This window comes from Aphis gossypii, chromosome X (assembly GCF_020184175.1).
Source record: "Aphis gossypii isolate Hap1 chromosome X, ASM2018417v2, whole genome shotgun sequence".
In the NCBI taxonomy this organism is placed as follows: domain Eukaryota; kingdom Metazoa; phylum Arthropoda; class Insecta; order Hemiptera; family Aphididae; genus Aphis; species Aphis gossypii.
The window spans coordinates 13,828,194-13,972,372 of NC_065533.1; the positions used below are offsets into that span (position 1 = coordinate 13,828,194).

General features: G+C 31.0%; 1 protein-coding gene and 1 long non-coding RNA gene across 5 annotated transcripts in view; both read left to right on the forward strand.

The window, feature by feature from the left end:
- Positions 1-54,183: 54,183 nt before the first annotated feature.
- Positions 54,184-119,270, forward strand: LOC114120551 (uncharacterized). Of its 2 annotated transcripts, XR_007605924.1 has the most exons (5): positions 54,184-54,472; positions 78,450-78,573; positions 88,548-89,087; positions 91,329-91,491; positions 119,168-119,270. It is a non-coding gene; the product is annotated as an uncharacterized LOC114120551 (long non-coding RNA). The 2 variants fall into 2 exon arrangements; XR_007605925.1 differs by lacking the exon at positions 88,548-89,087.
- Positions 119,271-142,600: 23,330 nt separating this feature from the next.
- LOC114120545 (homeotic protein spalt-major-like) overlaps positions 142,601-144,179 on the forward strand; it is an 80,634-nt gene continuing 79,055 nt past the window's right edge. For all 3 annotated transcript variants that reach the window (XM_027982482.2, XM_027982484.2, XM_027982483.2), the window contains exon 1: positions 142,601-143,574. In XM_027982482.2, coding sequence (XP_027838283.2) covers positions 143,424-143,574 — 151 coding nt within the window. In that variant the 5' untranslated portion in view covers positions 142,601-143,423. The remainder of the gene's footprint in view (positions 143,575-144,179) is intronic.

The window sequence follows — 144,179 nt, forward strand, 5'->3', positions numbered from 1 at the left end:
TTAAAATACAAACCGGTATGTTTCTTACGTGAGAAACAATAATATCCGTCTGCGGTACATATATTAGAAATCGTATTATATTTTATACATTTATATGATATTATAATTATATTATATACAACGCTTGCTCCATTTCTCCAGCACGCACGCGAGCATTTCACTTTGGTGTGTGAAAATTTTGCCCTCTATAATTTTAAAAGTATACCACATAATAACGTTCGTTAAATAATTTGACATATAATTCGCATATGATAATATTTATGGAATTCGAGATCACCATAAATTAATTGAATATAATAATGGAGTATGCAAAAGAAACTAATCGAGTATATATATTGTATTTTAAATAATGACACAATTGGTTGAGTAATATGTATTTACAAAACCTGAAAAACTCATCATATACCAAGAATCCACCGTTTTCGGTCGGTTTGATCAACGAAGAGTGTTTAACATTTACTGAAAAATATGTCAAATATACGATAAAATTATACATACTCATCTTACCCCATTCTCTATGTAGAATAATATAATATGATCACATCACTGCAAAGAGGGACCTCTCGTAATAGGTATTATAATAGGTAAACGTTCTAAGTGGTCGTCGATATCAATAAACATATATAATGTAATTACAGCATCGTGCTTTAGATTACTTAAATTTAAAGTGTGAGTTGTAGTCCGAGTCCCAGCGGATACCACCGATTGGCAATATAACATTATATCCGACCATAGTTATTGTGACCGTATGGCACAGATGAAAGTCGAATCACGATTCGCAGCAAATGCCAAATCTATCATTATTATGATTATTAACACTCTGGGCACAACCCGTTTTCACCAAATGATACGATGTACCACCAGCTGTTATCGTCATGAGAACAATGCATTTTTTATACATATCAGTGGCATGTTACCACTAAATTGATAGCAGCAAATATAATAGTAGTAGTAATGTTGTAATATTTTTATTATGCGCACAATAAATATCTAAACGATTAATGTTTAATACAACCATAGAATTACTCGATTTTCACCACACATAAAATAATTAATAAACGAATTATTTTAAAAATATCCACAAATATTATTTACGCACAAAATAAAATGAACATAATATTTTATACACTGAAACAAAAGAATGATTTAATTTAACTATTGAAATTTATTTTTACTTTATATTTATTTGTGTTATTAATTTTTCTCCATTTCATATCATCTAGTTTTTCCTTTTAATAAAAATAAAATCGTACGTTAATAATATAATATAATGTTACAGAGATTGTTATCGGTAATAAGAAGCGTTAAATGTTCACATGAAAAATACACAATGTTTGCATTAAATTTTTAATATATACATAGATGCATATTATAACTTTTAAATTATATTTTAAATTAGCATTATTTTTTCACAGAATACTTACAAAAAATAAAATCTGAAAATCCCTACCTAAAATAGTATAATATGCTCTGATAAGCAAAATCCTTAAATTATATATAAAAAATAAGTTAAATACAATTTTGAATTTAGGTTATTCTTTATAGTTATACTGAAAATTCTTATAATTTGAAAATTTAAAACTTTTTATATGTAGGTACTTAATACGTTGTTTTTAAGTGTAATTGCCTCCTGTCCAAAAAAGCAGCTTTTGACCACGTTCAGTGAATGCGTACATGTTAAAATTATATAATTACTATTTTCGTCTCTCGGACAAAAGGCCAAACCCATTTAGGTAATATATAGGTATTATTATCAAACTCGGTAAATTCACAAATTTGCTTCTCTACTTCTGCGTCTGAAATGTGTTTCGTTAGTATTAATCAAGTTTTTAATATATATGTTTAAATATTATATTAGCTACTCCATGTGGACACAAAATCACTCTCTCCTTCACCGCGCGTATACGCTTCGGGCTTTTTCCTCTCGAGATTCGAATGTATAAATAAATAACCGACTTGTCTCGTATCTTTCTACCTATAAATGTTATTTCGTTTGTGTTAACTTTTATCTTATTGTATATACATTATACGCATTGTGTCATTGTGAAATGTCTCGTACGGTGTACAATGTCAAATAAATAAAAATTGAAATAAAATGAATACAACTTATAATATTATTGTCACAAAACATTTAACAATATTATTGAAAACAGAAATCAAAATAACATAAGGACTATTAAAAGATATTTCTATATATTTAAAACGTAAAAGTTATTATACCTAAATAATTGGACACGGTCTAAATCTCTACTCATTATTATACAGTAATTTTTTTTTTTTATATCTGAATGATCTTATCTACATAATATTATGAGAAATGTTTACAAGACAAATGTCTAAAATAAAAATTACCATATAATATTGTATTATGCAATGTGCCATGTGGTAAATGTCAACTATACACTATACGAATTAACAATAAATTAAACAACAATTATTATACATTCTGTGTTACATAATATTTTGTTTTCAATAACTTTTTTCCAGATTGGAATCGTGGGCAGGGAGGGATGTTTTCAATAACTAGAAAATATTTTAAATAATTTAACCCATTATCTATAATAGTTATAATAACAGTTATTCTCCTTCACATTTTCTGAATTATTTGTTTCGTGTATTCGGTACCCCTTCCGACTATGATATATATTTATCAATATTCAATATTATATTAACCTATTTGTCTAAATAACAATAATAATATATAATGCTTGGAACTGAAAATGTCAAATCTCGTTGCTATTATAAACGGTCTTACTATAGTTAAAATTAGTGATGAATCAATAATAGATGGACGAAACTCCACGGGGATGAACTCTCGATCATTGTCTGTAAAAAAAAATCAAAAAAAATCTTACACGCACGACACACCCGAAATACAATCCACCGTATATAATTAATATATATATATTATATATTATATATATATATATATATATATATATAATAAGCTACATACGATACGATTATACTGTTATATTATTATTATGCGTCAGCTGATGTAAACAAGAGTACAATTCTGGGAACTGTACCGGTAAAATACGTACGCACATTTTTTTACGACAGAACTTATACGCGAAGCGTTTTGTTTAGAAGTAAACGCATACGGCTCATATTATGTACGCTATTATAAACTTACTATAATATAATGATCTCTCATTATAGTTTACATATAACATTTGGTAATAATATTGTAAAGTATAAACAATTTCCAACATTTATCCATAACATATACACGAGATTATAATATACGCAGCAATCGTGTGTGATTTGCTTCTCGCACTGGTCTTGACGTCTTAAAATCGTTACCGAAATATACTCGTCGGCTGGACGAGAATTAAGAAAATTCGGTATAATATTAGTTTTATTTAATAGAGTGCTCATATACGAGATATATTCTCGGTGGGAAAAAAATCAAACACCGGATAGTAAAAAATTGGCGTTAAAGTAAAACCAGTACTACAATATCTATATATTAATGTTATATAATATAAATAAATATTATGATGTTACATTTTAAATGTCAAATAATATACGAAAACTTCAAATACATACACACCTTTACTCACCATAATACTATAAGATATAATGTATTTTATGTCGCATGCGGAGGGTAAAAGTATACGGACTTGATTTATGATGATAACAAGTGCGTACAAAATATAGGTACCCGACAAAAATTATTTGTTTTATTATTATTATTAATTTATATGTATAATAAAAATTGCATCGTTAGGCTTTATAGAAGAAAAAGAAACATTCACGTGACTTGTAAACGTATACATTTTTTTTTATGATCGTAAAAAACAAAAATGTTCCAAAATCTCAGATGAGTTATTTTATTTTATTCGAATGTGTTTAATGGCTCTTTTAACGATTGTATAGTCAAAACGCGTAGTCGAGCAGTTGCGTATGTATACGTATATAATGCAGATGAAATAAAAACAAATTTCCTTCAGATGAAAAATATAGGTATGTGCCTACCTCTGTATAATAATATTATGATACAAGAGTTAAAGGTACATTTTTGGGAAATCAACTGTAGTTACCGTAATAAATGGATTGGGATAATTAATGGAAGGAGGTTATACTGCACCTCCCACTCACTTCCTATTTTTTTTAACATGATCGTCTTTAAGATGTACAAAACACACTCCATTGATTTTTATTCGGATTTCAACTGACATTTTTAAATGTATATTGGACATAATTTTTTTAGATAACCCATCAAAAGAGAATACTCTGCGTTAAATAGGATATTGAACATTTAACGCATACCTACCGATACCGTAGACTAAGATCGCCAAAGAAAATAAAAATATAATTTTTACAAGATACTTAGACACATATGACTATATAGGTGAGTAAACTCCGTTAAGGAAATTTAAATAAATAATTTTTGATGTGTTTTTTATTTTTCATGAAATAAGTGATATTATGTTTGTACTTACTACTTATCCCTCTCTATATCATATAGGTACACACCTTAATATTTTCTCACTCAGTCTGCATTTCGCTGCACACAACTTTCACTATTCTTCATCTTTTTGATTCGCAATTCGAAGCCGATCAAGTCGGTTTTCGATTTTGGTTCGTTTTTTTCTTTTCCAAAAGGTCTAGCGGTGTAAACACACGTATAATATCGAAGAACCCATATCGTATCTGTAAACGTATCTACAATACGACCCGTTCGGTCAAGACAAGTTTATGTACCTTACCTATCCAAAATCCACTGTCACACGATATAACAATATCGGTGTATACCTACCTTTAATATAACATTAGGAACTACTATGACGTAAGACGTATGTATATACAAATATTATTTCGAAGTCATTCCGAAAGACCCGTCTATATAACAGAATAATATTATAATATCAATAGCGTCGTCATACACACACACGCTTGCGGTCGATTTAGAAACACACAAAAAAAAAATAGAGGAAACCGTCAAAAATCGTTATGATCGCGGTCGTGTGTGTGTGTATGAACGAGAGAGAAGAGCATATATATGAGAATGGAGAATGGAGTATATACAATAATCATTTATAACATCATCGTCTCAACGCGCGCACACGATATAAACACGAACACACGGACAGACCACGACGAATAACGCGGCGGCGGTAGGGCCCCGTACGATTATTTATGACGGTTGACGCGCGGCGTTTCTAGTCGGCATAAAAAGAAAAAAAAACACGGGAATTCAATTACTATATATCGTATATATATATACAGTGGAACACCCATGCATTTGTCATCCGGCAACAACACTGCACTCTTTCCTGTGCGCACGTCGGCCCCGTCGCTGTTGTCGTCGTCGATACATCTGATGTATGATATGTATATATTATATGCAGTACCTTACACCGCTGCAATATCGTATGTATAATAATAATAATAATAATAATAATATACCTACACAGGGTGTGTGTGTGGTGTGTCTGACTCTTCTTCGATCAACGTTTCGGATATAGGTACTATAATATATTATTATATCGGGTAAAATAATAATGCGTGGTCTACTAAACTGGTCTAGTATAAGACGTGATCCCTCGAAAAAAAAAACAAATCACTTTGATCGGATGGATTTTATGAATTTTGTGATTTTTTTATAACTTACTAACTACATAAAATACATTTGTAAAATAACAAATGGCACAAAAAAAGCTTCCATAAAATGGAAAATTGGGCAGGATTTTAAAGTGCTCTTCGGCCAACACATGTAGTAATGTTTTAAATCCTAGTTGAAATAATTACACCAATGTGTTAAATTTCAAAATCTTAAATGGTGACCATAAAAATAGGTTTTTTCTAGTTTAGGACGTATTAAATTAAATTATAATATTATAATAAGACAGTAAAAAATTCACAAAAATATTTTGATGTATTTATTTCCAATCGACCATATTATATTCCAAGGAAAATGTTGATTTCAAATTATTCATGACGAGTACATCATTCTAATTATTTTTATCATGTGTAATAAAACTATAAAAGACACTTGATCATTTTCAATTTTTATTTAAATTACATTCTTTTTAAATAATTTAATTCAATTTGATATAATATTAAGAGACTATTAATTATTAAATGTGTAAAATTAAAAGTAACTATTTTTTACCTTAAATAAATTGTTACTTGTTAATTTTATTTTTCGAAACTGACAAAAAGTATAATTTTAATATGATAATTATTTTGAAAATTGAATAATTATAAATTTTAAAATGTTATCCTATTTATAATATGTAATCATATTGTGTTTGAGGGAGTCCATTGATACTCGACAATTATATATACTCAATCGTATTCCCTAAGAGGTAAATTGTATACCATCGATTTAAAACCGTGACCGTGGTTTTTATTTTAAAAGTATAGCCACATGAACTCGTGAAATGAAAATAAATTGAATCTATATTTAGGTAGAGCTACATATAATATTATCGATGAGCTATACCAATTTTTGTACATGAAATAAATAAAAATAACTTAAAAAAATGTTATGATAAAATAAAATGTATTTTCTAATCTTTTTTTGTAATATTATTGATTGATTTTTATTTTTTTCAAAAGGTCTTACAGAAATATAGGTACTTATCTTTGTAGAAAGTCGGGCATTAAAAACGAATTTTATGTTAAAAGTTAAGATTATTTTAACTTATTTACATACTAAATTGATATTTAATTAACTTAACTTTAATTTTACTCATTAACCATTATACTTGAGCTTAAAATGAACTTATATTTTTTTAATACATCTATTATTAAGAAAAATATTTTTATTTATTACTGTTTTTAATATTATAAGTTCGTAAAGTATAGAAAATATGATAAGAAAAAAATAAAAATAAAATTTAGGAATTTACGAAGAATTTCATGTTTGTAATTAAAAATTAAAACTAATAATTATATGAATTATTTAATGATTAATTATAATATAGGGAAACATTGTTAGTCCGTATATAAACTATGAATACGATATTATATATATATATTTTATTATATATTATTATATGTAATATGTATATTGTGTGCATTTTTTCGACAAAAAAAGTATTTAATTTCGATCACTAGTAGTGGTTTAAAATTAAGCGTAAAAAAGGAAGGAGATTTAAGAACAATTAATCATAAACTACGAAACGGTACCTGGATGGTCAAGTGTTCGAAACTCGTGTGTCTATCAATCCACCCCTCATCGTAAATTTATTATATTACTCGTCTCCACAAACATTTTTTCGATGTATAGGTATACGGAATATATAATGTATATCATTATCATGTCTGACTTATTGGAGGTACTATTTAGGTTATTATTGTGAGGTCAGTTGCTGCACCTTTCCGTTTCCGCGTCCATTTCCTCTCGGACCATATTGTATATTTATAAATACAATATTAATCTCCCGACATCCGACTCGCGGTTATCGATCTCTCACCAGTCACCATACTCTATTGTTGGCCCTTATACCCATTAATCGTCCATATATTTTATTTTATAATCGATAACAGTGATTTGCAGTCGCACGTCATAGTAATATCAAAAAACTATCGAAATGTATAATATATATATAAATATCTTTATAGGTATTATTTATGTATATCTATGGTTAAGACAGGATTGAAAAAGAGGCAAGGAATGTTGGCAAATCGTAAACTGCCCAAAAATAATATTAATTAAATCAAAAAATAATGTACTTATATATGTTTTCACTATTATGGTATAATATGGTTTGCATGATATTATTTGTGTATAATATTAAATTCTTACTGGCATCGTGTGCATAATATTATTATCACCAATTTTCTTATGACTCAACAAATGTATGTTTTTATTACATGATTAATGTTTTTTTTTCAATTGCGTGTTTGCAGGGATTTGCACGTACTCGGTCTAAAAAAGGACGTCCATAAATTGTTTTTCAAGAACCATTTAGCTCGGGTAAGAACCAATCGGACTATAATCTTATAGTTTAAAAACCTCATTTGCGCCATAAAAAAAAGAATAACTGAGTATGTGCAATTATTTTAATATAACTAAATAGTAAATACTAAATAAGAGATTATTTGTTGATACATTTTTTCTAATTTATATAGTCATATTGCACAGCCAGAGTTTCCAAGTTTTTATAGTAAAAATGTGATTACTTGAAATGTTGTAACCTATGACTGTATAGTCTTTTCAGTTCATTCCTGAATGAAACAATTACGCGAAAACCAACAGCGCGATACTTACTACAATATTATTTTAGTTATTTATTTAAATATTATAATTTTTCGCATAAAAATTCGTTAAAATTACCTTTATCAGACATATTTAAATATCTTAAAAAAACTTAATGCCTCTATATGATTTAGTCAACGAGAAAGCATTATCGTAATATTTTCCACTTGATAAATTGACTAAGTCCAATAATATTCGTTCGAACCGCGCCTTTTAATAAATCACCACTTGCGCAATTAGTGAATACAATATTAAAATTTCTGCGAGTAGACGGTGGGGTGGTGCGATGGTTATTATTAAATTAATTAAGTGTGACAAAATGTCGAAGTGAAGTGCACAAGTAGTGGCCTGCAGTAAGTGTGAGTGTGTGAGCCCCCCTTCCCGTCTGTATTGGCGGTGAGGTGAGTTTGGGCTATACCATAGTGAAATATGATAAATATAGACATATAGTACAACTGTAATGTATTTCTACTACTTTACCAATATAATATAAACTACTCCATTCACAGTCGCGCCGCCGCCACGTCTCGAGTGTCTCTCGTTAGAGCTTCAGTGTACCGGAAAACCGCTAAATGCGCGCGTGCGGTAGATTTCGAGTGCGGCGGCGGCAAACGCACGCGGATGCGCTCGTCCGCGTCCGCGTCATCGCATTATAATAGACTATATTGTGTTAAATTATATTCGTGAAAATTAAATTGTCCCATAAAATCTTTGCAGACCGGTTGGTCGTCGCCGTTTTTTTACATCGTAAAATAAATAATAATAGATTATTTCGATTGCATAAACTCGCAAGACTTTATATTATCTTTGTTAGCTGCAAAATTGAATTAAATTTGCTTACATTATTTTTTTCACGTGTTTTTTGAAAATTTTGGGGATCACTAGCCGCGAGGGCTCCCGCAAAGTCAGGGTATCCGTAAGCAGCTGCATTGTTTGCTTAGACGTCACTGGACGGAGAACTAGTAGAATTTTGTGAGGCGTTTTTAATTTTTTTTTCTAAATAACGTTCACATTTAAATAGACATACAACTGATGTTATATGTGACGATATTTACTTATTTATATACAAGTACGCTTTTGGTTGGTCTTCACTATGACTTTTCAAATACGGCACTGGACTTATATAAAGAACGGAGAAGCTGCCAATTCGAGTTATAGTCTGAATAATATATTATAATATAATATTAGCTGCAGCGGGGCGTACCGAAATTGTTAGTCTATAGTCCACGCACGTGACGAACACAAACAAAAAGTAGTAACGGGCGGTGGAGTTGGAACGTGAGTTAAACAGAATACGGAGAAACTAATTCCGGGGAGTTCCTTTTCGATTTCCGCGATGGTACTTATGCGGGGTGCGCCCACGTGTCTAGAATGTCAAATAGGAAATATCACCGTTTTTCATCTTTGTATAATATAAAATAATATACCTACCTACTCATCGGATCACCGTTTTGCGTTTGCTGCGCACTATCGCACCATGGGTGCCCGCAGAGGGGCCTAACCCCCCACTTTTGTTGCCAATTTTTGTATACCTATTACAGTATTTTACTTAACCTAATCTAGCGTTATATATATGTATAACTGTATAACATACACCTTGCCCCCACCGGTAAAAATTTCTGCGGGCACCCTTGCTACGCACTGAAAATATGCGCACCAAAACATTCGCGGACAGAATCATGACAGAGTCAACGCCATCAAATCAACACCATTTCCCCTATTGATATTATACATAGGTATCTACCAAATGGGCACGATCTAAGAATGAGCGACTAGCGACCAAGGACCAGGCATGTGCTGCATTTTAAAATGTTAATTAAAATTATTCTTTTAAGTTTTAATTACTCTCTCTTTGCAGGCAAGCTAGAACTGATTATCTATTACAAAGAACTTTTCTTGTGCTGACACTGTAACAGTAATACTTAGCTGAAGCACTCGCGGAATAGTTGAATTTTCTAATAGACTGGGTTAAGGCGATTAAAAGTACTATCATCGCAGCATAGCTGTTTATAGCTCTCAATAAATAAAAAAGGTATTTTTTAAATTATTTAAGGATTTATAAATGGGAGGTATTGTGTTATCAAATATGTACCTAATTTCTAGAGCATTCTATTAAAATAATTAAGGAGAAGCTAAATAAAATTATTAGAAGCACTCGACCTTCCAACTCTCAATTCAAGTACCTATACTGAATATAAACTACCTACCAACAATTCACGAAAAAAAAAACGATTGACTGGACGAGTGTGTTATAGCTGAAGTTAAACAGTATCTTAACAAATCTATGTTATATACAGCAAATTAATGATTGTAGCCAGTGATGTGTAAAACAATACAAAAAAAAAAATCAACTATAAAACCACAATACAATACGATGTATTTTAAAATAGATTAAAAAATTACGCGGATGACTCGAACGAGGGTGATGGAGATAACATCGTGCACAATAATAATATGCCCGATTTCATATCATTACACCAGTGATGTAACACGATTTTATTATAACGATATCACGGGTCCGTGACACTTTCCGGCACGCGTTTAACCCGCAATTATAACAGGGTCTGTTGCGTTCACAGTCGTGCGACAAGCTCGTCAGTCGTCCCGAGGGATCGAAGATCGTCCCCAACCAGCACGCGAGGTCCCCTTGGTCTACAACGAGATATATTATTTTAATACGTTGTTTATATTTTTTTGAATATAGTTTTTTAATAAAATAGCTAAGTTAGGATAATATGGACACATCCACGTCACTGTACTTATATGATGGTTTACCATTAAAACCGTCAAAGTATATTAAAATAAACAATATTATTCACATTAACTAAAAATTAAGTTGATTTTTTACAGTTTACTTAATAACTTAAATAATTCAAGTGTTCGCTGTGATAACTTATATTTATCCAATCCGAAAAATAAAACGCCATGTTAAAATCATATAACACATAACTCTGCAGTTAAATTAATTAGTTAATAATTTTTTGTTTGACCACAATATAGATACAATGGTTTCTAATAGTAATAATAACATTTAGCATAGACTTAATACAACGTAAAACAATGTTTTTTCAGTATTGAAAGATGTAGGTAAATTTATTAATTTAAGATTTTATCTAATCGAGATATTTTTTAAACCATGTTTAAATCTTACCTACTTTGAATTTGGTCGAATAAACCCCTTTCAAATATCATATCTCAAGTCTGCATACGTCATATCCCGCACACACATACACACACACACACACACACACACACACATATACATATACTGCAGATAATATATACTGTCACGGTTTCGCCAATGCATTTCACGAGTGCAGCAGACGGTCGTCATTATATATATTATGTATACCTATATATTTAACACATGAGCATGTGCTATACCTATAAACGTGCTGCAGTTGTGGACACATTGCGTGTTTATCGGATGTAACAGCTGTAACTCCTATACATTTACTCGCTACACATTGTATCGTGTACGGAATATTCACTAATATCGGAAATTAACGGTTCACATAAATTTTTCCGATCTTCCTATAATCCTATTATATTATCCACATACGATGAACATCTCGTGTTTAATTAATAACTTAGCGCTTAAGAATTAATTTGTGTTGTATATATGCCTAATCGTTTAGAACTTTTGTTGTGCTATTTTTCGCTTCATTATTGCGACTTGCAAGTACAATTCGAATGCATAACCATATAACCAGAGTACTTCTCGACCTTACCCTACCCCCTGACGTTATATATCTCCGTAGAATTCAATTACTTTTATTGAAGTGGCGTTACAGCGAGACCGCTCCACTATAAACCGAACACCGGTTAGCAAGTTTTACCAAGGGATGGGTGCGCATTAGTTCCCTCCCCCCAAACTTTTAAAATTTTTTAAAATTTGAAAGAAAACTCGCTACAATCAAATTCCACGGTGTTTGAAAATTAACGGCGGTATAGTGATAATAATATGGTCCTGGCCGGAGTATCGCGTACTATATAATATTCTAATACTGAGGCCGCATGAACAGTGTTACACCTATATAATATATATATAGGTGGTAACTATACGACAATACTCATATATAATACGAGTGACACGTCTCGTATAGTAGTATGCGTGGTGTGTATGTGTGTGTGTATACATTATAGGCATCTGTTGCAGCGCGTACACGACGGAAAAACGGTCTCTTATATTCAAGACGACGACGACGACGCGTACTTACAGTCGTCGTGTGCACGGCGGCGGAGACAATTAAGAGGAATGAGACTACGAGAGCACACACACACACACATATATAATATATGCTAGCTCGATGGCGAATATGTAAAATGCGTGTGTGTGAATAACGCGCTCGAGTTCGCCACGGTCCACCGTATAAGTCTATATGTGTATAATACGAGGCGGACCGCAGTCGCCGATATGATCTGTGGTCAAACACATTTGCGAACAAATGGCTTTGGATATGCACGTACAGTGTACACCTATCTGTGTATATAATAATATACATGACGGTATATGATCACACACACACACACACACACACACACACATATAATATATGCTAGCTCGATGGCGAATATGTAAAATGCGTGTGTGTGAATAACGCGCTCGAGTTCGCCGCGGTCCACCGTATAAGTCTATATGTATATATGTGTATAATACGAGGCGGACCGCAGTCGCCGATATGATCTGTGGTCAAACACATTTGCGAACAAATGGCTTCGAATATGCACGTACAGTGTACACCTATCTGTGTATATAATAATATACATGACGGTATATGATCACACACACACACACCTTACGGTGATTGGCGGCGGGACGGAGGAGAGACGGTGGACCGACTCGCGTATATTATTATAAACGTTTACCTATAATACATATTATAATAATGTATGTACCTATACGTTATACACGGAGAGTGTCGACGGCTGGTTGCGCGCGCGGAATCGTGAACGTAAGTCAGCACGCGCGTTTTATATTCGTCGTATACGTAGGTATCGATAACCTAACCCGCGTGGAGAGCGCGCTCGAATGTGGGGGGAGGTGCGTGTATACCTCCTCTCCGGTGCGGCGGCGGCGGCGGCAACGGCAGCATCACTAATAATATTATACAAGTGTCGGACGACGGCGCGCGGAGAGTGTTGTCGTCTCCGCTGCGACGACCGTGACGGCGGACTGACGTGAGAGGAGAGCGCCCGCAAATACTCATCAGCTCACGCCGCGGAGATCGACGATATTATAATGTATACTATGTGTTACTTGGCGTGTATATATTTATAATAATATATAATATACGCACTGCACACGTTGTAATATATGTATAGGTACCACGTATATAACCTATACTATATAATATATATCATGTACATTGTACACACGGCGGAGGAGAATGAGAATGAAAAAATAAATAAAAAGGTTGACCGACGTACATTTAAATGCGCGCACACGACACGACGCGATATTTTCTATTCCGCCGCCGCACCCTCCCCTTGGCGGCCGCTTGTGTCCCCCCACCCTCGATCGTGTAATAAATATACAGGCGTTATTATATAGGTACCGCTCGCTTACACCTACCGCCGCTGTACCTGATGCACATAATATACCTATATTATTGCCCGAGAGGAGTGGTGTGTGCGAACGGCACATAAATTAGCAGTTCGCTGATCGCGTTTACCGGGCAGAAGAAAAGTACGTATATTATAACGCACGGCGTGTGTGTTTCTCGAGAGATCCAGAAGAGCGGTGCCGCTCGATGACGGTGACGACGACGTGGAGGGCGAGGAGGAGTTTGATCCGTTTATCGTCATCGTCGTCGTCGTCGACGAACGGGTAGTCGTGTTTATTCGCCCGGTTTTTTTCTCCCGTCACGAATCAAAACACCGTGTGCGCTGCAGTGTATACACATAACTACCTGCACATTATTAATATTATAACGTGTGCGACTATAGGCACGTATAACGTAAGATACGACGAGTGACTGCATTTCCGCATAAATAGATCAGGATTTTATTTTAAGTTATTATTATATAATAAGGGGTCCTAATAATAATAGTATAAAACGACTGCAGCGTTCGCCCAACAGACACGAGTCTGTTACATAAATATAATAATATAATCTGTTGTATTAAACGTGTATGTTTACATTCAAAGACACGGAAAGTACGTACAAATAATTATACGCAAAAGACTTCTTAAACTGGGTAGGTACGCGTGTAGAAAAAATGAATCGTATAAACAATTGTTTTTACCCCACATTAATTCTTTGATAATGCAGTTTAGTTCGGTACCTACAGTGTAGTAACTAGCATGTTTATTAATTTTTAAGAAACGAATAGCACATAACATAGTTAAATGATAAATCGATAATTCAATCTTTATTTTAAATTCAATAATTAAAAATGTTTATTGAACCAAAACAATGGAATTAACTGTTTTGTTATTAATACAAACGTATATAATTTTTGTTTCATTATTTTTTTCTGGTCATAAATAATATGCCATATAAATTTAATTTTTAGACCAAATTTTTCCAAGACCGTATCAAGTTGATAATATTGGTATACTATGCTATCATAGTCATTGTTGACTATTTTATTACGAATTAATATTAGCCTTACCGTACACTCGTTTGTATTTTATAGTTTATTATAAGGAATATGAGATTTTAATACATCTAAACTATATAGATGTTTGATGAGCACTTAATAATTACTCACATGATAAGATTTTTAGTCTTTATTACCTATAGTTATAATATTTTTTATAAAAATCGAAAATAAAAATATACATATGTAGAATGTAAAGATAACAATTTTCTGTGTCTTATTGAAATTATTTTCAAGTATAATTTTAATTGTATTTTAGTTTTAAATATTTAAATATTTTCATTATTTCTGTTAACAAACTCACAAACTATTGTTAAATTATTTTCTTGGTGCATGAACCTTTATAGTTGATACAACAATTTCTATTATAATAACACATATTTGTGTTTCTTATGAAATTATTTAACTTCAATATGAAGTACTTCAGTATTAAAATACTATAAAAGTGTAGACTTTACACTCTACAAAAGGGCGTTGAGTAAAAAAAGGTTGGGAAACACTGGTGTAGAGTAAATATTTTACAAAATATAGCTGATTACAGTAAGTTGCAATATTTAATTAGCCTGTCTGATAATTAATAACTAACTTTATTATAGTTGCCTCGGATAGTTTCCCCGGAACAGTCATCAAATTTTCATAGTGCAGGTCGCGGGACGCCGGTCATAAACAATAACTGACAATACATGAAAGTACGAATTAACCAGAACAACATTAAACAATTTAAACGAGATATAACTGATAAACAAATGACAATATAATCGAGGACGTGTCTGTCATCCGTGTCAAAATATGTGAAATGACTAATGAAGATGAACATATCGAATACGATTTATTGAAAATGACATCAAGGATTTATGGTAGGTGCCTAAATGGCTATATATTGAGCATCAATATGTTCTTATAGATTATTTAATTAAGATAGAAGTTTTCTGAACGATAATTACTACATTTATTTCTCTCAAAATGTATAATTAAATTTTAAAACTGTTATACCGAGTTCTACGGAAACACATTTTTAAAAAAAATTATATCATGCTAATGAACACATAAATACACAAGAAAAATCACACGAATTTTATTGGAGTTACGGGAAAGAAATATTTTGTTAATTTTGAGACATTCCGCATAATATAGTTAATATTATTATAGGAGTCGGAACAATAATAAATAAGTAATAACAATATGCGAATCGTGATGGCTTATTCATAAACGTTATTAATTTTTATATTGTTTGGGTGCCGAGTCGTGGATTTATACATCATATTCATACTTCACATCGTAACTACACGCATTTTTATCACAAGTTAACTCCACTTTATGAAAATAAAATAATTTACGCGTGACATTTATTCTAAACAAAATGCTGTTCGATATCGTCATAATATTATAAATTATTTAAAATTGTTATCGTCGCGTCGTCCGGCGGCATGACGGCGACAATAATTCGAGCAATAATTGAATATCACGTGTATTTCGCTCATACTGTACGGCGTATTAAATAATTGTTAGGGACTTGCGCCTTATAAAGAAAAACATTTGGCTGAAATTAACATAAAATGTATGTCAACATTTTAAAACGTATCAAATTGATTGTGTGATGTGTACGTAAAAGGTAAAACTATTTATTAAAATTAATTAGTACAATACTGTAGGTATATATTTCTATGCATACTTACAACAAATTATAATAGTATTATAATAGTAGTGACGTATAATTATCTAATATTAACTTAATAATGTTACTATGATCAAATGTCCATTAAAATAAAACAAATTTCTGAAAAATAATAAGACATAAAATACGTTAAGTTAATTATGTTTATACAAATAAATATATGTAAGTAATAACTACAGTAGTTGAGTTCACCTGTGCCACTCACTCGCCATGTGCACAACAAATAGTAATTTTATTATTCTCTGTTTTAGTGTTTTATAACATAAGTGTTATTAATTTATCAGTTTTTTTTTAGTTTTTTAAGTTAAAAAAAGTTAAGTTATTAGTTAATTTGTGTTGTCAATGCATTAGCATAGCTGTACATTAAGTTTTGAAGTATTTATTATTTATCAACAATTTTGTTATTTATTGATGGAACGATTTATTAATATTACAAAAACTTATAATCTTAGAGAACAATTTAAATAATTTCCGACTTGATTTTTTCTGACTCCTTCAAAAACATAGCATACAAGTGATCAATTAAAAATCATTGTAAAATAATTAACAAGGCTTTGGAGTACATACTTCATGAACTTGGTAAAACATTTTCAACTTATAATATTTTTAAAGCACATAATGCACAACGTGTACAAGTCTGAATAGTATAAATATTAAATGAAAAATAATGAACAACTACTGTTTTTACTTACTTTGACTTAAAAATCACATTTTATTATTAAATAATAAAATTACAAATTGTTTTTTCTTCGTCGCCAACCATAATAAAGTATAGTTAAATATTGCAGTTTCCTACCCCGTTCGTATCATCTCAAACTTACTTGGGTATACAATAGTTATGTAATATAACTATATATCTAAGTATAACCTAAGTTTTTTGAAAACTATTTAAAATATAATTATTCCAAATTGTTTTCTCATATTATTTTTTTTTTTTACCTACTTATATCAGAGTGGGGTTGTAGACATTTGTAAATTAGTAATTGCAAGATTATGAAATAACTTTTGTAAACCAAATAATGAAATTTCGGGATCGCTCATGCAAATCTATATAGTCTATACTAATTGAATGCTAAACATTGACGCACCAGTAATTTGAAAATATTTGTTTCTGAAATACTGTGGCTTAGTATGGGGTGGTGGAAGATATAAGATGTATGTCAGTACCCCACTTAACTTATTTATAAAATCATGTTTGTATAACTGTGTGTAATTTTTTCGGATCAAATTGATATACATTTGTATGAAAAAAATGTTATTTATACTATACACCTATAAAGTGAACCTATAAGTTTAATTTTGTTTATGATAGTTTGTGGTCTCGGTGGGTGCCAGCCGCCAGGTGGGTTGATACAGACGTTCTGCTTAAGAAGAAGAAAAAGATCGATTGGGTGTGCTTAGGGACACCCATGTCTCTTATTGGAGTCAAACGTACAAATAAAGATCGTTTTATTATCGAACTATCGAAGTATATAAAAATCTGCTATCTATTTATCTTTTGAGTTTGATTTGTGCAGAGAACAAGGCACAATAATATTATATTATTGTTGTTGATGCATTATAAATTATAATTGAATAAAAGCGCTAATACTACAAAATATTTTCTTTAATCCGTTGTGGTGTTTGGTTTTTTTTTTATTATTATTTATTTACCGCTTTACTGCACGATTGCGTCAAAATAATGACGATAACACTTCAAATCTGCAACTATAGGTACCAGTCATAAATTTGTTCCGGCTGCATTGCAGAATACGTGATATTATTACGTTGTTGATTTCGATACATTTTTTCAGAGTTCAATACCCCGCAATAATATCACTGGTACGTTTATAATGGGGCGAACTGAAACGTTCTTGATCGTTTTTACCGTCCCGGAAATCGTATTCCGACGTACAAGCCCAAGCAATACCGGTAACATCGTCAATATTATGTAAGTTACCCACACCTAATTTAATTATTAATTACTCATAAAACTTGTATTTGTATATATAGTTTAATATATACGTATATATTCTACAATCTATATTGATAATAATATTTGATTATTTTGCGGATAAAAATATAAATTTATTCGTTATACAAAATACGGCCGTAGGTACTAGGTAGGTACCCCGGAAATAATCGATAGAATTTTGTGGTCGATAAGCACTCTAACGCGGTAAATGATTTTATTATTGATAAATTAGGTATAATTTATAGACGTGTGCATACTATGCATGTTACATCGTCGTTTCTTATATGGTGACGGCTGTTGAATTTATTTTCACTTGGTGTAGGCGAATTCGATCCGTTAGCTGTTGGATGTACCATGTATGCTTAAAGCGTGTTTTATTCTTGTTAACTGTTATAAGTATTTAAAATATATCTGACGTATATATATTTATATTGTGGTTTTATGTTCAAAAATACAAACACATAGTTTGACTTTGTTTTCCATCAATTCAAAAAATATGTAGGTATTTAATCATCATTAACAAAAGAAAACTTGCCTAGATAAATGTGAGCACAAAATATTTTCTATATGTATATTTTATTTAGTTAAATTATTAACCTACTTATAGATATTATGCAAATGCTGCAATATCACAATATTTAAACACTTTTTAATTCAATAATCTGAATTTCAAAAGCATGTTTAATGAGTACCTATGAAATTATCGTGTTGTACTTGGTAATAGACGAGAATAGCCCATATTTTGAGGGAGGGGAAAGAAGTCCTCCACACCATTGGTTGAAAAAAACAAGGGAGGTTTAATCTCCAACTTCCAACTATACTTATTAGTATACAAATAAAAATTATTGCATCTCAGTATGAATATTATTTTTTATTTCGATAAAACACGTTAATCGTTATTTATGGCAAATGAATGTACAATATCATTAACTCTATTTATATTGTTCAATACATCTCTCTCTCTGTGCAGTATTCACAATAGATATATCTATAATGAACAAAAAAGTAATTTAGTCTATAATAGTCATCGCGTTCAATCAAGTGTTGACCTATATATCGTGGTACTGAGACGTATTATATTTTAGTGATTCGAGCGAGGAATGAGGATATTATTAAAGTGTTCATAATCAACACCCTCGTCATCGTCTCCGTCGTCAATCGTCATAATATTATTATCATGGTCACCCATGTCCTACATAACACTACACTGCCGTGTACAATTATCATAATCATTTTTATTTATGGCGGAATAGCCCCGAGATCTATACAAGCTACCGCGCGGGGCCCGGGCCGTAACGGCAGCTGTTTCGTTATCATAAATTATACGCGTCAAGACGACGTCAAAACGTCAAAACGCGGACGTAGACGTCGAACGCGCGCGAAATCGACGACGGCGGCGGTGACCGCTAATGGACGTATAGGTTTCGCGATATCATATATAACAACCACAGTATAACAATAATAATAAACGTGTCCGGTGTACCCGTCGCCTTTGGCCGCTGTCGTGTCCGTGTGTGTGTGTGCAGTATATAATACGCGTTATAGTGCGCGTTTGGACGGAAACAAGATTCCGCACTCGGTCGCCGCCGCGGCAACTATCGGTTCGTCTATTATTCCGCCGCGCCGTAATCCGTCCGAAGTTTGTTCACTCTCTCGCACTCACTTCCATACAACACACACACACACACACCATACTATACCTACCGTGTAATGTATTTAATTAATAGATATCGATCTTTCGCTTTGTGCGTGCATTCGTAGCCGGTATGTACCCGGGTATAATAATAAATGGCATCCGACAACGCCGCCGGTATGATATGGTTACGACCGCGGAAATGTCGTCGTAGCACGGCTATAATAATATTATTATTATTATTACATCCGAACGGTCGTCAACGATTCAATGCAGTGTTGGTTGTTGGTCTTACGTCATTATCGATATTTGCAGTCAATTACACGGGCGTAGCAGGAGTCACCACCAGCTATTATATACCAAACGATTACCGACCGAAATATTAGAATGTATGGCGTCGCAGGATTCGCGAATGGTCGACTGCTCGTCACTGTTATAAGCGAAAAATTCGGAACTGTTCTATACTGCTTTTAAGCTATATAATGATGGCAAGTTTATTAAAATATTGTACAAGCACGCATTAGATCAAGCCCCGCTCCCAAATCCCGCGCACGACGAGATGAGAGAACGGTGTTGCTTCGTTTGGACACTTTTTTTATGAGCGATAACATTTCTAGTGGTTGTTATTTATTTTTTTTTTTTAATGGTTTGACATTTTTCCGAATATGTTTTGTACAACAGGATTTCAATGTAAAAAACATAAGTACATATTTTTTTTTTATCATATAAGCCATAAGTAGTGGTCGATGTATTGGCGTTAATGCGTTATTATAATATGAGGGCTATATGAGTTTTAGCCTCATACGTGTATTTCTATAAGTAAACGTAATATTCTTTATAAGAAAACTTTCTCGTAAGAATTAAAAAAAAAAAAAATTATAAAACTGATATTAATCTTTTTGAGCGATATTAGCAAAAACATTTCCGTGCATATATTATAAGGATACAAATTTAATAATATGAGGTCCATTTCGATACAAATAGATTTAACGAATTGTCTATTTTAAATTTAAATGATATCGACAAAGATTTTATTGAACCACGTAAAAATCTACAATACCTAAAAATGTTCATAAAAGACAAACACATAACTTTTATAGTTATACTTAATTTTAAATACAAAGTACTATATTAAAAACTAACGTTGTATAATTTTTATTCAAATAATTACAATAAGTATGTGTAGATTTGTAGTAAAAAATTTAGGATATTAATAACCATACGGGATTGCAAAGGGAAGCCCCTTGGAGTTTTGAATATTTTAAATACATATTTTGTTATGTTGTAAGGCTTTATATAGCACTTGTATTTTTGGCCAATGTGGTACATACATATTAATATATTATTATTTCTTATGTACATAATGTCAATTTTTTAATTTAAGTTAACATATTCGTAACGGTGTATATGTTGTTCAATTATAATAAATTATAAATAAGCAAGAATACAACGCAAAAATGAAGGGTGACAAATCTAAAAAAAAAAATTATTTTTCTCATTGCAAGTTTTGCTATAGTATCGTCTTCGTAAATTGTTGACATTGTCACGCAAGCGGTTCATTTCAAACTAAAACTATTAAAAAAAGTGACAGAATAATATAACGACGAGTTAAAGTAAAAAAAAACAAAACAAAACAAAACAAAAAAACAATGCACAGTTGTTGTACCGACAACTGATTTGCAGTGCCTCCACAACACTTCAAATCCATTGCTGTAATTGCAATGACAATGCATCATACACATACACCTTATAAATATAAGGTCTATGGTTATATATACAAAATTATATAAACTGTGCTGGGGAAACATTTTTTCGTTTGAAGCATTAAAACGGGTCAAGAATGAGCGGGACAACAGATGGTGTTTTTATAGTTATTACTAGTAATATATATAAAAAAAAATGTACTTAAGATCAATTAAAATATGGTCATTTTTTTTATTTCAAAAGAACAAATTTTAATTCCAGACGGTTTAGAGTTGATGCTGTATAGTTTCTGTAAATCAGTGTATTCCATGAATAAGTATGCCGAGTATCAAATATAACGAAGTCGAAGGTAATATAGGTAAGGTATATAAAATACTTTTTAGTGTTATGACCGATTTATTTATAAGGTACTCGATTATATATATTTTAATTAAATTATCAAATTGCTTACAAAAAATAACTGAAGCACAATAAATTAATATTACTATTTAAAAACGAAAATATGTTAAAATAATCTACTATATGGTTATGAGTGATTTCTGTATTATATTATAGATAGGTAGATATACCTAGGTATGTGACGTATCGACGTTTTTTTTTGCCTGTAGACAGAAACAATATAATAGTACGCGTATTTAATAATAATAATAATAATAATATGATGAAGGTATGTTACACGCCACTGCAATATTAGCCGATGTATCGATTCTCAAGAATCTCGCTATAGCATTTGTACACAGTATATAGGTACACTACATAGCGTGATCGAATAACCTCCCTATTGTATTATTAAATGCTTATAATACCTTACAAACGATATGACATAATAATAATAATAATAATAATAATAATAAAAACAATAATAATAAAATAATAGACAGACATTGCGGCGGCGACCGCTACTGCTGAGACGACGACTTCGGTTATGGTTGCCGCCGTCGTCGGACTTTGGCATTGTGTTTTTTTTTTTGCTTCGTTCGCGCCACAACGTCTGCCACAGCCGCCGCCGAGTATGTAGGTACTGAGTATACAGAATGATACACTGAGCAAAATATACTCATCCCCTTAAGCTTCTTAAAAATTACAATTATTAAAAATATGACTTTTAGAATTGTTATATCTATTTTATGGACCATGTTTTAAAATGATTAAGATTTTTTTACTACTTAACGACTGCTCCGTAGAGATATTAACGTCAGTTTTTCAGACGAGTAGCCCATTTCTAATGAAAATTATTTAGCGGATAAATTTTCTGAAAATGTTGGTATATCAAAATTAAAATTCGAATGAACGGTTTTTGAGTTGTTTAACTTTTCGTTGGCACTACGAATAATAATATATTAAGTTCGTGATAATGAACTTGGTGATATGAGGACTATAGTGATTTTTTAATAATTTATATTAATCTACATTTATATTTCGTAAAACTTTTTCAAGTAGGTATAATAATCACTAAATTAAAATTACAAATATTTTATATTTTTGTAAAATCATTATTAAGAACTTTTATGCTTGGTATATACTATATACACATTTAATTATGTACATTATACATATATATTTTTAAATATATATCCACTACATAATTTACATTAAAGCGGGGGAGGGTAGGTTCTCAATAATTTGAAAATATGGTCTTTAAGTGAGAATAATAATTAAAAATTCCATAAAGGAGAATTTTAATGAATTAACTATTAAATGAAAAACGGGGTGAGCGTGTTTAGTGAATCATCCTGTATATAAGTAGTAACCTACCTGCCGCCGCTGTCGTATCGCGCGTGTGTATATAGGCTATATCATCTGGTCGTATATATGCTTAGTCGTTAATCCAGATGGTCTTACAATGCAAGTATACAAGTTGATTTTTTAAAAGGTCATCACTCATTTTCTCAAAAGATATTGAAAAGAGAAGGTAGTTCTTAACTAATAAGTTACCTACATAAGTATTATCAGTGGAGGGTAGCTAAAAAGTAACAGCTTAAAATATCGAAATACCTACGATAAAAAAAAAAAAAATTTCCAACTTCACTTTATAAAACATTGTTATTCTATAATAATATAATATAATAATATTACAAATTTTCTTGTATTTTTTTGTAAATATTTAATAAAAATCATAAACATTTAAAAATTATTAGTTCTAAAAAATTCATAAAAAATTGAATTATAAATATTTGATGGGGATTTAAAATTTGATTTCTACATAATTTTGAATTTGTTAACAAATTATTTTTAATGCAAATATAGTATAACATTCGTTTTTGTAGTAAAAACCAGTATATTATTATACTTCATAGTCAGATCGTGTCGAACATGTACAAAAAATAATATGTAATATTCATCGACCTGCATCAATGTTATACCAACAAATATTTAATAATGTCTTTAGTATTTTAAAGTATCTTTTGAAAAAAATTACAATTTTACAACACGTTATTAATAACACCATATTTTAGGTTTTACAATTTCGTATTTTAGTCCTAAAAACATCAAAGAGTTTTTGATTTTTTTTTTTTAATTAAGTTAATCTTAAATTGCCATTAAATAATTAATAAAGGTCTTTTCATATACACTCTGTATAGATCCGATCTATCAAGACACGGAAATATGAACTTATTGTTTTTTAATATAATATATTCACACACATCCAATTCGAGTCCATACTGAGCTTTCCGAGCTTTCTCAGCTCAAAAAAAAATACTTACCATATTTATTTGATTTATATTTAGCCATGGATATGAGTGCTATTAGTACTACGCAGGTTTTAATAATATAATTGTTAATTATTCGCTAAACATTAAATTTAATAAGTGTAAATAATCTAAATTAATTATTTTTCTTTTTTTAACACAATAGATATGATTTACTTCAATAATTATGTAGGGCAATGCATTTTTTTTTAACGGTTAATATAATAAAATAAACACACATCAATTTTATTATAGTGTAGTGTTTGGTTGGTTGTACGTGGGTTATATTTGACATTTTGACGAATAAGTGATCTTATATTGTGTATACTAGCGCGCGGTTCTCAATCATAGGGTCGCGTGTCGCGACCCAATTTTGGATCACCAATAATATTAAATGGGTCGGCAAAAATTAATTAATTAAGAGTGCTCAATAATTATTTTTTATTCCTCCATTAAACATTATTTATAAAAAGATCCTATGAAAAATTGGTAAATATCTTGGGTGGCCACTATACAAACCTTGAGAACCGCTGGTGTATAGTATATTATGATACTTTATAAATATATTGATGTAGTAATACATATATAGTTATTATTTTCATTACTTACTATAGCAAGTACTCCATATACTACATATAGTGTGTAGGTATTTGATTTTTTTTAAAAACAAACACCTAGTCGTAAGAAATTTGTTTTGATTTTTTTTTTTGTATGTGTACCTCCTATGAATTAATGTATTCATATTAGTTTCTTTGTAGCCTATAAGTGAATTCTGTTGAGATTCGAGACATACTTTTTAATAACTAAATAATAAGTGATGAATTACTGATTTTTAACATTTCATCACTGTCTATGTGAAGAAAATGAATTTATGTTTCCGTTTGCTGTGTAGAATGTAGATACATAATATTACATAATAATAAATGTTATTTTTCAATTCATCATAATCACAACTTGTTTTATGTTGTTATGTAAATCTGATGACTTTCGACATTCGTACGCGCATTTATAATTAAATTCGATAAACACATTTTTATAATGGCATTCCCAAAAAATCCTCAAATTCAAAATAATATATTCGAAGTTTTAGTATATAATTATAATAGAGTATATAATAATATATTAGTAAAACATAAATATTATTTTAAATTCAATATTTCGATATTTAAAAATGTACAATAAATTTAATCCTGTCTATAATTTATATATATTATGCACGCAAATGATAACGGTATAGGTTAGTAAACATGTTTCTTATATAAATATTTGCAACTATCTAACCGCCCGGTGAAGTGGACATACTAATGCTATTATAACTGTAGTACGCATCTCAAAAATAGATAATAATTATAAATTTATGATATTATAAAGTATATAGGCGCCTATCGCGGGCACGACATAGGTTTGGTCCAATACGGATTCAAGAAAACACACTAAAATAACTGATTTTTTGCTTCGGTATTTTCGTATCTATGTATTACTTATAATAATAATGTTAATAGTATTATATTTATATTATTATTAGGTATTTTGTATAGTGTTTACAATTTGATTCATCGGAAAATGTTATGTTTAACTTGCAGGGTCGCATTCCTGTGTATAACCATGTACTGTGTATTCACTAATCCGAAACAAATTAAGCGGAATGTTAAAAAACAAAATCTTTAAAATTTAAATGATTCTAAGCTTCTGAAACACGCTGGGCATAAAATTAAATTGAACAACACGAAAAATGTATTGTCTTTAATGTTGTTTAAATATTTTTAGACAATTGTTGAATTTGTTTATGAAATACTAAAATGTATGGCTATGAAGATGAAAATGGTATATAATTTTAATATCAAGTCCTGGCCTTAATATTATATAATATACCTTAGTATGCATGTCGTATGCGTCAACCCTAATCTAAAATCTAAATCTATTGCACGACCATCAGCTGGAAACGTAAAAATGTGACCGCAAATCAGGTCAATTAATGTATAGGTAAATAACACTTTTCACGATCCCCGTGGTAAATAATTTGTTGTCAACGATATTTCGAAAACAATTTGTATTATCGAACTCACTTATAGTTTCTATAGTATAGCCTTTTCAAATATCGTGATGGAAATGCACGAGCGACTTGTGACGCGGAAAAAAAACGTTAATAAAAGCAAATCACATGTTATATATTATGCAGATATACTTACGGTTTGTTTGTTGTTGTAAGGACTGAATTTTAATCCTACGACAGGTTCACGACCGAAGATCGTATATAACGAGTAGAATCTACTCGTATAATGAGAAGTAGGTAGAGCAGATCGATGCGATTTACCGAATATATTATGAAATGTATATTTTATTTTAATGGTAGTATAACTATATAATAATACGTGTACTTAGGAAAAGCGAGTACCTATAGGGAATATATCACCAGTTCCCCGATCAACCACGGCTTACTTCCTAATTGCAATGTAAATTTAATAGTAGCTAAGCAGTAAGCAGTCACGGTTGCAAGATAGACTCGGAATCCGTAACGAGTGAGTAAATATTTTTTTACGAAATTACTGTCTATATAATGTGTAATATCATATATATTATAATTATAAATTTATAAATAAACTAACATCGTTTTCTGCTTTTATTAAAAATAACTGATTACGCTGACATCGAAGGTAACATACATTCATACATAATACGAGTATATACAAATAAAATAAAAATATAAAAATAATAACGTCAGTAAAATTTGTGTCAGTTTTACACACAATACGGAACACGGAATATCAATCTTATCGACACATGATAGATTGTGTTCCATATATTATACACGTACCAGGTACCTACCTTACAAGTAAAAATATCAAGGACTAATTTCACTTCGCACTGTTATGCTTTAAGATATTATACCTGCGTTTTATTATTATCTCTTTAAAATCCCTTCAAAATGTATAAGTTTATGTTTAAAAGTAATCTTTCTCCTGTATACCCGGTAGTTTCAGATTACTTGGCAATATGATGGGCGTAAGGCGTTTTATTAAAAACATAATAGGTATACACTGTGACTAAGCTTCTGAAAACCCCAAGGACATTTCCATGAAAACAACCCCATAATTATAAAAATATAAGGAGTAAAAAGTTTATATTATTAAGATCATGTGACAACAATGTAATACCTATATAGTATATATTATTATTTTCATACAGACGTCACAAACAACAATAACAGAGAGTAATTCCATTAAATATAGTTGAATATAAACTCATAATACTCTTTTTTAAATATTGATACTTTTTAGTAACAAATACTAATAAAAAATCATAATTTTTTTTAGAAATCGACTATCATTAATTATATAAAAAATTTTTATTAATTACTAATAATGTAATCTAAATATTAGTTATAATATCGGTGATATAAAAACTAAATTAATAAAAAAAAATATTAAAGTATACAAAATAAATTTGACTGTGAAGTTAGGTTTGCATTGCATATTTGCATAGTTCATAAGATGAAATGAATATTATTTGACAATCTACAATCTAAAATAAAAAAAAAACTTAACAATGTAGTTACACATTCGAAAACAAACTTTAAAAAATGATCATGATATCATTATCATTTATAAATGTTACGATAGCTAGTAAATTCTGAAAAACCAAAGAATTGTTTAATAATTAAAATTACTATTGAGTTTGTTTTGAGACAAAACAATAGCTAAGCAGCTATAAGCAGCTATAATAATGTAGAATAATTTATTAATTAGTTGGAATAAAGAATTACAAGTCGAGTCCAGGAGGCAGGAAGTGTCTTTACCTTCATCCCCTAAAACGTTGAAGAATTCATTATAATATTGATATTTATGGGGTGAAATACCCTTGGAGGCTGGATATGCAACAATCCTAAATACAACCATGATTAATAATTATACCAATTATTATCCGATAACACAAAACAATTACAGGAGTATTCAACGATTACATTGTTTATATGATTAAAACATTTTAAAATGTGTTTTTTTACGTATTGCTATTGTTATGAACCTGATGTTTAATCGCTATATACAATAAGCTAGATTATATGTACAGTCTACGGGTCAAAGGTTCACAAAAGTACTTATCCGACCTGCAATATTATCACGCAGATAATGATCGTCGGACATCGATGTAAGTGTAAAAACAACGTTTTGTGTACAATTATACATAATTATACGTACAGGCGTGCGTAGACTTCATTAGTAGAGTATGCAAAACACAAAAATGTGGTTCTTAGATTCAAAAATAAAAAAGCGCAATTACCATTAATCACACATAATAATACGATTGTCATCAAATATAAAATTTACCAGTAATAAATTTTTGACGATAGCGATAATAAACCAATAATTATTGTAATATTTTATATAATATCATACACATTGCAGTCTATTTACTACGATTTCGATTTTGGAAAGACTTGTCCGGGAAAAAAATAAAAAAAAACAAATGTTTAACATTATATTTTTCTCAAACGTTATAAGGTATATTACATTATATTATATATAATAATACATATGACGCCATTAAAGTCGATTACAACGTCATCATATTATTATGTACTATGCATATATATTGCCGATAATACATATAATACCTATATATATATAAATCGTATATATAGATATCGAGAATCTATAGAGCTAAGATGATGATACGGGTTATTTCGTCTGGTTATTATTGGTTGAAAAAAAAAGAAAAAAATACACCGCACGAAAAAAGCAACTGCGCGTACCTATATATAATATACACACTACTAAATATAATGATAATAATATACGTCTTCTACATATATACATACACACGTATCTTATTTATTGTCGATATATATATATATATAAATATTTTTTTTTGTTCTATACTTGTAGATATATCCTCTAAACAATGTAGTTATTTTCTCAAGATGGCACGATTCTCATCATAACTCGTCGTCGTATAACGTAGCCATAACGTACTTTGTCATATAGGCACTGCCGCTATGATCCCGCTCGTACAGGTTTCCAGTTTCGGGATTATGGTATCATCGACCCTATATACGATCGTATTTAATTATTTAGTTGTTTTATAACGACTATAACGCACACGCACACACACACACATTCAAGAATCAGAAGTGTTGTCATCGATATTATATTATATCCATCCATATATAAATGCCTATGCAGTTATAAATATAATATCGCTTATAATAATATGTATGTGTAATACTGTAATGTTATTAGTATATATACTTTTATAATATGTAAACATTTAGTCCAGTAGCATTTTTATAGGATTTTTTTTTAAACGGATGCGGATAGAACGTTTACCATGTGGTTATATTATATACAGCTCTATTAAATCTTCATAAATATTATTTTTACCATAGGTATATCTCATATTTAAAAATAATTCGATTTAGTCTTTATTTAAGTTTATGTGTTTCTATTAGACGGTTCTTTAATATTTTTAAGTGTATAAAAATGTTCTCTCGTCAGTTCACATAATATAATATTATTTTATATAGTTTTTCAAATATTTAATGACTAAAAAACCGTTAACCGCATTTTTACAGACTGTTTTAGAAAATGTAACATGATTTAATTTCAGTTTTGCGTGCAACATTCTTAAAATTCGACGATATACCTAGTAGTATGTCAGCTGAGTGGAAATTTAACAAGTTTTTCAAATGGTTGATACTCGGTTAAAAAAATAAAATAACATGAACAAAGTATAACGAATGAAAAATCAATTATAATAAGTATGTTATATTGTTATACTTGTCACTTAGTATAAGTGCATAGAAAACACTATAATATCAAAATGTGGTTGTTTTTGAAGATTTTATAAAAAAAAAAAACGATATCTCTGTGACAACACCGACCATAAAAACTATAATAATAATAATAATAACAATAATTATATTGACACATTAACCGTTTGATCCTAAAAAAAAACAGACGAGATACCAAAATATATTTATTATATTATATTGTAAGAACGGGTATATCTGTCTATATGCGTAAATAGGTACCAGCATTCCCTGATTTTTATTGTAATTTTATTTTACTAGCACACGTTGATTTCGAAAACGATTATCAGTTGATGACTTAAACGTTGAGCACTTAAAAACATTAATATAAAATACACGATTATAATATATTATAATCGTCCCTAACTTATTCGTAAAAATATGTTTTAAATTAATTTATTGACATTTGATGGTAATTTTATTTAATTTCACAAGAATAAAACATTTTTACTTAAATTCTATTAGTTTAATAAAATACCAAATGTATTTTATTAGACTACGATTCCTTTGACGGGATTATTTTATCAAAAACTAACTGGATGATACAGTTTCGATTTTAATAATGTATTAAACAAGATAAATATACGTTCAATAGTATACAAGAAAACTAATATTAAAATGTAATTGTTTTTCTAAAGATAAAATAATTTTAAAATATATATATTATATAATATAATATCTGATTAAATATTTTATTCTTTGTTGTTCTTTTTAACTATAGAAATTAAAATCATCAACATACCCATTTACTTATTATATTATTTGTATACAGTTTATAAATTGTATTTTCTATCATTTTAGTTAAAGAAAAAAAAAACTGAACATTAAAATTAAATAAATATCTTAGACTTATTATTGATATACATTAAATATATATAATTTAATATATAGGAATTGTTGAATATTAGGTACTTAATGAGGTATAATCTCAATAAAATATGCAAAAATATGCTAAATAATATGATTTCATATTTGAATTCTTAATATATGTTATACAAAGTGATTGCGATGTTTTACGCATTTCAAATAGGATGTATGTAAATCCACAAAAATAAATATATAAATACCTATGTACAGAGTGATTCACCAAAAATGCTCAACCCCATTTTTTTCATTAATTAATAAAAATATTCGAATTATATTTTTTGAAATTTTGAAATATAGTTATAACGACCATATTATTTTAAAACTGTTGATATTTTATTTTTTATGTTATTTAAGGAGTATTATATGGAGGTACAAACTTCTGTTTTTCAAATGGAAACACCCTTTTTTACTGTAAATAATTTAGTCTTTAATTTTTAAAAATGTTGATTTAAGTACTTTTTTTAAAATTCGAACAAGTAGTATATCAATTATTAAAATGTATAACTAAGGATAATAGTCTAAAGGGAATAATTGTCATTTGAAAAAAAAAGTTGTATATCTACACAGAACACTCCTTAAGAAGTATAACGATTATCAAGTTTTGAAATGTTGTCTTTAAGAATATTTAAAAATTCTAGAAATTAGATTTAAAAAAAAATGTATTGAAGAAAATTATTTAAGAAAAAAAGGAGGTTTTAATACTTGATGAATCGCCCTGAATATTATTTTAATCTTATGATGAATGTATAGTCACCGTTTTTGGAAAGTTTCTATATTAAAAAGGAATTTGTTTATCTTATCAACTTATTCAACTCTATTCCGATGTCCCTGATTATATATATATTTAAGGCACCGTTTAACTTTTTCTTGATCAATGTGCCTAACTGAAACAAGATTCTTATCAATTACTGATTATACCTCATCGTTAGTAGTTCGTACATTATTAATTATTATATATTTGATAATCTAAAATGAAAACTAACCCAACACCTAACTCACCAATTGCATTATGTGATTTCGATATACTAAACCTAACAGTTATTAATAATAATTATTATTATTGTTGAATAATAATTCAAAATTTTCATAAAATATATTATACCTAAAAATATTAGTAGCAATGACATAAATGGTGAAAATTATAATCAATACTCGCAATATTTCAAAATATTGGTGGTCTATAATAATTTCAATAAGAAAATAAATTAATATTTCACAATTTTATATTATAGGTTTATCAAGGAGGCACTTAGTATACAAGACATAGATACCTAATTTGTTTAAGAAAAAACGCTTATTTCACAAATTCATGAATTCAAAACGCAATAGTAATGTATAAAATATATAATTTTTGTTTATCAAATCGTTTTGAAAATATTAATTGAAAACTTGTTTCTACAGTTATTGACAATTTGCCAGTCAAATTTCAAAACTATTAATAATATATATAAATTATTTAGAGACAATATCGCCACCAAAAAATCACTACCTAACTGGTTTTATGCATTAACAATTAATACGTTAAAATATTTATTCTAACGAATTAATATTACACAAGTTGTGATAGAACATTAACCAAATACTAAACTATATTATAACAACGCATCATGGTTAATTTTTTGTTTTAACTACCTATATAATTTATATAATTTATTTTCCAACTTTTAAATTAACAGTGGTCATGACTAGGTTTTCGTGGTACCTGTACTGGTACAGACTACATACGTCATTTATACGTCACATCACATTATCTGCAACCAGAGAATGTATTGATATTCATAAAAATATGTAGGTTGAAGGAAAAATTACCTTGAGTTAGTTAAGTCGAGCGAGCATTAAGAACGAAGTTACAAGTTAATACCACTTCATATACATATAGTATACGATATACTTAACTCTAAAACTGTAAAGTTAACGTGGAAAACAATTAAACTTTCCTCGATTAAAAAAAAAATGTAATTATTATTTTTTTTTTATTTACCATCACATAGTTGTGTGAAATTTCTAAACTATTTAAACAATAACTAAATATTTTGGTAAAAAACATGCTACTATTCTTTTCATATTATTGTGTACGTACCTATATACCAGCTTTTTAATAGAAAATCGTCATGGTCCATGGATATTTCACGTTATTTATGTTGACTAAATTGTTGAATAAAGGAAAACTTATTTATTCAAAATGATATTATAGGTATTTTCGTTTACTGTACACAGCGATGTTAAATAAAAAATAATTAATTTATTATTCGTGACTATATTGTGTGTAGTTATGATTATATTTTGTATGGTTTAATACACTTATTATTTGTAAAAGCATGATTTCAACTATTAATAAATATTATGATTCAATACGGTTAGAAAATTTGACACAGCGAGAATTAATTACTTATTAAAGTTAAATAGTTTAAAATTATGTTTTAACTATAATTATTGATGCCACTATAATATCTAACGTTCATGCATAATATAAGTTGCCATTGTGTACAATGAAAATTTGAGTATTTAATTTTATAGACAGCGGAATCGTGATTTTTGACTGATGATGAAGTATGAAATACATAATATTATATTTTATACGACTTGAGTAGGTATACATTATATTGTCTTTTGTTTGTTTTTCTACGGTGTGATTCTTCAACATGAATGTTTATCAGTATATTTGTTTAATTATGTATTTATTCAAAATCTGATTTTTGGAATTTCTAAACAATTTTTAAGACTATATTTTCAAATTCTTAAAATTTTATTGAACTGCTTAAGGAGATATACGCTTTTTTTTCAAATGAGAAGCCCTTTTTCACTTTAAATTATTTAGTTTATAATTTTTCTGAAAATCTAAGGGTAGGTTTCTCATTTAAAAAACAAAATTTTCTATCTCCTTCACGGGTATTCCTTAATAGTTACACCTATAATATCTCAATAATTTAATAACTGTAATTAAATATTAAAAAAAAAAAAAACCAAATTTGAATAAATGAAAAAAAGCGTTGAACATTGGTGAACCGACCAATGTACATTTTATAAATTTATTTTAATAAAACGATAGTTAAATTATGTCAAACTGTGAGATCTGTAAATCCGTTTGAAAAAATATTATACGCGTATGACACGAGTATATTCCATATAAATATTTACGCTATAGACATATAGCCAATGGGTGGGGTTAGGTATGCATGCCTGGGTACGGCTGCAATATATTGTAACACGGTGAAAAATTTACACGTTTACACGTTTATAATATAATATTATATTATATATTGTTGTCGGGGAATCTCGAGCGGCGCGGAGCGGCGGCATCGTTGAATAATAATATCGCGGTTGTCCGGGAGCGGATCGTGCGCGTTCGGACGAAATAATAATAATAATAATATAATGCCTTGGTATAATGTTTGTACCTTATATTATGTTAGAAAGTTAAATTATTCGAAAAACTAGCTTTCAATAATAAAATCCGAGACAATAGATTTAAAATGAGTCTCGTCTATCGACCAATAGAAATTAAAACTAATACACGCATTTTGAAGTCATATTTTCAAATAATTATTCCTCCTGTCCAATTATAAATACCATCGAACACCCACCGACCTACGTTATTTGTAAGTAAATGGGTAAATTAAAATCTAAAGTTTTTGGTCAAACTTTTATTTTTCCGTTAGCCTATAACCTATGAGTAATAAGGTAAGGTAAAGTAATAGGTAACCATTTGTTTTTAAGAATTGTGTGCAATTTATAAAGGTAATTTTTATGCAGGTAGTAACAATTAAAATTTTATGAATTTTTTTTTGTGATTTTGACAAATGTTCGAATAACTTATAATTTAAAAGTTTACTACACGCCTCGTGTAATTTTTTAATAACCAATTGCCAAGAAAAGCTTATGAGAAACTCTTCATCCATTTTACCCATTACATTTCTAAATGTTTTGACCAATAAACAAATATTTTAATAACATAAATCGAATTAAAAATTAAATCATTTAAAATATTAAAATTACATTTATTGCTGCAAATGTCAAACCTTTACGAAAATATTTATTTCTGAATAATTACATCTGTACTAGTGTTGTATAAGTATTCCTGCTTCAACATTTTTTTTCATTGATTTCTCTAAATTGTTTTTAACACTGGTCTCTCTCATATTTGACTAGAGATTAACTGTTGTAAAAAGTATGCAAATATTGACTTATTGATGATTTTCATTAAAAAAAAATAAGTGCTCGAATACTCGATTATTAAAATAGTTAAAAAAAAAAAAAAACACTCAATTTATCGATAAGAATAAAAATTCTCAAGTTACGAATAGTATAGTAACTGATTTAAAGGATGTGTCATCTATACTTTAACCTTAATTTATTAATTGACCTTCAAGAACTTTTTTCACAATTTTTTCAGAATCCGTACAGTTTTAAAATTTAATAAAAATTAAGCAATTACCAATATATACCTCAATGTGTTCTACAATGTAGTGATTAGGTATTTATATGTCAGGGAAAAATGTTTTTGTCGTGATATTTTTCGGGTAATCTCAGAACAAAATATAAAAAGATACGATTAAATGGAAACATAACCCGCAGTTAATATGCCTATATATGGGATTAAGTGGTGTCGTGTATAGTTTATTTTACAATAATACTATACCTACTACACGAGTCACACAACAGTATAAACACTGAAAAGTTCCATTCGGTTAAATGGGCCATAATTACTTTTACGATTAAATGTAATTATAACTTTGGTTACGATGTAAAAACGCTCATAATTTGCTCCGAATAATCAAAAGTTTTGCAGACCTGTGCCTTTTGATACCAAACTATACAAAATTATTTTCCATAGTAAAATGGTTTTGATTCTACACCGAGGCTAACAAAATGCCGAATGAGTATAGGATCTGTTTAGCGTTTAGTATATTTTTTTATAAACATAAAGTTTTGTTTCGTATTGCCTCTATTAAAATATTTTTACAAATTACATGTTTGATCTAAGTAAACTAAAAGGAATACATACAATATATGAGAGACACCGTACGTTATTATACATTATAGATATGTTATATTATTATGTATCATCCATAAATGTCCACACAATATTATAATATTATACTCTTCATCGTAACGTTACTAATTGTATGAGAATATTGTTTACTTATTTTATTCGGAATCAAAGCAGTAGAGAAGACACACACACAATTTATCAAAGCTGGGTAAGCTAACCAATTTTTAAAATTATAAACGACCAATCTTAATAGATAAATGTATTATAAATTTACAATATTATTTCTAATTTTACTTAATATTGATTAATGACGGTTTCTAATACTCTTTATAATAAATTACAAAAAAAAAAAAAAATGATATTATTTATAATTTTTTCATTACACGTTTGGTTGGAAAAGATTTAATTTTATCATCCACAAAACGGAAAAAATAACATTTAACCATATTTTTGATGGCGAGATTATCAAGAATGATGGTTGACCTGATTGACAAAAGTTTCAATGGAAACTAATTGAAATTATTGTGTTTGAAATTTTGTCGAAATTGCCTACATCAACCCCTTAATTTTTCACTCTACTGCTGTTAAATAATAAAAAAAATATATTACGTCTGTAACAGTGGTTTCAGCCTTACAGGCTATTCTACGTTTTTTTCTGTGTCTTAACCTAACTCGAATTAGCCAAGACCGTAACTTTTTTTTTTAAAATCTTACATCCGAAGCTACATAACCCGAATGATTTTCTTTTAAAAACATCTGAATCAAATAATATTCAAAACTTGAATAATTTTTATTTTACATGTGGTATGTAAGTTTTTACATATCTCTGTTGTAAATTCGATTTTTTAATTTATGATTGTTTAGCTATAAAATATAAATACTGACAGGAATAATATTTCAACTATGGTATTATGCGTTGTAACTGTAATAACCTATATTATCGAAATAATAATGAATAAGAGCACCTAAACATATATTTAAAGTTTTTATTCTGGTGGTTGAAGAACACTAGGGTGACCATACGTCCTGTTTTAAACAGAATTGTCCCATTTTTCGTAGTATTTATAATACATATATTATATAAATATTGTATATTGTTTCATGTTTTAACAATCAATATACCTATATTTTACTCATTGCAAAAAAGTGTCCTGTTTTTTTTTTTTTTTTTGGAAATATGGTCACCTTAAAGAACACACAAATTCATCCAATACTAGAAATCCGAAAATCGAATAAGTACATTCGGGTACAAAGCGATTTTGTCCTAATTATTATAATATTATATTAAAGCGAATAAATAATATAGAGAGACCCATTATTGTTGCCACGAAAACAATACGCATTAGGTAAAACACATCGCTGTCCACCACTCTGAATAAATATATTTATAAGTATAGTCTGTTATAGTTTAACGAACAAGGTATACTGCATATTTTATGGGGAGTCACGAATTTGGGAAAGAGGATGATCACATTAAATTAATTTAAAATATAAATTAAAATATAAAGCAAATTCATACGTAATATTTAAAAAACGATTTTATAAAATATATAATATACCTATAGCGAGTGCGATATATTTTATTATATTATTCAATCTATTTGATAGTATTTTGGTATCGCTATTGACAATAAAAAAATAATAAAATATAAAAATATAAAAATAAATGTTCACTATAGTACTTATAGAGTGTGAGTGAGACTGTGAGTCAAAAAAAAGGCTATCGAAGCTCACTGCTACAAACGAAGTACCTAATATAATATTTATTTTGTTATAACTTATAATATACTACGCCGTGTTATTACCTATTTTGTTCTTTATTGATAAATAATATTGTTGATATTTGTGTGTGTGTGTGTGCGTGTGAGTTAATTAAGTATAGGTGATTGGGGAGGGGGTGTTATTCAACCCTAACTTTTCTTTTTCAAACGAGAAAATGTCATTAACAAATACATATTGTGTACTCGTATATAATTAATATGTTTTCTCGAATAAAAATATTATATTTTAAATTCCCCTTCCACCATTTTTATGAACGTAGGTAATATTTATAAATTTTATTTTATTTAACGTTTATTGTTAATAATTTATCTTTAATTTTAATTTTTACTATTTCATTATGTGTATTTCTAATTTAGTTAGTACTTATACGTTATATTAATTACTGAACAATGTAACTTATATTATACCACAATATCATATTATTATGTAATAGGACACTAGTCCTTATATTATTGTAAAAATAAAATGTACAAACTAATAAATTTGATCCTTTCTAGCATTAGAAATGTCTATGTACGCCACTAGATAGTATCGATAATCACATAGCTGTGGTGGCGTAACATGGATTTACAATGCTAGTGTAAATTAAACCCGTGTATAAAGTATAAAAATCTCGTACTAAAAATGTATAAAATATAATTAGATATTTAGATGTAATTAGTTATACCAACGAAATTAAATATTGATCAAATAAATCCGCTTACATCCGAAGATTTAAACAAATCAGTCCGCAGAAAAACAAATTTTTAAAACAAAAAAATAACCTGCATATTTAAATAAAGCTATAGCTTCTTAATGGCAATATTATGAAAATAGTTTATAATATTTTTAAATCATAACAACATAAATATTTAACGAGCAATGATGATTGCGTGACTTAATGCTGCAATACTACCCTATTATCGTTACGCCATTTAGCGTACCTTCGGTTGCAAGAGACGGTGGACAATTTACTTTCGAAAAGTCATTATACCATCGAAAATCGGGTTTTCATTGAGGCTAACGATTTTAGAGAATCGACATATTTTATAAATAAATAGAGTTTGAAAATGTATTGCTTTTACTGTTTTATAAAATTGTTTAACTGGAACTAAATTGCGTGAAAAATCTTAGGAAACCCATACCTATATAAAACACATGTTTGAAATTGAGTTTTACTGCAAATAATATTAAAAATGTAGAACATCAAACGGACCACAAAGTACACTCGATTTTAAGGGGTTTTAAATAGGCAAATTTGATCAAATTTACTGACATTTTAATACCAAAGTTATTTGACGTAGATTATATTAAATATTTATAATAGCGTGACCATTAACCATATCTATGTTAAAAATAGATTAAGTATTAATACATAACACCGTTGTCTGTATTTTTTTAATTATATATAATAAACAATTCAAAAAAGCTGTTACTCGTTCATTATGCCTGTGATTTGGTACCTACGATATTTAATTGATAATCAGACACTAATTAATAATTATATCGTGACAGATGTCTTCAAGTCCAATTCTAAAATGACTCACTCAACTTTCATTAGAACTTTAAAATACACATCCGGTTCCGATATAGGATACAGCTATCATAAGAAAATAATGACTCTGACAGATCATGGTACCAGATGTTCTTATCAATGAAACGGTAGTGAAAATAAAAAAATATAGATAATATAGTTATAGAATATATAATAAACTGTATTGCATATTATCGACGATATAAAGACAATAACTGACATAAGTTCTATTTTCTGATATCATAACTTTACAAAACGTGTAATATAAGATCAAATATTTTATAAATGATTTTACGGAACAAAGGGATTATTTAAACTTTTATTGGTGAAAAAAAATATTATAAAATCGATTTTTTCATGTCATATATTACCACATAGGTATAAGTGTCATAACTATTAACAATACTTGTTTTACTCGAAAATTCTACTCTGAACACGAGGCGTAATATGGTACGTAAATAATATAAACAATAGTGTGTTCGTAATTTAATTGTCTGAAATGATTTCTGGCCACCCAAACACTTGAGCACAATGATGATATGTTACGGTTCCGGGTGTAGTCAACGATGATAATATTTTGATATGGTAAACGACGATAGTGCCGCTCGACGTTAAAAAATTGATCCGCACTACGACTCCGGACCGCAATTTTGTTTCATAATCGTTAGGTAATAATGTGAGTTTACGATAATATTATTACTTATATGTATTACAAACAGTCGTTTGGACCCGCGGCAGAGACAATCCTCCGTGCTGCGGCGGAAAAAGTCGCGTAGGATATACTCTATCAATACTCTCATCCTCGGCCGCCGCTGTCAGACCGGAAACGGTTTCGAGTCCGTCACTCGCCCCGCCAGAGGTATATACGCGTACCGCGCTCAGTACGTAGGTACGTTTATTATATATAATATAAATAAAAAAAAATAATACGCGTTTAAGTATATATTATTTTATGCGGCGGCGTGTACTCGTTTCGAGTGTCTGTATATGTGTGTGAGCGCGCGCGTACGTGTGTGTGCGTGTATTTTGTTTTTGTTTTGTAATTTTTTTTTTTTTTATTTTTTTTTTTTACGTATTTCTGTCCAAAGAGACGGCGGCGGCGGCGGCGGCGACGGGTATTCATAAATCGACGAGCTATGCAAATGCGAAATTGTTGTACGACGTACGACGACTGCGACGACGACGACGACGACGACGACGATGACTCGGATACTCGGTCGGGAGAGTTTCTTTGTTGTGTACGATTATTATAATATTATTGCACACGCTTTCGACGACGACGACGACGACAACGACGACTACAAAAAAAATCGTATTCTCCTCCCGCCCGCGTATATATATATAATATAATATGTAATATGTAATGTGTAATACGCCCGGCTATACGTATATAATATATATATATATACATATATATTATTCGCCTCGTTATTCGAAAATACCGAACGCCGCCGCCGATCAAATCGTGAAACGATATTATTCTATCGGCCGGCGGTGCTCGTTTCTTCACTCGGTCCCGCACCCCACCGCCGCCGAAGCCGGGGACGACGTGAAATTCTTCGTTCGCCCGTCGCCGGCGGTTCTGCATTATAATAATAATAATAATAATAATAATATTCACAATACACATCACACACGAACGCGCATGTGTACGTTGTTATTACGACAGATCCGGCGGGGCTCTTTAACGGGCCATTTAAAATTTCTAAATTTTTCCCTATAATATTGGTTTTCACCACATATGCATACCGCACTTACCGATGATATAGGCGGAGGACGTCAATGACGCGCAGAAGGGGGTTGACTTCCAGTCCTGACTCCCTCACGTCGACGCCGTTCAGCGTATTGTTATACAAAATATAGTAAATAGTGAGAGAATTTGAATTACGTTTTTTTCCAACATAGGTCGTATAATATGTATCGTCAACACGTGTGCAGATATTGTGATGTTTATAATGGACCGTCGATGTGACGATGTCCACAGACTATAAGCACTTCGCTTGGAATCTATAACTTGATGGTAGGTAGTGCATAAAAAGAGGTCATTTTAAGATCTACGATAGCCAGTATAGTTGCTATTTTGCAGGTATCCAATATTCAGTATATTATTAAATTGACGCTCATTTCCGTTTATTCGAATCATGACTTGAAAATTTCGCACTCTCAGCGATTCCTATGTGTTACATAGAGACGTGATTTACCATGCGAACCCATAATATACACCTGAACAATTTAATTAAAAAAAAATTTGTTGCGTATGCCAAAGACATTGTAAACGAAATATTTAATTTTTTCCCTCTTCTGTTGGAAACCTTGAAAAGTAAAAATAATATATGAAATGGAAATTTTAATCATTCACCTCCTACCGTAAGTACTCTTCACCGTAGGGGTAAAATTCTGAGAGGAGGGTACTTCGCCACAACCGTCAACTTAAAATATCTCGAGGTGTTCTACCAAACACAACCAATTTGTTTTGAATATATAGCCACATTATCGTGATCCAATTATCTAATTAATCTAATCATAAAAAAAGTTTATCCAACATTCTAATGCACTCTATATTGCAGCTACCACAAAGAATAACAATTTTTTTTTAAATCTATAACACTTTTTTTGGTGGAGGGGATACTTCTTGGTCATGGGGGTTAAGCCGCTTCCACTATAGTTGCGCCACTGTTTTACAATACACTATACCTATACTATAATAATGCATTGGGTACCTACATATTATTTATGTTGCTCATAAGTCATAACATATTATATTATATACACTCTTTGCGCGCGTAACACACAATAACATTGTAAGTCATAAGTTTATAACGATATAATATATTATATTATAATTTATAGTAACATTATGCGTACAGGGTATTATATACATTATTATGTACGCCACTCTCATGGTCGACGTGTTCGTAAGTCGCCTCCGCCACCATCGCCGCCACCGTCATCGTATAGTCGGCACCGAGACGACTCCGCGATATCGTTTACACTTTACACGATAAACTATATACACGCACAATAAAAGGTATATAGGCACGTACACATTTAAACACACACACACACTTATATATTATATATATAACTAGGTATACCGGTTGGAATCGCAAAAATCGACATCGATACTGCCACAGTGTACGAATACGTGTGGTACTATAGACCACCGTGTTTTCAGTGTTTTTAACTGTAGACTGATAACAATATTACAGTCTGCATACACACGGGGTATATTGATTTATTACAGTGTAATATACATTATAATATAATATTATAATGATGTGGATAAAAGGAAAAGCACTGAGGACTATAGCCCATAATGGCTAAGGCGAGTAAGGGATATATTTTTTAAGAACACGAAAAAAAAGTATGATGATTGAAATCCGTTCGCAGTGTCAGTTATTATATATATATATATATTTTTTAAAGCATTAATTCATTAATTATAATATTATATAAAAAGATAATATATTATAGTAAAACTCCATAAAATATTTAATACAAATAAATATTATAAATTATAGGTACATCATCGTAGTCTATAATTCCGATTTTCTAATTTTTGACCATTCGATAACAATATAATACGTTAGCTAATATGCTGGAAATTATTGATAATTTAGAAAATTCGTACACGATTTTGACTTTACACGGTACGTGAGAAAAATAACAATTTTCTTTTTCGTTCAGAGTATAATATAAATATACGTCTGGTGCGGTGGCTCTTTATATTCGCGTGTATACACAATAATCTGATGAAACAAAAAGAAAACCTTTGAATTGAATTAGAATAAACTAACATTTGTTTAAAGAATTCTTTTCGGATTAAAACCGATAGACTTTACATGCACGTAATGTAATTTGATTATATTATAATATGCAAATAGTCGGTACAATATTATTTGTATTCGTACCAACAAATTTAATCTTTTTTACATTCATATAATAAAATTACTATTATTTCATAATTTATTTATAAACGTCAAACATATACGTTTATAATAAGAATATAAATTGGGTATAATAATATTTTACAGTGTTCATCGGTTTTAACTAGAACTGAATTTAGACCATGTTTGGAGTGTATATAAACAGCTTATAGTATCGCGACGCGACGTAATATGTATTATAAAATCACTTTCTGGGAAATTTGAACGTATTTTAGGCGCTTTTTAAATCGGTACAGTATAAGCATCATTTTCATTTTCGTATTGCGCACAAAAATAAGAGCTATTTATACATGTGCTATTGGCCAACGAGACGCCCAAAATTTCCGAGTAAAATCCTAACAGGGAATTCATCGTGATTGAATTTTCCGAGAATTCTTTTTAGTTTTTCCTGAAGTCTAACACGAAGTTATTTTTGTAGTACTTTGTCGTTTTGCGAGCCGGAATAAAACGTTATATTATTTATAATATTATATGTTCTCATGGTACGAAAGCTGAACAGTTTACCAAAGTATCTACTCAAGACGTCATACAACTCTATAACTTATACTAAAATATCTCAAACGCAGCCGTTTGATTTAATTTTACGAGCTTTTTGAGTTTGTAAGTTTAAAAAGTTTGTAGTGCGTTTTACGATATCTATATATCGTATAGGTAGTTTCTTTTTATCATAATATGTCAACATTTTTAAGGGCAGTCAGAGTGCTTGGTAAATATAATAATAATATATAATAGCTATATATAAAATTATAAAAATACGCCTATAAATATTATTTTCTGTTTTTATATAATACAAATACGTATAGTAACCGGTGGTCGCAATAGATTCTCGTTTTATTTTATTAGAAAAATCGAAATAGAAAAATCCGGTGCGAGAGTCACGCAAGTCGCGATAACGTGTAGTAGGCGGATAGAGGCGTACGAATATAGGTATACAATTTTTACCTTAGTGGTTTTTATTTTATGTTTAATTTATTCATAACTCATAAATATTTTAGAATGTATTGTTAATATTATTTACCTTCATATAACTACTATTGTCTTTTACTTGGGTGTCAATAAAAAATAAAATACCGATAGTTTATAATAAAATCTACCATCTAAGCTGTGTTTTATTAGATTATCCGTTAAAGTATTCTTCCGGGATAATTTATATTGCACGATCAATTAACAACATGAGTATAATTAATATAATATATTTAATATTTTTACTAGAGTATTCAAAAGCATAGAAACAATTGAACTAAGAATCAAATCTAGGTTATGTTTGTACAGTTTGGAAATTTGGTTTTCTGGAGTTTATATTCCAAGAGTACAAAATGCTCTCCAACTTATATACATAGGTACATATTGCACTTTTTTTTTTCTAAAATTAACAAAAATTATATATTTTTATTTTCTATTGTTCAATTAGTATATTACGCAGTAACTAAAATAGTAATTATATAATATAATTAAATCCTTGACTGGTCTACTATAAATTTAAAGTATATAATACATAGAAAAATATGCAATTCCTACAACTCGGTCCTAGTTATAAGTATGAAAACTAGTGCTCGAGAGTCGAGATTTGCAGTGCTAAAAATATGAACTAAGCGTTATATTATCCTAAAAAATATAAAAATACGTTATGCTTGTTAAAAAAAAAAATGTAAATATAAAAGTATAGTTTGCCAACTTTAAAAATGCTGTTCATGAAAAACTTGAATAAGTTACTCAAAATTATAAAACTTTTTGCTCGTTATTGTACGTATTTAAATTGAGTGTATTTTTCAGTCAGTAAAATACAATTAGTCCAAATTAGTAATTCAATAAAAAGTAACTGTTATAAATATATAATTTGTACTCCTTAGCATTTTCACTATATATTAGGTATATATTATTTGTTTATCACTGAAGAATTTGGTTAAGATTTAAATGTCACAAAATGTCAAAATAACAATGCACTTAAAACATTTTTTTAAATAATTATTTTATTTTGAAAAAACGTATTGCCCAGTGTTGCATTAATAAAATTGACATAATATGTATATGATCGTATGATGATCTAATGACTAAATGTGTCGATGCTTATGTATTTTTAGTTAAACAAAAAATCGAGAGCCACTGAGAAATCTAACCATCCATCATTTATCAGATGTCCTGCAGATGAAACTATGAAAGTAAAAGATAAATGATAAATGTATGGTAATATTAATAAGGTAAGTTTATGGGTATTTTTTAAAGCTTTAAATCAGATTAAAATGAAGTATGAAAGTATTCTATTGGAAAAAAAACCCAACTCGGCCCGTATTGAACCTGTTATAACCTAACCTGAGTTTATAAAATATACGCTGACCTATCCTTGCGAATGCTTACAATAATAAAGGTATATATAATGTACCTACTAAAAATGCATGTGGAAAAAAGGAGCTTTTAATGGCCGGTCGGTTTGACGATAGTGTCACGCCGTGTGCGTATACACAGTAATACTGCAGTGTACACGGATATAGGGAAAAAATTAGTTAAATTGTATATAGGAATGGTGAAAAACATCGCATTTGCTATTTATAAACTCTACGATATATACATTATAAAAGGTTGTGTCGAGTCCGCTGGACCTTTTGGTTTCTAACCCACCGCCTTTGCGCGGCCGTACACGCGTATATATGTATAATATAAAGCATAATTCCCGTGGGAATAATCCCGTCCGATCGGCGATGTGTATATAGGTGTGTGTGTGTGAGTGTGTGTGTGTGTGTGTGTGTGTGTGTGTGTGTGTGTGTGTGTGTGTGTGTGTGTGTGTATGAGATAGCGCTCGACTGCACAGGAATCACTGTCCCCTTTTTGTTCTTGTTTTTTTCTCCCTATTTTTTTTTTTTTTTGTTCCCGGTATACGTTTTTTACATTACGGCCACATACATTATTAAGACGTTACACGTACGCGTGTATTACTACCGGCCCGCAGAGTCGTCAGAGGACCCAAACGCCCCCGACACGCTGACCAAACGCGTTTCCGTATTATTTTTATATATACATTTTCCATCACGCCTGACATTGGGACACAATCTCCTGCCAGGACGGGGTGGATTCTCGGAAAAAAAAAGCGTCTGGCGGGTTCACAACGATGTTTCTGCGCAGGTTATAGGTTCGGTGCTGTATAATACAATAATATATTACATCTGCAGGGAGATGTCTTTTTTTTTCACAGAACTATTCCTCTTATTCACAGACGCTATATACTCGCGATTTCGAATTGTTTAAGGGTAAAATTGATTAAATCGCAAAACTTACAACAAACTTTCTCCCTCCCATCACCTAGGCAAACAGGTCCTTTTTATTTTTGTTTTCTTCTATTTTCTATGACATATTATATATAATAGTATTCTTAAAAATCAATAATCACGTATATAGTATGTACATAAATATTATACTGCAAAATTAATATACACTATTGTTGTACTATGATTCAATAAATTGACTAGAATATTCATTATTCATTAGGGTACTCATATTGAAAAAGTACACCAGACCAGAAACTCAAAGCAATCATATGATATATATTATATAATTCATACATCTAATATCAATATATAATATCTAATCATTTTAATCATTGAGTAGATCACCGTCATTTAAGTCATGTTGTTAAATTTAAATTTTATAATAAATCTCATTGTATAAGAAAACGAGAAAACGATTCTAAGCTAAAGTGTCAGGTGGATCAGCATTTATTACCAAATACCAACATATAGTTATGTCTTAAGTATTATTAAATTAATAGAGTTATGTTTTTAACTCGTAAATTTAAACAAATATCGTATTAATTACAGAAGTGCATATGTAGTATTATTCAAACTAAATTCAATACGATGCTTCATCGTCGTATTTTGTTAAATATAATTAACTGAGTGTATGAAAGTTGTATGATCTATTAGATTTAAGAACTAACCCTTCTTCTCAATTAAAATTTTATTCACGTTCCCGTATACACTATGAACCAATGATCAACTTAATATTTTATTGGAAAATTATTGAAAAATAATCTTTAATAATAACAATAGGTGGTACGCTTTATAAAGTACGCAATGTAAGAGAAATTTGATCGTCGAAAACAGTATAGATACCTATATAGTTATATAATCCATAACTATATAATATAATGATGAAACAATATTTCGTTATCTGTTTGCTATTTTCTTCTCTTTTAAAAAATATAATTAATATACAGTATACAGCATACACATAACAAATGTTATAGATTATACCGGCTTTGGCGAGGAATACTTTTAAATGTTGACAAACTAATTCTTTATTCTACAATTTCATTATTTTTAGTATTATTTGATGTTATTTTAATTAATATGGTGACAAATTGCAGTCGTTATAATAATAAAATAGATATTTATGTTTTTATAATTCAAAAGTATTTCTTTTCCTGTTCGAATTAATTATGAAAGTTTGATCAAAAATGAAAGTTTAATTTTAAAATTTTAAGTATTGGTATAATAATGTGATGTATATACATCAGATTATATTATTATTTTATTATATAAATGCGAATTATATTCCTATGACGTGAAGAATTTTTAAATGTGTTATGTGAGCATAAAGTTAGTCTGCTGTAACGGATAGTACTTTAAGATTTTGTTGTTATTGTATTTTATACTTACCTACATTAGGTAGGTTTTAGTCCAAATGCATATTTTGTACGCGAGTGTCTGTGTATATCTTAAATAAGTAAGTATATAGGCAACTAACTAATTGACTATTTCATTGAAAAAGACATCAAGTCGTTGTCAAAACTCGCGAAAATCTCGAGTTTCAAATAAACACCGCTAAAGTTACTCGATTCTATACAAGATGTATTCGTTTAAGTACTAAGTATCATTTTGAATGTCTAAAATAAACCAAATCATGTTTAGTCGTGGTATATCATTATTATCACAATTCATAATTATTATTATAAATTTTTTTATTCCAACCCCAGAACGCGCGTACAATATAATATAACATAAGTTCAACGATATAATATATGTTTCAAGATTTGCAACGCCGGAATCGTATTATCGCATATCTACTTTGTACGTATAACATAGGTGCGTCTAAAACACACCGAAATAGCAATCCGTGACCGTATACATGTGTCTAACGATACGACGACAATGGTATTTAATGTACGTCTATAAATTACTGTAGATGACCGATAAGGCGATTAATAATAAAATAATATGACAACAGCCACGTCCGGTACACCACAGTTAGTGCGAATCGTTTTCACTCTAGGCTATTGTTGATTTCTACGTCATGTATGAATAAGCTTTTCAATTTTTTTGTCCTCGGGGCTTAAAATCACATATGTTATGTCGTTATACATCCGTCTTTTGTCCGACGAAACTTAAAATTCTTATAATGCCATAATAGTATCACATCAGCAGACAATTTGCAACGTAGCATTAACACTTCTTGTTTTCCAAGAAAAATCATAAGATGGCCGCACAGGAAACCGCATCTTTTCATATATACGCGTAAGCCACCCAAAAATAATATAATGTAGTCGATTTCTGCGAACACACAATAGTCTGCAAATATACCGTACAATAATAATATGAGTACATTACGAAGGAACACCCGTGGTCAATCGCCGTTCTTATTGTATATATTTCGCCAATGGTGCGTCGACTGGCTGTTGTAGGTTCTATTCGCTGCTCGATAATATCTTTATTCGTTTATAGTGTATGCTGCACTATAGATTATATAGCATTATTAGGCATATGGGGTACACTGCTTCAAATCGAAAAATCACAATAATTAGCCAGGACGTGTTGTTTGCTAAGAATAATCTATAAAACTAATGTAAAGAATTTGAACGGTATATAGAAATAAAAATAATATAGGTATAGTGTTAATCAAATAATCCGTTAAACGCTGTTCTCAAACGAATCGTCGTTATATAAAAGAAACTGTCTTTTGCTTAATATTGATCATACAAATCTATAAAATTATTAAATAAAAAAAATAATAATTTTGTTATTATAACTGACTTAAGAGGACACTACACATGTATAAATTCGTCCGTAAAAACCGTTTCACGCGGGATTGAACCACTCAGGCTGTAGTGATAGTTAACACTCCAAATTTATATACAATAGTTAAGAATATTATCTGTGAAATATCGTTTTTATTTTTTTTATATCGCAATAATTTTAGCCAATATGCAATTGAATTTTTTTTGGCACCCAATCGTTTTCAAATTGGCTGCGTCCAAACGGTCGAGTTAATGTCAAATACATATGACATAATTATATGGAAAACTGCACAAAATATCTTGGTTTTACGTAGTTATGACACTGTAGCAGATTCATTTCACCGGGCTTTTTATTTTAAGTTTTGAAAGATTAATATTAGACACTCGGATTGTTATTCACTTGGATATTGTGGACTTTCTGGACTTGCAATTGCATTAATAGATATTTTTAGTCAAATTAAGTCTCTGCAGTTATGTATTAATTTATAGTAATAATATTAATATATATATATTGATTGCATACAGAGTGTAACTCGTCTATTTGAAAAACGTACCTAATAATAGTGCAAATTCAATAATTTCAAATCGACGAGTTACACCCTGTATATAAAATATGTCACTTCCAAATTTTCATATTTCTTCTTACTATACATTTCCATTTTCTGCACGTATGACATATCCTCAGGATTTATTAAATAAATACAGACAAAGTCCGGAGAGCCTTGATCGATATTGTGATTATTATTATTATTATTATCGAACTCGTCGTAATACCGTCAACGTTACAACTCACAATAATACGTACGTGCGTATATTTATTACATATTATACAAGTACAGACCGCAAATGCTATACGTATTACATTATTATGACGACGACGCGCATTCGATTGTTTTTTATTAGGTTTTTTAGTTTTTTACAATCAAACGCGCGCGCTTCTCGTATAAATTACCCGTCCTCGAGGACGCGCGCCGCGGCCCGACACACAATACGACTGCGCGCGGTATATAATATAATAATGTAATATAGATACATATTATAACCTTGCAAATTAACCAACAAGAAACGTATGATACAAAAATACATCATATTATATATTATAATAAAATCAAAGAAACCGTTCTGTTTTTCGTTTATATTGTACCGTATCGCGTGTAGTCGTATATTATAAAAAAATGTAATAATAATAGATAAATCACCCACGGCGATAACTATAGGTATACTGCTCATAGATTCTATGGTAAATATCATATATTATTATTACTATATATCATCATGGGTACCTATATAAAAATAATATATTATATTATGATTATACTGTTGTCTCGTAGTTATACTTTGCGCGCGTCCTTGGCGGTGACCGGCGGTAATGGTAAAAACTACTGCGCGTACCGACTACCAACAAAAGACGAAAGAAAATATACAGCGTATAATAAAATTATAATATATAATAAATAATGTCATAACATTATGATGTGCTTCGAATACATGAATACCCAAACAACGATCTACGAGGTGTACTGCTAGTTAGGTAAGGTGCACTGACTGTACAGTGTACAGTTCTAAATTGTAAGCAACCACCCAACTGTTATCTGTAGAGCTGACGATAGTTCATTACACATTATTAAAAGTACATTTGAAACCCAAAAAATACAGTTTAAAATTCATTTATAGGTAATATTTATTGCAAAAAATATGCAATACAATTTTTTTTGTTTTTTTTTTTTTGTAATACTTAGTTAACGATAAAAATGATTCAATTTATATTCAAGTGATTACTAACTTTAAGATACACAAAGTAGTAATGATTGCGACAGAAAATATTAAACAATTAAAGAACAACTTATCAAAAAAAGTTCCAAAATTAAATTTATTATTGTTACTTAATTCAAACTTTTCTACATAGGAAAACTAAAAAAGTGATTTTCGCTAAAAATGTACAACTTTAATTATGATTCTCAGAGCTGAAAAAGCAATATTAAATCGTGAGTATTAAAATTTTAAATTTAAAAAAAAAAAACAGAAATCCCCCTAAAGACGCGACGTCTTTGCTATAGAATCTGAAGTACCTATACTTGTGATGATCGTTAGTGTGACCGATTTCAGTGAATAGGGTGTTTGGTGTCATTGAGCTGTAACTATAATATTATATATATAATATAAAATACATTTAAATACTGCAATATTGGTGTCATTTGGCATTTTGGCACACATATAACATAACAACTAAAAGTCAAAATATGATTCCACGAACTATACAGACTAATACATATTACATATATATATATATATATATATATATAGGCTAATATTAGCCCTCCGATCAGCATTCTGCAGCTCAATGATTTATTTTCGGTGAATTGCCGTCCGTCTATATTTTCTTCCAAGAGACATACATCCAAAAATCAAACTCTGCATAGGATATCATATATATACAATGAAACTTCCATTTAACGATTATGATTTTTCAGAACAGTGACCTTCATTATTAATTACACGTTAATTCTATTTTACGAATTTCTCTAAAATATGATTTTTTTTTTTTTATTCCCCGTGAGACTTTGTTGTATGGAAGTTTTACTGTAGTTTATAGTATATATTATAACTACTGCAGTAACTATACGGAAAACGGAAAACTATAGCTGCGGGTTCGAGCCAGCGACCTCTGGGCTCTCCGACCGTAACACATATTAATTATCGACTATCGTATAGCGCGTATATAAAAACCTAATATTGCACACACACACACACACACACACAGACGTATAATAATAATTAATATGGACGCGATGAATATTCATATAATATATTATCGTTCGTTATGAATGACATATATATATAGGTATATACACGATATGAATAAGGCGTGGTATATAATTTTCTCTTGGTATAATATAATTGCGGTGCTCCTCCTCTTTCCATATACATATTATAATATACGTACATATAATGCGTTGTGAATATGCACTGCACCACCGCGGCAGCGGTCGCGACTTGATTTATCGCAATTAACTATATTATATTGTACATATAATATGCATAAACGCGTTCGCCATAATATAATACTCTCGCAAAATCGAGTGTGTGTGTGTGTGTGTGTGTTTAAACGACGACGACGACTATATAATATACAAGTGCGTGGGCGTTTATTGGCGATGGGGTGCTTGGAAGGGGCGATGTGTATAAATTTTAAACTCGGATTCGCCGCGTTCCGCGGTCGCAAAAAGCGTACGTATGTGTGCATGTATATATATATTATCATATTATACGCGAAAACGCATCCATAAATACGCTCGGCAGTGCAGTGTATATGTTGGGAGAGGCTGGTGAGGTCGCGGGTCAAGCCAATTATAATGATACGATAGTGTGTGTGTTTGTGTTTGTGTGTATACTTATATTAAAATGCGTGTTCCCCTCCTCGTGAAGAGACTATACAAGACGTGGACGGTGAGATGTTATTATATAATATTGGTATTTCCATCGGGCGGAGGTTCCGGAAAAAAAAATTCAAATCGATCACGCATAATAATATGCGCTTATTTGAAGATATTCCGATCCGTTAAATTATTGATATTATTATGGTTAAGAGACTAGTGGACATTTTTTAATATCGTTTTCGTGAAAAATAATGTCTTTCTTCGATAGTATGTATATCGTATTATTCGTATTACTACTATTACAGAACATTCCTTAGAATTTCGAATAATCCGAATTTGGCCGGTTTCACTTTGTTCACAATGTACCTAACGCCAAACGTGAACACTTGCTCAAAATTAAACACGATTAATTTTTAACTAAAGGTTGAATTTTAATTTATAACTATATAATAATTTATAGGTATACATCCTATGTACTATGTACATTGTACATACCTATACATTATAATATAATAAAAATATATAATTAATATTAATTGTTGTTAATACATTTATATTTATTTTAATTGATATACCTATTTCAATTTTAAACTGTAGCAATCTATTTAAGAATACTGAATAACTAATGATAAAATAGAAAAAATATAATAATATAAAGTATAACACTAATTTTATAAATAATTGGCCATAAAATACACAAAAAGCTCTCATTTCGTACGGGGTCGAGCGATAACCATAATCAGTTACCAATGCATAAAGTACCTACTTTGAATAATATTTCATCATTTGCTGAAAAAATCCAACCGAAATTATTAATGTAATATTTTGTTAATCGATTTGAAGTAAACAATTTTTCTTTTGATATTTTAAACTAAACCCTACTCGTGATATAAAAATAGTAATAATGATGTGTTTCGAACAACATTTTTATTTACGTTTGATACAAATATGAAAGGTGAAAAAAATTGAAGCACGCCCTAAAAAGTTGAATTTATATCAACAAATGCAAAACAATTCAAAATAAAAATATCATTATTAATTTAAATAGGTACCTACCTTCTCAGCATCGTCGAGAGTCTGACACTCTATAATAATCTACTTTTTTACAACACGCTCCTGAAACCAATTTGGATGTATAGCATTCAAGTATATGGCTCCGCAAAAAAAATTATAAATAATCCAAAACAAAATAATATTCAAAGCACTAAGAAATTTTATTTGACCCTTGACAAAAAGGTTGGTCATCGTGGTATGCGATATCTCATTGTCACGGCCGGTTTTATTTTCTATTCCATACCGATGCGATTCGTTGAAATCCGTTTATGGGGAAAATCCCGTCAATTAACAGAAAATCTATACAGAAAAATACCGAGTCGTTATCACTGAACACGTAACCAGTAACCACCGAAAAGTGAAGACCGCCAAGGCGCATATTAACCCGATTCGGCGAATGCAGACATTCAGTCGACTAATACAATAATAAGTTGGTGTCGCGTTTGCGTAGTTTTTAGTTTATAATAATATGTGCTTATAAATCGCTTCAAAATTTAATTGTTTGGGACCAGATCAACGTCGAGGAAGCAGTTGCAACTATTACAAAATACAAAATATTACAATACGGTGACGACAATATTACGACGACTTAAGTTCTATCGACTATCAGTAAACTTTTGCAGGCGATGAATATAAAATCACTACGAATCAAGGTAGGTTTTTTCTTTTCTACAGTTATATTTGGCGTGTATAACTTCGATTTCTAATTTTGGCACTTAAACATATAAATTTGGCGCCACATATAATATCTATACTCGTGTATAATAATATTGAATACCTATTCAAATTTTTTTATAAGGAAAATAAGTACAGTCCTATGTTTCCTTCCAATATTATGATGAGTATTTTTTTTATTCAGTGCATTAACTGTTTAATTTATCAGGTCAATTAAATTATGATTACACTAATAATAATTACGATTTACGACATGAATAATTGAAGGTATACACAATTCAATATTTACATAATAAATAGATAGGTATATTCCATTTTCAATGTTTTATTAAAATTAAGCTAGTTTTCTGACGCTATAGGCTATGAGAACTGTTAGCATTGGTCAACATATTATAAGTAATAAAAATAAACCGATGGGATTTAAAATTATTTCAGTGGTTTTCTATAAGTGTGTATTGTATAAACAACCTAAATATTTACCCAATACAATAATTTGAATAATAATTATGAATATCTAAAAAATCGTATTATTTAAAAAGTACCTATGTAAATAAAAATAGGTATTATAGTGTAGTATATCATGTATATTAATAAAATACGTACAATAAAATATACTGTCCATGAAATAAGCTTACACTTTATTATTCAAGTTCTCTATATATTTTTTAATACTGTTCGTGGGATTTTAAACTAAACCATTTGATTATAAATTTTACCTACTTGCAATGCTTTTAACTCTTTTATTTTGTACAAATTAATTTTTTAACTCTATTTTATGTACTATCACTTTTGGATTAATTAACATTTTTTAAGTAATTTATCAACTTGGCCCAAAATTGAATAAATGGGAATAATATTTTAAAAGAAAATTATTAAATTTAAATTAATTGGACGCATTTTTTTTTAAATAGATACCATATAATAATAAGATACTATTAAAATTATTTATTCCAAAGTTAATCACTATATAATTATAAAATATAAATCAGTATTTTATTTTATTATCCACATTATGAAATTACTTATTTAAAAATATATATTTTTTGCTATTAGCAAACAAAATTTTAAATTCTGATTTTTTTTTTTAACAATACGTTTAATTTTAATTTTTCGATTCAAAAAAATAATGAAATTAAAAATCAAAGCATTTATATCTACCATATAAATCGTATGCCATAAAAAAATATATTGTTAAACTAATGGTTTAGAAAAATCCACGAAGAAAAACCTCCAAACGTCATTTGAAAAAAAACTCAAAAATAAAAACGCACCACATCGGTAAAATAGCTCACCAAAAAATAAAAGCACAGAATAACAAGTTTATAGGGGTAGTGCCATCATGTATTTTTGTTACACGACCTATTAATAAAAATTTTGACTGCGTAGAGCAAAGTATAGTGTACTTACTTAATTTATGATGCTATAGGTACCAGTAAACATGTCCTCTCGTATCTAAAAGTAGACCATTACATCAATTTAAACTTTCACAACAAAAACATAAACAATGTGAGGACTGAGAACACAGAGGAAACTTAAAATCTTATACAATTTAAATTTTGAATAGCATAATCTGAAAGATGAAATGCACAGTTATTAATTATTATTATACTATATTAGATTATGATTTTAAAATTATTTTTATTTCATAGGTATTTTTTCCATGGTTCAAAAATTATTACGAGTACATTCATTTGTCTGCTCAGGTTCTAAATTATGAATATAATTTTAGTATACGAATATTAATTATGGATTATTTCTATTTTTTTTTAAATTTAAGATTTCGGAATTTAGTAGATAGGGTTTTGTGATTTGGTAACCCCATTACATTAAGTTAAGTTGTTGATTTTTATATATTATAAACATATAGCTCAGATATTATTATAGAGACATAAAATAAAGTTTGCCAATTGCCCCCCTCCTCATAGTGTATCTACAAGTTATGGAAATTTTCAATATTATAGTAGTAGGCAATATATATTCAGTGTGGGTAATCAAAAAAACTAAGAAAAAAATTGTTTTTTCGTCATCTTCAATTAATGTTTAATAATAATATTATTATTTCTGTTGAAGAACTTTTCGATCACAGCAAAATGTTTGTGTTAGCAAAACAGAACCGTTTTGAAAAATCGTATTTTTGCCAGACAGTATTATTGAAGACAACTGTATATTATAATGTATACGTTTTATATTATAATATATTGTTATATTCCGGGACTCCAAATTCTATTATACCGTTAACAAAACGCAGCAGTAGGTATAGTAAGTAAATACCTAAATGACCGAACCTGACTATTTGCAGTCCTAATTCAAAACGATATTTGTTTAGGGCTATAACTATTTATTTCTTTTTTTCTTCGTGAATCACACGTTCACACTTTCCACCGTCTGGGACATGATATATTTAATATTATAAACATTTTATGCACCTATAATACTGCTCTCAGGATATACGGGATTATAATCGTTATCGTCCGTCCTGCTTATTGTTGTACCACCTAGGTAGTATCGTTAACGATGGTGATTTGCACAGAAAATCTTTTTCTGCAGAGCAAAAAAAAGAAAACCGTTTCAATAAGGTATTTCAATGGTATAATATAATATAATAATAATATACACGTTAAAACGGCATTGACAATAGTGATAACAATAATAAACTGCGGTTTCTTGTACAATGCTCCTGCAGTTTAACAATCGTAAATTTGGAGAGTCGACGCGCCTTATACCTTCCTTAATACGCTGCATTTAGTTCTCTGTTATTATTATTGCAGTGTATAAGACGAGTCGCAGATATATGCACGCGCGTATCTATTGTAACGGGGGTTCTAGTGTTTCCGTTTCAAATTTTTCTTCTTGATATATATATTTTTTTTCAATTGTCGTCTGAACCTTTTGACGACACAGGTAAAAACCGGGTGGGTGACATAAACACGCTTCGAATATGTAGTGCGAGAATATTATACGCAGTACATCATCTTGTACGGACGAGCTATTTATTATAATACAGGATATAAAATGCGTTTTTACTTAACGATTTTACTGCATGCCCGAATAAGACAATGCTAAACTATGTGTATCGATAACAAGATTATAAAAAAAAAAATTAGTCAATTTTAGGCACTTATCCAATAAATAAACTAACGTGTTATTAATAATGTTATGGATTACCATTACTAAATTAGATACTCGCCGTATATATTATTAACAAACAGATCGATTCCCTGTATTTCGCAGTTCGTTTTCGCATTCCTCACGATATTATGATTCTCAAGTCTCAATTCGTTTTATCGACCGTGTTTGTTGTTTTTTTTTTCCACTAGAGTTTGTTATTGTTATTGCCGGACGATTTCAGTTTCATCAGCACATAATCTCTTTGCACATTTATCGACTCGGATACGATTCCACTCTTCCTTTCATGTACACTGCAACAGCAGCAGTGTACACGCTATTATTTGTTCGCATTCTTGACTACTGCATAGTATATTATTATTATTGTTATTCGCATGTATACTCATCACTCGTATACAATGGACGGTAAAAATTAATCGCAACGGACCCGCTCTCGTTTCATTTTTCGTATACGCACACCCTCCTCTGCAGACTTGCACGGTGGAATCGAATGGCGAAAGTCACAGCAACAGGTCGATCGCGTTATGTATAATATTATAGTGTTGTACTCGAGCGTATACCTAACGCGTGCGGCTCTCGTCATCGTCCGTCATCCGCATTGTGCCGACGAGAGGGTTGAGGGTGAGATTTCAAAGGATCTCCTGTCGTTGTCCTCCTCCTCGTCGTCGTCGTCGTCATCGTCGCGCACACAGAATCCTCGTATGCAACACACTCGTGGGGGCCTACGAGGGATACGGAATCGGGATGGGTAATAGGACGTTTCGGGTTGTGCGGTGCGGTAGTGGTGCGAGCGGGCTCGACCGTTTCGGCGGCGGCGTGATGCCGTAAAGGCGCCGCCGACGTATCGTAATTATTATTGTTGTCGAGTCGGCCGGCCGAGAGGTCTATAGTCGTATAGTATAGTAGTAATAGTAGTAATTCGAGAACGCGGGGCGCATTGTGCGCCGTAATATTATCGCTCACATATATATAATATGCGCGTACAATAATGATAATAATAATAATAATAATATATCATGAGCTTCGTATATGCACAACTACTACGGCAGTGCTTGTATTACAAAAACGGACAATTATTTTCGTTATATTATTATTATTATTATTATTATTATTATTATCATCGACGTGGTCGCGGTAAAGCAAAAGTATACGCACGCGCAGCATCAGCAGCACACACACATACCAATCAATCTCGTTTTATCTCACTCTCCCGCGAGTTCCCCGCTCGCCCTTCCGTACGTACACATCGTATATATACCTATATAAATATAAGAAGTATACGCGCGCATTGTTCTTGGTCCACCGCCGCCGCCTGTCCGTGCGGGCAATTACGCGCGAAACAAACAGTGATTGACGTATGAATCGCCTCGGCCGGACGAAACGCGTTTTTCATTCGTATATTATATTTTATATCAATACCTACCTCCTACCTATGCGTATAATATATTTTATATACCTCTCTTGCCGCCGCCCGGCTGTTCTATATATTATTATCGTTATTATTATTATTATTATTATTATTATTATTATATCGCCGATGTTATGTCTGCGTGTGTTTGCGCATAGCCGCCCGCGGTGTCGGCGAGGGATGGTGGAAAGGTCGACCGAGCGAGTATAGCTGTACTACGACGACGGCGGCGGCCCGGACTATGATCGCGTCGTGTAACGTTATTAAAATAATAATATAATATTATGCGGTACGTTTAGGCGGCGGCGTATTACGTTTAGATCGCTGGTGTCTTAATCGATTTATCGCCCTCGCTTAACACTACACAGTTAGGTCCTGACCTCGCTCTCGACTCGTTTACCATCATTATTCGTATGCCGCGAAACTTTCGGTGGGTCGACTGCAGGGCCTAATCCTAACTTCCTATTAATATATTGTGATTTTCGACTAAATTCTAAAATCTACGATGCCCAAAAACGACTCGTAATCCATTGGTTGAAGAATATACTAAAATATAATTGAACGAAAGCATCGTAAACGACCGACCGAAATTATTAAAATTACCATTCTCGTTTTAATAATTCGGAATGTGTCGCATCCAATATATTCATATATATATATATATATAGATACTACCTCATCGATCTTTATCGTATAGAACAATAAATTATATATTTTTACGATCGCTGTTTTCATAAAACATTTCAACTCGAAGTAACGATCGCTTAAAATCGTTGAGTATCAATCCTCTCCTCCTCTTTCTGATCAGGAACACAACGCTAATAGAGGATCATAATATAAAGTGTGGGTGATTGTGTGTGTGTAATATCTATGCATCTTTATAAAACTTTTAGTGCAAAAGCCAGAGACGACCAATATACAGTTATAGAATTACTATGTCATGAATCGTCCTGTAGTCGGAGTATCATAATATTCATAATATTGTCAAATTTTTAATTTTACACATTTTACGATTTTCAAAGCATGATTAAAAAGTGTACTTTGACATCGTTTAGTTCAATCAATAATAATTTGTTCAGTTAGTTTTCGATTAGTGTTCAAAAATTAGCTACCGATTATACTCGTAGGTAATAGGTTTTTATTATATCTACATATTTTTCGTTTTTGTCATTAGTACAGGAAATCGAAATGATTAAACGTCTATTGTTACATTTCTATACAGTCTATACACCAGTGGTCATTATGATTCGTTAATAATTATTTGACAAAAATGTAATCGATTTATAATAATTAGGTATATATATTTTAATTGTGCACAAATTCAAAATCTTATAATATACAAATACCTAATTAATATTAATATTAATATAATATAATGCTTCAAATTAGGTACAATAATACTATATGTATAGCCGTGTGAACATTTCAAAATATTTATTTAATGCCAAAGTGCCATTTGTTGTCTGTCATTATAGTATGCGAAATTAATTGTAGTATAATAATAAATCGATTTAACCATTTTATATTGAAAATACAAATTGTCAAATGAAAAAAGTATAATAATGATCTGATAAAATAATTAGGTTTATTTGCCGGTACACATTCCACCACTTTTTTCCAATATAATTATTTTTATCTGTTAATTTAATTTTTGTCGGTAATAAAATAACGATTTCCTGATTATCTACGTTTCTCTACAGTATAACAAATTAATAATATAATTGTGCAAAATACTACATAGTACATACATACCTTTTTATAATATTATTAACGTGAAAAAACGGAATAAATTATCATAAACATTATCAAACAGTTTACAGCAAACACCTATTTATTTGACATACTTTGAACTTGGCGCAGCATTATATTAATAATGTCTGTCTGTATTTAAATAAATTAATTAATATTGCTTTATACATATCATTTTAATTATCTGTTAACAAAGAATTCTCTAACAATTACGATCATACCAATTTAACAAATTATTTATTAATATAACTTATTAAAAAATAGCATTACAGTTTCAATGAAGCTTTGTGATTTGCACTTATAAATTATAATAATTAATAATTTACAGTGCTTAAACTTTTATGTTCTAAAATTTTACTAAACACGAATGGCTTTACAAAGTATGAATGTACAGAAAATCACTATAACACAATGAAAATAATCTTGAACATCATACTTTTAACTTTTAAGCTATCGTTGTCAAAGTCATATTATGGGGCTCAACAAATTGACAAGAATTTAAAATCAATAATAAGGCATTTTCATTTGCCGTCATATCGATATGTCAGCAAATCAAGCTTTAATGAGAGTAGGTAGCAGATGAGCCATTATTATTTATTATTATCCCTTGTATAGGTAACCCGTGGTTGTAGGGACGAAAATAATTTAATTTACCACGTCAGACTTTCTGCACATCTTTCTCCTAATCATTATAGTCGACAATGATGATTTCTATGTCCTATTCAATATCCTGTAACATATTTTCCAACTATTTTATATATAATACGAGTATATAAGATTTAAAGGTACTTTTTTTTCTTATAAAAAATATCGAAATATTTCCAATTTAATCATATAATAATTAGCAGAGATACGAATTTCGTGCATTGAAAATAGAAAAAATATGCTTAAAATATACACTAAAAAATTCCAATATATTTACCTATAAAATTTTTTTTTAAGAAATTAAGCTCTATATTTTTTTATTATTATTCACCATAATGATAATTTATGGAAGATCTCGTGTAAAGTAGCAATATATTAAATACAAAAACGTTCATTTTTAATTGAAAAAAAATATTTTCTAAACTTTTATTGGAATACCGAAATAGATTTAAAATAGTTAACTTTCCAGTGTAAAACGATACGCACAGTCACATTATAGTCATGTATGTCATCACTCGTCACTCACCAAATTATAAACAAAATAAAAAATTGTTCTTAATATTTACTGTTTTAATTTTCTAAAATTAAAAAATTTCATTACTTTTTACTTAACAGTAATAAATTAAGTTAGAACCTTCTTAGAAGTGTATGCAATAATTGTTTTTATCCAAATAAATTTTACCTAGTAAAACATTATTACTAATTTTACTAAATTATAATAACTATAGTGCGCGTTAAATAAAACTATTGTCATAGATATTATTTGTTTGAGGACCTATAACTTATACATATATACTCATTCTGTTGTAACAAATTTAATTATATATAAGTACTATACCTATATACTTCAAAGTTTTAATAATTTGAAAAATTAATTTATTAGGTATCACAAAAATATTCAAGTAATAAATATTGCTTAATATTTTATTAATTCGGTTTTTAATACGTTTTTAATGATTTTTATAATAATTTATTTATTTGGTGAAGTAATCTAGTACGTTCGTATAACTTTAACTCTCCAATCTATGGAACGATTAAAAGTTGAAACGACTTTTTTGTGTCAGTTTGCATAAATTAAGAATGAGAATATTATACGTATGTATGTTTAATCTATGCTGTTTGTAATGCAAGCTTATAAACTTCTATAATAAAAGTTCTTTTAAATTAAAAAAAACCTTAGATAAGGTTAGACCGGACGTATAAACACAGTAAAGTAGTTACGATATTATTACTGCAGCTATCATTATTTTAATCGTAAAAATGAAAAATACAACTGTTCCGGATATTGTGATATAAGTATATATTTTTTATACTTTAAAAGTTTTGTTATTTGTGTATCAACTACTAGGTTATTACTTATTATTTATTAGCTTTAATTAGAATTTACATTTTATTAGGTGATTAGTTGAGTCAATTTAAAAAAAATATATATATTATTTTGTTGATGTTAAAAAAATTGTTTGATTGATTATAATGATTGCCTCGAATGGCCTTGTTTTTTTCTAACCTTTGTGAAATTTGGTCGGGAAAAATCTATTGTCGTTAATTAGTATAAATCTTCCAATTTTAACAGTTATATGCGTTTACGTGGATGCGTTGAAAAAATGAAATAGATCGTTTGATGATTTCGTAGGTACCAGCTATAGTATGATAATGTTATACAGTCGTAGTGGAATTTTGAGAGTGCGATTTTACATCGTTCCGCCGATATACGCACTGTCGTCCGATATACGAATAATATATTTTAATATTTTGCTCGGTGCGATACCTAATAACGCAAGAGTCAGCTCACAATAAAATAATAATAATAAAACATCTACTCAGTCATAACATTATTATATCGTGATTCGTGGTATGTGGCGAACCGACAACAATGACAGTGTGTTCGGCGGAAAAATTAAAAACTAAAACTAATTTAACGACCGCCGGATGCGCAACAAAAGCGCCCGAACAAGGGGCGATATTAATCCGTCCGAATGTTCGTTATCTTTCGTGGATTTTCCTGCGGTGAGAAAAATCTCTGCGAAATTGGAATTGTTTCCGTTCGTTCATCCGCCAAACGTTCGCTGTTGTCCATCCCGATAAAAACGGGGAAACAATCAAAACCGGCGGCTTGAAGATTAGACCGCGCGTCGTAATCCGCGCTTATGCTTCTCTTGTGCGGCTATACTGCTCACAAACCAAAGATACCGTGTGTGTGTGTGCGTGTGCGTGTGATTGTCTAGTCCGGTCAGACGGTTTATATAGTGCAGGCTATGTCTAAAAGGTCCGATTGGTACGCAGAAATACGTCCTTTAGTATTGTACAGTATCGTTTATTATGTTTTTTGAAAACTTCCTATATGAAATTCAACAATACACTCTGATTCCTTCCCGATAATCGCTGTGGTTACCTTAAAATTAGAGAAATAAGAAATAACAGTAATCGTTATATTCGTTTTACTTCTGTGGTGTTATGTCAATTTTAGATTTCAAAAATCAGTGATAAAATAAAAAAAACCTAGGTGTATAATATGAATAATTTTAGTTTTATATATTAATAACTGATTGGTTCTATAATTATAATCCGTTATAAGAATTAGTTAATTTTAAAAGAAAAACATCCGCTGTTGTGCAGATCAATAAAAGATTTTCCTTAAATTAGATTCTGAGCAGAAGCGACGAATGAGTTGGTTTTAAAACAATGTGATTTTTTGTCTTTCATTGTTTTAGCTTTAATCTTCAACTTCGATGAAATCTGTTATAGTACGAAATTGGATCTATAATAGTTAATATTTTTTTGGGAGGTGGGTGGCTGCAAATGGCAATAGAATAACATAGAATGTAATAAGCATTTCAATAAAGTAGGGCCCGTGTATCCAATACACACTTGTTTATTATGAAATAAAATACTCGTATTTTATTGAGGCATTGTTCTAAATTCAGTATTATTGCAAAATATATTTTAAAATGTTTTATAAAATTATACGATATTTTAATACTTTTAACATTTTAACGTTTTCTTGAAATAGAAAAAAAAATACGTGAACAGTAATATAATGAGTATATTAATGGCAAAACCTAAGTAAAAATATTAAACAATAATTTACAATGTAAAATGTAAATTAATAAACGTGCCTACTGTACAATTTGTTAAATTAATATATGTATAATTTAATAAAACTTCATAATAACACCATAGCCAATACAAAATTCACTAATATATTATATATTCCATTTAAAAATCGATCAGAACGAATGTTATGTGCGCCCGGCACAATATCGCGAACTATACTAAGATACCTCTTAAAAGCAATATGTTGTTAATAGCTTAGATAATATGAGTTTGGTTTATCAATCTTTACCCATCAAATTGGGTAATAAATCCATCACGTGAATGATGATGGTCGGTATCGATGCTCATCAATGTGATGATCGTATATATTCGGGTAAAACCAAAGAAACTATTTTCCTACCTATCATTATGTGTAAGAAAATATATATTGATTCAGGGGGAAATATATCAGTCCAAAGGGGAGACGTGCAGTATCGCTAAAAATAGAAGGAGGGTCTTCAGCACTATGCAGATGAAAAGTTCAAATACCATTGAAACAACTACGCTTAAAATTTGGATTTCGAGATAGTGTCATCATATCATAAATAAAATGAAAACAATAATATTGATAACATCTCTTATAGAATGTTTCCCATACGATATCTGTAGTAGGTTTGCATCGAGGTCCGTGCACGGGTAAATTTTCAAAAGCGTATCCGCGGTATTCAAATGTTTGATTATTGTTATAATTAGTATTCCAAAACTAATTAAGTGCGAGTGTAGTGTTATACTTTACGGAAAAAAAGGTTAATTATTCACGTTGTACTGCCGCCGTCCGCGTTTCCATCTGTGGCGATCTACTACCGATCGTGTACGGCGAGTGAACTTCAGGTATTCGGTTGACAGCGAGTGATGCATATCACGGACCTATATATATATGTTTACACAGACACATTTTGTACGTCATCGAATCGCCTGGCCGCGGTTGTTCGGACATACCCGAAAAGTTTCAGACCGTACTATACCATATACGTGTGCGCTGCGGTGTGTTTGCAGCATGTGAATCTCGAGACCGAGCCGAATACTTTACGAAGTCCTTTCGAACGGATTTTCGTTCGAGTTTTCCCAATTTTATTTTATTTTTTTGTTTCCGCTGTCGTCGTTCGCAACTTTATCGCGGTGTCTATATGGATATTACCGCCCCGTGCGAGTAACCATAGGTATGCGTAGTATGTATTATATGTGCTGTATGTAATATACGGAGTGATACATTTTTTCGCAAGACCTCGATTACATTGTGATATCGATGTATACCTATACTCGAAGCTCAGCGATGTAACCTGACCGTTCAAAATTATTGAAAAAATAATAGTGATGTAGTTATTGAGTAACACTAACAAAGTCATAATATTAGTAAATAGGTAAATAATTATGCGTATACTATTATAAGGCTACGAAAAGCAGTGCGTAGTTTTTTCTTACCACATTTACCCGATAATTATATAAAACACACATGTCTTGCGCTCTCCCCCATCGTGACTTTTACTATAGGTAATCGGTTTCGCAAATATTATTTGCATACCACTCGAAAAACGTTCGAGTGTCAAGGTTAGGACACTCGAAACAGGTTAGCGGGTGGTTGAAGAGGAAGTTTATTAACTGGTTGGTACGAGTTGGATGATTGGACAAGGGACAGTGGTTCAAGTTGCAGAAATATCGCGTGTGACGCGATACTAGAATCGTCCTGTATAGTATTATACATATTATTATTATAATACAACGCGATGGAATCATCCACCGCGAGAAGGAGGTACACCTAACGTGTGCATTATAACGACTATAACGCACGCCTGCGCCCCCGCTTTCTATGTAGGTGTTTATTATATTTATATGGCGTATGTATAATTAACGTAAAGGTATTTCACGTCTCTTAGCCCGATCGTCTCATTCGCCGCGGAGTCTTCTCTCTCCTCCTTGGTGTGTACAGCATATATAATACATATATACATTATACACGTATATATAATATAGCTGGTATCCACACGGTCTTGACAAAGTCCGCTGGAAGCGTGGAGAGGTATAGTGGTGTATAATGTGTGTGTACGAGCGCGCGCGCGCAAGCATATCCGAGTATAATCGAGTTTTTCACCGTAACGCGACGTTCATCCTCCTCCTATTCCACGTCGTACCACCCCGCTAACCAATTCGCGATCTCGAAGAGAAATCGTCTTCGTCGTCGTCGCGGGCTGCGGGCGCGCGGACTTTTGGGAATTTGCAAAACTATTTTGATTAAGGATTATGCACGGTCGTCGCCGGCGGCGGTGGTAATCTTGCAGCTAGTCGCCGCGATGCCGCCGCTGCTGCGGACCCAGTGGTGCGTGCGTCCGGGTCGCGTGTGTAAAAATCGTTAAGTTTCGCGTCGAATACTAGCGTTTTCCTCACGACACTTATACGGACCTCCCTCCCCGTCTTGCCACTTTTTGTTGGATCACTGCGAGCGGGTGCAACTACGATGTCCGCGCGGTGGCAAGCGTTTGACCAAAGATATATTGGATATACCGTCGTTATAAGAAATTGTCTTTTATTTTGTTCTAAAAACACCAAAACAGACGAATCCGTTGTTGAGCATTTAAAAACGAGCAGGTTTAAATATTACCTGAAACATCGTTATAATCTTGAAATCGGTTCGTCCGCGATAACTTGAGCTTAGCTTAGTCATGTTGAGTTGATCAAAAAATTAATTTTTCAATATTTATCATATAGTTATATCGGGCTCGAGCTAATATATTCAATTTCCATATTTTCGTGTTAGCCATACATAATTACATTTTATCGGTAAAATTATCGTATTATATACAACATACATATATAAATTCCTTATTTTGAGCACGTATTGATTTGAATTTATATCAAATATCGAGTATTTTGTAATAGGTAGCATAATATTATAAAAAATATAGTTTTTTAATAGTTTTTTCACTATACGCGTTTATACTATGTAATTAGTTTAGTTACTTATAATACCATAACCACATAATTTTAATTTTATTATACACATGAATAGTTGTAAAAGAGATGTTGCAGTCTACAGACAAAATGCATACTGGATAATATTATGCACAATCGTGCTTAAATCATTTTTGAAAACGTTGGAATTTATTCAATTTATTCGAGTATACCTCATCATCGAGTAAATGAATATAATGGAATAATGGATGTATTAAAATGGAATGATCAATATAAATCTACAAAAAAAAAAAACTATACTAACTATACCTGTAAAAATCTGTCGGTATCAGCCTAAAATTTAAATATTTTCAATACCGATCTGATTAATGGCGCGGCGTACCTACGCGTAATCGAATTTATATTTTATTTATTTTCATTCTGATTTTATATTTTAGTCACTAACATATTAATTAAGGTTTTGAAATATCATTGACGAAATTAAAACTTAGTATTTTTATTGAAAACATTTAAAAACTAATAAATAAAATCGTATTATTAAGAGGAACTATAATAACGTAATTATTAATTAATAACATATTATATTATTAGACTGAAAAAATTATACTGTATAGTCTTACTAAATAGGTTTGTAATAGGTTTATCGTAGTTACTACCAGAAAATTGCAATACATACAATATTATACTGTTTTTAAAACAACATTTTATTAATTATTGTAACTAAAATTATTGTTGTCCCTGTGGAAACCACTTTTCATGGTCACATTTACCATATTTTGTTCCCCGTAACAAAATTTTGTTTTCAGTGTATTATTAGATGTATTGCTTATAAAATTATTGTTTATAATATTACAATAATTTAGTTAAAACTTTTATTAGTTACTGACTATAGTATCAACATTTCTAGATTAAACTGTAAGTCAGTCTCATACAACACTGCAGTTAATGTGTTCTTGCTGTTCAATCATTTAAATTAAACTTTAAAATAAATTATTTTCGAATATTACCCTCTATACAAACACGTAGCTATAGCTTGCAGAATACCTACTATATAATATATCTAGTTATCCATGTATAAAGTAGGTGCACAACAATAGGCACATATTATATCATATTATATCGAACATATAATTCGTACCTATACCTACCTACTTCTAAGAGGTCAATATATTGTTTGCAATATCCGTCCACTTCATAATAGTTAACGAAAAATCCATTTCTTTTTAAAATCTCGTCCATTATTTGACATATATTGCAGAGATCGCAAAATTGCTAGGTATCAGCCGCAATCAGTTTATCGCGTCGTCCTCGCAATTATTTTGAATGTTTATAGACATTGCCCGCCCCTTCGGCAGCAGTGGCTCGCCCAACTCGTGTATTGCATCACTTACATATACACAGCTATAACTCGCAGGACCGGTCGAGGAGAACAGCAGAAATTGTCGAAAACCGTCGCGAACGCCATACATATTGTATACACGTATAGTATCCGTATTCCATATATTATACATTTAACCGAGTTTGCGGGATTTATTTTTCTTCGACTTACATATCGAATTATTGCGGTGTTTCGCTGTTCCGTGTATAACTTTTTGCTTTCAGCGTGTATACTGTATATGTATATATTATATACGGCAATAAAACCGTACTCGACAAAGTCAACAAGAGAAGTTTATATAATAAAATTAATTGAATTGCACGCGACGCGACTATATACATATATATAAAATACATCGATTTAATATATATTATGTACAGCGTATAATAATATATTCTTCGTACAAAATAGTTTATTATATATTATATTATTATAACTGTGGGACGAAACAAAATATCCTTTTTCACTCGCTGCTGCGCCTGTAGATACACAAACAATTACGGACTGAGTCCGTGTTCTCTGTAGCAGTATATACCTACGTATCGGTGGCAAATGGTGATATTTTATAAACGGTGGCATGCGGTAAGGCATGGCCTGAGACTGTGGTTTGAAAAACCAAGCATTTAAAAAAATCTTATATTTTCTGCAGTTAATCTATTCTTTTAGCAGCTATTACAATTTACAACATTCGTAGATTCCAAAAATTATTGAATTTTTTTGTGAAGTTTTTTATAATACATTATCTTATACTGGCCGGGTTAAAAACCATTGTACATTTTTTAAAAATATATAAAAGCAATTTAATATCATTGATTGTTCAGAGTAAATATTTACACTATACTTAGTGATTTGTATATTTTTTTAATACACCTACACATTAGTATTGTATGCGAAGTGTTATATTTCGAGCGGTGCAAGTCTTGTAGTAGTTACTTATAATACGTTTCTTTTCACCTAAACAACAGCTAGTACGTATGTATAGAAACACACTCCTAGTTATATGGGGTGGCAAAATAATTTCGACCCTCCTTTCCTAGGGCACACGTTAATCCTTAATTTGCTCCTTAGATCACGGTGTGGGTGCATGTATAGCAAATACAATCTGGAAACTAACGCCCCCATCTCTTATAAACCCACCTCTAGCGGTGACTATATAGGCAAACTAGGTAAAGTCACATCACGTGAAGCTCAAGTACCCTAAGTATAACAGTTATATTATATCTGCTGCAGTCCAAAAACCTATATCAACCGACGTAACGCTTAAAAATCAAAACAAAATTAGGTTTAGGTACCTATACGGCGTGTTTAAAACCGTGTCGCAGGGGATAATAATTATTGCAGCCGAGACTATAATATAAATATGTAACGGCTAGCCACAGCTATCACGTGCCACACCAACGATAATACAATAAATTACGCATATATATAGTATATTATTATATATATTTTCAACTCGTACGTTTGCAAAGCCGTCGCGGCGGCGCTCGAATTATAATAAACAATAAACATAATACGTGTACGAGTGTGTGCGTGCACGAGTATATAAATCAGTCTTTTTTATAGTTATACACACATATTATATATATATTTATATATATAATACACCTCTATCCGGACGGCGTTTTGGTCAGCGTGACAAATTCGTATAAAAAAAAAAAAAAACTATTACCCGACGGCCGGCGACGTGTAATCCGCATATCGCGTCTCTACAAGAAATACACACACACACACACACACACACACACACACACACACACACACACACCACACACACACACACACACTATGTATACAGTATATTATATTATATAGGTACTTATGCACTAAACGTATACTTACATATTATTATTATTATTATTATTATATGAGTATAAAAAATATACGTATTCAAAAATAGTGGTATAGGTACTGCTGCTATAATACCTACGAAATTTAAAGTCACGCAGCGACGCTCGTGTGTGCGTGTGTACTCTATACACCGGTTGCGGGGGCGGTGGCGGGAGGGCACTTGGGGATTCGTTCCGGTAAACAAGAATACGTATACCGCTGCTGCCGGGACAAGGGCTGGTAGTGGTGCCTACCGCGTTTAGAAGCGTAAACGTGTGTAATCCAACACAGGTACCTACATAATATACTCTGCAGCAGAGCACATGAACACAAACAAGTACGGACACGGACACACAAATACGCGTGCCTGTATATATATAATGTGTAGACGGGGTACGTTGTTTGTATAGGTCGTATGTATAGTGTATACGGCGACGGTTCCGTGTATAATCGCGATTCGGTCGCGATTTACCTCCGCCGACCAATGCAGTCGTCGTCGTCCGATTAATACGCACTTTGCGTGTGTTGACGACGCATTGCAGAGGTTATTATTGAATTATAAACGTTAAAAAAAATGTGAATGTGTGTGCGTGTGAATTGAAAAGGAAAAAAACCGGACTTGACAAAATCGTCGGTATATTATATGTATTACACGATTATAATATAATATATGTAGGTATAATAGACGGCGTCGCTTTTCACCGTATAATGTCCGTGGCGAAACGGCGCACGAGTCGTCCGTTTCATCCGCACGTTTATACACGGTGTGTGTGTGTGTGGACACAGATCGACGACCGAAAAACGGAGGTCGGTAAATCGGATTTTTTTTCATTTTGTCTTTTCGAGACCAGCATACGTCAGCGACGAACAGCCCTCCAGTAGATTTTCATTGTTTTCCGTAGTCTTATATTATATATATATATAATATAATATTGCGTGAATGAACACATCATTTTTATACGTTTGACTGAAGTCTAAGTAAAATATTTACAGCCGATATTATTGACGCACTTATTATAATCCTAACATAATATATGTGTATGGCTTTTAAAGTAGCTCATCATATTATATGAATCATCTCGTTTTCTTTTCTCTGGAAAACTTAAATTTGACCAAGGATTTGAAAGGATCAAAAGAAATATGTTATACTTCTATTTTATAGCGAACTGTTAATGTATTTTTTTTTTTTAATAGTAGTCGTGAACCTATATACATATAATATAAACGATTATAAAAAAAAATATCTACAAACGCATTTTTTCCAAATCAATTAAAATGTATAATATAATCACTATACCTAATCACATTTCAATGATGCTTCTATAGTTATTGTATCAATTTCTATAGATTATTTTTAAGTAGGTACTTTATCCACTGTTTGGAATTTGTTTTTCTCACGAAAATCATTCATGTGTACAATATTGTTGTTGACGTGCACCGATTACATTTTATGACTTTTATTATTATTATATTTTTAATTTCTTCGTTTCAGTTTGGTTTTTATTTTAAAAGAAATAAAAAATATTTATAGGTAATATTTAAAATTGATGTGCACTAAAACTGTGATCTAAAATAGTAAAATACGATTAACAGTACGTAATGTATGCAACTAATAATTAACAAATTACAAATACACGGCAAAATTCGATAAAAATATAACATTCAGCTAGGCAAATAAAAATGTAAATAATATATTAAAATATATTTTAACTTTAAACACAGCTTTCAACGTTTTTTTCTTCGTCATTCTAGTATCCCCGCTTCTTAAAGAGTATTCTTTGTTGTATTTTTTTACATAATACTCGACAAGACAAGAAAGAAATTGGTTACCGATGTATCTATACAAACTATACATGTGACCACTTTTTAAAGATGATGACCAACGGAAAAAAAATGCTACTACATTTCTGTAAAATGCTTTGAAAATTAATGTATTTAATAAATAACATTTGAGAGACAAACACATATATTATAGTAAATATTTTAGTCGTAAAATTTTTGTACGTTGTTATTTATAAATGAGTATAACAATAAATAATAATTAAACTTTAAAGTAATAATGCTGTAAAATGATTTATTTAACCGTAATTAGTAATTTTTTTTAAAAGCATTAACGTTTTTAAAAATATTATTTTACACTATTTTAGTAATTAAATTTTTTAAACTATTTTTTATTTTTTAACTTTTTAATTTAGTGTTTGTGTACCTTTAAAATAATCACCTGAACTGTGTTTATAATGAAATATAGGTACCTATATAGATTTAAATTTAAAACAAAGTTTTAATTTCAAAATGTATTGATGCTGCGTATAAAAATCACCAACGTCCAAACGATAGGGTTGCAGCTTAATCATACCAATTATCTATATTTGATTTAGTTAGAATTTATACAACGGATTTAAACCAACGAATGAATTTTAGGACTAGTTCGGTTGGGTAGACTTACCTTTTAAGAGGCACTCTAGTAAATTGGGTAGGAAAAGTTGATGAAAATAGATCAGAAAATATGGATTCGTGTCAAAAGCTTTTAAGGGTCGAATATATTACAATTTCTTCTTTAGTATGAAAACGCAGTCGATCACTGCTTTTGACGGGTTGCTCACACTGGGTGCAGTTATAGAATGGAGGTCAATGTGTCACTGGAGTGCATGGGAGATATCATGATCGCGGGGGTGTTTCTTGCTTATAAATATATATATATATATATATATATGTGTGTGTGTGTGTGTGATGTATGTATAATTTAGGTGTGTGTTGTGTGGTATGAACCGACGCGTTTCGGTTATACGCGTGATTCATACACATTATACGTATATATATTTAGTAGAAACGAACGTCATACGTCATAATAGTATAATACCTATGTAGCAATAAATTATTAAGTCTACCAGCGATCGAGAATAAAATCAATAAGCTAGGTTCAGGCATTCAGTGTATTACACACTATATGCAACCTCTCATCCTATGTTAACCAAAACAGCTTAAAATTAAATTATTAAATTTTCAATTTTTTTTTATTTCTACCCGAATTTTCAAAATTTGTAACGTACTCTAACAATCTAAAATATCATTCTCAAATTATGGATAAAGTCTTCCTTTTTGCTTAAAAATAAAATTATAAAAGTTATTCAAAAACATTATTTGTAAATTTACTGTAATTTATTAAAAATATCAAAAAATTGTATGACTTAATATTATGCGAATGAAATTTTTTCAAAATCATTTGTGTTTCCTGAAATAAATATTAATTAAATGGATTGCTTCGTATACAATAATATATGTCTACACTCTATATATATAACATAGTTATTGTTAATAATCATTCAATTTTTTTTTAAGTTTAGACCGTCGTTGAAATGAGTAAAAATTTGTTTCATATGAACTACTAGTAAGTCGTCACGACCACCTAAACACCCGTTCGCTTCTCTCTTATATATTATATATAATACATATACATATACTCGTAAGAGGCACTATATAGTACTGTATAGCGAGTTGGTCGTGCATGTGTGTATGTAGTATACTAATATATATATACAGTAGATTTCCTTTCATAATATATATATTGCAACGATCGCGGTTGTCTGCTTCAGTGTGGGGTAACACGGTCCAACGACTTTTTAACCATTCCGTTTGTGTCCGTCGGTCGGTCCGTTCCGTCATGGGCGATCGTCGGAGTAGGGAGTGAGGAAAGTGGTTGTTCTGAGTACAAGTGATACGGCGTTTGTACACGGTGGTACATTTATACAGCGGTCGAATTGAATAATATCGGCGTGGTCGGCGGGAGAAGGGGAGGCGCTCGAAAAAACGAAAGAAAGAAAGGAAGAAAACTAAAGAGAAAAACCCTCTACCGCAGGTACTTGTAAATATTTCACAAAAAGCTTTCCGTCGCCATACACGCGTGACCGTTTCTGTATACACGCACTCACACAAGTGTATATTATATACACACGATACATACCTACCCGAAACACCGCTAGTGCGTATATAGACATTATAAAGTGTATGTCGACCGACTGGCGTGTATATTATTATTATATATACGTAGAGAGTGATTTTGTTTGATGGAAAACGTAATTTCGCGACGGTCTTTCCGTCCCAAGTGGAATTGTGGCTAGTCGATTTCGTTCCGTTTTATATAATATACATGATTTATGAACGACACCCGACACACGCGGGTATCTCTATGAATAATTTTTGAAAAAAAAAAATATATGGCAACAATCCAAAATCATAAAAAAAACTAATTTCAGAGTAGCTAGGAAGTCCATTATGCCGTATATTACGTACATATTATACATATATTTGATAATCTGACTACAAAGAAAAGATGAGTTGCATTCCAATTATTAATGGTGTCGGATGCGATGCGTATTTAGTATTATACAGACTTGCCTCATTGCAGGAAAAACTCTGTGTCTCGTGAAATAGTCGGCTTTCTATTTTTCTTTTTTTTTTTTACTTTGTATTTGTATATAGGTACACGTGTCTCGTTAACTTTGGCGTGGAACGACTACAAAACATTAAGTACAGCGTTTTGTACTGTATTTCTATATGATTATCATTCGTATCGATTGTATAAGACTAACGAACAAACGCGTGTAATATATGTATAACGTATATGTGTAGAATAATTAATAGTGTTGTCGTGGATTTCGATTTGATCAAATTTGAAAAGAAAACGAAAAAGCTTCATACACACTTTTTCCCGGTTCGCGTGGACTATTATATAGAAAACATTGATTGGTTCGAACAAATAAATGCACATCGACGGCGGTGCAGGAGCAGTGAAATACACGACGACCAGCGGTGGACACGTAATCGTTTCGATTTTCTCGCGTAATGTGCTATTATACGTATTATTATTATTAGTGTGTATTATTGCTGTGCGACGGCGACGGTCGCGATGCAATGGTGAGCGCGGGGACCCGAAAGTGCCGGCCGAGACACTTTCACTGCGTATATACGTAGTATATATGCGTATACTGCCCCAACTGCCAAATCTTCTGTCTCGCTCACAACACATACATACGCGTACAAATATAATGGGAATGATTCTTGTAAAACTGCATTGCGCCGACGAGGGAAATATAGTCGGTGTGGTAATCGACAAATGCTGTACAAACTATATACGATATACGTATGTATGTATATACGCGTTAACGGCGTGTGTGCGTGTATAGGTTAGGAACGTTATATACCGTATACACGCCTTCGACGACCGCGATTACCGACGCGGCTCGGCGGTCTTTATTTTTGACGACGGACGAGAGAATCGCCGCGGCCGGTGCCCTCGGTTAATGTGTAACTCGGGACTAATAACCAGAGTGCGTATTATTATTATTATTATCATCATCATCATCATCGTCGTCCTCGTCGTACGAACGGGGCGCGTTATTTCGTGTATTCTACGAAGTATAGATATATATAGTCGCAAGCTCGTGTATTATATATAAACCTATTATATACAGGGTGTAGGACGCAGTTCCGTTTTGTTACTCGGTTGCAGCTGACCTCGTGAAGCTGCGAAAACCATCCCTATATATACGTACCGGTCGGCTATTTACACACACACACACAGGTGGTGGGTGGTGGACAGCTACATCATGATGATTGCCCGTCGACGTCTCTCCCCCGTTCGACACAGCTAGTCTATCGGTGGCAATAATCGACACGTACACATAACATCGCGGGGCTGCATCTGCAGACGCACACTGCACATATTATATTGTATATATAGGTAATGGTATAGGGAAAATCGTGGCAGACGGAAAGACCTAATCGCGAGAGTACATACACGAAAACTATATATTTATATCGAGATACGTAACGACATCGTCGTTAAAATAAAACTTGACCGTTTTCAACACGATCGATTTTCGATTATTTCGAAACGTCATAATATAATATGATAATTCAAATACGATGTTATGCATATTATTTTAGTTATAAAATTTTTTTTTTTTTTAAATTGCGACAAAGTTCTTACTGTAAATACACACGTTTATACATTTTTAATATTTGTTAATGTTATTTTTTTTCGTTTAGTTTTATTGGTATGATGATACTTTTTTTTTATATAGCCGAGCGATTAATGACTTTATATTATGTTACCGAACTATCTTGTTCATAATTCAAAAACGCTATCAACGGTAGGGGTTAGAGTTTGAATAATTCGATTTTTTTTAAACTTTATGCCGAACGCTATTTTTCGAGCCTCCTCTAATGTAATTAGTAGCTTTAGCCGTCAGGTATTAATACACTTGACGCTTATCTAATATATAATAAGATTATCCGCATCTTCAATAAAATATGTTGAACATCTATAACCACATTATACTATTACAGAAGTAACAATATAAAAATTTTAAATTGGTTTTTAAAATATTTTGTAGAGTTACGAGTATTTTATATCGTAATATTTTAAAAATTTAAACATCATAAAAAATTATCGTACATACCTCATAGATCTGTTAACGTTGTCATTATACCATTTATTTTGGTAACAGGACAATACCTCTATATACCTTATGTAATTATGGTTTCTGCTTTATAGAACCCTAAGCCTAATATAACAGTTAATGTTACATTCGTTACCAACAGGCAACCATCTATTAATACAACGTTAATGCGAGATTATTAATCTTGTGTGTCTATCTCTAGTCACTAGCCTCCACGATCTCTAACGATTTTTGTGCTTTGTTAATAGATAATCAATAATTTATAAATCCGCATAATTTTTTTCTATTTGTTTAGATGATGGTTGTCCAAACATACAACATATGGGATACACTCAGTGTTTTTGTAATCATTTACACTCGTGTATAGTTTGAATACTACCATAATCTGAAGTACCATTTTATAATTTTAAGAAAAAAAATCGAATTTCTTTTTGTCTGTAGAGGAATAAAGTAATAAAAAATGTAGTGTGCGTTTAATAGACTTGATGAAATGCAAATAAAAGTTTTATATATTTAATTTAATGTCCAGTATTTGTATTCAAAAATGTACATCAGTATTCTATTATATTAGTAGGTAGGGAGGTAACTAATTTAATCTTTTAAACCCGATCAAGTGTCTATAGCTATGCACTTATTTATTTTCAACCCCCTTCCACTATGAAATTTCCTCCGCACATCACATACACACTGCATGTAATATTATAATGCACGCACGACACTATATTATTGTGCTCCAAAGCGATCGAGAAACGAGACAACCGGTCTGATGCGTATCCCGTCCGGTTTCTCATATATAATAAATATAAATACATGTACGTTTAAATTTTGTTTTTTTTTTAAACCGATTAAAGGTATACCGCGACGATTTATTCAATGAAAAGCTATATGATGTAAGACAGTCCCTATATCGAACGGTCGAGAGGAAATCGATGTTTGGCTGGGTCACTAATAGAAAAGGCGGCCGTACCGAGGCTAATTTTTTCTGTTTTCTTTTCCCCCGATACATCCGGCATAACGTCGCGCGTGATTCACGCTGTTCGACGTCGTGCCGCACAGGCGAGACGAGTCGCAATAGAGGGGATCGCGTTTCTATAATATTATATAGGGCGCCTAATTAGTTTGAACGTTGCTAATCGATAATCGTATGGGACTTCTCGTCGCGGTCTGCAGGCACACATACAGTACACTATTGATACGATATAACACTGTGGAAATATCATATAAAACTTTTAAAAGACGATGTACAAGATAATACTATTTCGAATAAAAAGCGTCTGCCGAGTGGTGCCTATGTAGCATTTTAGTGTGAAATATATATATTTTTTATAAAATTATTTATTTGTATATATTTTCATTTACAGAAACCGCTGGTGGATACGTACGTTGGATAAGGAAGCACTGTGTCTCCAGAAAATGACGTTATTTTAAAACGATTTATGGAGTTCTTATACTTCTAGAACAGCACCTATAGAACGATCGAGTAAGGTACGTACAAATGAAACTTAATACGATTTTCGATTAACTGTTTAACTCGTCTACAACCAATTTCTGAAAAATTTCTTTTTTTCATCTCGTCTCAATAATTTCTTTTTTTAAAACGAACTTATATAATTTTATTCACTGTCAAACGACACGATGGAAATCATTATAACGCAAACACTATGTGTAGGATATGCACTATATATGATGTGCGAGGTATTTAATAAAATATAGGCGAGTATACATAATATGCATTATATGTGGTATATTATGTTCATCGGCTCGATCGTCTCCCGCGAGGGGTACTCTAGCTACATATAATAACATACCTAAGACTGTGCGGTAACACGATAGGCGAGGTGCAGAAAAACGCGTTGAATTTTATAACTCGGGTCCGAGTATCCTATAAGGCCGTATAAATGTGTTATAAATGTGCGGAGCGGAGAGGAAAGTGCGTATATGTATATATATATATATATATATATTATTAAACGCGAACCACCGCCGATAATACGAAAAACCGTTTATAAATAACTCGATCCAGTGAATAAATTACGGTCGTTACCCGCACACGTATTTACGTATATTATACTACCCACTGCATAATAATGTATTATTTCTATACACGTATATATATAAATTATGATACGCGAAAACACCTCATCTCTCTCCTCGGGAACAGCAGAAGCAGCACAGCAACAACAGCGGCAGCAGCCATACCGTATTGATGCTGGTTATTTTAATTACCCGAATGAATTACTGGGTAATTATTCGTGCCGCGCAACACCCTCTCGCCCACACATCTGCGCTCTTCGACCGGAGCGCAGCAGCATCCGCCGCCGCCGCCGCCGCCGCACCGCTGCGAATATATACAACAAACGTCATTACATAAGAACGCACACGCCGAGCACGAATAATATTAAACGGTGGCGGGGGAAGAGGGGCGGGTGGTAGGAGAAGACGACGGAAGAGGAGAGGGTTATAATATAATGGCCGGTATATAGTGGCGGCGGCGGCGGCGGCGGTCGTTTAGAGTAAAGTTTCGGCGTTTTAAGACCCCTTTTCCGCCTCTCCACGACAACCGCCCCGGTCGGGAGGATATATATATATTATTATGTATATACATATATATGCGCGCAGTCGAGTTAAATTAATCGCCCGGCGTTCGGCGGTGCCGGCGCTATTTTACGGGGCGACTTTTGAACGGAATAACTTTAGTTTCGAGTAATATTATTAATTATAACGTATTATACATAGATATATGTATATACGCGTGTACAGCGTATAGCCGCAGTGGAGGCTGTAGCGTGAAAGGGGTGCAGACGATGTGGGCGGGCGACCGATTCGCGAGACGTTCGCGGGCACGCCAAACTGCCAGCGCAGTTTCTCATCTCTTGTTTTATTATAATATATTCCGATCGACCAATGAAAATACATATCATCGTCATTAATATTATTATCATGTTACGAGCGTATTGATGGCATCTATACGACTCTCGTTTCGGTGCTCCTCGAATTTATATTTTTTTTTTTTGTTATTCGCGTTTATTAAACACGTCTCTCTCGAACGTGGTCAACGCAGTTTTATCGGCTAAGCATAATGACTATTATTTTTTCTAACAATATTGTCGCTGGTAGAGTTGGTGATTAACCTATAACATCTGAGACGTTAACCACGCGTAATGTCGTCCTGTTAATCAAAGAGGGTGTTTGCAAGAATTTTTCAAGGGGTGGGTCGTGGTCATTTTTAAATTTTAATATTACAGCTTTTTAAAAAATAATTTACAGGTACCACGAAATTCACTCGGGCTCATTACTGTCACGCATAGAAGTGACTATTTTATATTTATTAGATAAATTAATATAGGAATATAATTATATAAATAACTTTGTAACACAACGAACAGACTGACAGGACGACAGAGAAGCGACCAATTATTAGTAATTACTAATTATACGTTATCGAGTTGATCACATCTACTGCTCGAAAGCACCGGTATACTGAGAATCAGTTATGGCTTTATGTTTTTTCTTGCATCCTGCAGTATTATAATTACATACATATAGAACAAATTATGGATACAAACACTAGGGTTTTTTCAGTGATTTTCACTGCATTACCTCAATATAGGTAGAAAAATGCAAATACGATTTTAAAAAATCAGTAAAAATAGAAAAAACCAATATAAAAAAAACTGAAAATCTCACGTAGTATAATTTATGTACAGCTAGATTTTATTCAATCAAAAATAAACCAAATGTTATAAGTCATGAACTGTTGTTATGATTATTGACCTGAAACTTAAAACAATAAAAACTATAATATTATAAAAAAAAATCTAAGAGAAGTCTTTCTCCTTGACTTTCTTGTACTACAGACGTCCATACTCTTGTGTTTTTGCAAATAATATGATGATAAGTCTTTGAAATGTACCAAGAAAACTAATTTTCGTTTCTCATCTGCAACTAATGATATGAAATACGTACCGATGTATCCCAGTCAAGTTGTAGTTATTTCTGAGAAGTAAGTAGTGGTAAAAAATATTGTAATTATTGGTATTTAAATAATTTTTATAGGTTTTGAGTTGGTTTTGCATGCGCATATTAATATTATTATTTTCATGCTAACAATTTGCATTTCGAAAACATTGTTTGATGCAATGTTTTGAACAAATGTTATCATTGAAACAATTTCATAAAATATGTTCGGAACATTATCACGGAATAAATTTTGTTCGTATAGCCAATCACAATAAAACTTGTTCAAAATTTGTTTTGGATATAGTGTGTAGAAACATTGTTCTGAACATAGTTAAAATTGTTTACTATTAGTTTACCAGCTTATACGACAAAACCCATATCATAATTATACATCGATTAGGGGATAGCGAAATGGGATAGATAGCCGGTGTCGTTTCGTTGTGAACGATATCGCCAGTATATGGACATTTTTCCGACGTTGAAAAATTGTGTATGTCCAATTCAAATAACTTTCAATTCACCTTGGAGACTTAATTTTGAAATTTCAATCTGGCCATGGTTATTTTTATTATCAGTAAACTGAGGGAAAAAATTAACACAAAAAATTAAAAAAAAATTTCGATCTAAATAGACGCATCTCAAATATAATACAACAATATGACAGCAAAGACTATATTTTGTATTTGAAAAGCATACAATAATATAATTATATTTCGCTACTGGTGATTATTGATTACCTTTTGAAAATTATAATGAATATGATGAAATATACGAACAAATATTTATTTATTTTTTTTTTAACTTTTATTAATATTATAAGCAAATATTTAATGTCCGTGGAGAATTGTCTTAGATCTAGATAATATGAATAATATACTCATTAATTAACCGTATAATATAAATATAATATTATAAACGAATGTACGTGGACTTGGCGACAATAATCGTTCGCTAACCCATCATATTATAATATTTTCACTTCATCCACACTCGCTTCACCCGTGGTAGTAATACCTATACTACTCCTGACTACCCACCGAATAATCCGCCCTCCCTAGACAAATTCTTTGAGTATAAATGTATTTATATATATTTATATATATATATATACATATATATATACAATAACATTATTATTATTATTATTTAATAGAAAATAACGGTCTTGAAATAAAGTACACACCGAAGGATATAATATATATTTATACGGGGAAAATATTGCCGACGGACGGCAATAAAAACGCCGCTGCGGTATTATTATTATTATTATTTGTTTTTTTCTTTTTCCATCTCTGCTCTGTCTCCTCTATTAGTATTTTATATTTTTCCATCTATATTTATGTAGGGCGCATATCCCGAAAGAGATACCAGATTAATGTTTCACGGAAGAGATTCTTTCCGGTAATAAAACTCGAATAACGTATGAAAATATTACGTTGATGCATGTACGTATACATGTAGGTTAGATACCTATATTTATTTTTTATATGTATATAATACAGTAGTTACACGAGACCAATAAAACGGCAAGGAAGAGAAAAATATAAAAATCGATATCAACCGCGGTGCAATAACCACAAAAATGATTAAATGATTCGACGATAAATTTTCTATATAACCGACTATTCTCTGCGCAAGCTCCGGTGAAAAATAGACTACAAGTACAAGATAGTGTGCCGTATTTATAAACGTTGGTGGATTTAACAAAAAAATTTAAGTACTCTAGTTGATAATGTTTGGCCAATGTTCGTTGATTTATTATAAGTTAATAATTAACAAACAATTAATATATAGACAAATATTAAGTTAACACCGTTAACTTATATACTAGACTATTAGTCATTTTATTTTTATTTAATTTTCTTTAACATTGATTTCCATACAAAAGTTCGTTTCGTTCATCGAAAAACAAGAATGACATTTTTATACTTTGAAATTATTATTTTTCATATATTTATTATTAATTTTATAATCAAAATATTGAAAATGTTCATTCACAAAAAAAATGCTGTTTCTTTTTTAAAGTTTACTACATAGTTGAAAGTCTACATAGCTATTATGTCTGTTGAAGAAGTATAATATTGTATAATATTATATACTTAGTACAGTAATTCCAATTTCAAAAGTTTTAAAAATTCAAAACTCAAAAATAAAAAATGTGCATGCGTTGTGTGCGTCCGTATGTTTACAAGCATTGTTGTGTTCACTAGTATAAGTGGGTTATAGCAATATTTACGCCGAATTTTTTATCATCGCTTGTTTTTCTATTGCCATCTTGATTCCTTTATTGTGTCAGATATCATAGTCATTGCTTGTTTCTAGCTTTCTGGGTAAATAATAGTTCTGCTGATTCCACTATCAATGTGTTTGTTTTTTTTTTTTTGGAGTTCAATGTTGCTGCCGAATAGGAAATAACTATAACCCATATACTTGTATCAAAAACATGTCACTAAAAAATATTAGTACTTAATACTTATAATCAAAATAATCAAATAAATAGTGCTATTCAACTATATAATAAGTTCAAAATTCATCATTTAGAATTGATTTAGATTTTATTTTAATGTTTTTCTATAACGTATAACCGAAATCTATAAAACGTTTTATTGTATTTTTAGTTATTAGAACATATTTTAAAGCTATGTATAGAGACAAGTTTTTGAATTTAATGTTTTGGTCAAATTTCTATCTTTAAATATTGTTTTGTTTCTTACATTATTAATTTCATAATCTAAAGCAAAATATCGCTAGTGAAAATGTTAGATAAGTCAAAGAAATGGTTTTTTATTAATAACTATTTAAATATTATTTGATATCATTTTTCAATACATTGAAATTTACCGAAAACTATAACGCGTACTTTTTTAATGAATATTTTAAATTCAAAAATGTTGACAAAATTGGTATGTTTATTTTTTGTCAGGTTATTGGTCTAAAAAATCTACTCGCTTAAAACCTCCTTAAACGAAAAAGTGATGTTACTTAATTTGTTATATCTAATTTACAAATATTATTTGTAGAGATTTGATATATTATTATATTTTACTATACAAAATACAATTTTCCAAATATTTAAATTAATTTTATATAATTTATACCGTGAACTTATTTACACCGTTTTACAGTAAGTTGGCGTGTTGACTCAAAATTTAATAACAATAATTTATGACTTAAATACCTACCTAATCGGTACTGTTGTAACAACTTACTATGTTACGTGATACGAATGTATACGATACGATTAACTGATGACCAATACAATTATATATTCACATACAATTAAGTATTATCTAACTTTAAGGCCTATTGCCAATACACAGTACACAGCGTATATGAACAACAGTTCACTGAACACATTAGACCTCAACACATAAAAGATTACAGAACTTTATATTACTCGGTACAACTACTAACTCACTACCTACTATAAACATAAGTTACATACTTTGTAAGTATTCATTGTTTATATGTTCATGAAACCAATAATAACTATTATTATTGAGTCCTGGTTTTTTAAATACATTTTACATATCTATTTTCTTCCGACTTCGGTAATATACCTGGGCCTTAATTACTTTTTAGTAAGTATTGCAAACATGAATACATTGAAATAACATAAAAAATTGAAAATAATTGAAATAACATTGAATTTCCAGTTGGCCATCAATGATCAAAATATTGATTTATGTCCATTTTTCGTATATTAAATAGGTACCTATTATTAAGTGCCAATTTTTCAAAATTATATAGACCCCTCACCCCACGAAAAAAAAAATTAGATGTTTTCACTATGAATTAATTCAAATCATACTAAATTACTTATAGAAAAATTAATTACCATTATATAGTAACCTTAGTCCTTATTAGGTTAAGTTACTACTATCGAAACGTGCCATATTTTTACTACCCGGGATAGTGAAAATTATGTAAATATTTTGGCGCAAATTACAAAACTAGTCAATTTTTTTTATTTTATGAATCTAGATACAAAAAAGTGTAGTTTCCTTCGGATTTACGTAGATTTTAATGTATATGACGTGTGACGATAATAAATAATTAGTAATTGGTAATTACATAATATTACATATTATTATGCTATATGTTTTATACTTTTGTACCGAGTGAAAATAATAATTTATTTCCGTTATCCGATTTGTTTTATTTAAATGTGTTTGTTCTTGCTCGTTCTAACTCCGCATCAAAAATACCGTATTGATTCACACCGCTTATAGAAAACCGATATAAAAAAAATTATTATCGTCGGATCCATGATTGGATACGGTCGGCAACGTTTGTCGGGGGACGAAAGAGTCGGTGTTATAATATGCTACTATATTTATTTTAAATGCCTCTCTGCTGTACGCGCGTTTGATCGTTTTGGACTAGCCGAATATGCCGCCGAACGAAGGAGAAAAAAATAAAATTCAATGACAATGAATTATTAATGTCTGAAAAACGTCTTATCGATTTCGGACGACGACGACGACAAGTTAACACAATACGCCGACACCTAGGGCAATAATACGCCTACGGTTTTGCAGCCCCCGGGTTGACACACGTTGAATGAATTATTTTCTCGGTTTCGGTCGTCGGCGTACAAGATGGTGGCATATGCGTATTATGTGTATTGTTGTTGTTGAACGGCGAACGCGTTTAATATATGTATTACTATTATATTATTATATCGAAGGAAAAAACGGCAAACAGTTGTAAATAACTGTAACGCACGACGGATGCGTACGGTACACATCATGACAATCGCACTTTCCTGTCCGCACTGCAGGTATCGACAATAATGATTTATTATATTATTTTATAATATAATAATACCTATTTTCGAGATGACACGGGTCTGCGGCAAGAGCCGGACGTTAATCTGTCTACCCCGAAATGAGTCTAGACGACGATGTACACGAATATAATAATATAATGGTCACTCGGGAGTCTGGTATTGTAATAGATATATGTATAATATTATCGTGTGCTGTATATTACTATATATGATCATTTAAGTGCGGTACGGTGTTCAAAAGGCAAGGACAATCGGTATCCTGCGCGCAGAGCGTCCCGTGTTTTCACTGCTTTAAAAATATAATAACAATTTTATTATAAACATCTTGTTTGTAGTCTGTAGGTGGTAAATCCACCGTCGTCGGCATTTAGAAATCGTGTGTAGAAGAAAATCGCTTGTTTTGGTCCGTCTGCGGGACGAGACGGCTTCAATATAATAATATTATAGTGACGTAGTTAAAGAGAAAAATGCTTACAAATTAAAGCAACAAAAATAACGTTACAAAATAATATTTAATTCTTTATTGATAAATAAAAAAACAGTATGGCACTACTACAGTCTACAATTAATAAATATTATCTGTAACATAATATTATAATATAATATAATATAATATTACCACATACGTTTCTATCATAATTTGTTTCGATTTTCGTAGATTCCGTATCTAGTCAGTGGTCTAGAGTTCATTTTACACACGCGATGTGTTGAGCGTGCTTTCATATACTTATAATAGTCCCACAAAATCGCATAATATCGTAAATTCCATTCGTATCATATTATTATTGTCGATCGGTCCCGTGTTCTGTGATGGACTCGGCAACGGCGCGACGAACGGACCGTATATATTCTGTTCCATACCAATGCGATTCGTGCAAACTCGTGTACGTGGAAATCACGTTTATGAATAGAAAATGTGCCGAGAAAAAACGCAATTGACTTGACTACCTTGCAGCCTGCGGACTACAAACATAGGAATGACATTTTTTTCTCGGATTTATTGAGATATTAAAATTCAAATGGTTATTTAATTTTAATTAATTTTATTATTCTATAATGTTATTTTGTAAAGTATAATGTTGAAAACGTTATTAAACGAATAAGTATAATAAATAATAACTAGGTATATTAGTTTTTTAATTGATAAGTATTTAAAGTTTGCATGAGCTAGTGCTGTCATGCAAATGTTATATAAAATTCTATACTGATGGATTGATGCGATAATATTACTGTGTTTACCCAAGGGGTTAAAAATAGGAGTGGGTAGTTGATTTAATATATACATATGATTAATCACGACGATGTAATAATAATAACGCCTTTGCGGTGCGGCGGCGTCGGCGGTTTAGCCGGCCGGTACTCGTGTAGTGCGTGTTGTCTAAATGAGTTTTAGTCGAGTTTCGGCGCTATAGCAAAAGGTCACTCGCGTACATACACACACACACTTAACACTCGGTGGCAGCGATACAAACACGCGCAGAAACGGCGTCGTCAATTGACCACACGCACTGTTCGTATACTAACGAGATATTGTATGGCCCCACACACACACATCGCAGCAACCGTATACAGGGTAATGCATCAAGCGTGCTCAACTACCTTTTTTCAATGATGAAGTTATTCAAATTCTGATTTTTTAAATTTTTATATAGTGAAATACACACGTACCGTCCATACTCGTATTTTCAAACTTTTGAGATTTTTTTTTTGTACTATGGATGAGATACAAACTTCTGTTTATTTTTCAATAACAACCTTTTCCTTTAAAATAGAAAAATATTGGGCAAATACAACTTAATAAATACTTGACACCTTTTAAGCAGTACAAAAAATCTTGAGAACCACCAAAATACGGTGATGTCTTTAAGTGTATTTATAAATTTAAAACATCAGAGTTCAAATAAATTCATTACCAAACAAATAATATGGTTAGGTGACGCTCGTCTAGGCGATTACCCTGTATGACATTATCGCATTGCTTACGTACGTGTGCGTGCGAGCTTCGACTTGTGCAGAAAATCGTTTCGCCAACGAAGGGTTGGTCATTGTCGGACCGGCCCCCGGCGGAAGGGTTCGGACCCGCACAATAACTCGCCGCTAATTGACGTAAGCGCCGACCGTACGATAATTACGACGCGTTTTCGGCAGTGGCGTAAGGACAGCGATAATAATTGTTTTCGGGGCGGTGGTGGCGGCGGCGATTATGACGCGATTATACGTCAAGACGAAAGGCCGAAACAAGTAATCGGTTAAAACGCTACGTTGGCGATGGCAAACGTGAAATACGAATTCGATAGCGAAACGCGATTGCAGATAATGGCGAAATTACGTCCGTTTTCTAAATGCCATCAGGAGTAACTGGCTTTCGGCTTGATATTTGGTTGTAAAAACCATTACCGTGGTTAGGTGGTTATGATTTGATTATGATTGATCAAAACGACGTGTCATCACGATTTTAAGTTGTAGTTAGTATTGTGACTTACCATGGCTTATTAACTAGTCAGGCGTCAAACAATTTCAACTATACGATGGTGTTGGCAACATTAACTTTTATGTTAATTAAAGTTTTTAAATAACTGTCCAATACATGTATTATATATGATATAATCGATATAGGTATATGTAATAATACCTAAAGTGCTCTCTACTTTTATAAAACTACATTGTGTTATTACCGTTAACCTTCTTTTACTTTTGCTATTACCAGGTATAATTAGACCGAGTCTGTAAGGAATAAGGATGGTCGAATAATATTTTTAAGGTGCCACTTATAAAGGAATATTTTTGAAGGCCATCAAAATGCAATCTATATCTACGCTTTCGTATCCAAGGAAAGAAGCCTCAATTAATTTAGAATAAACAAAAATTATAGAAAAAAAAATGCCCTGGACTGTTTGTATACTATCTTTATTTAACGATTTCGGAGCACTCTTTCGCTCATTGTTATCTGCAGATGATCATATTTTCTTTACATTGGTCTACGCAGTGACAAGTAAGCGGTATAATATTATTATTATTATAAGCGTTGGCTGTGTACAGTTGTACATAAAATACGTTTATTACAATTATACATGTGCGCAATAACAATGTGTGTATAAGATAATTGATTGCCCCGCGGCTTGGAAAATATTCTCCACATTTGTTTGCCGTTTCACATCACATACCTACCTATACCCGAGGCGTTTCGCAGTTGTGCAGCAGTAGCCACGCGGGGACGGCCGTCGTCGATGATGAATATAAATAATAGGTATGTTATAAATTTATAATTGTTTCAACGGATCGTCGGTCGCGATAATAATATGAAAAAATAAAGACAATAATATTATTGCGGCCGTGGAGCGGATTATACAGGGCGATACGCCCAGCACGCCTCCGCCCCCCTCATTTTTTTTCGATTTTAATGAATCTATTTAAATTCTGATTTATGAAATTTTTAAATACATCTATACTTCAGAATTATATTTGAATTTTATATTAAGTATAGTGTCCTGTGGTAATAAAAAAAAGTTTTTTTTAATGAGAATCACCTCTAAAAGTATTAAATTTGAAATAGAAGTAATATATATGATCTATAGTATTTATTATTCTTGGGAGTTGTCTACAAATTACACAATGTTGATATAGTTAATTACTATCATTTTTAAATCATGTCATAGCCCCCCCTGCACTATTTTGTCTCGCAATAACATTCGTACCAGTCGTACCACGAACCTTTGACTATGGTCGATACAGTTTGTGAAATCTTTCTAAAGCCGTTTAAACGAAGTGCTCGGCGTAACGCTCTGTATGATATTATTTAATTCGAAAATATTATATGTCTGTTGCCCACCTCTATCCGCCACGAAACCGTATACAGACAATGCTCGGGCGCGCGCGCCCAGTCGAGGCTTATAATAATATTATGTAGATTCCACGCGATAAAACAATTTCGTTTTGTTTCGTTTTGCGCGGTCGCGTTATCATAACGCTTTTAATTTATCGTTACCTGCAACAACGACAACGGCGTATGTGTGTGTATATAAAACGGATAATCGCCGCCGCGATATGACCGGAAACGTTTGCGTGTCTTGCGTGGCTTTCGCTCTACACACCAACCGACCCGTGAAATTATTACTCGTTTCCGGCCGTAGTCGGTTTTTGTTTCTCTGCTCGCGCTCGTATGTGTGTGTGTGTGTGTGTGTGTGTGCGTGTGTATCATAACAGTATTATTATTATATATATTTATGTACTTATATACTTATACTTACTTGCTCACTCACTTACTCGACGCGCGCGTTATCTTATCGGTGGCATTTATCTGGAGAGTCGTCGACGGCGTCGGTGGTGTCGGTGTCGGTGTGTGCAATGCTCGCGCACACCGCGTTTGTTTGCGTTTTGTATTATTTATTATATAATAGTCCTCCGTAATACATCATTATTATAATTTATAATAACAATATCGTGTACACGGTTGTACGATATAATCGTTGTTGTAACAACTACACTCAACGCAAGCAACACAATGACCGCGGCGATAAAACAACATAATAATATTGTATAATGTAACAATTTATAATTACCACGATTCGAAGGGGAAGAAATGGTAAAAACGCCGCCACGGACGTTGAACATCGGTGATCGATGACCGCTTGTCGAATTGCTCGGCGGTATGATATCGTACGAATTAGTGACCAATGGGTTGTGCTGCGTGTGCACGTTTTTTTTTCCATTTACGTTGCCGGTGACTGTCGACGGGGAGGGGGGGACAAAAAGTGTCTTTGAATTGAAGGGAGGACTTCTTGAAGTTGGCCTCCCCTACGGAACTCGATATGCGGCGAAAACTTTAGATTGCGAATAGTTTCAAATTAGTAGCAAATTGTTGGCACGTATTGAGTCGATGAATTTTTAGGGGTGGATGGGGTGTTCATTTCTAGGACATGACTATAAAACGGGTAGCAATTTATTAGTATGGATTACTAGCTGATCCTGAACGAGGCAATGTCCACGAGAAAATATAACGTCGGTGGATTTACACCGTCTCAAACTCCAGATAAATGTTAACTGTACATATTATATTCTTTTTAACGTCATAGTCAATTGGGTGCAAGTCTTGACCGATTACAAAATACATATTGTCTAATATTATATCCACAATTATAATATAACTATTTTATTTTCTATATCCGGCAACAGAAACACTTGTATTATACAAACAAATATTCGTTTTTCGTGAATTATAAGCTTTCTGTGTGCGCTCCTTTTTGAAATCAGTGTCTAGACGCACATCCTTGAGTATAGATTTACTTGTAACTATACAACATTTCGGAACATGAATATCACATTCCTAACCTATCACAGGTTAAGTGAATGTGATTTAGCTGTTTCGTGGATAGCTTACGGACACACACAAATATTTCCTTTTTATTCATTAATGTTGAAGATAAGAGTTGCAGCCTGCTGGCTATAAAACAGTGATACTTATTGATGACTATATTATATTTTTTTTTAGGTGTTGCTGTATATGCTCCCTTTCCTATATTTTAACGCTTCGCGCCTATGCGGTTAATAGAGCAGCTTTGGTCCGTCTGCAGATGCTAAGTTTAGCATTATATTATTTTAAACTCGTATCTGTATCATGTTGCGGTTTTCAGAACAAAACACGTCGTATAATCGTAAGTACATATAACATTATAATATTATTTTTAAGGTTTGGCGCTTTTCTATAATCTAAATTACCGACGAGATAAAACCGATCAAAATGTATTCTCCGTCTACTGTAAGTTACACGTAGGTACGTGTGACGTGTGTAATATTTTAACGATTTACAAAATGTCACCCACACGTATTGCACTATATATAATACGTCCAGCGAATATATCGTTCATGTCCGGATTATAAATAAAAAGCACCTATTGTTAGTGAATAGATCGTACTATGTGTATATAATGTCAAAATGTCACATATCCAATTTTGAATTTTCCGATGATTTTTTCTAAGAATTACAGTACACTTTTCGACGGTGGTCTACAAGAATGTAAATTATAGTAATTCCGCATGAGTGTAAAAATATTTTGTTTGCTTGTGATAGGTCATAATAATATTATATATTGATGGCGTGCCGCGTCTGATGTGCTTCTCTAAATCACCGCGTGATACCTCTGCCACCTGTATATAAAATATAAATGTCACATTGAGCACATAGATCTGGTCGAACGTAGCGAATCACTAAGAAAATGTCATGGTTACATATTAATATCGTCTTTTTTTAGAGACTTTACAATTTTCTACTTTTACCGACTAAAATTTCATCCCCAATCGAAAAACATTATTATATCGTCGTGTGTATATTATAAATCTGTCTACCTATTGTCAGGTATTTGGTATATGTATATATGTATCACAATAGTCGGTTTCACCATTTTCTGATTTCTTTTTCCGAGAATCCCAATTCGTTCCTTAACAGTAGTTTATACAAGTACAAAATATTATAATCCAGTATAACAGATGGAAAATATATATTTTTTTTTGCTTTTTGTATCAACTTATACTATTAAGATATACCGCATCTGATACATATTACCTATGATGTAGCCCCCTAAATCGTTGTACTATACCTCCGTCATTTTATGTATGTACTTTATATATATATATATATATACAAACAACACACGTAGTTACATACACTACGCATACACGTGATCGAGCGTATAGAGTGTGCAGATTTTATTGGCATTAAACGTTTTCTAACTATGTAATTTAACCTAAAAAATTTTCCGTCCCTAATTTAATTACGGCCTTGGCCCGTGTTCGATACGACGTATTAATCGTATTACACAATTTGTTATTATTACTCGCGGATCACATAAATGTTGTGAATTTCTATTAAATATAACTACGATGTTGTGCATAAATAATTCGGTAAACGTGCATTGTATATACACAAACGATTATTATTGTTATCGATCCGTGATGGGTAAACAAAATCATATATTATAATTTGGCTCGTCATTCGTCGTTGTGTAGGTAGTATCGAATTTTGTTCACTGAGAATAATTAATTATTTTACCAACGACGTGAATATAATATTAGGTACATTGGACGAAACGCGCGCGTACACGAATCTCTATTTAGTTTTGTCGGTATACTCTATTGAGATACTTTCACTGGAATTGTTTAATATATAATTTATTATTATTGTGTGTACCATTTTTTAATCCGTAATTTCTGCGAATTCTTATAAATTACCTCACTGAATACTGAAACTATAGTAGTAATAATAGAATAACTATTCCGTCGTTAATAATATGTAACGATCCCTGTTGGCTATAACAGGAAAAGGGACCCCCACTAATGTCCCCCTACTTTAAAGGACTTGGGCCCCCAGCTCTCCAAAACTCAACTATAGTCCCCCCAATCAAGTCCTCGTCAAACAAATACAGATCAAATGTAATAATTTTTTCCACAATTTTCAAATTTGACTGAATAAACATTACTGTGAAGCGTGCAGTGGCTGTTAATTTGTGTACATTGTACTATATGAAGGAGGTTCAACTATAATCTCTCTTAAAAATTACAATTTTACTTTTTAGTATATATTTCGCTATCGCTGTAGTGTCACGTGTAGAAGGTGTACGTGCACGACGCTTTTCGTGGTTTAGTAATCTGGGTTTGTGTTTGATATTGGTTACAGCTGTTGTTTTATACCGAAGTATTGATAAATACTGTAACCACACGTCGACCGAGTTTCAAATATATATAACGATAATTTGTGGTACCGTCTATTGGTTGTTAAAATGATTTAACCAATTGGGAAGTATATCGTTTCACAGTAACACGGCCACGGCCGAAGTAGAGTACGTCCTCGCCAAATGTTGATAGCATTTTTAAATTTTCTTAAAATGTTCAGGGATGACCGGGGAGCCCCCTCAGCTTCGCTTACTGCGCCACTGAACAACAGCTATAAATTCGCTTTTATACAGTAAAATACTGTTAAACACATTAAACACATCGACGACCCGTCTGGTTTTCACAAAACATGATATTTTCAATTCCGTCGATATATCATTGTTATTGTAGTTGTAAAAGTGCCGCAATACGTAGTTGCCTAATGTACAATAAACATTGTGGACCACCGTATCATATTGTTATACCAAAATATTGTCGTTACCCATTGCGATTTTGATTTATATTTGCATCGATCTTATTATTGTCGGCTTTTACGAAACACGATGAACGAACACCACTTGCGGTGCCTCTTATTGTATAGTGTTTTCACTGTTGTATTGTACACGTAGTACGCATGAACGGCGTATGTCTGTATATGTCTGTATAGTATCTACCGGACATAATATTTTATTTTTCTCCGTAGTATTTTACACGACTATATTACGTGGAGATGTTAAGTTGAAACTATTTTTGATAAATCAATCGCAGTCAGTGATATTATTGAATAAAATCATTATAAATCAATAGCTAATTCAATAATGTGCAGCCGGTATATCAGCAAAAATAAGTTAATTCAACAATATATAAATTAATAATTATGGATTAGGTTAGCTTAGTTCATCAATGACAAATAGATAATATAGTATTGAATATTCCCGATAGATAACAATGATTCATACAAGATAAGTTTATAATAATTAGCATAGTGGATTATATTATTTGAGCGACAGAATATAGGTTTTAATGTTTTTTTTTAGTAATCAAGATTCATTTGATTTTTACCATAACTGTCATTCAAAGTTTTTATAGTAAAACGACAAAATAAAGACTGCATATTAATGTTATTTGCTATTTTGCAAAACGTATAATATGTTATAAATTATAAATGTACAACTATTATAAAAGTAATTATCAATACAAATATAAATTAATATAATTGCAGGTATACTACCTATTAAAGATATAATAAACCTATACCATCCATTGTAAATGCAAGTAGTTAGGTGTTTGTAATCATTGTTAATAATAATTACTATATTTTGAAAAGGACGTCACACCCATGTAGTGTTGTCTCCATCTTACAGACTTAATAAGCAACAAATTTTTGTTCATTATAATGAATTGACCTATTTTTAAACATAGAGGTAAAAACATTATACTTTTGTTTGTACGTTTGATTTAAACCATTTTATTTTTTTCAAAAGGACATAACTGAAATTCGGTAGGTATATGTTGTACTTTTGTTAGTCACCAAGACGAGAGTGCTATCCACTTATAAATATAACAATTACTGAAGTTTAATAATACGTACATAAATTAAGAAGGTATAGTTATTATTCATTAAGTACCTCTATACAAATTAATAAAATAAAAATGTTAAGTGTGTAAAATAAATTATTTATAATATAGTTTAATAATAACGAGTGCCGGAAGACGATGATGTTAATGCTATTTTTATTATCAACATAATTTATTATTTTTTCATAATAAAATGTTACTGGTCTTTCATTGGAATTTAATTAAAACATGCATGTCGCATTTGAATCATGTACGGATTTTTATTATTTGAAAAACCGTGTATTATGTTCCTAATGGTCAATAGGTATACTTAATATACACAATAATATAATAGTATAATACCATCATATTACTATTCAATATATTATTATTATAATTATTATTATAGGCTTTAAACCAAATGGTTTTTTAATATTTTTTTTTTAATGTGGGTGCCATTAAATTTTTTTTCGAGCTCAGCGCCTCGATAGTCTTCGGCGTTTGCCACGATTAAAATATTATTTTATAAATGTTTAATAAAACCTATAATCTACTGTATGTTTAGTATTCAAAGATAGTCACTAGTGTTCAGGCTTTGAAGGTAACGCGCATTGCCGTCTCTCCCTATATTATAATATATTAATACATCATTTGTCGTCGAAAATTTCTGTACGCCTATACTGCAGTAATGTATTATACGTAAACATGAGTGATGTGTATATTCGGCTAAGAACGGTGTTGACGATGATGTTGGGGGGTGGGGGGTTGACGTGTGGGTGAAAGTGTGATGACGAAGTACTCCTCGGCGCGAAAGAGAAGTTTTCACGGCTGACGGAAATATCACAATCTGTCGACGCGCCGACGACACCGCGTGCGGGGACCGTCGTCTCCTCTCCAAAACGGGCTCCCGAGCGAAATATATTTTAATACTACATACACACTCGTATATATATATATAAATGTATACATATCTACTCGTACATAATATACTTACATGTGCATGTATATATATGTGGGTATGTGTGTGTGTGTGTGTGTGTATACGCATACGGAGCGTACGAATAACATAACTACTTTGCGACAGATTTACAGATTTAAAGCTAACCCTCTCAATTATGCAAATGGTTTCGCCCGTTTAAAGCCGTTGCAGGAGCGGTGGCACCAGAAAAGCCTTTGAGAATATCACCCCCGCCCCAAGTACAGTATAATACGCATACACATACGCATTATACACACTATATATACGCACTTATATAGTCATATATATTATGTACCCACCTATATAGAGTTGTATACATAGTATGTGTGTGTGTGTGTGTGTATATATATATATATACGTTAGATTAATTTCGCTGCGGCGGCTCGCAGGACAGGGAACGTTAAATTTCTAATTATATTCCAGGACCGTGTGCCGTTGTACAAGATGATTCTTTTGAAAGTGGTATAAACACTTATTATTTTAAAATATATGAACGATTTCTGAAAATATTTATTGAAATATACGATGGACGATAAAAAACGAATTCGACAGATTTAAACAGTTGCTGCTACAGTGCTACATAGTTAATTTGTGGTCAGAAGTATTTTAAGTTGCGACGAATGACGTAGAGTAGGGCACAGGGGAACTCCGCAACATTTCGGTTCACTACTTCGCACAACTATAAACTTTAAATACTTATTACAACTAATTAACTATACTATCATTCGAGATTAATTTTCTATTCGATATTAAAATTTCTAGAAAATTAAATTTAAAATATAGGTAGGCGGTACCTTGCTGTCGGATAAAAAAATTAAAAACTTCAAAAAATACAACAACCTAACGGGGTAGGTTAGGGTAAAAAATGTTGTCTTTTTACAACGTCTAGTAACGTGAAAAAACAAACATTTTCGAAACCGTTTAAACTTTTCGAAAAAGTCAGTGCTTAGTTACTCATATTTTCATTCAGTATACCATGATTCAAAAAGGCACGGAAGATATGGTAGTGTGTTAGCACGTACCTACATACATAGTTATATTATTATTATCATATTTGTACAGAGTGACGGAGTAAACACGAACACATTTGAAATTGATACCACTTGGTTTTAATTTTTAAAGTATAGTCGTGAAAAAAAAACAATAAGTTGCAAATTTCGCGAAATTTTAATTGAATATGAAAAATGCTTATATATGAGTAACAGAATGTCCGACAAATGATGTCCACGCGTGACGATACATTTTTGGAGGCCCTCATCAAAGTTTCTCATAACCTAACCTAAGATTTTTGGTGTTACTATACACGTAAAACACGCTTAGGAATCTTCGGCGCCACATTACCACGTTCCCGAAAACCCTTAACCCACATTAAAATCGATTGGTGGTTAGAAACAATTGTACGCGGAGGGAGACCAAAGAATCGCGTGCGGAATGTAACCACGTTTGACTCACTGTTTCGGAAAAAATGTCACCTCGGCGAACGTGCGGTGTTGAGTACTCCACTGCGCCATTGCAACTTAACTTCTCGTCACGTACTGCACAGTGCATCGCTCAACAATGCTTGCTATATACTCTCCTAAAGCTACCTATTACGCTCGTCTCAAATGTGATCGTCTTAGCTCTTCCACCCTGTATGTGGACGCGTGGGCGATGGCGAGACTGTTTCGGCGCACAATACGATCGTTGTAATATTGAAAATCTCGTCTTCAGCATCTTCGATGACTCATTAAAATTTGTCGTTTCCGTATTATGACGATAGTGATAATATAGTACACAAACACGCGGTTCTTTGTTGTAAAAGTTATTTAGACATATCTCATTGTCGTTGACGTTGTACGGGGTAACCGAACAAGACGTATAAGCAGCTCTTATTTTCAGAATCCTGTATTCATTAGTGTGAATCTTTTGGATTATAAGAAATATTAGAAATAATACATAATTAAATAACGCGCCTTTAATATATTTAGAAATCGAGAAAATCGTCATTCACATCACATCGCGGTGCATCCCGGAAACATTTGTATAGTGTGTACCAACAAGTAACAACAACTATAGGTTACGATTTTTATAAGTTATAACTAAGACTGAGATTACATTGTTCGTTGTATATACTCGTAACGACGTAACACATATTATACTTTTCATGTATTATGAATCAGAATAAGAAGATTGACATTCAACACTAAAATCTGGCGCTTGTTAAACTTATTTTATGATTCATACTTAAAAAGTAACTTGTTGTAACGTGCTAACAATAGGTTATAAATCGAATATCAATATTAAAATTAAAAAATAATATTAATTTTTTATTATTTAATAAAAAATTAAAAATTAAAAAAAAAATATATAGTATTTCTAATAACTATATTATAATAACTTAATAAAATATTAAATAATTAAGCAAGAAAGTGTTCTGCCGTGTTTGTGTGTACGATAAAGTAAAGAGGTACCTTATATCTATATTCTGTACATTATTGATTATTGTAAGCTTTGTTAATTGGAAATTTGTTACTTAATGAAATTATAAGATATACCTACGGTGTTTTACTATATAATAACTAATATTATTTAGTGTAGTGTGGCGTGGGCGAAGAGCCGAAGAATAGGTATTCAGTGATATCGCGATATAAGCGCGCTTTAGCTAAATACCTACATTTAATATCGAGTTTTGGGTTTTTGGAGAGACTATATTATATAGTCCCTCCCCATAGTAACCCCTTAGTTGTACATTTCCACCCTTAAGCAGGTATTCAGAATATATTATTTTAGCAGATTTATTTACGTAATGCACACATTAAATATGCGATCGCTGTTTAAGCACGATTATGGCGTGGATGTAGCAAGGGTCTTGGGATTTATATCCCCACACAAAATCCATCTCAAAAAATGTTTTATACATAGCCGAGTTTGTAAATTATTATAATTTGATGTAGATAACTACTTAGTACAGTAATAAAAACTCACGACAATACAAAACTAACACTAAGTCATAAAATTATTTAATTTATGCCAAACGATAAACAGTGATAAAACTGATACTTTTTTACCGTTTTGTTTAATATTTATACATTATCTTGCAGATATTTCAATTTAAAATTCAGTAAATTTATTATCATATCTACTGATAGATTGGATGAAATAATTTAAATTAAGAACACAAAAATAAGATTTTTCTTTGAAATAACTATTTTTTATAGTATAATTATATTGTAATAAAAAGTATAATTGCCTTTTAAAGTTTTTATTTTTATATTATTTTTGTTTGTAAATAGTATTTATATAATACGCAGAACTCTTATTCTGAATTCAGATTTAATACATTTTTTTATTCCTTTTATTATTATTTACTTAACTGTAGTTATATAAAAAGTGTTCTTTTGACCTTTTCGAAGTAATTAAGCGACTTTTTCAAACTATTGAAACTTTTTTTCTTTCGATGTTAAGCAATATAACATAATGTCGTATATATTATTTTAAGACATATAGATCCACGCCTGATACAATTATATAATACACATTTTAAATAGAATACGTGCACTTCCGGATTGTAAAAATAATTAAGAAACTATAGGTATCTAAGTTAATGAAGTTAAATTTAAACTTGAATAGTGTTGGGGGTTGATCAATTTCAAATTTTTAAGATACGACTACAACAGATTATAAATCTTTAAATAACAAGAAATCCAATAATAATACCTAATTATTAACCATATTAGTTTAATTGTCGTTCCTATAAACACCCTCCTATGGATCTATAGGTCTATAGTAATTATGATCGATTAAGCAGACCTCGCGCATCGTAGTTCATTGTACGTCAGACAAAGAGTTTGTTATAAAATATTCAATACTCTAATTTGTATTTCGACTTCAGGCAAGAAACACATACCTATAACCGTACCTACCCCATTTATAATAATTCATATAATATATCCGTCAGTATGATATAGTGTGATATTATATTATTGTTTCGAAATTGCGTGTTTTTGTCACGTCTTAATAGGAGTCTAAAAGCAATCAATCCAATCTATCGAGTATTACTATATTAGTAGAGGTTACTGTACATAAAAACCGTAACGATTTCTCTCAAAATTTTCTTATTACTTTTTCCAAGAACTGCAATTCGCTCCTCTGCAGTGGTGGTCGACACGAACATTATTAATCATATAATAATCCTGCAGTGGGTAAAAAGGAAACTTTTTTGTTTGCTCTAGGAACCTATACGACGTAATAAATGTTATAATAATATATACCAATATAGGTGAACCGCATCTAACCTCCTTAATCACTGCGTGATATCTCCACTACATATATATATTTATACATATCACATAGATACTATATAATATTCACACTAATCTGTGGTCAAACGTAGCGGGACACTGCAGAGTGCATATGGTTTGGTGCGTTTTTATATCACCGACAGACGACAAATGACTTAGAAAATTCATCCCTATTGAAAACGTGTGTCCGCCGTGCAAATAAGATTTTAGCGATTCCAAAACTTTACTTACGACTGTAATAATATAACAATGAATTAATATAATATACTCACATCTGGCTTATATATAAAGAATCATACCTATATTGTTAGTACATTGATCGAATTTGTACTTGTCCAAAATCGTTCCGATTTCTCTAAAACGTTCTTATTATTTTTTTCAAAAACCACAATTCGGCTTCTCGGTGGTGGTCGACACGAACATTAATCATTTACTAATCCGATGGAGAAAATGTACTTATTTATTTATTTTTGCATTATGTCCTATATTTTATAAATGTTATAATATTATATATGTCTGCGAGTCGCGCCTAATCTCCTTAAATCACAGCGTGATACCTTCATCACATATATATTATCACAGGCATACTATTATATACACACTGATCTGCGGTCAAACGTAGCGGGACACTGCCGAGTGCATTTTCACAGTTATATTATTTATTAAAAATAAACGTCTCGTGCATGTAGAGGTTAATACTATATGACAGGTAGTAAGCATATAATACCTTTTTCCAGAGTCGTCTATAGAAAAATCATTCGATTTTCGGTATCCGACTCCTTTCGTTACTCAAATAGAAATAAGAAAAAATCGAAGAATTATTCATAATAAAAACGTATTATTTATTTTTACGTACAGTCGAGATATTGAATAAATTTGCAGCTTGTATAGGAAACGTAACCCTTTTTTCGCTGCAGTGTCTATCAATCTAATATAGTTGGGACAGTTCATTTAAGTATAGGTTTTTTTCATTAATTTTTGTATACATGCAATTAAATTGATTTGAGATTACTAAATAAGATTGGTTAATGAAAAACATGTTATCTGTATTCTCACATGATAATGATACGAGTATAAAGTATATTATATCATACACCAAAATATTAGATTCTGCGGTTTTATGCGGTTTAGTCATATTTTTATTAAATACATATTTAAAAAATGTATTACTCTGTCCTCTATCAAAGTCGTATACATTTCATTTCGTCCCTAATTATAAATATTATACTTATTTTTGGGAGTATTAAAGTAGGGTTAATATGTAAGTGTATAATGGCATAAAAATAGGTTATATGTATATGTATATATATATTTTTTTAATCAATTTATTTAATTATATAATACGCATAAATTCACCCTTCGTCGCTAACGCTAAAGTGTGCAACAATATTATTTGATATGCGCGCGTTAACCTTGATAAATCCACAAATGTTTTTTAGTTGGAGCATATTATTTAACGCGTCATACTATATATATTCACTATAATGTACCTAGCTAGCTATATGTTATTATGGTATATAAATATAGTTTTAAATATTTTAAAAATCGTTTCAGTAGATAAAACGGCGAAGCATAAAAAATTTGTGCCAAACATATCTATCTCTCTCTCTATATATATGTGTATACAAACTCACGTCAGTCGTCAATGAATGTTTAAACATGTCGTTACCCCGCAACGGACGCGATCACGTCTCTCGGGCGTGGGTGTTTGTATATATATATAATATGTAATGTATATGTAGTATACATGCAGTGTATTCCTTATATAGCTGTTTATTAGATGTTATTATATATATAGGTATGTGGGTATAATGGGTATATAGGTTAACTCACATTTATTTATATCGAAATGTTATTTTATTTTTTCCGTTTTGATAAAATGACTTATACATATATATATATATATATGTACAATATAAATGGATGATGACTGACGGCGGCGCTGCGACGGGGGAGGAATGAAAACCAAAAGCAAGAATAAATCGTAGTCGACCGATATAATATTATAGGTGTATATCACACTCGGTGAGCACACAAACACGCGCATACCTATACATATATATATATATGTGTACAGAAATATTGAGTGACGGATATCAATAGTGTGTAAGTGAGTTATGTGTATACGCGCAAAGAGGGGAGAAGTGTGCGTATTATATATTTATATATATATAAAAAGTATTCCTTCGGTCCCGCGGGACGTCGTGTATATAAGAGCTACTTTGTCGACGCGCGCGGGATTCACAGCATCGCCAGTCGATATTTTTCTATACCTTTATATACACACAACCGATCAGCCGCCGCGCCCTCCATCCATCTCGGCGAACTGCCACCGCGAGCTTATACTTTTTCTTCGCTGCACACCCATACACGCGCGCGCTAGCGTCTATATAAGCCTTAAGTAGTTTTTATACACACGTCAGTTATAGAAAGAAAAAAAAACCGAGTTCGCGACCTCCCCCCCACTCACTCGTCACCGTCTGTGATTTTTTCTCTAATTTCGTTTCGACAACGACGACGTTCCGCATATAATATAATAATATTATGTTCCTGTATACGTATATTATTAAATTTATTATTCTATTATGCTGCACCGATGCGCGGGGAGACTCCCGTAGAAACTGCAGCAGTATATTATTCCTTCTTTTTATCATTATTATTAATCCGTCATCGGAAAAAAAAAAAATAAATATAACAAAGAAGAAAAACTTCGAAATTGAAAATATTGTTATCTCTTTATAAACAGTGACGAGGGAGTGGGAGAGATGTAGTTTTGGAATTTTCGATACGATTTCCGCGCCAGTCGTGATTTATCTTGGGACTTTATGACTACAAAAAAAAAATGTATACGATTCACAAAGAGTAGAGTTCGCTGTTTTATTAGTTTTGACTTTATTCAATAGTTTTTCTGGTTTTTGTTATTAATTAAAGTTTACTGCAACAAAACCTAATCTCGGAGACCTGAAACTACCTACAATTAGTAAGACCTAAAATTGTATTTTCGTTTCGTTGAGCGTTTCGTTATTTATAAATATTTATTATTCCGTCGTAAAAGTTTAATAGCGTTGAAATATTTTTAATTTTAATTTCAAGTAACAATAGTCAAATCGAATATGTAAATTATAATATATTATTAACGCGCTTGTACCTTTTTGTCTAATAAAACATTCAAATTCTGTACATTAATAAATTTACCGGATAAGTGCATATGTAACAGATAATATATTATATTTTTTTCTCAAGAAATATTATACTATAATTTGGGTTTTTGTGTCCGACTACTATCGAATTTCCACCTGTAGGCGTACTGCTGCTTTGAAGACTGTGTGAAGCGAACGAACAGGTGCGTGACGCTGCATGCTGCTTACTGCTGTAAGAGATCTACGGCCACGATAACCCACACGATAATAGTTAGTTGAATAAATAAAATTATGTGTTCTTCCGTGTTATCATAATAATATATTAAACTTGGATACAATGAGATAACTATATTATTATAATACGTCCTCGACGGTTGCGAGTACTTGTTGGAAGTAAAACACGAACGGTTCCGCGAGTATACGCAATTATTTAATATTAATTAATTACGAGTATTATAGTACCTACGCATATTTTAAAGTGATTTTATTGTATGTTTTAATTTGGTGCATTGCCGTTCGTATAAACTTATATGAAACTAAAATATTTTTGGGTCTTAATGAGATTACTTTTTTAAATCGATAATTTAAGGTTTACAGTATAATATAACTTGTGAGCGAAAAAAAAACGCTATGCGGGTTCGATGTGGACGTTTTCAGACTCAGCCGACTCGAACATTTCTTATATTATTTGTCACGAGATTTTATTCGGTTTACCAGTATACCTATACAAGTACTACATAACTATAAAAAATATATATTATTTACCGAACGTTCGGACCGACTGACCCTCGACAGATTTTTTATAATCGAATGGAGCTACATAGGACAATCGTAAAAAAAATCCACAACGGTTAAAAAAATGACTGCGTACTCGACACGTATATATATACGTACATATATAATATATATATGGTCATTATATATATATACATATATACATTTATATTTATAAACCATTTATATATATATATATATTATACATAGAACCACGACGTATAACGATGTGATGTATACGCGTATTATTATATACATATACTTTTTAAGTGTGCGAGTGTGCATATATATTTTACGTATATATGTATATCGCCCGGCTCTTTTGCGCGAAAGTGATTGATTATAAAAATGTGCGCGCGATTTCGGTGGCTGGCATATGCCGAGCTTCAATTTTATTAATGGCCATCCCGCACAGTGTGGCAGACCAATAACTGCACTCTAACTTTTTGGTCATCTATTTTCCCGTATACGTATATTATACATATACATATATATATATATATATATTGTACACAGCATTATGTGTGTTCGTGGTGCGGAATATATTTCTCGCCGTACACGCGTATTGTATACGTGTATGCATTCGGAATAATATATAACTGACACGTTTTAACTCTGGATAATATAAATTGTATAAACGAATATATATATAAACATAACGTATATATTGCATATAGATCGCGGCCGTCACGCGTATATATAATATGCTCTATGCTCGTAACGTTTTCAATAATCCCGAGTAGGTACCTATAGTATTATTGTGTGTGTGTATTGTAGGCAGCTTTGCTATTAAATGCAGTGCGTGTCAGTGCCGTTTGTCGGCTACTGCGCGGCTGGATCGGACTGGGACGCCAGGGTACTATCGGCAGAGACGTATTTAGGAATTTTGCACCCCAGGTTATCTAAGTGCCATTACTTTTTTTTATCACCCTAATGACCTAGGTACCGTATTATACAAAAAATGCTAGGTATCCAAAATTTACCGCCCGGGGCCCAAGCCCCCATGCCCCTTTAAATACGTCGCACTGACTTGGACTGAAATCCGCTAAAACGTTTCCGGTTAAATATAACAGAAGTAGTGAGGTAAACGTATTATATATATTATGTTTAATAATAAAATTATATTCCTGTATAAATATATTATTATGAACACTCTTTGAATATACGCGAAGATAGTTGACGCTAGTCAAAAATGCGAAATAATATATGCATCTTGTTCGCGTATACGTAATGAATCGTAAATATTTAAATATTTTGTAGAGAAAATTCTCATTTAACTCCGTTAGTTTTAATACGTTTCAATAACATATAGAATAGAATATTTTGTTCGTTTTTAAACTATTTGAATCGAACAAGTTTCAATATTATAACGACAATCAATCACTTTGTGCACTCGCACCTCTAATAAAAAAAAAGAGTGCAATGATTTTGCGGTTGAAAATTCGATTTGTAATTTGCGCCGAAATGTTTGAGCGCAGTTAACGCATTCTTCTGCTCAAATCCGATTATTTAAACGGCGGTGAAACAGAATCGAGTTGTTCGTGAACACTTTAAAATTCGAATATAATCGAAGAAAACACGTGTGTTAAAAGTCACAACTCGTATTATATATGTATATAGTGTTTACACACCGTACGTTTTGAGGGTGATTTTTTTTCTTCGCGAGTCGACCGAGTGTATTAAATATAAGTAATACATATATATGTGGGGTAGGGTTTACGTAATTGTCGTTAAAACGAAACGCCACTACGCCAGACACTTTACTAGTGGCGATATACACAGTGAGTGTCAAATTATGATTTGACATTGTTTGATGTGCATAATGATTAATAACATACAAACCTGTACCTGTACCTATATATACTAATCTGTTTGCTTAATGTATACCTTTTTTATTGAATCATATTTATGGTTTAAACATTCGTTGTACTCGACAGTTATTCCGCAGTCACATGGCCCCTCTCTTTTCGCCGCATTTTTCGTTGTCGACGGTGTATGTAGTTTTTATCGACAGCTATCTAACCTTTATTGTACAAATGAAGAGGGAAAACAATATACGTGTATAAAAAGTTGCACACCGAAAGATTTGCCACGCGGAGAAAAATATTCCCTTTAATACTATACGTCTACCAACACTACTACCCCCGTACCATACATCCGACGCCTTTCCGCAAATCCACCCCTTAACGCGATACTAAATTCTAAGTTTTATTGATCGTTCACTATTCTATACACATAATATATATATATTTCTTAAATTAAATAACTCGCGAGCTGCAACTGCACTTACTGATGAATTTAATAATTTATAAGTATATTTACTGATATGAAATTTATTATATTGGTATAGTTTATAAATATGTATTGGTGTTTGGTGAGTGATGAGTATACTCAAAAACGCAGTTAACAGGCCCCAGTTGTATTGATATTTTTTATAGGTAATAACTAACAACAGTAAAAAATGTGTAGAAATTAGTGAAAGCGCGCGCAACTCTTTTTATATTGTTAAATATTTCAACTCGGTTTTTTGGTTTTGAGTTTTGCAATATAGATGGTGTTTGAGTTTAGTCTCCGTGTTTTTGAGAATGTAAACATCACCCTTATTTTTTCAATTCGATCAATGAAGTTTATTTAGGTACGCATTCAGTATGCTCATACAACTTGGAAGTCCTCCGATTATAAACACAATTTGGTTTATGTACAATGTACATATAGTTTATCTTTGCAATGCGATTTATGAATATATCATTTTGATTTGAAAAAAACTACAATATTTTAAAACATTGAGATTATACTTGTATTATCGACCACCACTCCGAGGTCTGATAAACACCAGTCTACAATTATTAATTAAAAACTTTTTATTATATTTTAAAACCATACTATAATATATACATATATAAATGATACCTATATGAGGCACGTGGAACCGGAATGCACATGAAAAATTATATTTTAAATTAAAATGCAAATCGCAAATGTATTAATAATATTTTTATTATGTATTTCAATTAATTGTCAAATCTCCATATCAATTCATGGAATATTTTCAAAAGCTGTTTTTTAATTTGATCTATACGGACGAAAGTGACATTTTATAATGTATAGTATGTTACTATTATTGCTGATGACTTAAGTTTGATTAAAGTGATATACCTAAATTGATTTGTAAATGCTTGTGTTAACTTTTAGATTATAAGTAGGTACTTCAATAGTATTGACATTGGATAATAATAGGTTATTGTGGCTCATAATAGGAATAGCATAAAATAAATATAACAAATAAATACGAGACGTTGACATAAAAATCGTTCATTTACTTTTCTATTTTCTACATTTTATAGTAGTTATATATAATAGGTATCAACGGTATTAATATATTATTCAGATAGAAGCCATAGAACGCGTCGATCATATTATATAGCTGCTAATTTGTGAAATTCGACAAGAAGGCAAAACATTTATGATGATAACTTTACATTCTTAACATCTGGTTCATCGCTGTTATAATATGTATCAGTGGCGTATCCACAGAGATGGTTTTGGGGATTTAAACCACCCCCTTGGGCTTTTTTTTAATGTTATTTTTTTTTTAATAATTTAAATTAATATTTATTTAATAATATTATGTTGTAGATACATTTTTATTCCTGTAACCACTCTCATTAAGTCATTCTGAATACGTCACTGAGATGTATACATTTATCGAAATGGTATAATTTTTCATTGAGATTATTAATAGTTATGAATTATAATCCCGACCTTCACAAGAATATCGAGTTACCAATAATACGTCGTATGTATAGTCATATACACATGGGTTTGTAAAAAAAAATTGGTTTTTTATTGAATAAAATATTTTTTTGTCAATGTAGAAATGATTTACTAATAAACAAGGATACTTACTACTCGTTCATACTTACGACGTCGGTATTTTCATTTCGTGAAAAAGGGTGAATATGAAGCCGCGGCGGAAAAACCGTTGTTGCCCCTCATCGTCGTAAAATTCTAAACATACGCCACTACTGTATACATGATTTAGATATAAAATATAGATATATAGAGATTTATACCAGCATATTGTATAATAAATACTTCTTATATACGATCATAAACTTTTTGCTACGTATATATACGTATAATAATACCATATAATATGATACCGCGTAGGTACTATACATTAAATAAATATCAACATCGACCGAAAACAAACTATATAAAGATATAACTGTGCGTAAAACCACCGCGAATCTTAACAACCCTGCGACGGGGTCCTATTCGCATATCTCATATATGATACTATAAACAACATGTATATGTATACGTTGTGTATACAATATGTTTAGTTTCTTCTGTCTTTTCGTACAAAAAAAAAAATCCCCTCCTTATTTATTGTCGTACCGGACAATACTGTGCGATATTATTTGTAACATTATTTATATAGTTCGAACAGAGATTTAAGGATTTTTTTCGCTCTCTTCTTACGATATAGTTTTTTGATTAAATATCGGCGGTGGCGGCAGCTCTCGGGTCGTTATAATAAAACAAAAATATCCCGTTGGCACACGGCACCACGCACACGATGCAAGTGCGCTAGGTATATAGCAGATAGCTGATAAAAATCTATATAAGCCGAAAAAAAAGATATATATAAAACAAAAAATAGGAGATATAAAATGTTCGGTAATCCGCGACGAGCTGAAGTCGGGAAATCGATATAGCTGTAAAAATAATATTTTCCCCATATTTCGCGTGCCGAAATTGCAGTTTGGTTACGGCGGCGGTTCTCCGTTTATATGTGCAACATATTATTATATCATTCTCCACACACACACACAAACATATTGATATTGATATCGATGTATACACACACGGACGTGGGGTCGTATTATTATTATTATTATATATATGTACATAAATATCGATGCGGCGGCGGTGGCGGACGGAGTGTGTGTACCTTTATCCCGGCGGATTGATAATAACGGATAGTTTATGGGCAACGACCGCTGTGTACGCCGTCCCTCCTCCCTCGCCGGCAGATATCAAAAGAAAATCTGCACCCATTACTCACGCGGAGACGGAAGAAAATTGTTGTACTACGAGAGGGCAATATTTGACCACTTCGCCGCCGCACTGCACGCGCTGCTGACCCATTTGTATTTACACTCCACTCGTACGCGAATATACCCACTCGCCCACTCGCTCTTTTTCTCTTTCTATATATCTCGATCTTCGTGAGTCCGAGTTCACGCACACACAAGAATAACACATTTACTAGTATCAATCGATTCTCTGTTGATCTACGCGAAACCCGTGCCAGTCGTATGCATATTATTCTTTTTGTGAAATCTATTTACAGAGCGATTCACCGCGTGCGCGCTCATTGCTCACCTTTTATTTTCTTTTTTCCTCTAATGCAGTCATATGAAATCTGCTTTTGGGAATATTTAAATATGTTTACTGTGAGACGATATTTTCAAACTGCAGCAACTGTAAAGGAGATACAAACTTTTGTTTTTCCAACGACAATCACCCCCTCACTCATTTTTTTAATGTAAACGTTTTAACTTATAATAATTTCCATGAACATTTTGACGTATCCGAATCTGGGTTTGGAAAATTATCAGCTATATATAGTTGCTACGCTATAAGAAAAATATATAGTGATTAATATCATAATCTATCTCGTATTAACATTAATTTAATAGTTCAATGTTTATTGTTAAATAATCCAATGTTGGTCGTTTTTTTAAGGACTATTATCTTTAGTACAAATATTTTAATAAATGAGATCTCGTTTAAATTTTAAATAAGGCACATATAAGCTATGCACCAAAAGTATATACAGTAAAAAAGGGGCGAAATGTCATTTGAAAAACCTTATTATATCATCACAACACCCAAATCTCAAGAATTTTATAATATGGTTTTTGAATATATTTAAAAATTCAAAAAATCAGAATTTGAATAAATTTATTATTAAATGAAAAAACAGAGGTGAGCATGTTTGGTGAATCACTCTGTATAAATTTCGTAATACGCAATATTTGTTGATTTTTTTCAGTGGCTACTTTCTTTTTGTTTTTATTGAATTCTACCGCTGCAGACCGAAACATTTGTGTAATATTATAATGTATAGTTTACTTATAACCATATTCACGCACCCGTTTAGACGGATAATCGTGTATAATATATTATAATATTGTCACATTGTCCTCGTCGCGCACATCGTTACAGTCGAACGTCGATCCGAAACTTGATTTTATTTTCTCGCAGAATAAGGAATCCTATGTGAAACATTTTTTATTTATCCCCAGCGCTAGCTTTTATTAACATTTAAATATTGCTTTAAAACATTTTTACATTTTATTTTTAACAATTATTGAACTTTGCAGTTTTAAATTTATTATAGTATTATTGCTGCAGGTATATGGTTGTCTATGGACTTTATGAAATTGCATTTATTCGATGCACAGCCCTTCTCGGGTATTGTTTTAACATAATAATTTGATGTACACATACATAAATAATAAATACACATTTACATTAACTTATTATATGCATTAAATGTAAATACGAAACGATAATATACAGTGTGGTATATATATTATGTAGACATTTACATGTTATTATATCGACATTGTTAATTTGCAAAAGCTTCTTTCAAATTCCACGCCTTATTGTGTACTTACAGTTTTCACTATTATTATTCCATTGTTTGTCTCCAAGTCAGCAATAGGTGTTTATTGTTTAATACATTTACAGGGCTGTTTTACAGATTACTGTTGAAGTGTTGTCTATTGGATCTAATAATAAATATTATAGTTTCTAGTGACTGAAAACCTCATCAAGAAACTTTTAACAAATAGATTTTTTTTAAAATCAATATATTTTATTAGTGTATCTATACGTTTTGATTAATTTTTGGATGGTTTATAAAATTCAAGTCCAAAATGAATTATTTTTAATAATTATTATCAAACTATTTACGATAAATTATTATTAGTATACGGGTGTGTAAATAATATAAAGTTAACCAAAGGTTAAAGTCAACTATAATGTTTACCTATAAAAACGGAAATGTTTGTAAATTAAATATTGGTTAACAATTCCTATCTCAAAACCACCGATTATAATGAAAAATAAAGTATATATCGTGATAAGTAATTTGATAATTTTATATAAGTAGTACAATGTTTGTTTGTAGATTATAATATTATTTTATTGTTAACAATAATAATAATAGCTGTGAGAATCGTTATCGGTCTGCGGTAATGGTTATTTTAGTAATATTGTAGTATTAATAATATTATGCCACGTACTGTTCTTTATGTGTTATCGTGAGCAGTAATATAACAACAAGCAAGATATACTTCAAAAATAGGTTCATAAATTATAATATATTTGTTTAATGTCAGCTATATAATGGATGGATTATGGTAATAATTGCGGAACTCCGGTATGTGGAAATAGATAACACTATAATGGTTAGCGATGACGAATAAACATGAAAATTGTGTAGATAATCTCGTTTATAGAGACGCGATGTCCTAAAATTAATAATAGCACAAAAAAACAATAGTACAATATTATCACTAGTCATGCTTTTGTTATTATAAATTATTTGATAATTTCCATCCATTATTATATAAAGGTGCCCACAAACTGCAGCGGTAGCGGTGGCGGTGATGGTGGCGGTAGCGTTAAAATGAGTCCGGACACAATTTTACCGCCACCGCTGCAGTGTGTGGAGACCTTAATAATTCTATAAAGCATTTCAACCAGCAATAATATAATGATTTTAATAATTTTATTATAATAATATATATAACCTATACTATTACACGGTTTTTATGTTGTATAAATAATATATAGTCATTCTATACACAGTGCGTATACAACGCTTACTGTATAAATGACAAAACTATTATCTCTATTACACGCTGTTTGTAAAAGAAAAAAATACACTTCCATCGCGCCTTACAATAAAATCCTCACTTCGATGTGTGGGTACTTCAGAATTATAGACTTTGAGCGTCTTCGCGAGTGCAACGTTGCGTAAAAAGTCTAACTTTTAACGACTATGTAGGTAGGTACTGCTGCAGGTGGTTGAAGATTTCTGAGATTCGGATGAATACGAAGAATAAAATGTGAGTATAATTATATCAGTTTCTTTTTTTTTCTTGTTGTTTTGCTCTGCCTTCAAATTGTTTTCCGATAATCAGGTTTAACTTACATAGTACCTTTATTACGAGCATATTGAAGACAAGCTATAGTCGCGTCCCAGATCACAGTTCACAAGTTTTGTTCAGGTACATTTACATTTATTATTTGCATTGCTCAGTAATACCGATGTAAGTCACAAACCGATTTGAATATTTTATGGCATTGTCATGGAGTTGGTTGTCAAACAACAAACTTGAATGTTTTGTCGTTTAATATTTTCAATAAGTATAAAAAACTTGATTAAAAACTTTAATTTTGTATTTATAACATTTAATATTATTTTGAGCATATAACAATGATAATTTAACGCAATTATACTGACCTAATATTTTAAACAAAAACGTACGATTTTTGGAAACGTTAATCAAATACTTCAAAAAAAAAAAAAGTATATTATATACTTAATAAAATTATATTTTAATTATATATGACATTTTTCATGTACAAATTTATTATTCTTGTCACCTAACTGTTACGTACATTGAACAGCGAGCTTAAATTGTTAATTGATATCGATACTTTTATATAGGTATAGGTACAATATAATGATTAATGAGTGAATGCAAGTACAGAATAAAGAGACCTCTTACTTTGTCGTTTATGGCATTAGTAAAATTAAATAACTACATTAAAACTATATTATGAATAGTTTTAATGATCATATATACATATTAACCAAATATTTGTATTTAATTATTTTTAATACGGGACGAATGTGTATATATAATATATTCCACTAAAACGATCTCTTTCAAATAAACCAGACACATCTATATGGTTGGACTTTATTACGTATATATATATATATATATATATATATACCCTTTTCGGGGACCTAACTCATCCGGCAAAAGGTAGACGAGACGCAATGTGGTATTCTGCTATTATATTATACGCAGTCGTTTGTATTAGATAAATCCTGGGTTGTTCGCGGACTTAGTACGGTCCGGGGAAATCAGCCGACCGATATGTAGTTCGCTACACACATATATTATGTGCACAGTATAAGTCGTAGCATTAACTATATACAAATCAGCATATTATATAGTATATAGCCTCTACGTCGGATGTAATAGTCTTACGCGTATAATGACAATCATGCAATGATCGGATTGCTCGACTGCAACAAGTTTAATATACGTTGTGTAACGTGACGTAGGTTAAACAAACTTACATGTCATGGCGAATTTGAATGTCTGTACCGATGTTATTGACGTTATTATATCGTGTGTGGCTTAAGCTTTTATCGTGTCTCTACGAAATTATTCCAACGGAAAAAAAGAATCAAAAAAAAAAAAAAAATAGACTGTTTTGTAAACCTCATACATATTAAAATGTATAGTATAAGTATAAACTTTGATTTGCAGTGCACACGGCAATAACGTAGGTTCGAACGATTTATAAAGCGATTCTGGTGTTCTGCACTTCTGCAGGCCTTTATCGAAATCGCTTGCACTGGACGACTATCGACTTTTTTTCGTATAAAATATTCGGCATTTATTTTAGAAATTTTGTTTAACGTTGCGTGTAAACGCATATACCCAACTGCCGTACCGTTTATATGAATATTTTTTTTAAATCTTTAGCACGCACAGAACACGGTGGTCTATAATAATGGAGTGTACAAAAGTTGATATAACAGTATAATGTTAGAACCATTGTTTTTATTATATGTTGTTTTTTTTTAAAAAAAAAAAAGTCTCTTACAGTCGCCTTTGAGAGGCTTAAAGCTTCCGTGAAAATTATTATTTATTTTTTATAAAAAATAATATTTATAGGTATATTTGGTATTGTTTTAAGTTATAAAATGTTTGAAAAGCTATTATAGCTTCTAAAGCTCGGTCTCGCCCTCTCCCTAATGGCGAGTTCGGTAACTCAAAGATATCGACGTAAAAAAAAAAATGTGGTCTGGACGAACAAAACTTCCCTTCCCGAAATGTTTTTTTCAAGGCCGTCCCTGATCAAAGACGTTTGAGTGTCGACAATAGGCGTATAATATACGAGACGGGCAAGAAGAAGCAAAAACTTTTCAGTTAGTAGTAGGTACCTATATCCATAGGCGGAGATTGGGGGGTGCTTGGGGGGGCTTAGCCCCCCCAAAAATATCGAAAGCCCCCCAAAATTATCAAACATTTTTCATTGTATATAATATTAAAAAAGGTACTTATTTTACAACGATTGACAAAATCTTGGAACTTTACAAAATAATATTTTTTTCCCGAATGTTGTCAAAATAAATGTCAATATAATAATTATATACCATAAAAATACTAAAATTTGAAGAAAGTCAACTTTTTATTGATCATTATCAAGTAAATCTTCAGTTTTTATTTATAGTATAGTATTATATTATAAATTAATAATTTTTAAAGTGCATAATATTATATAGTTAGTAATTCATATTTAGTAATTTTGTAATTTAGTAATTTAGTAGTTGATGAGTACTGAAGAGTGAAGGTATGATAGATAATAGAGTGGGGGTGTGGGGGCGAAGCCCCCACGTCTTACTTGCAAAGCAACATTTAAGCCCCCCCTCAAATTTGATCAAATCTCCGCCTATGCCTATATCATCGTATATTTAACGCGGTGTAGAAATATCTGACGATAAATGGGCTCGCCGAGCTCGGCTCAACACTATCATCCATATATATATAATACTTGTCAATATATACCTATATATTCTCCTTGTCGCGAGCGCGCACACACGCGCACGTCTATATACGCGCGAACGATATAACGGATAGCCATTGGAAAAAGCTGTGAGGATAAAAAAAAATACCGAATGTCATACATCATGTTTGGACGATGTGTGCGTCTCCGTGCATCATATATACTTACAAAGGGTGAAAGCGAACTGTGATATAGCGAACAGGGGTCACCTTTATATATATATATATGAACTGCAGAGTGATATGAGAGAGAACCGCCTGCAAAGGCCTCGGGAGGGATGCCCGCAAATAGGTCATACGTTTCAATTTTACTTGTCGCGCGCGGTCCTCGGGGACGTCGTGGTTTATATATATATATATATACGAGTAAAAAAATTATGAACTTTATATATAAATAAGACCGTCGCGTATAGTCACAATATCGAATCTTTGCGGAGAGGAGGCCGTTTTGAAAGACGACCGCCGTGCAGCGAACAAGCGACAGGCTTCCGGAGCTGACCGGTATACTCGGATGCTGTGGTCACACGCCTTCATATAGTGCACTTAAAACGTATAATATATATTATATTATATATGTGGACCGCAATACGTCTAAACCGTAGCAGTATTTTCCACGTCTGCTCCAAAGGTATATGGATAGTTTTTTTTTACCCGCCGAAAGGTATACAATTTATATTGATGTATTTATAGTATATTTACCCGTACGTCGCGTATGATATTAATTAAACACAAAACAACTCGAGTCAGTATACATTTGAGTATCTACACATATATTATTATATAGGTATTAAGAATGAATATATAATATTATTTACGGGTAACTTCTAATGCGCGTCTCGGACTCGACTGCTTATACGTGTGTGTGTCTGTGTGTGTGTATGTAAGTGTTATAAATCACGTTCGTTTTTAATAGATAATCGATATATACACGACACGCTTATTGACAGTTATTTATTGTAATGGTATAAATACACGTATTATTTATAATATGTCTTCTTCTTCTTCTTTATATTATATAAAAATTATCGTGCGTTTTTTATATAGTATATATATATAGGTATTGACTTTTATCTCCGGAATCGCTTATTCAATTGGCACCAAATTTTGCACAGCAAATATATATTCCTCGAAATTTGTAGAGTGATGTTTATGTATAGTTTCGTTTTTCAATCTGCGTGAATTGTTAGAGAGTGTTTCACACAGAAATTTTGTTTTGAATCATGAAAATCGAATATATTATAGTTTATGTATAAATGGTTGCTTTATAATAAATATTGTATAAATATTTATAATATTTATGTATGCGTGAAAAAATTAATTAATGCTTAAACATTGCATCGGTGACATAATATTTTTTATACTCGTATACAACACAATAAATTGTAGACGACGAATTTTATAAAACTAAAATTAAATGTTGGTATTTAAAAAAATTTTTTTTTTTAATAAATTAATGTCCAAAATTATTTCGAAATCATATTTTTATTTTTGGCGTGTAATTCGTAGTTTTAGTGTTTTTATGACTCTATATGGTTTGATACCTTTTCTCAGGGGAGACATTACATTACATTTCCCGATTCACCCATTCCGTAGTGATGGCTGTATGTGTGTTAACTATACTCTAAAGAAGGGTCGACCCCTTACAGAAAATTATTTGATCTATTAATGTGTCGACTTGAGTATCTTGTGAATTCACGTCATGTGTATAATATATATTTTACGATCTACGCGCGTAATTATTTTATAAGAAAATACTACTGTGGTATAGTTTTTTGGTTGACTTTTGTCATTTTAAAAATATATATTGCTTTTACGATACGAGTAGCCCTAAATTTAGAAAATACAAAAGTACTATTTTTCTTGTCTAAGAGGACATGTTAAGTTAATAGAATAAAATTGATAATATCATCGTTTATCGATTTCTACTATATATATTTCAATCTTTTGAACCCTTCTGGTTTCAAACTGAAATCGTTTATTGCGTTCCTCCCGTTGCTATAGATTATTAATATAAAATGTGATTTTCGATGATGATTATTTTTTTTATATTCTATATATAATAGATATACATATGTATTATATTTGTGTACCACCAACATCACAACTGCAGTAGTACTCGTACAGTGTTTTTATTTGTTTTGAAAATGTAAGCCATTTTGATGAAATAACACAAGTAGGTACCTACGTCCTACATCCCATTGTTCTGTTATTAAATTAAAAAAAAATACTCATACAAAAATTATAAGAAAATAAAAATAAAAATGATATCGTTAAAATTTGAACTAATTTAATAATTATAATTAGTATTAAAATAATAACATTTTTATTTCTTTTACTTTTTATTCTATGTGACCAGTTTTGTACCTGCAGGTTTGAATTATTCGAAAAACGTGTTTTTTTACAAAACTACTGATTATGGTCTAAATACTATGAATAAATTACAACTTGAACGTACTTGATGTCAGAATAAATCATTGGATGATTTATTTTTATTTTTATTATTGAACTTAATTAACATCGACATAAAAGGTCATTAGTTACAATGTTTATATTAAATTAAGTTACATAACTTATTTTTGACAAAGAATTTTAAAATTAGGGTCGAATAGCGCCCGTTTTTGGACTGTGTGCTTCGTCTAGGATGTTAGGAATGTTGTTGAGATCGCCGAGTTCGTCTGCGTACTGGGTGCATTCTGTAATTATGTGACCGAGAGTTCGGTTCCGCAAGTAATATAGTGTAATATATAGTGCACGTTGGATTTTCTTCTTTTTCCATGATGTATGTTAGTCATGTCTGGCCGATGTGGAGTTTGTTGATAATTGCTTTATCTCTTCTGTTCAAAAGGGGGATCGACTAGCCGAAGACGGTGTTTTTTATTCTTCTTAAATCTGTATTCTGTTTGACTCAAGTGTGTCTGCCGTTTGATTTGGACGAGTTATTTTATCATAGGTTTTTTGTATTGTTTTAGAATAAGTTTTATTGGATGATTTTTTTTTGTTGTTGTCTCGTCAATCGTACAATTTTTTCAACACGCGAAATTATATCACACATAATATACCAAACTTATTAATAAACTCGTACTTGCACTTACTTTCATTGCACATATACAAAAATATTATTATGGCAATAACAAATGAGTTCTCTAAAAAAAAAAAAAAAATTAAAAAAAAAATCGATTCAAACGAAATATTATGATGATGATGAACTCAATTATTAATTCATTTTCGTTCGTCGTGCATTCCAGATGTGTGTAGCGCGTGGTATAATATTGACAGGCTCGTTTGCAAACGTGTGTCCGCGCATACACGAGCGGGATAAAAATGTAAATAAATATAAATCAAGTCTCCGGGATCCCAACGATATCCGATACACACACAACACACACACTAACACGGTCGTCATCAGCGGTTCTCGGTATACATATATACATATATATTATAGGTATATGCGTGGTGTATGCGGATCATTATAATATTATGATATTGCGTAGTATTCGAGCTATAACACGTGGTGAACATCGGGTCGTCGTCGAACATAATATTTTACTATTATTAATCCGTAATAATGATCAGACGTCAAAAATAATAACTGTACACCAGCCGATGTATATTACTATATAAATGTGTGAAAGACTAAAGACGTGTATGTTGTGACCGATAATAATCCGTCGCGTGGGCGTTTGTCTGGGGTGATGACCAAAAATGGGTGGGGGGAGACACGGCAGTCATCAATATTATTAAAACACGGAACATAAAAATAATGCGGAGATCGCACCCGACGCACATCGAGCCAATATAATGTATATATATTTATAGTTGTTACTATATTATAGTTATTAATCGGGCACGTGTAGTATATTTCCCCCAAGGCGCGCCTCAGATATCGGCTCACGACTATAATATATGTTATGTACTGAATTATTGCACCTATATATATATATATATATATATTATATTATTATGTTATTTCTCTCGGTTTTCGTTGGTGTTCATAATATGTTATGTTCGTACATTTATAATACACGATTATAAACATTTATTGATTTTTTTTTTTTTAGCAAACGTCGCGATGTGCAGCCATATTCGTGGACTACAGTAACACTTTCGTCTGCTACCTTCTCTCCCAATAACACATTTGACTGATTAACCTTGGTAAGTACTATTTACATAAGCAACCCTAAAATTTAATTCATAATAAGACAAAGGATTCGCGCAGATACTCGTTGAAAATAAAACATGCGAAATGTTCAAAAAGTTAAATTATGACAAGAATATTTTCTGTACATAATCTAACGTTTTTAAACAAAATCCACTGATTACAATTTTCAAAATTATTATGATGTGCTTTATTTTTCATTTCACTTCGCGGGCAATGATTCGATGGATAATCTGGTGTTTTATGGACCGTTAGTAAAAACGTTCAAACGCATCGACTTCTGGGCCTCTGCGACTAATAAAAGACGCGATGTCGGTCGTTCTAACTTCGTTTTCAAAACGAGAGTAAAAACGCCTACCTATATGGTTAGATCGTTCTCTTCTCTCGCGCTCTCTATTTCCCTCGAATTTATATACATATACACTGTACTGCAATGTCGGCGTCACTAGGTTTGTAGTTTGTATTATTTCTAACCGGAACATACCGCGAGCATATAATATACGTCTCTAAATAAATAACTCGCGACGTATATTTATAAGTGCGTATACAATCAGTTTGTAATTATTATTATTGTGACGTTGGTCAACGGCCTGAGTAAATACCGTGCAGTTCTCGTGCTTATCGAACCGTATAGTAGAAATTAAAACATAAATAATCGATAGCGATAGTGTAAAAGTAATAATAATAGTATAAAGAACTTTAATATCGTGTGATATAATATAAATAATATGTATAACTATATAGTATCATGTGTGTGTGAGTGTGTGTATGGTTTTCTTGAATATCGATATACCTAAGTAGTGTACACGCGTTCCAACACGATTGTACATTATGATATACGCTTGCCACGGCAACGCCTACACTAAATTTATAACGTTTTATCGTCAGTTTAGTTATATATCCGTCCGGTGCATATAATATTATAATACGGTTTGTGACGTGTTACAACATATGATATTATATTATATTAGTAAATTTTCACCGTTTACTTTAACGTTCTGGATTATACATGATATATACATATATATTATTTATATGTGCGTACCTGTACATAAAAACCGTAACGATTTCTCTCAAAATTTTCTTATTACTTTTTCTAAGAATTGCAATTCGCTCTTCTGCAGTGGTGGTCGACACGAACATTATTAATCATATAATAATCCTGCAGTGGGTAAAAAGGAAACTTTTTTGTTTGCTCTAGGAACCTATACGACATAATAAATGTTATAATAATATATACCTATACAGGTGAACCGCATCTAACCTCCTTAATCACGTGATACCTCCACCATATATATATATAAATCACAAAGATACTATATATAATATTCACACTAATCTGTGGTCAAACGTAGCGGGACACTGCAGAGTGCATATGGTTTGGTGCGTTTTTATATCACCGACAGACGACAAATGACTTAGAAAATTCATCCCTATTGAAAACGTGTGTCCGCAGTGCAAATAAGATTTTAGCGATTCCAAAACTTTACTTACGACTGTAATAATACAACAATGAAATATAATATACTCACATCTGGCTTAATCATACCTATATATTGTTAGTACATAGATCTAATTTGTACTTGTCCAAAATCGTTCCGATTTCTCTAAAACGTTCTTATTATTTTTTTCAAAAATCACAATTCGGCTTCTCGGTGGTGGTCGACACGAACATTAATCATGTACTAATCCGATGGAGAAAATGTACTTATTTATTTATTTTTGCATTATGTCCTATATTTTATAAATGTTATAATATTATATATGTCTGCGAGTCGCGCCTAATCTCCTTAAATCACAGCGTGATACCTTCATCACATATATATCACATACATACTATTATATACACACTGATCTGTGGTCAAACGTAGCGGGACACTGCCGAGTGCATTTTCACAGTTATATTATTTATTAAGAATAAACGTCTCGTGCATGTAGAGGTTAATACTATATGACAGGTAGTAAGTATATAATACCTTTTTCCAGAGTCGTCTATAGAAAAATCATTCGATTTTCGGTATCCGACTCCTTCCGTTACTCAAATATAAATAAGAAAAAATCGAAGAATTATTCATAATAAAAACGTAGTATTTAGTTTTACGTACAGTCGAGATATTGAATAAATTTGCTTGTATAGGAAACGTAACCCTTTTTTCGCTGCGGTGTCTATCAATTTAATATAGTTGGGACAGTTCATTTAAGTATAGGTTTTTTTCATTAATTTTTGTATACATGCAATTAAATTGATTTGAGATTACTAAATAAGATTTGTTAATGAAAAACATGTTATCTGTATTCTCACATGATAATAATACGAGTATAAAGTATATTATATCATTCACCAAAATATTAGATTCTGTGGTTTTATGCGGTTTAGTCATATTTTTATTAAATACATATTTAAAAAATGTATTAGGTACTCTGTCCTCGATCAAAGTCGTATACATTTCATTTCGTCCCTAATTATAAATATTATAATTGTTTTTGGGAGTATAGAAAGTAGGATTATATGTAAATCTGTGATGGTATAAAAAATATTTTCATTATTTTTTTTTTTATTTGACAAAAATAGGTTATAATTTTTTTTTAATCAATTGCGTTTTAATTATATATCACGCACAAATTCACCCTTCGTCGATAACACTTATAAGTGTCTGCAACAATATTATTTTATAGACGCAAGTTAACTTTGGTATGTCCACAAATGTTTTTTAATACGTATAACGGTGTTGTATTATGCTATTATAAGAATGAAAGCGTGCGATTTATTTAACCAAACTAAGAATCACTTTCTGTATATTTTAATTTAATATCTACACTTAACGGTAGAACGGTAGACGCAATAATAAAGTAACTACTTAAAAGTAATATAAATCATTCTATTGTCGGATAATATTCACAATAATATTATTGTCGTATGCTCGTATACGACTTTCCGACCAAATATAGCATTTGCTGTTCGCCGAACCATACCTAATCGATTTGATTAGTTACATATAAAATTATTCTGTACGGTTTATTCTTCAGATATTTTGTTGTTAAAAAAAAGTAGTGGTAGACGCTTTACTAAGGGTATGGTTTTGCTGCAGCGTTAAATAGTGTATATAACAACGCGGCGTCATGACGTCGCCGTTTGGACGTTATTTGGAAATTGTACCTTAACGTCCACACAATTATTTACATTATTTTAATAGTTTTAAACCTTTTTAATGATACAAATGATCATTTCATAAATTTGAATTGTCCGCGTTTATAGAAATATTTCTTGAGTATTAATAAGTGCTTAAATATTAATTATTTTAAACTCTCTACTGGACTTCCGTCTACTAAATCATGTTTCATTGAAAATAATATTAATATGCTATTTTCAATGTGAATGTACTCGATTTAATTTGTATTAAAAAAAAAAAAAACATTGTAACTTATTTATTAAATGTTATTAATGTTGTTTAAATGATATAATAATTTTTAATTTTGAGAATATTTTAAAGCGAAGTGAGCTGTTTTAATTATGGTTGATTATCGTTAAATAAATTATTTATTATCTTGCATTCCACACACATACAGTCATACCAGTGAACATTTTATTTTGTTAATATCAAATATTAATTTATTTTTAATGGAATTTAATGAATTATCGTTCACTGCATTGTAACACTGCGAACAAAACGTTTTTTTTTTTTTTTTAATAAAAATAATATCAAAAATTTGTATTCAAGGAGTTGGTACACAAAGTTTTAGTAACACTGTTACGTGGAGATTAGCCGAGAACCTCACTCGTAATGATCAAATGATTATTATTAACAATATATTATTATACACAATAATAGTAATCATATAATTATTGTTTGTCGTAGGAAGTAGGAACGAAATCTATTATCGATATGTTTATGCTATTATATGCATTTACGCTGTTATAATAATGTAAAACAATATTATCTATTGAATTTTTTTTTCAAAAATATATAAAAATAAAATCGTCTACTGACGTCAACGTTGTGGACGTTGCCGTTCGAAGGGCACTATTTGCGATAAAATAATATTTATGTACATTGTACACCGCTTGAGTGTAATATACCTATACCAGGAGTGGCCAAACTTTTTTCGGTCACGATCTACTAAAAATATACTTCACCTTTGAGGATCGACTTCCGTAATTTTTTTTTTTTATTATTGAATAACTATAATTATTAAGAAACATTTAGAGAGCGTGGTCCTAAAAATAAATTCTAACATGATCGACTTTGAAATTTTCCGCGATCGACTGTTTGACCGCCTCTGACCTATACCTACCACCGGAATTCGTATAAGCTGAGTATATTATTACATTATTATCGTCATGTACCTCGCACTCGCGTACCCCTAAATCATTATCACTTATCATTATCGTTATCGTTATACGTATAAGGGTCGTTGTTACGATCTTATATATTAGTGGACAGCTGATGAATACCTATGACTCACCAGGCAACGCACTCTTATAATTCTCTCCCTCGCCTCGCGCGCGCACCGTCACAGACACACACACATAATAATATAATATAAATGTACTCTTTCTACACACACACACACATATATATATATATATTTACAATATATAGGCTGTCACAAACAGATTTATCGCATTAGTTTTATTGTTATATATTTATGAGTGTGTGTGTGTGTGTGTACCTTTATATATATAGTTTGTAAAAGTAATTACAGCAATAAGAACGTGTTTGCGCACACAATAATAATAAAAGACAACGAGCAGCGTATAATACTAGATCTCTTTATATAAGCTAAGAGCGTATAACACGGATGACAATGGTGTAGTTTATTAATATAGGTATATAATATATAATATTATGCTACACATGTACCGAATTCATAAATTGCATGATAATATTTCCAATAGTATATTATTATATAAATTATAGTACTAGCGCACGAATAATGTGTGATAAATGAGGAGAGGACAACACACACACAAGTTCGTAATGAGTCCTTTAAACATATACAGGACAATAAGTCACAAAACAACTTTTTTTTTTAAATTTGGCCAAAAAATTGATATTTATACGAGTATGCTTAAAGACTATTTCTCAAGTTAAGCTATTCTCAATAAATTAAAAGTATAATATTTTCAACGTATTGAAGAAGAAGATGTACGATTAAAAACATATATTTTAAAGAGAGACGCGATTTGTATTAAAATAGATTTTAATCATTTGGTTAAAATATATACAAAAATTATTTATAATTATGTACATTTTATTATTTATTTGTATATTATTATTTAAAGTGTGGCAGTAAGTTGCCACTAAGCTTATTCAAAGAAAGCCGCGCTTAAGTATAGTATAATATTACTATTGTAGTCCAGATATGAAGTCGCGGGTGGTGTGCGAACCAAATGTTTTGACTAATGATATTAAAACCATTATAAATTAGACGATTTTAATGTGGAGTCTCGCTGGTGAACTCGATCTACCGGATTAAGGGGAGGGATGAAGGGCTCTTTACGCCGTACGAGTATTATATATTATATACAAAGCATACGTATAGTGGCTCTCATCTATTCCGCGGGGTGTCTCAACTCCAGTATTAGGAACCCGCGGTCAACTGTGCCCCGAAAGTTTTACGCAAATCCGTACAAGTGGCGTCCATTTGTCTCTAATACACATCTATATATATACACACTGATTTCGTATGTATATATTATAATAAATCGACGGGTCGCGGACTCACGAGTAATGGTGAGACATATACAGCACTTTAATGTGAAACCGCGAAGCTCTGGATGCTGGATTTCAGTGTGTAGTATACATATTATTTACTGCAGCTAGTGTCCTCGATACATGAATTATCCGAGTGATAAGAGTGTACGTAAAAATCAAGAATTTAAATCTGTTATCAAAGTGAAGTTTAACGACTAAGTGTTTGTTAAAATCACTTCCTTTTTATTTTTCTCTCTTCATAAGACTTCGTTCTCGAGATCATGTAATCGCCAACTGGACCGCATGTATATCATATTAAACATTTCATTTTTTCAAAAATCTTACCTTTCGTCCTAGCTACCGATCATACGCATCGGTATGTCTAAAATAAAATGTATAAAACCAAAATATGGTTCAAGCCTGCAGGAATGATATGACTGTAAAACGGTATAAACTCCTTTTTGGTCCATATACTAGGTAGCAAAATACCACCACTGAGTACTGAAATTGAAACCTAAACAGTTCTTCTCGCTCTAATAAATTTAAGCATTCATAATTAATAATTATACATAAATAATTAAGTATAAATTTTAAAAATAAAATGAAAGTTAAAATAATATAGAATATCTTTATTTATGCACTTATTTCACTTGGATCGTGGACAATTTTAATAAATAAAGTATAATATACACTTGTATTTATTAATTTAATATAAAATATTTTTTTTTATATATTTCACCATCTCTAAATAATAATTTAACAATAAGTGCAAGTTCATTGCAATATTTGAAATTTTAAAAATAATTACAAAATAAATATTTCAATATTTGTAGGTATATCTGATACGTTTTAAGATTTTCACTCTAATAATCCATCCTTACTACCCCTAAATATATTTAAATCACTGCAGTACATCATTTCTACGTGATAATAACACCGATCTGTTAAAATACTTGTATACGGATACATAGGATGTTATTCTTGAATAGATCGGATTTATAAATTATATTAGTCTTTTTTGTGTAGTAACGCGAAGCTTTAACAATATTTTATATTATTATGTTCTACTAATAAGTTTCTAGTATTTCGTAAAGTAATATAGGTCATAAATACATAATATATAATATATTGATAAATAAGTCACGGTTTTCGAAAATAAATAAGTAAGCAAGTGTTATATTTACACGCGTATATAACCAACTTTAATATCTGTTAACGTTCGTGTAAGGAATGTCATTACATGTTGGAAATGATGGTGGTCGGTGGGTCACTTCACGTACGTGTCAGGTCCGCCGGTCTGTTTGCCACTTCAAGAAAGAGCTCATTTGTATTCTTTTGAAAGTCCTTTTTTTCCAGAGAACTCAATATTTATAAATTTGAAATTTCGTTTCTAATGGCCGCCTCAGAAATATATATAGTATACACCCAATATATAGGTAGTACTCAGAGCCAAATACTCATAAAGTGTGGCGTATAATAATAAATTAACGATGACATATTTGTGACACCATTTATATATTTTTAATTGATATTAGATTCAAAATTCAAAATTTATTATAATATTGAGAAATATTGAGGGCAAAGTTTCAAACGTGTTTAGGTGCCTTTATAAATATTGAGTAGAACTAACGATTAAAAAAACAAATAATAATAATAATAATTATAATAAATAAATAAATAGTCTCTGATGATGGTTATATCTGCAGTATAATATAATATATACTATACGCTCACCACTGCTATATAGTTTTAATGTATCATTTTGTTTTCATAGCCCATTCGGAGAGAATTGACATTGGATACTTCAATCGCGGTGCGTTAGTTTGTTATTAAAATCAAATTAAGCACTGAAGCACTGCACACGGAAATCCGTCTTCAGAGCAATGCGTTAATTTCATTTGTACTGTATAGCTCGATTATAATATCATTACAAAAATATAATATTGTACATACCCATACGTTTGAGCAGGTATATATAGTATTATACCAAATAGACAATATATAATATACCTATATATACCTATGGCGATTTGCGCGTATTACTCTATATAACTCCGTATATATATATAATATTGTTGCGTAAATCCCAAACGTTTGAACGAATTATTTCATAGAGGTATTAAGCATATGTTATATATATATATTTATATTATTACTTGACGAATAACGCATTAAAATGGTAATTTAAACATCGAAACTTCCTGTCTACCCGGCAACAGTAACGCCTAATAATATCCGTTTGTAATTAAATATTACCGGAATTTGTGCAATATGAATATAACTATACACGTACGTATATATATAGGTACATATATAATATATTATATACCTGTAATCCACGTATAATAATATATATAATAAAAAAAAAAAAAAAAGGAACGGAATAAAATATATATAAAACGCACTACACTATACGTACAACACGGAAGCTTAATTTCCTGTCTCTTAATAGAGCATTGTATATATTTTAATATTGTATGTTATTATATCGATACGCATTAATATGCTAATTTGTGCGTTTCGCTCAGTCGATAAACCGATTCCGATATTATTACAACGTGTATATTATATATGAAAAAAAAAATGTATAAACATTATTGTTGTTTTCGTAGGTATACATATAGGACAGGACATGTGCGCGCGCGTCAACCGTGCCGAGTACATCATCATCATCATCATCGTTATCATCAATGCGTGCAATTTATATTATACATTATCATATTACTCATATATTTCCACGTTATATAGTCGCCGGATCATAATGTTAGAATTTGAATAATTATAAAATAAAACATAAAAACGGCTATAACTAAATAATTATGGCCCTTATCGTACGCACACGGGCACAAACAATATAATAATATGTTTGCGGCGACATCGTATCGTAGCGCACGCACTGCGTGTAAACGCCGTATGCAAATCGTTTAATATACTCTAAATATTCAATTATTCAATCATTTATAAAACAAAGCCCGGATTTATATGTACCAAAAACAAACAAATATACATTATATGCACTTGAAAATTTTATTATAAATTATATTAAGTACTAGAGTATATTATACACAAAATATAGTTATACGCGTATAATATGAGGATCACTAGCTTATTTGCTTATTTGCTTAGGCTTATTTGTAAAATTAAAATAATGATCTCAAAAATGCATACCAAAGTACACCTTGATAAAAACTTGTATTTTTAAAAATGACTCGACATTTTTTCCAATAATGCTTTTTTAGTTTCATTTTTTAAGAATATTATTGATGAATGTCTGTAGAAAAAATGTGTACGACAAATGAAATATGCTGTTAGTCTGTTACAATATACTGTTAACAGTGCGAAAATTTGAAAATATTAGATATCTACATATCGTGCGTGTGAAGTTGTTTAAGGTTAGCCCGCATATATTATGTGCATTAAAAAATGACCATACGTTTTTAATCACTGGAACATAATATTATGAAACACCTATAATACGTTCTCTTGGCATATTATAATGTTATAAGCTAGAAAAAATATACAAATGTACGTAAATCGAGGTGTTCAAGCTCTATTAATAAACATAATATATTAGTATACACAAGGGGGCCGTTACTAGGAGGGAGAGTCAAGAGAGCTCCTTAAAAAAACACTTCAAAACACCCTTCAAGAATCATTGTCGAATAATAAATATGCTGATATAAAGTTAAAATTGAAAAAATCCAAGTGAGTGTATATCACCATCCCCTACCGATATGGTTTTTTTATTACAAGTAGTTGTACTTAGAAACTTATGAGCGAAGGCGAGTTAGTTAATGAAAAATATTAACTTGATTTAGTAAAGTATAAAGTCAACATAATAACGTTAAGCTAAAAGTTAATATACATAACAAACAATTTATTTATATCTCTAAAAGTTGAATAAAAAGTATAATATGAATAAAATAAAATATTAAAACTTTTAAATATAAAAAACTTTATACAGTTAAAATGAAATAAATTATTTTTTTTTTTTTAATATAATGACTAAACATTTTATTACAACTTTAATACATAATCTATATTTCTATATAATATAATATACTCACTACTTGACTTTACTACCTTCGGCGTTATCTGTTTGTAAAAATATGATTTTAACGTGCGGCTCTAGGTATTATTTTTCTATTTAATTAAAAAAAAGATAAGTTATTTCATTCAATTAATTAAAATAAAGTTTTTCACATAGCTTTAACTTTATAATTAACTCATGTCTTACATGAAAATGTCCACATTTTCGTAAAAGTTTTGCTGCAACACCCAGTAAATTCCTATTAACTTAGGCTGCTGGATCAATTCAGCTACCTACCTTTATTATACTTATTATAAAAGAACATATTTTTTTAATTTTAGTTAAGTTTGATAAACTGTTATCGTTATGTTTTATCAAGTATATTTTTCTTCAATGCACAACCAAAAATCTGTTATATATACTATAATGAATCACTTAACGCTTATCTTCAATCAAATAAACTGATACACAATATAATGAAATATATATAATTACAAAATATATTAAAAACAATAAATAGATAATTACATACTATATGTATAATATTTTGATTATTGAAAATTCTTTAAAAATTAAATCACAAGTCAATATGTGTCTTTTTTATATTTACGCTAATTTATTGATATATTGTTTCATTAACGGTAAACTGATATAATTACATATATATCTTTATACAAACAAAGCCAAACTTGTCTGTCAGTTTAGTGCCATTTTGACATAACAAATGTATAGAGTTTAATATGTAAAAATAAATAACGATACCTATATAACTTTTATCCGCCATGTAGTATATGCAATATACTTATTATTCATAGAAAATATAATTTTGTACCATTTTATTTCAAAAATGGCCATAACAATAAAACGTGTTATGAATAAAAATTCAAATTAAACATAAATACCACGTAAAGTGGAAAATGATCATTCCCCACTGCTAAAGTATATATTTTTAGCATAGCATTTGGGCTTCTTATAAGAAATGAAACATTCTTTCGTTATTGTAAAAATTATTATTGTTTTTCCCTTTTTGAATGCTTATAGATTGACAATATTATATTATAATTGCTTGTTTGTAAATAATATAATCCCACAACGTTAGATGGTTTTGTTAATTATTAAATTTCGAGAATACAATGAACGAACAAAAAGTAATTTTAACGATAAAGAGAGCGAAAACAATCAACAGTGAAAGGTTTTACCTTAGTGGGTATATCTATATTATGTTTAAATAAGTAGTAAAAGTGTTGCGAGTTTTTACGGATACAAATAAGATGACCCGCGTGAACAGTATAAAAAATCGAGTGGACGGTTCCTAGTAAAAACCGGAAGAGTATTATAATATTATATACCTACAATGAAAAGTGAAATTAATTATTATAATTTGACTGTTCAAATTTTGAGAAGTTTTAAAACTTTAAAAGCATACTATAGAAGCAGAACGTATACCTAATGGACGTAGACCTCGAGTATTTTGTTTGTGACATGAAGGCAGAATTATCATCGATGATAATTATATTATGTCGATGGAAAATCGTAATGCGAAGATATACATGCCTGTTAGTGAAGGTTTTAAAACACAATTTAAATATTGAGAGCAGACGAGCGGTTACTCTGCTGTGGGATAAAAATTTGTAAGCATTTATTATTTATTTTTTTTTTTTTTTTTGTTTTGTTTTTGAACGGATCCGCTCAAAGAGTGATGGATTTATGTATAGGTATACCTTTTAAAGTATTACTATGGATTGTTTGTGTGTTTTCTGTTACTTTTTATTTATATTTTTTGTGTATGTGTTATCACATAGGACATTTATATTGCTATCTTCAAAATTAATGTAGCCGTATAGTAGTGTCATACCACTATTTTATACTTTCGTGATAAAATTATAATCATAGGGCTGTACATTTTATAGTTTGGTGTATCGATAAATTCCATTGTCCTTCAAATAATGAGTAAGATACAAATTTGACTAAAGATAATTCTATTCAACATATAAACTTGAACATTAACTTTGTATATTTTTACATATTTTAGACATTAATATGCATATGCATAAAAGACACAGGTATAAGTTATTTAAAGTAAATTCTCATTACATATTTGGGAAAAAATAATGAATTTGGGTGTTTTTATCAATACCTAACTGTACCTATGTAATATAATTTGAATATAATCAATTAATATAAAATTAAAAAGGTCTTAAATAAAATGTGAACTTATTTTATTATTTTTATTTTTCATTATTTCTTTTATCTAGGAAACTGTTGCATTATTTTTCTTTTTTTGAGTGTAAATACATTTGTTTTATATATATATATTTTTGAGTGCATTAAATTGTCCCGTTTACAATATAGTTATATCAAAATATACATAAAAAAAAATGGTTAGATAAACACAAAACAATTTTTTTAATTTTTAAACGCAACTTAAGAATTAAGATAAATATAATTTTAATGAGTATTATTATTGGTATTAATTTATAATTATAACTAATGCGCCTTATGAAATAACAAATTATTATTTTTTTTTTCATGGTTATTATTTTTAATTTTCTTTTTTTTTTGGAAGGGGGTGATTTTTTATGTTGCTTTCTCTATCTTTTCCTATAATTCTTATAGTATAGATGTATATGTTCAATAAAAACTACAATATTATTATATAACATCATGATGACATAATGTGTCCACTTGACAAAATATGTACATGGTCGTCACTGTAAATTATATTTTAGCAGATATTTATACATAAGTAATGTAAATACATAATAATATAAGCTAGTATAAGTATTCTATAGGTATACACACATAATATTATGGTAGATAACTACTAAATACCTAATAACCTACATCCCGATGTTTTACGGTGCGAAAGCAAAACGAATAATAATAATAATAAAATATTGATTCGTCAACAACGCAGTCGGTACACATATTATGTAACGTGTGTCGTTTATAAAATATATACATTGTAACAGTTTTTCGTTCCCCCGAGATTATCCGTCAATATAGGATAGTAAGACGACGTGTACGCATTATGAAACATACAAATATGTTCGGAAAAGGTATATCGTGTAAATATAATAATACACTTATTTTTGCACGAGAGTATAGGTGCATATTATAATATATGTATAGTTACATAAAAACGCGAACTGAAAAGACGAGAGTATGATATGTATATGTTATTGTATAAAAAATATAAACACAATGTAACATATTATTATATTCCACGAGGAATATAAAATATAATGTATCTACGTATAGTGTATACGTTTATAATTTCCGTATAACAGTAAATGTGATTTTATAAGTTTCTTTTCGAAAAGAGAATTAATACGCCGCCCTACACTTCCATCTAAATAATAATACCTAATATATAGTGGTATTATAATAAGTCCATGGCTTGGACGTTTATGATGCATATTTCCTGGAAAGTCGCATATTCAAAAACTTATTCGACACTGAGGATTATTGTTTCATATTATAAGTTATAACCAGTAAAAATGTAAAAATGCATGTTATATACATGTATCTATTATTTATGTTTGCAAAGATTCTATATACATATTGACGCTTTTTATGTTTCAACTAAAAAATTTAAAGAAATTTAATTTTAAAAAAAACCTCTGCACATCACCTTATTCGTATATTACCTAACACTATACAGTCATTTATTATTTGAATCATTCTGTATAATATGAATGAATTCGTATAGATTTAATGATTATTATGTTATTGTGTATAATATGATGTAGGTACCTACATTTAATTAGTTTAAATATTTAAAATGCGATTAAAAAACATGATATTTTGTCGTACATTTTCTATTAAAATTATAATAGAACATAATGATGCGTTTTTCGAAATTGTTCCTGTATAAAATATACGTACATATAAGGTAAAATAAAAATGAATATTAATTTAATGTACCTATACATTTCAAGTTCCCAACTATATTATAGCGTTACAAAATAAAACTGTATATTATTCACGAGTGAGGAAGAAGAAAAAGAATTAAACATTGTCAGCAGGACCGTATTATATAGTAAATATAGTTGATATACCTTTACAAGTACAATACAACACGTATTATATACACTATATATTATACAAATGCTTATAGCCGAATGTGTGAGTGGAGTCTCAGGTAGTAGATGTATACACCGTATACAGACGGGACCTGAGACCCTGAATAGAGGTTACTTCAATAATATTATACCCACATTATAATATATTACTGTACATCCTGCATCGACTTTCCGCAGCAGTATATTATGTGTATTATAAAGGTATATAAGTCCACCTTCCGGTGCGCATTATTCGCGTCGTACCTGCCTATCGAATATCGGCCCGCACAACGCCGCGACAGCTAGCTTACACGGTAAAGTCATATTATTATTATTATTATTGCTATTATTGTGTGTAGTGCCGTTTTCAGTGCGTGCGTCCTCGTGGTTTTCGAAATCGAACACAATATGCGTGTGGACCCCGAGGACAAAGAATATAACATATTATATACTTATTCAGACGAGTCGATTCGTCCTCGTCGTTATAATATCATTATAGGTATATTATATTCCATAATGTAGACGAAAATCCTACGACATACTGAATCAAAAACAGTTTTCTATACTTGTGTGAATTACTGCAGCACGGACATAATGGTATACGCCATGCAGCGCGTCGCGTATTGTATTGTCGACCGTGCAGACAAACTGCGCAGTTTTATGTATTGTTACCATCATCCTGTTATTGGATTTTAAGTCGCTAATTTTATATCGTTTTTCTTGACAATATATACCCAACAGTAATACTAATAGGTTTTGAAATGAGTGTACAATAATATATCTAATAAATATAATAATATATGCCGGAAGCCGAACACTTCAACGTTCTTTGCATTGTATTATTTTACATTATGCTAAATGTGCAGAAAGAGTGAAATGAAAACCATTAAAATTACGTTTATAAAATAAAATATAAAAACCGTTTATTCGCCACACGCCTTTGTAATACATACAGTTAATAGAGTCCTTTGAAAAATATATAGGTACACGAACGACGATGTTTCGATGTGAGTTCCGTTAATGTCTCTTCACATCCCGTCATCAATTATTTATTACAACGACATAAATGCCAGACAATCATTCAGATACCTATAAGGCGTTCTCATCCATCTTGTACGTGTTCGATCATATAATAGCATAATATTATAATACATTTATCGAAAAGTTTACATTGGGTCGATCGGAACATATATTTTTCGTATTGAAAATCGACGAATATGTATCATTTTTGTCGTATATTTAGGTAGTTTGTTAGATGGACCATATTTATAGGATTTTATCGTTTCACTGATATGAAAATATATTTAAAAAATCGACGACTTACGAGTCTCGTGAGAATCTGTCCAGACGTTGATTTTCAAAATTGTAATATCGTTGTGCTGGAAATTGGAATAATACATGTCAAACTGTCGTCTGTCACCCACGTTCTATATACTGGTCATGAGAAACAACGCGCGTATATAATAAATTATAATAAAACTGAAACAATTTTGTTTTTGTTTGTCATCAGTCATCACTATACCAAAATACTGTATCGATTGACTGCAAAGGGACAAACACGTTTTCCCTCCGATACGATAAGTCTATTTAAAAATTAAGTATATTATATTATATATTTTATATAATATTATCTAGGTATGAAAAAACTTAATAAAACTTAATTAATAACTCTTAAAAATATTATTATTTATTATTTTTAAAATAGGTCATTCTAATCTATAAGATGAAAAAAATATGATTTTTCGTCAATCTGTTTTATTCAAGTGGGTCAGAGAAAAAACACAAATATAGTACACTGGTATCCGTTCTGACATAAAATATATTATCATGATAGCGAAATTGAGGGTGCTTCTGTATACCGTTGTATTAAATTTTAGTCAGCACAATTGCACTAAAGTGTGAACGTCACGAAAGAATGCATAACGGATTGTTAAAATATTATAAAAACAAGGCGTCCTACGCAGTATAAATGTATATATAATATATATATATTCCATGCATATAGTCGATCAATATAATATTATTATTTTGAATTTTCAGTATAACTTCCTTTGTAGTTAATTGATATTTTTGTCGTGTTTCAGGTACCTACTTATTTAACTGTACAGTCGTGTAAAATGCAAATTATACATCATATAGCTGCAGCAGAAATCGTAACGATTGATCCGCTCGTAATATTGTCGGACTCAGAAGCGATTTTGACAAAACTTCAAGAACGTCACGACAAAAAAAATATTCCAAAATTATTGTTTTTGTATTATATTTACTTGTCAAATACTATCTAATAAGCGTATTTATATTTTATTCATATCATCGTATTTTAAGACTTATAACGTTTACTTTACTTACTGTTAATAATTGTTATGAATTGTTATTTTTAAATGTTTAAATATTAATAGAATTAATCTTGTCAACCGGAGAGAGGAGAGTTGTTCACCGCACCATCATCAGGTACCCTCAAAACCGACACTGCGTTAGTGTTAAAAACGTTTCGTTCTCGTCAGTCGTCGACCAATTTTCCTGATTACTGCACACCGGATGATATTTATAATAAACATGTCTTCATACATACAAATGTAGGTATATTGTATAGTATTTGTAATATACCGTGTACTTTAGTATTCCACCAACTTGGCTATGTATAGTTGTTACGATTCTCCTTTAAACCGTGTCATGTGAATTGAATAAATTATGCGAGCTATGACTTTGATATGCTGCATTTTATATTTCTTTGTTCTTTTTTTACCGTTTTGTTTTGTTCATGTTTTTTCTATATTTTTGTACAGATATACAATTTAACCGGAATGTATATATGTCTTTAAATATTTGAATATTTTCAGCGCAATTCATTATCTGCCAGCAACTATACTATTACCTTTATAGCAGGTATAGCTAAACCGAAATGAAATTATACTTAAATTATTCATTTTACAGTTTATAATATTATTACTTTTATGCGCCTGATGCATATTATATATGTTTTAAACGTATAAATTAAAAAATATACAAACCATTTCGACCGTGAACGTGATATAGGTTGATATACCTATATAGAAGTATATATAGAAGCGAATAGGGAGGTGAGATAGGCGTAGGTACAACTCTATAATATGCTGCTATAATACGATATATAGGTATACTTATTATTATATCCATTCGTACTCGCGATTTCAATAATCGGACGATTAATTATATCATTAGTCCTTTACATAATATATACCAATAGGTATATACCTGTACATAATTAAAGTGTACGCCAACTATACCTTATTATATCAACTATATATATATATATATATATAGTTTGTCTTTACTGTGCGGTGTACGTGCACATTGCAGATATTTATGTAGTATAGGTAAACTTATTTAGTATTATATATGTTATTGAAACGTTTCTAGATAATATGATTATTATGTGCTTTGAATATTATTATTAAATTTACTGAAACAGCAGCTGTTAAAAAGTTAGCGTTTTCTAAAAAATTGTATTTAAATTTTAAATTGTTTAGCATATAACTCTAATTGATCGTCGTTAATGCGTTGTCATGATCGAAAAGTATATCTTTCGTTCACATATATAACCATATATAGATAGGTTTACCATCATATAATAAAATATAATAAATCACTTATAGTGGATACATACAATATGTGTGTACCGTACACTTATATGTATACCTATATGGTAGGTAATTATTATGATTTATGGCTTATAATGGATACAATACCTGTACAGAAATATTATTTTTTTCTCGATATAACATAATATATATATATCGTATCGACAATTGAGAATATAGAATATTATTCGAGTGACATTCGAGTTCTATACAGAATATACCTACTCTATATTCTTTCTCGTATAATAATATTCAAATTCAAAATGTGAAATGTTATTGATTATCCATAAATACATAATAATATATAATTTATAGCGTATTTATGCACAGTGTGAACAATTTAATGTCAATACGTAGGTATAATAAGCTACACGAAAAGTTTAAATTGTAGTTAATGCAATTTATAGGAATAGGGCGAGTATACCTGAATAATATTTAACTTTAAGGACAAAATTGAAAAAACTCCTTTTACATTATATAGTATATAAAAATATACTATCCAAATAAACTTTTTTAGCGAAACAATTTGTAAAACAAATTTGAAATTGTATTGAATTTAAATATATAATGGATTAAAACAGGTTCTAGATTACGCATATTATTCACAAAATTAAACCGTTTTATATATATTATAGTGCAAGTTATCGCCCGCGTCTATGTAGATCGTCACAGTTACAGGTACCTACATATACGAATAGATAGTTTCGAATTCTCAAATTCAACTACGAAATATATAAGTAATTCTAATTCAAATTTATTCAAACCCGTCGCGTGCGTTTAAAAAGGGTGGGAATGTATATATGCTCAGCGAGGATTAAAACAAAAATAATATCGAACGCTTAAAACCCTGTGTATATACCTACGTATAAATTTATACTTTTATAGGTATAAATAATTTATATAATCGTAGGATTTATTTTTCCGACTTAAATTGAATATATATACCTATAGGTAGGTATATAAGTTTATTTAATTCTCGTGTGCGCTGTGCAGATTTATCCGATTTATGTACAACAAAAATAATTGTATTATACTCACTATAAAATAATTGCAATTACAATATAATGCGTGTATAATATGCTGTTCTTGTATTTGCGATCACGCCTGTGATAATAAAACAATAACGCATGCGCATTACGTGGCATTGTAGATAGCGTGTGGAATAAAAAGCAATTGTACAAAATATTTCAATTTGTAACTATATAAAGCCATTCTCATACGATTTCACCCGATAGTGCGACCGATGGTAAAATTGCATATTATAACCGCTGTCATTTATTAAAAAAAAATAATAATCATTAAATTAATCATAATAATAGAAAAGATTAATATATTTTAATTAAATTTATATTATCGAATCTTAAAAAAATCATAACAACATTATTACAATATATATTTGTATATTATAAGTAATTATATATAGGTACATTTAATGACAATACTACGTCACATACTTATATATAGTAAATCTGTTATAACCTAAACAGGGTTATGTATTAACATAGGGCGCTTTAAAAAAATATCATATACTTATACATAAGATTATTGGCACGTCGTGTAACAGATTGCACCAACGTTTCAAATAGTATTATAGATGGCTGCGCTTGATCCGATTCACTTATTAAAAGTTTTTGTCCTGGTACGAAGACGATCAATCAAAAAGTTATCGAATGCCTCTATAACTGCACAATTCACTCTCTCTCTCTCTCTCTCTCTCTATCGTATACACTCTCTCGTCGCTATATAATATGTGATTTTAAATTAAGAGCGATGTTAATTATATAAGATATAGGTATTATGAGTGTAAGTGTTTTATGTATACAAAACGTATAACATTTACCTATGTCTTTTTCGCGGTTCGTTACAATAATAATACTGTTCAACATTATATTTATGTTAATGTGACATAATAATATAGTCGTACCTACGTGTTGAATATTCACCACATCTCATCCCTACAGTCGTTATTGTCGATGATGGATCGACTTACATAACGAGACGCACGTTCACCCTATTTCATAGTATTTCTCAAATCAAAACTGAAAAATCTGTGTACAGCCTACAGCTATACTAATATGTATAGGTACTATACATTAAATATAATATATATATATACCTATATAGGAATTTGTTTTGCAAAGGTTAAGAATATAGGTATTTGACATTCGTTAATTTATAATTAAACTATATAGGTATATAAAATGGAGATATTCTCTAAAACGTATATAGGTAGTTCGCGTCTTTTCGTAAATACTTATAGATACATAATCATTTGGAATCACAACTATTGGTTTTTAAACACAATATAATTCATACTTCAAAAATTATAGTTTTGTTTTTACTTTTTTGAGTCACACGAATGTAACTTGAAAAAAAATTAAGATGGTTATCGATCAAGAAATGTGAGTAAAAAACCATACAGATAATACAAATAATACAAAAGTCTTTAGATTACAAAATTTATTTATGAGCTAGCTAGTGTTTAACTATTATGAACAAATAAAAAATTAAACTATATAAGCAGCAGGAATGTTGATGCGAATTTATTCTCAAACATATACCTAATAACAATAAGCAATAACTATTATTCGGTCTATTATAACACTTATGCTTTACCCTTCTCTTACTTTATAATTTTAAAAGTTACAGAAATATTTACAGTTAATGGAAATTATTATAAGCACAGATATCAACACTATGGTAAAATTATAAATAAAACTTATAAAACTTATTATTGTATTATAGGTAATGTATAATAATTCAAACATTAAATTTTAATGTATATTATTAATAAAATGCATGTAACAATAACTTCTATACACTCAAACGACGTGACTCATACAGTCTTCACAAAAGGTTGGACACCTCTGGTATCTATATAGACAGTATATATAATAATAAGATAGCAAATTTATCTAGTAGATAACTAAAAATTTTAATTTTTATAAATACAATGCCTATGGGTTTTACGATTTATAGTTTATACGTACATATCAATAACAAAAATTTTTATGATACCTATGTGTGATTGAAAAAAATAATCATCAAAGTATATAAAATATTATATAATACATTTATACTTTGTACTATATGTTAGGTAAAATCATCTATATTCAGTCAAAGATAATTTTTTTCGAGGATAATTTTTCATGGTTCAAGTACTTATTATAAAAATTTGCTAAATAAATAATAACCTACTATATTATATACTCTTATTTTTATATTTAAGTTATAATGAATAGTATTATATTTTATACACGTTTGTCGCTGCAGTGTAGTATGTATATTGTATATACATTAATGAATACACATACGCATCTATATATTGTAATACATGCGCCCATTATATGCGTTAGATATTATGTACTTGCATACCTATACCTATATTGTATCATCAAATATATAAACATATTATACTTACACATACGTATAATTTATAAAGTTTAAATTTAATACACGAATATTAACATGTTATTGTGTATTATTAAATTTAAAAGCATAATAAGCTACCTATATATGTACTATGGATGATATATGTATATAATATAATATATATTGCACGACTATAGTATATCGGAATTTGTGTTATGTATATACATATATAAATATAGACCCTTCGTTATAATTATATACAGGTACTTACCTTTTGTTTTCCACCCACTCATTTGCTGCCTACTTACATGTATATAGTGGACACATATATGTGGTGTTTTGTTGCAGTGTTATGACTTTTCAAATGAGGATTGCTGCTGCAGATTGTACATTGTGGAAAATATACAAATTCCATAACCCCACCAACTGTTAGAATGCTTTGGCTAAAATTTATATTTATAAATATAAATTTACATTATATAGGTATATATATATATATATATATAATATATACCTACATTTACTATCTATATTATGAACAACATTCCTATTTAGATTTTAAATAGGTATATAATAATATGTAGGTACCTGTACCTACTGCAATTTGCAAAATAATTATTTTATAGATAATAATTATATTGTACATACTTATATATATTATATAGAATGTTCTTCTATGTAAAATAAATGTATAATAGTATATATATACAAAAACACATTTGGTATATGGTATAACTTGGGTGGTAATGATAGGCGTGACTATTTCCTAGACTGTAAATTATAAATTGTATGGATAATTTGTTAGGTTGAAAATGTATTGATGAATTCAGAAATGTATATAAATTGATAATAATTCACAAATATAAAATGCATAGGTATTAGTAATTAGTACCTATATTAAACAACAATAATCCAACCGCATGCAGACAGTAAAACAATAAAGGGATATGCTAATATAATAATATATAGAAAATTACAATATATTATCACGTCGTGTTAGTTTTGCATTTTTAATACAAAACACTTCCTGCATCAAAAATAATATTGTTGAAAATTTGATTGGTGACCTACGTATATATTTTGCATCGAATTACCACGATAACACCGATTTACAATAAATCGACAAACAAAAATGCAGTAGGTATATGCCAGTATAGTTTCCGACTACAATAATCGCTTTAATTTTATTTTTTCAGACTTTCAATTCATTTGATATTATAACTTATGAATACTAGTATACCTACTTAGGTATGATATTACGATAAAAAACTAATTTATAGGTAATTTATCCTACCTTATTAAATTATAAAGTATATATAGTACCTAACAAGTACTTAATAAACAATAATATATTATAAAGAACTGGCCAGGGTATACCTAAACAAATATTGATAGAATATATAGATTTTTCATTGCAAATGAACATCTACATTTTTTTGATTTTCGAGTAATTTACCAATTTAGATTATAATATGTAGGTGATCTGTTTCCCTGCAAAACACGGTTTTTTATAGAAATATATTAATTAATAAAAATTTATCAGGAATTTGATTTATGATGTACCTAGTAGTTATCACGTATAATAAATATATATGTTCATCTCAATAGTTTAAATATACCTACCTATGATGTGGTAGCAGCAAATATACCTACCTATATACATAATCTTTAAAAACGCAAACGTATATTTTCTACGAGGTTATAGTTAATCCGCGAAATGACAAAACTATTTGCTTTTTTTTAGATCGTACCTATAAAATATATGTATATGATGAACACGCAATAAAACCGTGAAAATAAGAAAAAAAATTGTACGCCATGTGTATATGTACCTATATATATAATATACATTACACATATGCTCTCGCAGAGCAGTGATGGAAATAGCAATAGCAGATTATAATATTATAGTCTTACAATAATACAATTTAATTATTATTATACTAGTGTAGGTAGATATATTCCGCGGATGGCAATAATAATTACATTAATCCGTCGCCGCGGAGACGCGCGAGCGAGTATAAAATCGACGGCGATCTTTATTATAATATATAATATAGGTGGCAGAGGCGGCGGCGGCGGCGTCCGGAAATTAATATTTTCTTTCATTTTCCGCGGCGGCGCGGTGGCGGTACCGTCGCCACGGCGCGGCCACCGTCGTCGTCGGTGGCGGCAGCAGCGGCGGCGGCGGCGGGGTTCGTCATCCATTGGACGGGACGACGAGCACGCCCACCGGCCGGCCACGACCCCCACTAACCCGGCCCTCCGCCGCCGCAGCCGGCTCGGCGGACACCGTGGTGGCGAGGAAAAGGCGCGCGCGTCACCACCGCCACCGCCCGCGCCGTCCCCCGTCCGTCGGCCGTCACTCTCGTACGGGCGTGCTTACCGGTCGGTCGGCGGCGATCCATCTCTCTCTTGCTTGCCTAGCGCCCGTCTCCTCCGCGCCGCCCGCCCTGCGACCGTCGGCCCGGCCGCGCGTTCCCCCCCACCGCGCCGGCAGTGCGCAGGCGCAGCACGCGCTCTCTCGCGCCCGACGTCGGCCGCCGACTCGCGAACGCACACACCCGACGACGACGACGCGCCGCTCACACGGGCGTCCCGGCAGACCGCACTGTCGTTTCACTCGCCACTCCGCTGCCGAACGAGTCGTCGTGTCCGTCTCGCGCGCGCGTGCAATTCGTTTTTATTTTTACAACGTAATATAGCAGTGGTACGTTTTATAATAATTATTATTTTTTTTTATGTTTTAATTATTGCGTGAATTACTTTTAATTATTATTATTATTATTGTTACGATTATTATTTTTATTATTATAATTATTTTCGTCGTTATCGTTTCGCCGCAACGGACCGTCGGAATATAGCAAGTGCAGATCTTATAACGTTTTTACGCGTCTTACATTTTACTCATTTTTTTTCTTTCAAATAATTGACATTTAAATAATATTGTAATAGTTTTTTTATTTTTTTATCGTTTTAATAATTTTTCGTTTCCGTGTCCGGAGTGTACGTATAACGGCACCACCAGCAGTATCGGCGAGAGTTGACCGGCACCCGGCGGTGTAGGTGCAGTCCTACCCCGACGAGATGGATTTCTGCGGCGGCAACGAGTCCGATGATGCCGCCGCAATCGGTTCGTAGTGTTCGCGGAAAGTAACATTTTTTCCATCGTTTTCGGTATTTTAAAATCCGTTTTTTCACGAGGCTAAGCAGCAGTAGCGCCGCTACCGTTGAAACTGAAAACGCGCGTATTTCCGCGTAATTATCTGCGATAACCGTCATAATCGCAATTCACACGATTAACGTAAATCCGCGTCGACCGTCGTTGCGTCGCTCATTTTCGTCTCCGCACAAGAACTCTATAACGGTCGTCCGTATGTCCCGCAGAAAGCAATCCAGACCGGTCAAGGTCCTCGAGGATGGGACAGAGGAAGAGTGCATCAGCGGTATCCCTCGCGGAGAACCAGGTGCGGCTGTCGTTGTCAACGGGCACCACGTATCCACGTCCACGCGTCGATTTGATGACGGTAAGTACCTACAGATAAAACTTTATAACTCGTTAAATATCATAATTGTACAAATGTCCAATGCTTTAAAATTCTGTTTAAGTCGCTTTTGAGGGGGGCTACTGCCTACGTAGTTTATGAGGTCTAATTCGTTAGGGGCACACGCACACACAATACCACTTACGCGCTTTCTCGTCCAACGCGCGCGCCAAACTTTTTGGTACACATTGATCACTCGTGTGATTATTTCTGGTAGTAGGTATTACGTATAATTAGTTATAAGTCTTCACGTTATCGTCGTCGCCGCGATAACCTGTCAATCTATAAAATATATTTTTAGAACACTGTAGGAAATATCGACAAACCGTGATATGATTTCATAATCATAATCGTTTAAGTATACCTAAATATTACTATATACAGCTATTATAGCACGATAATATTTCTAGCATTATTTGGAACGATTATTGAAAATAAGTCTCACTCCGACAGAATTATTATGATTATTGGTATATACTTACCTATGTAGTTTTTTCATTTTTCTATTAGGTAAAAATCCGAGTAAAAATCTTAATAGTAGCTATATTAGGTATATGTATACATTAATATTATATCATATAAAAATT